At 44.6% G+C, this 127,800-nt stretch overlaps 1 protein-coding gene across 1 annotated transcript; it reads right to left on the reverse strand.

The window, feature by feature from the left end:
• Positions 1 to 27,782: 27,782 nt before the first annotated feature.
• On the reverse strand, positions 27,783 to 107,198 carry LOC144511913 (26S proteasome non-ATPase regulatory subunit 13-like). Its single transcript, XM_078242370.1, has 13 exons — positions 107,074 to 107,198; positions 105,213 to 105,291; positions 101,208 to 101,242; positions 98,437 to 98,492; positions 92,430 to 92,473; positions 90,939 to 91,025; positions 81,270 to 81,441; positions 51,811 to 51,890; positions 40,314 to 40,439; positions 35,397 to 35,459; positions 33,798 to 33,878; positions 32,936 to 33,052; positions 27,783 to 30,177 (listed from the first exon to the last, which is right to left on the reverse strand). Exons 1-13 carry the CDS (start codon positions 107,172 to 107,174, stop codon positions 30,082 to 30,084), a joined length of 1,137 nt encoding a protein of 378 aa, XP_078098496.1. The 5' UTR covers positions 107,175 to 107,198; the 3' UTR covers positions 27,783 to 30,081.
• Between the last annotated feature and the right edge of the window lie 20,602 nt (positions 107,199 to 127,800).

Here is a 127,800-nt window from a genome sequence, read left to right on the forward strand (position 1 = left end):
CTCTTCGCATTATTCGTACAAAATATATCACTTTACACATCTGTGCATTAAATTTCATTTACCACATGTCTGCCCACCCCATCTGAAGTCTATCACTACTACGTATAAGCCTGGTGTCATCAGTAAATTTTGAAATAGTGTCCTGTATGTCCAAGTATAGGTCATTAATATATACCAAGCAAAGTAGTGATCCTAGTATCAACCCTTGGGAACCTGTTGCATATCTTCCTGCAGTACAGTAAACAGCTGTTTACCATTGCTCTCTGTCACCCAGTTAATTTTGTATCCATGCTGCCACTGTCCCTTTATACCATGGGTATTGATTTTTTTGACAAGTCGGTTATGTGGAACATTATCAAATGTCCTTTCGAATGCCAAGTACAGATCAATTGCATCTCCCCTGTCAAATCCTCTCTGTTAGCTCATTATAAACTCAAATAAATTATTTAAACTTCACAAATGCCCCGCTGGCTTTTTTAAATTAATCCACAGTTTCCCAAGTGACTGTTAATTTTGTCTGCATTGTAATTTCTAAAAGTATTCCATCACCAAGTTTGAACTGAAAAGCTGGATATATCTTTACACAATCTTTTTTTTGAACAATTCTCCAGACCTCTGGCACCACCAAGTCTAAGAACGATTAGAGGATTATTGCCAGTGATTCCACAATAGAAGTTAGACTTCAACTATACAAAAGCCCTTGTCAGATCACAGCTGGGTGGAGTGAATATCTCTGCCTACCACATTTTAGGAATGCTATATTGGTCTAGAGAAAGTGCAGTATTTCCCATTAAGACACTTGGACTGCAAAGATTACATTATGATGAGATGTCACATTAATACATTTATTTTCTGGCATTTAGAAGGTGAAGGAATGTTTTGATCAATTTGTTCAAGATATTCAGTGATACAAATGAAGTGAATAAAGACAAACTTTGAGGAGTTCAGAATCAGGAGGAATGATCTAAGAATTTGAACCAATGCTTTCAGGAATGAAATTGGGAAACAGCAGCAAAATTTGAAACTCTCTTCCACAAACAGCAATTGATTCTGGATCAAGTGTAATTTTTAAATCTGAAATTTACATACCTTCATTATCCCAAGATATTAAGGGATTTGGTTAAAGGTGGGCATGTGGAGTTAGCCAAGATCTCATTGAATGGCAGAAGCAGCTCAAGGAGCTATTCTTAGTGGCACAGTGACACAGTTGTTAGCATTGCTGCCTCACAGCTCCAGGGACCTGGGTTCGATTCCCGGCTTGGCTCACTGTCTGTGTGGAGTTTGCACATTCTCCCATGTCTGTGTGTGTATCCTCCGGGTGCTCCGGTTTCTTCCCACAGTCCAAAGATGTGTGGGTTAGGTTGATTGGCCATGCTAAAATTGCCCCTTAGTGGCCTGGGATGCATGGGTTAGGGGGATTAGCAGGGTAAATATGTGGCGTTATGGGGCCTGGGTGGGATTGTTATCAGTGCTGACTCGATGGGCCGAATGGTCTCCTTTTGCACCACAGGCATTCTATATTCTTATACACCTTTTTGCTATTCCTTATTACTATTTTTACACAATTCTTCCAACTTCTGCTAATGGTTTCTCTTTCTTCACTCCATGCCTAATTTACTTCCCTCTTGGGTCAAATAACTCCTTAAAACCTCAGAATCTTCCTTGATTCATGACACAGTTTTCCCGTTCACTATGGGAGTGATTTTCTGGCCTCACCTTGTCTGGCACAGGTTGCACCAATCCTGGAAAATTGCGTGTGGGCCTAAAAATGGGTTCTGCACACCTGCAAAGTGGATCTCTCCCAGAAAGGCTGTGAGGCTGATTGGAATATCTAAAGTAGCATTTAAATGTGCACAGTCCATTCAACGCCGGATTCTTCCAGCTCCCGGGATCTTCTGACTCCCAGGTGTGGTGCAAACCCGGCGAGATCCACTACTGGTCTCCACTAGTGAAGACCAAGTGTGACCGCTATGCCAGGGGGCTTTGAGGCCATTGAAGCTCCTGGGTATTTGGAGAAATGACTGGGCAGTGCCCATCTGGCAGTGCCCACCTGGCACACTGCCAATATGCCAGGGACAATGCCAAGGGGGTGAGGCCGGGGCCTCTCATGGAGAGGCTGCAAGAGGGGAACATGAATGGGGATCTTTGAAAGGGGGTTGCAAAGGAGTGGGACATGAAGAAGGGGCAAGAAGGTGTTGGGCATGAAGGGGGGCCAATGGGAGGGCCCCAATGCCAGTGATCCATGCCGGGAGAGGGGGTGGTGAAACATGCCACTGATCTTGGGCATGGGGCGCATGCACTGCAGTGCACTGTGAAATCGGGGTGTCCTTTCAGGACGGTACCTGATTACTTTGCAGCCGGGCTCCCCGATGTGTTTAGACCCCACCCCTCCCAGAACCAGCAGGCAACTCACCACTCTCCCAAAATACGACTGAATGTGGGACAATTGTGTTCCGGACAACACCAGACAGACTGGTGTGGGTCGCTCTGGTTTCCTCATTGTTATGACACGTAGTAATTTTTTGGGAAAATTCTGCCCTATCAGTGCCCAAGTGTGAACATTCCTTTTTACAAAGGTGAGATAATAATTGTGACCTATTGTAACATTTTCACCCCCTCACCATCTTTCCAGAACTTCATTACTAATTACTAAACATCATTACATTGATGTCCAACAACAGACTGTTACCATAACCACATAACTTGAATGACTATCCATCAAAGACACTATTCAAAATGTAATAATAGTATAATTAATAAATAACACTGTCATAATAGACATTTATCAACAGATGCTAATGCAGCCATTTAAAAAAAAAACTTAGACACTATTACAATATAGGAGTGAAGATATCTCTCTTCATTTCAGCCTGAAATGACTGTCGCCTTACCCACCAGGGTAAACACCATCTCAGCATCTACCCTGTCAAATCTCTTCATAATCTTATAGATTTCAACGGGATCAATTCTCATTCTTCTAGACACTGGAGGAATATTGTCCCAATTTACACAGCCTTTCATCTTAAGACAACCCTCTAACCCCCAGAAACCAAACTAATGAACCTTTGCTGGGGTGAGAAGGTTGTCCTAAGATCAAAGGCTGACTTACTTTCTCAGAACATTTTAGGTGTAGTCTCACCAGAGCCCGTACAATTGTCAAAATGGTGTAAAAAGTGGCACCTTCTTCCACCTTTCTACTAAATTCCCACATTCACATTTATTCCTCATGGACCCCATCTAAATTAGACTCCTATGCAATATCTAGAAAATGAAGGTCCTGCACATAAAGGGTGTTTAGTAATATTTTCATGAAAATAACCCTTCTGCACTCAGTGCAGTTCTGGGCACCACTGTATAGGAAAGATATGAATACATTGGAGCAAGTGCAGGAGGGGTTTACAAGCCCCATGGTTCCAGGGATGAGAAACTGTTCAGTTGTGAGGATAGATTTGAGAGGTTAGAATTGTTTTCCCTGGAAAGAAGGCAGCCAAGAGGAGATTTGATGGAGATGTTCAAAATCATGAGGGGGCTGGACAGAGTAAGTGGGGAGAAACTGTTCCTGCTCGTCAAAGGATCAAGATTGAGAGGACACAGATTTAAAGTGATTTTCAAAAGAAGCAAACACGATGTGAGGAATAACTTTTTCACACAGCGAGTCATTCAGGCCTGGAATGCACTGCCTGGGAGTGTGGTGGAGGCAGATTCAATAGAGGCATTCAAGAAGACATTGTTTCTATTCAAATAATCATCCAATGTGCAGGGGGTACAGGAGAAAAGGCAGGAGAATGATACTAAATCATGATGCTCATTTGGAAAGTCGGTGCAAATATGATGGGCTGAATGGAGTCCTTCTGAACTGTAACAATTCTGAGATTCATGTGCACTGTGCCACTCCCTGCAGCCCTCTCTCCTCCTCTGTGGGACATCGAGTCTGTCCTGAACATGTAGTGGTCACACTCTGCTCACACCAAACCCACATAAGGACAATCCTGCTCCTTATAGATTATTCTGCAAATTCTATGGAAAGTCTCAACAGACTCATTCTGAGAATCATTGCCTTAGTTTCATGGAGTGACCCTTGAACTCTCAACCCACTGAGAATGCAACCTCTCTTTTAAAGTTTTGCTCCATTCTTAAAGTTACAAAACCAATGCACAGAGGATTGGGAAAACCTGAATCCATCTCCTTGCTTGGTCCAAAAGCCAAATTCAAATTGAATCCAATTCTTGGTCCCCACAAGAGAGACATACAAGATCCAAGCTGACAAGAAAAGGCATGGCTCCCCATCTTGACTTTGATCTGACGATTGATTTTAGCCCAAAGGCCCAGTAGGGAGTGTGATCATTCAGCTGCAGTGATCTCTGGGCTAGTTTACTCTGCACCACACCACAGCTGAAACTACCCTGCACAGTAAATACTGAAAGCACTCTGTCATTTGTTTCAGCGTCGGTGCGAAACTGAGCGCGGGAATGGGAGTGAATCCAGATCCAAATATCACAATTCCGAAATAAGCGGGGGAAAATAGGTACATTTGAGCTCTAGAATGTCAGTGCCGTTGTCTGAGACGGTATGGAAATCTCCATCTAGACCAATGCTTGCTCAGGGAGCGTGAACAAAACAGTTTAACATTAGCGAATATCTACACCTGGGATTCATCTTCATTCCAATGGCTCCCAGAGAGCTGGTGATGTAGTGGTATTGTCCTAACCTCATGCCCTGGAGACCCAGGTTCAAATCCCGCCACTAGTGAAATTTAAATTCAATAAAAAACTGAAATTAAATCTATTGATGACCATTATCGATTGCGGGAAAAACTCATCACTAATGCCCTTTAGGGAAGGAACTCTGCCGGTGTTCTGGCCTATTGTCACAATTCCACTTCCCCTTCACCCATTTCCGAATTAAACAAAAACAATCGCTCCCTCCTAGCAATGAACTCACGTTTTACAGAAATAACTTTCAGAATGAAGACTCGACAGATAAGAAGTTTATTCTCAGAATGAGGAGGTGATGCTTCTGACTTTCATCTTTTAGTTTCGAACTCGATCTTTGGGATGCAATAAGCCGCTTCCACCCAATGTTAGAATTAAATCTAGCCTTTAACAAATAGTGAACGCAAGTTTCCCGAAGGATTTGATGACTCTCAAATTCCACCCAAGCCCAGGAAATTTCAGTTCGATCCGAGACATTCCCCGTGACCATGAGTCATGTGCTTCCCACATCAACTCTGCACATAGACTTCTTGATGTGGTCCAATGCCAGGGGTCAATGAATGAATTGAAATATCACCAGAACAACTGTACCCAGTGATTCAGATGTCCCGGCAGTTATAGAGAGACACATTACTGAAAAAATATCCATGTATACTTAAAAACAACCGCATTTATAGAATCAAACAAAAATAATGTCAGGAGCATTATCGAACAAGACTTGATAGCCGGCTACCTAAGGAGATATTAGTTTAGAAGTAAAACTAAATCTGGTCAAAAAGTTGGATTTTAAGAAACATTTTGAAGGAGAGAAGTTCAGGAAGGCAGTTCCAGAGTTTACAGTCTGAAGGCATAGCCACCAATGATGGAGAGATTAAAATAAAGTTGCTCGGGAGGCCAATACTCGAGCAAGAGGCGGATATCCCTCCACTCGAGGCTTCATGCTGGGGGACATGGAGATTTCTTTATCGATACTTCCCATTGAATCTGTACCTAACAGATCTGTTCCCCAGTCAAGTATTCCCAGTATATCAATTTTCAATGAATCAGACACCACTGAATCGATCCAGTAAAAACAGGTTTCAGTTATTAGTCCCCAGTGAAAGAATCCTCAGCCAGCTATCAGATAATCAGTCCCGAGTCAATCTTATCAATTTTCAGTGAATCAACCTTCAACTAATTAGTTTCAAATGAGGTGAACAATCTATCAGTTAAACAGCGCCTTGTTAACCAGTCCCAGTGAACCAATTCCCATCATCAATCAGATTTTAAACCATTAGGTGCGGAGGGAGTACAATAAACACACCTGCCTGCGTGTGATCAGAAAAGTCAGGACATAGGAAAGAATGGGGCAAGGGGGGAGCTGGATGACAAGAAAATAAGTAAATATAGAACGGGAGACTAAAAAAAAGTTAAACAATATTGGAGATCAAATCCTATAACATAAATTAAAATGTCCCTACAGCAATGCACCGAATGTCTGTAATAAAATCGAGAGCTATCTATCGTGTGTTGGGAGGATCCAGGCACAGTGAGAATTACTGGGATATGGTTACAGGGAAATCAGCACCGGGAATTAAACATGTGGAGATGTCAGCGTTGGAGGGGGATAGGCACAGCAAGAAGTCTCACAAAACCAGGTTAAAGTCCAACAAGTTTATTTGGTAGCACGAGCTTTTGGAGTACTGCCCCTGACTCACCTGATGAAGGGGCAAGTTCCGAAAGCTTATGCTTCCAAATAAACCTGCTGGACTTTAACCTGGTGTTGTGAGACTTACTGCAGGAATTAAACATTTCAGAGTATAGCATATTTCGAAAAGTTAGCGGGGGAAAACAGGAAGATGATAGTCATAAGGTTTTACAACACAAAACGAGGCCCTTCAGTCCATGTTTGTACCAGCTATCAAGCACCTAATCCCATTTCCAGCACTTGGTCCATAACCTTCTATGCTATGGTGTATTACATGCTCATCCAAATGCTCCTTAAATATTCCCACCTCTACCATCCTTTCAGGCAATGGATACCAGATTCCCAGCACCCCCTGGGTGAAAACGCTTTTCCTCAAATCCCCTCCAAATCTCTTGCCCTTAACATGCCCCTTGGTTATTGACCCCTCTACTAAGGGAAAAAGTTCCTTCCTATCTGTGTCCCTCATAATTGTGTACACCTTAATCAGGTCCACCCTCAGCCTTCTCTGCTCTATGGAAAACAACCCCAGCCTAACCAGCCTCCCTTCATAGCTGAAACACTATCCCATTTTGACCCAATATCCTAGTGAATCTTGTCTGCACCCTCCCTAGTGCAAGGTGGAGTAGCTGTACATATTCAAGATAACATAATGGCCATAGCAGAAAGGGCTATTATCTATGTGAATTATAATTCACATAGATAATAAAGATGCTGATGTCTGGAAGAGGGAAGCTTATGTAGGGATGAGGAAACAAGGTTCAGATGGCTCGATTGAGGGTTACAAGTTAGCAAGGAATGAGCTGAAAAAGGGGCTTAGGAGAGCTAGGAGGGGACATGAGAAGTCCTTGGTGGGTCGGATCAAGGAAAACCCCAAGGCTTTTTACTCTTATGTGAGGAATAAAAGAATGACCAGGGTGAGGTTTGGGCCGGTCAAGGACAGTAGTGGGAACTTGTGTATGGAGTCAGTAGAGATAGGCGAGGTGATGAATGAATACTTTTCTTCAGTGTTCACCAAGGAGAGGGGCCATGTTTTTGAGGAAGAGAAGGTGTTACAGGCTAATAGGCTGGAGGAAATAGATGTTCGGAGGGAGGATGTCTTGGCAGTTTTGAATAAACTGAAGGTCGATAAGTCCCCTGGGCCTGATGAAATGTATCCTAGGATTCTGTGGGAGGCAAGGGATGAGATTGCAGAGCCTTTGGCGTTGATCTTTGGGTCCTCGCTGTCCACGGGGATGGTGCCAGAGGACTGGAGAATGGCGAATGTTGTTCCTCTGTTTAAGAAAGGGAATAGAAATGACCCTGGTAATTATAGACCGGTTAGTCTTACTTCGGTGGTTGGTAAATTGATGGAAAGGGTCCTTAGGGATGGGATTTACGACCATTTAGAAAGATGCGGATTAATCCGAGATAGTCAGCACGGATTCGTGAAGGGCAAGTCGTGCCTCACAAATTTGATAGAATTTTTTGAGGAGGTAACTAAGTGTGTTGATGAAGGTAGGGCAGTTGATGTCATATACATAGATTTTAGTAAGGCGTTTGATAAGGTCCCCCATGGTCGGCTTATGATGAAAGTGAGGAGGTGTGGGATAGAGGGAAAGTTGGCCGATTGGATAGGTAACTGGCTGTCTGACCGAAGACAGAGGGTGGTGGTCGATGGAAAATTTTCGGATTGGAGGCAGGTTGCTAGCGGTGTGCCGCAGGGATCAGTGCTTGGTCCTCTGCTCTTTGTGATTTTTATTAATGACTTAGAGGAGGGGGCTGAAGGGTGGATCAGTAAATTTGCTGATGACACCAAGATTGGTGGAGTAGTGGATGAGGTGGAGGGCTGTTGTAGGCTGCAAAGAGACATAGATAGGATGCAAAGCTGGGCTGAAAAATGGCAAATGGAGTTTAACCCTGATAAATGTGAGGTGATTCATTTTGGTCGGACAAATTTAAATGTGGATTACAGGGTCAAAGGTAGGGTTCTGAAGACTGTGGAGGAACAGAGAGATCTTGGGGTCCATATCCACAGATCTCTAAAGGTTGTCAGTCAAGTGGATAGAGCTGTGAAGAAGGCCTATAGTGTGTTAGCTTTTATTAACAGGGGGTTGGAGTTTAAGAGCCGTGGGGTTATGCTGCAACTGTACAGGACCTTGGTGATACCACATTTGGAATATTGTGTGCAGTTCTGGTCACCTCACTATAAGAAGGATGTGGAAGCGCTGGAAAGAGTGCAGAGGAGATTTACCAGGATGCTGCCTGGTTTGGAGGGTAGGTCATATGAGGAAAGGTTGAGGGAGCTAGGGCTGTTCTCTCTGGAGCGGAGGAGGCTGAGGGGAGACTTAATAGAGGTGTATAAAATGATGAAGGGAATAGATAGAGTGAACGTTCAAAGACTATTTCCTCGGGTGGATGGAGCTATTACAAGGGGGCATAACTATAGGGTTCGTGGTGGGAGATACAGGACGGATATCAGAGGTAGGTTCTTTACGCAGAGAGTGGTTGGGGTGTGGAATGGACTGCCTGCAGTGATAGTGGAGTCAGACACTTTAGAAACATTTAAGTGGTTATTGGATAGGCACATGGAGCACACCAGGATGATAGGGAGTGGGATAGCTTGATCTTGGTTTCAGATAAAGCTCGGCACAACATCGTGGGCCGAAGGGCCTGTTCTGTGCTGTACTGTTCTATGTTCTATATGTTCCCTTTACCTATAGGGGAGAGGTCAGTTTGTGTGACTATATAACTTCTAGTGAGTGCGAACCTGACTGATAATCTAAATTGGTTGTTAGCACAATCAGCATTGTTCAGCAAGTGTTGTCCAATCATGGAATTAAGCCAATAGGTTCTGCAAGCACAGGCTGTTTGAATATGGTCAATACTCTGTTGATTGTGAACAGCTAAATGAATGCCCTATGGATGCACTTAAACCACATGGACTGTAGCAGCTCTCAAGGGCAATTGGTAATGGGCGAAAAGTGCTGGTCCATCCATCCAGCAATGGCCACATCCCATGAGAATTTCTCTAAAAAGAAAGTCACAAAACAGAGTGGGAGTAAGGGGTAGTTATTCAGAGTGGCAGAAGTGGGGATGCTGTTAAAATCGAATCATAGAAACTCTATAGTGCAGAATAAGGCCATTTGGCTCATTGAGTCTGCACTGACACTTCAATAGAGCATCTTACCCAGGCTGTATCCCCATAACCCCACTGATCCCCCCAACCTACACATCTTGGTACAATAAGGGGCAATTTAGCATGGCCAATCCACATACCTTTGGATTGTGGGAGGAAACTGGAGCACCAGGAGAAAACCCACACTGACACGGGGAGAATGTGCAAACTCCACACAGACAGTGACCCGAGGCCAAATCCTGTTTGACAAGGATCAGTGCTGTGATCACTACTGTTCACAACTTACATTAACCATGTGGAATCAAAGACACAATTTATAAATCTGTGGATGGCATGAAATAGGGGAGGGGATGTTCAATGCTGAGGAGCACTGCAATAAATTACAAGAGGACATTGAGCAATTAATGGGAAATTAAATTCAACACATAAATGTGAGGGAATACATTTTGATAGGAAGAATAGAGAGGTCACTACTAATTGGAGTTTAGGTGGGATAGAGGAACAAGGGACAGAATGCAAAGGCAATCACTACAATTTGCTTCACAGGTTAAGAAGACCATGAAAAACAAGCGCTAGGTTTTATTTCTGGAGCAATAATCTGTGCTCAGTGAATCAGCTCACAGTTAATCTGCCTTCAGGGAATCTGTTCCCAGCCCAGCAACCATGCCCCTCCCCCGCCCAAATTATCTAGTGAAACACAGTTCAGTGAATCACTGAAAAAGTCACACAGACTTGAAGCGTTAACTCTGTTTCTCTCTCCACAGATGCTGTCTGACCTGCTGAGTTATTCTAGCATTTTCTGTGTTTACTTTAGTGGAATCACTATTTAGTTGGTCAATCTCCAATTAACCTGATTTGAGTTAATCAGGAGGCACGTTACAGCCTTACAGACTTCAACACTGAGTTCAACAACTTCAGACTGTGACCTTTCTCTTCCATCTTAATCCCTTTATTTTGACCCAAAACATTTTTTGTCCTAGAACAAAACCCCCATCCCCCTCTGGGCCATCTGTCATTTATTCCTTAATTTTACACTGACTTTGCTCTCCTATTAACACAGTCTGCTATCTTACCATTATTAACACCTTCTTCAGTCCTTCACACTGCCATTAACACTTGCTCTGATTTGTGTCCTACACATCCTTGTTGTAATCTCTCCGAGCTCCCACCTATCACTGATCTTCCACTCTGCACCAGCTGTTCCATCCCTTTGACTACAATAAAAAGCCATCACATTTCACCCTCATTTAGTTCTGAAGAAGAGTCATAGCAGCCTCAGAATGTTAACTCTGTTTCTTCTTCCACAGATGCTGCCAGATCTGCTGAGTGCTTGCAGCACTTTCTGTTGTTATTTCAGTTTCCAGTAGGATCATCAATTCAGAGTGAATTAATACACTGTGAACCAAATGTCCCATTTGAACCTGTACCCCTCCTTTTGGGGAGCTGCCCCTTTTGCTTTGTCCTGACTTAATCTGAGTTTGTTTATTTGGTTTGACCGAAAAAGAGGGCACTGAATCAATTCTTAGTTAGTCTTCCAGTATTCAAACATAGCCAGTCAATTAGTCCCTGATGAATTAGTTCCCAGTTAATCTGCTTTCAGTGCATCAGTTCCCAGCAGCTCATTCTAATTAAATCATTCTACCTGTACTCAGCCATTTACTATCCAGAGAATTGGTTCCTGAGGAAACCATCTTCATTTGATCAGAATTCAGGTGAATCAGTGCACAGTAAGTTAGTTCCTCCCGAGTCAGGAGGAACATTCCACAGTGAATCAGTCTCCAGTGCATCAACCAATGTTAATGAATTCCTAGTTAATCAATCAGCACTGAACAAGTTCACAGTTAGTTTGCTTGTTGTTGGTCTCCAAGTGAATCTGTGCTCAGTGAATCAGACCCATTGACCATCCCCCTGTAAAGCAGATCTCAGCAAATCAGTTTGCTTTTTACAAAGGGGAAATCATGCTTGATGAATGTATTGGAATTCTTTGAGGATGTAACTAGTAGAGTTGACCAAGGAGAACCAGTGGATGTGGTTTATTTAGACTTCCAGAAGGCTTTCCACAAGGTCTCACATGGTAGACTACTATGTAAAGTTAAAGTGCATGAGATTGCAGGCAGCATCTTGAGATGGATTGAAAGCTGGTTAGTAGATAGGAAGCAAAGAGTAATCATTCCACAGTAAATCAATCACTATTGAACCAATTTAAAATGAATCTACCTTCAATTGATCACTTCCCTGTTAATCAGTTCACAATGGGTCAGTCCCCAATTGATTATTTACAAGTAAATATCATCTCCATCATACAATTTCCAGTGAATCCATCATCAGTTAATCTCTTCTCAGTGAATAAATCCATAGTGAATCAGACCACCATGAACCATTATGCTGCCTAAGCATGAGTCCACAGTTAATCTGCTCATACTGATGTTTTCTTCAGCGACTGTCTTTCCAACGAATCACTCCCCAGATAAGCATTCCCCTATAAATCAGGGCTAAGCAGTTCCCATGGATTGAATATCCAGTGAATCAATCTCCTTTTGATCATGTCCCAGTATATCAATCACCATGAATCCATTCTCAATCAACCATTGCCCAGCAAATCACCATATAATCAAAAGCCCCACATTAATCAACCCAATGGAATCAGTTTACTATGAATCTGTCTTCAGTCAAACTTCACCCAGTGAATTGAATTGGACATCAGTTGATTGTTCCAGGGTGAATCAGATCTCAGTGGATCAGGTCCCAGTGAATATATTGTCAGTGAATCCGTCCATGATCTGTACGTTCCCAGTTAGTCAGACATCTGTAATAAGTTCACAGTGGAGTTGTTTTCAGTTTAATGTTTCACAATCATTTCCCAGTTGATCAGAACCCAGATAACTATTCCCCAGTTAATAAGATCTCATCATATCAATATCCAGCAGATATGGATGAAGGGACCAAATGTAAGGTTGCTAAAATTTCTGATGACACATAGATGAATTGGATAGTTCTGTGAATCAGACATAAGGAGACTGCAAAGGGATATGGATAGGTTAAGTGAATGGATTAAAATGTGGCAAAGTTGTTCACTTTGGCAGAAAAATAGAGTACATATTATTTACATGGAGAAATTGCAGAACTCCAAAGTACTGAGGGATCTGAATGTCCTGGTACATGAATCACAAAGGGTTAAGTGATTAGGAAGGCAAATGGAGTGTTGGTGTTTATTGCAAAGCGAATGGAATATAAAAGTAGAGATGTCTTGTTGCAGTTATACAGGGCCTTGGTAAGAACACATCTAGTACTGTGTACAGTTTTGGTCTCCTTTTAAAGAAAATGTATTAGAAGCAGTTCAGAGGTTTTTTTATTCATTTATGGGTTGTGGGCATCACTGGTTAGACTAGAATTTATTGCCCATCTCTAGTTGCGCTTGAGAAGCTGATGGTGAGCTGCCTTCTTGAACTGCTCCAGTTCATGAAGTGTAGGTACACCCACAGTGCTGTTAGGGAGGAGTTCCAGGATTTTGATCCAGCGCCAGTGAAGGAATGGTGATATATTTCCAAGCCAGGATAGTGAGTGACTTGGAGAGGAACCTGCAGGTGGCGGTGTTTCCATGTGTCTGCTGCTCTTGTCCTTCTAAATGGTAGAGGTCGTGGGTTTGGAAGGTGCTACCTAAGGAACCTTAGTGAGTTCCTGCAGTGCATCTTGTAGATGGTACACACAGCTGCCACTGTTCATCAGTCGTGGAGGGAGTGAATGTTTGTGGAAGGGGTAGCAATCAAGTGGGCTGCTTTGTCCTGGATTGTATCAAACTTCTTGTGTGTTGTTGGAGTTGCTCTCATCCAGGCAAGTGACGAGTATTCTATTACACTCCCTTACACTTGTCCCTTGTAGATGGTGGACAGGCTTTGGGGAGTCAGGAGGTGAGTTTCTCATCACAGGATTCCCAGTCTCTGGCCTGCTCCATTAGCCACAGTATTTATGTGGCAAGTTCAGTTCAGTTTCTAGTCAATGGTAACCCCCAGGATGTTGATAGTGGGGTTTCATTAATGGTAATGCCATTGAATGTCAATTAGCAATGGTTAGATCCCCTCTTGTTGGAGATGGTCATTGTCTGGCACTTGTGTGGATGAATGTTACTTGCTACATGTCAGCCCAAGCCTGGATATTGTCCAGGTCTTGCTCCATTTGGACATGGGCTGCTTGCTTCAGTATCTGAGGAGCCCTTAAAGTTACAAAGCCAATGTTCACAGTAGACCAGGCAAACCTCATTCCATCTCTTTGCTTGCTCCAAAAACCAAATTCAATTTGAATTCAATTCATGGTCCCCACAAGATCCTAGATCCAAACCAGATCCAAGCTGACAAGAAAAGGTATTGCTTCCCATCTTGGGCTTGAGCTGAAGCTTGATCTTAGCCCAAAGGCTGAGAAGCGTGAGTTTAATAACTTCAGGCCATGAACTCTGACCCCAATTTGATTCTGTTTTCTACCATATGCCAGTCTGAATCTAGTTTTTCTTGTTTTTGGCTTTTGGACAGAGCTGTCCATTCACACGCCCTCTGGATAAATACTTTGATCCTTTACAGCAACCACTCCGCACCTCCTGCCTTTTGTTCCATGGCATCTTTGTTATTTAATCGCTCCCACTCTTGACCCCATCCCAGAGTTTCCCTTTTGTTCTTCCAACCCCTTCCCCCTTCCAATGTTATAAAACCCATCACATTTCTTCCTTCCTTCAACATTAAAGAGTCACATTTGACTCAAAACATTAACTCTGTTTTTCTCTCCATGGATAATGTTTGGTATTTTTCAGCACTTTTTGTTTTTATTTTATTTAAGAGATGTGGAGACAGTTAAATCTGGCTGGAGAAGTGCTGGGTTCCCAGAGAGTGGCGACCAAGGACTATTAACAAACAATCATTAATTCACTAGCTGAGCAGCTACCCCAGGTGTATACTCTGTCCACACTCTCGGGAAGAACTCCTGCACTTCCAGCACATGGCCTCTTAAGTAACCACATCATCATGTGACTATCTGATCTGCAACTTCCTAGTTTAATTCAGGGAAACCAGTGGTACTGAGATGTAATGTGTGCACAAACAGTAACTGTGTCTGGGTGCTCTGGTTTCCTCCCACACTCCAAAGATTGGTGGCACAGTGGTTAGCACTGCTGGCTCACAGCGCCAGGGACCCGGGTTTGATTCCTGGCTTGGGTCACTGCTTTGTGCGGAGTTTGCACATTCTCCCTGTGTCTGCGTGGGTTTCCTCCGGGTGCTCCGGTTTTCTCCCACAGTCCAAAGATGTGCAGGTTAGGTGGATTGGCCATGCTAAATTCTCCCTCAGTGTACCCGAACAGGCGCCAGAGTGTGGCGACTAGGGGATTTTCACAGTAGCTTCATTACAGTGTGAATGTAAGCCTACTTATGACTAATAAATTAACTTTTAACTTTAAAGATGTGTAGGTTAGGTTGATTGCCTATGCTAAATTGCCCCTTAGTGTCATAGAAATCATAGAAACCCTACAGTACAGAAGGAGGCCATTCAGCCCATCGAGTCTGCACCGACCACAATCCCACCCAGGCCCTACCCCCATATCCCTACATATTTACCCACTAATCCCTCTAACCTATGCATCTCAGGACACTAGGGGCAATTGTTAGCATGGCCAATCAACCTAACCCGCACATCTTTGGACCGGGAGACCTTAGTGTCAGGGGGACTAGTCGGTAAAGTACTTGGGATTACGGGGATAGGGCCTGGGTGGGATTGCGGTCAGTGCTGGCTCGATGGGCTGAATGGCCTCCTCCTGTACTGTAGGCACAGTTGCACAGCGGTTAGCACTGCTGCCTCACAGCACCAGGGACCCGGGTTCAGTTCCCGGCTTGGGTCACTGTCTGTGTGGAGTTTGCACGTTCTCCCCGTGTCTGCGTGAGTTGCCTCTGGGTGCTCCGGTTTCCTCCCACAGTTTGAAAGACGTGCTAGTTACATGCATTGACCCAAACAGGCGCCGGAGTGTGGCAACTAGGGGAATTTCAGAGTTACTTCATTGCAGTGTTAATGTGAGCCTTACTTGTAACTAATAAATAAACTTAAAAAAGGAATTCTATGATTATATGATTATTCAGCTAGTGGAATCTGCCAGAACCCACATTTACCACCCAGGATGCTGAAAACCTTGGTGTTGGGCACGTTTGCTATCACTTATTTGACTGTCTTCATAGGGTGATGAGGTCTGAGTAGTGTCTTGTTTAAGTGCGTACCAGGGCTGTACCATCTCTCTTTACCGCAGCCACCATTGCTGAAACCCATTCCTTTTGCCTCACCTGGAGGAGTTATGACACCCAGTGCTGTCACCCAATGCAGCTCATTGACTCTTCCTGCTTCATGGCTATTGGTCCCCTTCTCAGAGCACAGACTGTTGGTGGTACCGAGTCATTTAGCCTCATGTGGTATATTACTGGTAGCTTACCAATGATGCCTCAGTTGAAGACGTCATTGTACTCTCTCATTTCTGGGGGGTCTGATGCTACAGAGTGTGTACCTCTGGACCAAGTTGAATGAGCCTCAATGATGTTGTCCCAACGGCCTAAATGGTCGACTATGTAAAACTTGAAGCTTCCCTGTGTTCAGTGGAGAGTGGCCACGCCTTCAGTATGGATGGTTTGCACACCATAGGCCACAAGATCCCCCGGAGTATTGGGGTCTGGTGCTGGACATGGGTCTAGTTCCCGCAGTATTAGCTTTGTGCTGTTGCAAATCATGTTGAGCACCTAATCGTCTGATTAGGCAATTTACAGCCTTCTAGACTCAACATTGAGTTCAACAGCTTCAGACCATGAACTCTCTCTTCCATTTTAGAAACTTTCCCCCCAAAAGTCTGTTTCTAACTTGTTCTCATATTTTTGCTTTCAGTCAGCACTGACCCTTTTTTTCTGATTAACACATTCTGCTATTTTGCTTTCAGATAGTGCTGACTTTTATTCTGCTATTAACACTACTCTGAACCAATGCTTTGGGCTTTATATTATCATTACCACTCACCTTGAGTTCCAGGAGATCTCTGTCATTTAATCTCCCTCTCCCTCTAATCTATCCCTGACCTTCTCTTTTGCCCCTCATGCTCCTCCCTATTTTTCCAGCAGCATACAACCCATCATATTACTACCTCTCTCCAGTTCTGAAGAAGAGTAATGTTGCTTTCAAGACATTGTGCATGATCTTACGAAAAAAATTCTAAGTGCCAAATGAGTGAGAAAATGGGAGAGAATTGCGTTGCTTTTTTGGTGAGCTGCAAGTCACAATCTTAAGGCACACGGTGCAAAAAAAAGCCCGCTTGGGATTCTTGCCAGTGGAGGGTGGAGCCTAACTCACCAGTGAAGCCGGTTGCAGAGCATGTGGGGCACTATTGCGCATGCGTCCTTATCTCCCCGTGCACTGGGAAATCTCTTGCCCCCCCCCCCCCCAACCTCCCCACCATGGACATACCCCCCTGCCAATCACTCCCCGTGCCAGTCCCTCCCCTGCATCTCCACTGATCACTCCCTGTGCCAGTCTGATCCCCATCCCACCCCCTGCAATCACTCCCTTTTCCCATCCTTTCCCTTGCCAATTGCCCCATCTGCACAGTTTCCCCCACTAATTGCACTCTGTCTGCAAATCCCCCCCCCATCCCCCATTGATCACCGCCCCTGCAGAGCCCCCCCTTGCCCCTCCCTTCCACCCTGCCTTGGAGAGCTCCCACCCCCTCTTGGGTTTTAAATGGGCTTCACTAGCAAAACAGGGCTAGGAAGACAGAGAAGTGAAAATCCAGGTGCGACCCAGATTTTTAGCCTCTCACGCAATCTTACCGGCACTCCACAAGATTGCTCCCATTTACTATGTTTCTCTCCACAGATGCTACCAGATCTAATAAGTCTTTTTTCAGCATTTTCTCTTTTCTCTCAAAAACGCTAATAAATTTGTCAAAAATGATTTGCGATTGGTAAATCCATGCTGACTTTGTCCAGTTAGGTGCCCTGATGTCATTTTCTTTACAATGGATTTCGGAGCCTCCCTAATGATTGGATAGTGTAATTCAGTGGGACATCTTCCACAATGGAGGGTGATTGCTACTTTCTGGCGTTCTTGGTTTCTGCCAGGTCCCCACTCTCTGTTATTCCATGTTACAGGATTCCGGAATTGGAGTTTTCTTTTACTCCAGTCCCTTCCTTTTTGGGATTTACTTAACATGCTTCCAATTCAATAACCACAGATTACCCACTCTCAGTCCCAATTACTCCCTCAAGCCAGGTGATCCTCTTTTGCTGTGCTGCCGTTAAAGAGACACCATAATATCACAGCGGAATGATGTCCCGAATGTATTCAAGACAATGACTGCCTTCCAACTGAGCAGAGTGAACCGTTGCACATATGTTCATTTTGCATTGGTAGGAGGCAGAGTGGACATTTAATGGACATAGCTGATATTGTAATTTGCTGTAACAAATATTGACAGAAGCAAAAATTGTGACAACCAGAAATAAAGTTTGTGGAGAGGAAGCAATGTCCCCTGTGAAAGAACGGATCTCCTATCGAATTTCACACAGGAGCTATATTTACAATACAGAAGGGACTGGAGGAAGGGAGCTATTTGCACAAGGCACACGCTTTAGGGCTTTTAAATTCTGAACATGATTCTCACAGCTAATGAACAGGATGTGGAGTAGTTTGGTAAATCGGTGATGCAGTTGCTTGGAGTTTCTCTGCAGGTCTGGCTGAGGAGCTGGCGATAATGGAGCATCAAACGCCATCACTGGTCAGAGGGTGTATTGCACAACAGCAAGTTAAATATTTCCCAGTATAAATGTGAAGCTGGGAATTCAGAATGGAAAACATAACGTAAAAGTGCAGTTATTGGAAGTAAAATAAAATGAGAGAGCCAAAGTGTACACAAAAAATTGTAAAATTAAAAAGAAGTAAATTGCCTTTGACGTTGTTGATGAATTGTAAAGATTTATTTTTAACTATTTATATATAAATGACAAACATTACAGGAGCAGCAAGATGCCTTGTAATATACAATAAATATTACAGTACCAGATGACATGTACGTTATAAGAAATATTACAGTACCAGTCAGATGACTTATATGAGTATATGAGTAGATGAGAAACATTAGCATACCAGTCAGATGGCTTGTAATATCCAAACAAATTATAGTATCAGGCAGTTGACTTGTAATATACAAGAAACACTACAGTACCAGCCACATGACTTGTGATATACAAGAAACATTACAATGCCAACCAGATGCCTTGTAATATACAAAGAACATTACAGTACCAGCCATATGGCTTGTGATATACAAGAAATGTTACAGTACCATCCAAATTTGATTGAATTTTTTGAGGAGGTAACTAAGTGTGTTGATGAAGGTAGGGCAGTTGATGTCATATACATGGATTTTAGTAAGGCGTTTGATAAGGTCCCCCATGGCCGGCTTATGATGAAAGTGAGGAGGTGTGGGATAGAGGGAAAGTTGGCCGATTGGATAGGTAACTGGCTGTCTGATCGAAGACAGAGGGTGGTGGTGGATGGAAAATTTTCGGATTGGAGGCAGGCTGCTAGCGGAGTGCCACAGGGATCAGTGCTTGGTCCTCTGCTCTTTGTGATTTTTATTAATGACTTAGAGGAGGGGGCTGAAGGGTGGATCAGTAAATTTGCTGATGACACCAAGATTGGTGGAGTAGTGGATGAGGTGGAGGGCTGTTGTAGGCTGCAAAGAGACATAGATAGGATGCAAAGCTGGGCTGAAAAATAGCAAATGGAGTTTAACCCTGATAAATGTGAGGCGATTCATTTTGGTAGGACTAATTTAAATGTGGATTACAGGGTCAAAGGTAGGGTTCTGAAGACTGTGGAGGAACAGAGAGATCTTGGGGTCCATATCCACAGATCTCTAAAGGTTGCCACTCAAGTGGATAGATCTGTGAAGAAGGCCTATAGTGTGTTAGCTTTTATTAACAGGGGGTTGGAGTTTAAGAGCCGTGGGGTTATGCTGCAACTGTACAGGACCTTGGTGAGACCACATTTGGAATATTGTGTGCAGTTCTGGTCACCTCACTATAAGAAGGATGTGGAAGCACTGGAAAGAGTGCAGAGGAGATTTACCAGGATGCTGCCTGGTTTGGAGGGTAGGTCTTATGAGGAAAGGTTGAGGGAGCTAGGGCTGTTCTCTCTGGAGCGGAGGAGGCTGAGGGGAGACTTAATAGAGGTTTATAAAATGATGAAGGGGATAGATAGAGTGAACGTTCAAAGACTATTTCCTCGGGTGGATGGAGCTATTACAAGGGGGCATAACTATAGGGTTCATGGTGGGAGATATAGGAAGGATATCAGAGGTAGGTTCTTTACGCAGAGAGTGGTTGGGGTGTGGAATGGACTGCCTGCAGTAATAGTGGAGTCAGACACTTTAGGAACATTTAAGCGGTTATTGGATAGGCATATGGAGCACACCAGGATGATAGGGAGTGGGGTAGCTTGATCTTGGTTTCAGATAAAGCTCGGCACAACATCGTGGGCCGAAGGGCCTGTTCTGTGCTGTACTGTTCTATGTTCTATGTAAATGGCTTGTAATATACAAGAAACTTTACAGTACCAGCCATATGGCTTGTAATATACAAGAAACATTACAGTATTAGCCAAATGCCTTGTAATATACAAGGGACATTACAGTACCAGCCATATGACTTGCGATATACAAGAAACCTCACAGTGCCAGCAAGATGCCTTGTAATATACAGTAAACATTACAATAACTGCCAGATGGAATGTAATATATAATACAAATTGGAAGACAAATTATAAGACAATACCAACCAGCTGGCTTGTAATATACAACAAACCTTAAATTACCAGCTAGATGTCATGTAATATACAAGAAATATTGAAGTATTGGTCAGTTGGCTCGTAATATATAAGAAATATTACAGCACCAGCTAGATGACCTGTAATATATAATAAACATTACTGCACCATCCAGATGGCTTGTGATATGCATACAAAATTACAGTGCAAACCAGATGGTTTGTAATATGCAAGAAATATTAAAGCACTAGCCAAATGGCACATAATGAACAAGAAACATTACAGTACCAGCCAATATGGCTTGTAATATACAACAAACATTACAATGCCAGCCAAATGGCTTGTAACATGCAAGGAACATTACAGTAACTGCCAGATAGCATGTCATATATAAGAAGAATCATAGTACCAGCCAGATGGCTTATAATAAACAAGAAATGTTATAGTACTCACCAGATGTCTTCTAATAAACAGGAAACATTACAGTACCAGCCATATAGCTTGTGATTATACAGGAAACATTACAGCACCGGACAGATGTCTTGTAATGAACAAGAAATATTGCAGTACAAGCCAACTGGCATGTAATAACCAATACATCTTACAGTACCAGTCAGCTTGCTTGTAATATGCAAGAAAAGGTACAGCACCAGCCAGATGTCACATAATATACAAGAAAAATTAAAGTACCAATCAGATGGCTTGTAATGTACAATAAATATCACAGTACCAACTAGATGCCTTACAATATACAAGAGACATTAAACAACCAGTCACATGGCTTGTAATAAACAAGATGTATTACAGTACTAGCCAGATGGCTTGTAATAAACAAGAAACATTACAGCACCAGCCAGATGGTTTCTAATATGCAAAATACAGTATCAAGCAGATAACTTGTATTATACAAGAAACATTAAGGTCCCAGCCAGATATGTGTAATAAACTAGAAACATTACAGTACAAGCCAAACAACATGTAATAGACAATACATATTACAGTAACAGCCAGCTGGGTTGGAATATGCAAGAAAAGTTACAGCACCACCCACATGGCTTGTGGTATACAATACATATTACAGACCAGCCAGATGACCTGTAATATACAAGAAATGCTACAGTACCCGCCATATAGCTTGTGGTATACAAACTATATCATCAAAGTGGCTTATGATTTGCACAAAATATTACAGTGCTAGCCAGATGGCCTGTAACATACAAGGAACATTACAGTAACTGCCAGATGACTTGTAATATATAAGAAAAATTTCAGTACCAGCCAGTAGCAGTCTTATAAGAAATGTTACAATACTAGCCAGATGGCTTGTGATATGCAAGACACTTTACAGCACCAGGCAGATGGTTTTTAACATGCAAAAACAATATCAGCCAAATTACTTGCATTATACAAGAAACATTAAAGTCCCAGCCAGATGTCTTGTAATAAACAAAAAGCATTACAGAACCAGCCATATAGCTTGTGATATACAAGAAACATTGCAGTACAAGCCAAATCGCATGTCATAAACAATACATATTACAGCACCAGTCAGCTGGCTTGTAATATGCAAGAAATGTTACAACACCAGCTAGATACCATGTAATATGCAATAAACACTAAAGCACCAGCCGTTTTTAATGCATTCGTGGGACATGGGCATTGTTGGTTGGCCAGCATTAATTGCCCATCCCTAATTGCCCTTGAGAAGGTGGTGGTGAGCTGCTTTCTTAAATCGCTGCAATCCATGTGTTGTGGGTTGACCCATAATAGCATTAGGGAGGTAGTTCCAGGATTTTGACCCAGCAAAGAAATGGCAATATATTTCCAAGTCAGGATGGTGAGTGGCTTGGAGGGGAACTTGCAGGTGGTGGTGTTCCCATTTATCTGCTGTCCTTGTCCTTCTAGCTGGAAGTGGTCATGGGTTTGGAAGGTGCTGTCTAAGGAACTTTGGTGAATTGCTGCAGTGCATCTTGTAGATAGTACACATTGCTGCTACTGAGCATCAGTGGTAGAGGGAGTGGATGTTTGTGGATGTGGTGCCAATCAAGCGGGCTGCTTTGTCCTGGATGCTGTCAAACATACTGAGTGTTGTTGGATCTGCACCCATCCAGGCAAGTGGGGAGTATTCTATCGCACCCCTGACTTGTGTCTTGTAGATGGTGGACAGGCTTTGGGGAGTCAGGAGGTGAGTTACTCGCTGCAGTGCTCCTAGCCTCTGGCCTGCTCTTGTAGCCACTGTGTTTATGTGGTGAGTCCAGTTGAGTTTCTGGTCAATGGTAACCCCAAGGATGTTGACAGTGGGGATTCAGTGATGGTAACACCATTGAATGTCAAGGGACGGTGGTTAGAGTGTCGTTTATTGGTGATGATTATTGCCTGGCATTTGTGTGGCGTGAATGTTACTTGCCACTTGTCAGCCCAAGCCTGGCATTTATGTGGCGCGAATGTTACTTGCCATTTGTCAGTTCAAGGCTGGATATTGTCCAGCTCTTGTTGCATTTGAACATGAACTGCTTCAGTATCTGAGGAGTCGCGAATGGTGCTGAACATTGTGAAATCATTGGCGAACATCCCCACTTCTGATCTTATGACAAAGGGAAGGCCATTGATGAAGCAGCAGAAGATGGTTGGGCCTAGGACACTACCCTGTGGGACTCCTGCAATGATGTCCTGGAGCTGAGATAACTGACCCTCCACAACCACAACCATCTTCCTATGTACCAGGTATGACTCCAACCAACGGAGAGTTTGCCCCCGATACCCATTGATTCCAGTTTTGCTAGGGTTCCTTGATGTCATGCTCAGTTGAATGCGGCCTTGATGTCAAAGTGTTACTCTCACCTCTGCAATTCAGCTCTTTCATCCATGTTTGAACCAAGGTTGTAATGAAGTCTGGAGTGACCCTGGCGAAACCCAAACTGGGAGTTATTGAGCAGGTTATTGCTGAGCAGGTGCTGCTTGATAGCACTGTTGATGACCCTTTCCATCACTTATGATCGAGAGTAGACTGATGGGGTGGTAATTGGCTGGGTTGGATTTGTCCTGCTTTTTGTGTACAGGACATACCTGGGCAATTATCCACATTGTTGGGTAGATGCCAGTGTGGTAACTGTACTGGAAGAGCTTGGCTCGGGGAGCGGCAAGTTCTGGAGCACAAGTCTTCAGTACTATTGCCGGAATGTTATCATTGCCTTTGCAGTATCCAGTGCCTCCAGTCATTTCTTGATATTATGTGGAGGAATCAAATTGGCTGCAGACTGGGGAGGCTGAGGTGGATCATCCACTTCTGGCTGAAGATTGCTGAATGCTTCAGCCTTATCTTTTGCACTGATATGCTGGACTCCTCCATCATTGAGGATGGGGATATTTGTGGAGCCCTCTCCAATGAGTTGTTTAATTATCCACCACCATTTACAACATAATGTGCAGAGCTTGGAACTGATCCGTTGGTTGTGGGGTTGCTTAGCTCTGTCTATCACTTGCTGTTTATGCCATTTGGCATGCAAGTAGTCCTGTTTGGTAGCTTCACCAGGTTGACACCTCATTTTTAGCTATGCCTGGTGCTGTCCTGGCATGCCACCCTGCACTCTTCATTGAACCAGGGTTGATTCCCCTGGCTTGATGGTAATGGTTGAGTGGGGCATATGCTGGGACATGAGGTTGCAGATTGTGCTGGTGTACAATTTCGCTGCTGCTGATATCTCACAGCTCCTCATGGATACCCAGTCTTGAGTTGCTAGATCTGTTCAAAGTCTGTCCCATTTAGCACGGTGATAGTGCCACACAACATGATGGAGATTAATCTCAATGTGAAGGTGGGACTTCATCTCCACAAGGACAGTGCAGTGGTCACTCTTATCGATACTGTCATGGACAGATGTATCTGCATCTGGCAGATTGGTAAGGATGAGGTCAAGTATGTTTTTCCCTCTTGTTGGTTTCCTCACCACCTGCTGCAGACTCAGTCTAGCAGTTATATCCTTTAGGACCCGACCAGCTCGATCAGTCGTACTGCCTCCGAGCCACTCTTGGTGGTGGACATTGAAATCCCCCACCCAGAGTACATTTTGCGCCTTTGCCATCCTCAGTGCTTCCTCCAAATGTTGTTCAACGTGGAGGAATACTGATTCATCAGCCGAAGGAGGATGTGGTAACCAGTAAGAGGTTTCCTTGCGCGTGTTTAATTTGAAGTCATGAGACTTCATGGGGTCTGGCGTTAGTGTTGAGGACTCCCAGGACAACTCCCTCCTGACTGTACACCACTGTGCCGCTACCTCTGCTGAGTCAGCCCTGCTGATGGGACAAGACATATTCAGGGATGGTAATGGTGATGTCTGGGGTGTTATCTGTAAGGTATGATTCTGTGGGAATTACTATGTCAGGCTGTTGCTTGACTAGTCTGTGAGACAGTTCTCCCAATTTTGGCACTAGCCCCCAGATGTTAGTAAGGAGGACTTTGCAGGGTCGACAGGGCTGTTTGTTTTGCTTTGTCTTTTCCAGTGCCTACGTCAATGCCAGGTGGTCCGTCCGGTTTCATTCCTTTGTTGAGACTTTGTTGTAATTGATACAACTGATTGGCTTGCTAGGCCATTTCAGAAGGCAGTTGAGAGTCAACCACATTGCTGTGGCTCTGGAGTCACACGTAGGCCAGACCAGATAAGGACATTAGTGAACCAGATGGGTTTTTCTTGACGATAAACAATGGCTTCATGGTCATCAGTAGATTTCTAATTTCAGATTTTTTTTATTGAATTCAAATTCCACCATCTGCCGTGGGGAGATTCGAACCTGGGTCCCCAGAACATTAGGTGAGTTTCTGGATTAATAGTCTAGTGATAATACCACTGGGCCATCTCTTTCCTTTGATGTGTAATGTACAAGAAAAATTACAATACCAGCCAGATTTCTTGTAAGAAATAAGAAAAATATAGTACCAGCCAGATGATTTGTAATAAATAAAAAATATTACAGTACTAGCCAGATGGCTTGTAATATACAAGGAAAGCTATAGTATTTGTCATATAGTGTGTAATGAACAATACAGATCACAGTACCAACCAGATGGCTTGTAATATGCAAGAAAAGTTACAGTGATATAGAAACATAGAAGATAGGAGCAGGAGGAGGCCATTTGGACCTTTGAGCCTGCACCGCCATTCATTATGATCATGGCTGATCATCCAACTCAATAACCTAATCCTGCTTTTTCCCCATAACCTTTGATCACATTTGCCCCAAGTGCTATATCCAGCCGCCTCTTGAATACATTCAATATTTTGGCATCAACTACTTCCTGTGGTAATGAATTCCACAGGCTCACCACTCTTTGGGTGAGGAAATGTCTCCTCACCTCCGTCCTAAATGGTCTACCCTGAATCCTCAGACTGTGACCCCCTGGTTCTGGACTCCCCCACCATCAGGAATATCCTCCCTCCATCTACCCTGTCTAATCCTGTTAGAATTTCATAAGTCTCTATGAGATCCCCCCTAATTTGTCTGAACTCCAGCGAAAACAAGCCTAAGCTAGTCAATCTCTCCTCATACATCAGTCCTGTCATCCCCGGAATTTAAGACGGCGATGATGAGAATTCTTTTCTCTAAGAGGATGGTGAATCTTTGGAATTCTCTGAGGAGTGGTGGAGGCAGAGTGATTGAATATTTTTAAGGCAGAGATAGATAGATTCTAGACTAACAAAGGAGTCAAAGGTTATCATCAATGGGGGAGGGGGAAGGTGTGTAGGTAGGAATGTGGAGTTGAGGTCACAATCAGATCAATCATGATTTCATTGGATCCAGGAGCAGGAAGGGGCTGACTAGCCTGTTCCTCATTCATATGTTTGTTTTTCTAATGGACAAGATAATTAGCCTCAAAATTCAACCTTTTAAAACACTGGCGAAACCTTCAATAAAATAGGACTAATATCTTTTACTCCTCTCCCCTTTCTCTGACACCGGTCCCTCATTCTCTCTTTGAGCCCAGTCTGGCTCTGTCACTCTCCTAACCTCTTTCTCTACTTTATTCTTAAAGGTAGAAAAAATAATTTTGGAACGGACCTCTTACTGTGATAATTTCTGAGATAGCTAGCTAGCTTCAAAAATGTTTTTAAAAATTAAAAGAACTTCAATTTAATCTGCACTTCCCTCTTGCCCTATCAGTTCCTTTGGCCACTCATGTAAATTCTAAAACAATGATGCTCTAACATGTGCAATGAGAACAATCTTTTCCTCAACTAATTGAGAATCATAGGATGATACAACATGAGGCCATTTGGTACATCATACCTGTGCTGGCACTTTGAAAGCCCCGTTCATTTAGTCCCACTCTCCCGTCTTTTCCCCATAGTCCTGGAAAATGCTGCCTTCCAAGTATTTGTCCAATTCCCTTTTTAAAGTTATTATTGAATGTTTCCATCACCGTTTCAGGGAACTCCTATTCCAGATTGGTGTGTTTTTAAAAATGTCATCTCATTTCTTCCAATGGGAACAGGTTCTACTCTATCAAAACATTTTGTGAATCTCATCCCAACCTTCTGTGTTAAAAGGACAACAATTCCACCTTATCCCGGGTCAGTCTACTAGAATCTTCTCAGGATTTGACATTCTGCTGGAGACTAACTAGTGATTTATAAAGGCTTAATATAGTTTCTTTGTTTTCCTACTCTGTGTCTACTTATAAAACTAAGGATCCTGTTTGCTTCTTTCAACATCTTTCTCAAATTGTCCTCCCATCTTCAAAGACTTGTGCACATTCACTCCCAAGTCTCTCTCTTCCTGCAACCACTGTGAAACTATACTTGCTTATGCTGTTGCTTGTGTACCTACTCCTACCTGGAGATTTGCTGTCACGCCCATCTGTCCTGCACCATCCTCCCACATCCATTGTAGCTAATCTACAGCCACTCTGTTAAGTCATCATCCAACTATCTCTGGGAGTCAATTTCAGTTATATATCCTCTCCTCATTCTTCCAGCAGAGACCATCACTTTCTTTGAGGACAACACTCAAAATATAGAATCATAGAAATAGTATCATAGAATCCCTAGAGTAGATGGCCATTCAGCCCATTGAGCCTGCACCGACGACAATCCCACCCAGGCCCTAAGCCTGTAACCCCATGTATTTATCCTGTTAATCCCGCTGACATTAAGGGACAATTTATCATGGCCAATCCACCTAACCCACATATCTTTGGATATTTCAAGCTTTCAAAATCTGTCCTCCTGTTTTTCAAAACGTGTTAAGAAAATTTGCAAAAGGCTCAGAACTGAAGCACAATGTGCCATCATACACCATATTGATGAAATGGGAATTCTGCACGTTTCAGACACAGGTTTTGACTCACGGACTGACAGCACTGACCAAGCCCATGGTTTTGAGATAAACTCAGCCTCTAAATAATCTCTTTAATGAAAGCATTAAAAGACACTGCGAACGTTTCAGTTGATAAATTTAATCACATTATTGAGTAATGTATTTTTAAAAAACTGCTCCTTGGGTATCAACAATTTTCGTTTTTGAGGAACAATGGGGAAAGGAAAAGCTTTCTAAGGAATTTATGGGAACATGTTGGTCAGATCACACAATCACAGGGTGATAAACTGTCATTAAAATCCTCCTTCAAATCTGCCATCAACATCCCTCTCCTGAAAGGCCAAGCCTCGACTCTGCCATACTTGAAAACTATCACCCAATTTCCAACTTTTCTTTGCATCCTAAATTCATATCCTTTTTTCCAAACTCCATAATTGAATCCCTCCAATCAGGACTCTGCTGCTGCCATGGCACTGAAATGCCTTTTATCAAAGTCACAAGTGATGTCCAATGTGACTGTCACAAGGTAAAATATCCCTTCTTGTCCTTCTCAACCTATCAGTGCAGGTTAACAGGGAGAAGACAGGAAAATGATACTAAGTGAATTGCTCATTGAGAGAGCCAGTGCAGATACAACGGGCTGAATGGCCTCTTTCTGCACTGTAATCATTCTGTGATTCGATGTCACTGGAGTGGGTTGAGGTGATTTTCCCCTCTGTTTAACTCTACACTGTCTCAGAGGCTGAAGCTCTTCCAAAGCCGAGGGTTACAACAAAGGTTGCAAATCATTAGATGCTCAGTATTTGAGTGGATTTAGGCTAATCGTGTTTTTTGTAATACCAAGTAGTTGTCTGGCAACTGTATCCACATACGCAGCATGACCTCACACTAGTATATATATTATTCCAAGGAAATGTCGAATGGCTTTTGTTTTTGTTCCTCGCTCAAGACAAGGGGTTTCCTTCAGTTCATGAGTCCTCTGAGAAGCCATGAACACGTCTTCTTAAAGAATGGTCCCAACTCTGTCAAACTTAGAGTTGGGGGAAGAGGTTGAAATGCACATTGGTAAAAATTGCTAAAATCAGGAAAGGGACAGCATCTCAGAATTGGATCCCACCTACCATTTTTAATGGCAACCCCACTTGAATCAAGTCCACGAAAATCCAGGCTTGATTCGAATTCGATCTCTTATCAACTCCCTAATGTTAGTCTTCCTTTAGCTGTCTATCTTAATTTTGTTTGTCCTTTTCTATAACTACTCTAAATCTAATCCTAATGTACTGTGATCACTGTTCCCCAAATGCTCCCTGACTGAAAAGATGCTCCACTTGCCCTACTTCATGGGATGGAGTTTATGGGAAATTGAGGTTGTCCACTTTGACAGGACGAATGCTACAATACAGTGCAATCTGGTTACCTTAAGACTTGTATCTCAAAAAGATTGCAGGCAGGTACTGTAGGTAATTAGGAAGGCAAACAAAATGTTGGCCTTATATTGCAAAGGAATGACATATAAAAGTGGGGAATCTTGTTATAACTGTACAGTGCATTGGTGAGACTACATCTAGAGTACTCCATACAGTTTCTTTGGTTTCCTTATTTAAGGAGATGTAGATTTGCATTGGAAGCAGTTCAGAGAAGAGTCTCTAAGTTCATTCCTATGAGGAAAGGTTAAGCCGCTTGGACCAATACTTATTGGAGTTTAGAAGAATGAGAAGTGATCTGATTGATAAGCAAGATTCTTGACAGGGTGGTTACTGAGTGGATTTCCCCTCTTAGGGAAATCTAGAACTAGGAGATGGGTTCAAATAAGATGACTCCCATTGAGAATGGACATGGGGAGGAATTTCTCTCTCGAGGATTGCTAATCTTTGGAACTCCATACTCAGACACAGTGGAGGATTTGTCATTGAATATATTCAAGGCTGAGTCGGACAGATTTTTCATAGAATCCCTACAGTGCAGAAGGAGGCCATTCAGCCCATCAAGTCTGCACCAACAACAATCTCAATTTTTGATCTACAAGGGAGTCAACAGTTATGGAGATAGGCAGAAAAGTTGAATCCACTATAGATCAGCCATGATCTCACTGAATGGCGGAGCAGGATGGAAGGACCAATAGCCTACTGCTTATTTCTTATGTATTCCCCAGAACTAGACTCGGTCTGCTTTGTTCCTAAGGGGTGGAAACATGCTTATCGGGAATGCTCTCTGGTAAACGCACTCTCGAGACATGTATAACTTTAACAAGTCCATGTAAACACATTCAAACCCCATGTCCTGTGTAAACACACAAAATGGTATATGTTTATTTAAATTTCACAAGGAAATAACAGGATTAACTTGCTTCAGCAGCAAACAAAACATTCAAATTTTTGCAAGAATGAACACAAAAATGCAAATCACAAGCGAGTGTGAAGGGGTTTTCAGCCAAGAACCTCGTGAGCATGGTCTTCAACTAAGATGGAGATATTCTTCACATCAGCACACCAGGCTTCTAGACGCTCCTTCATGGCTGATACCTAGACAGTCACACATTCACAGACTTAAAAAAACCAGGAGTCAGCACCAAAATAACACTGCCTCATGTGGACATTCATTCAAAAGATATACCGGGCTGTGTTTGAACATGCTGAATAACTCTCCACCTGCCCACGGTTATGGTTTTGAAGATTCACTGCAATACCGTGATTGTATATTTAGGGTGGCAGGCTATATAGGACAGGTGGAGAATATGAATGATGGGTGTGCTCACAACATTGTTTTTTCATATGTAAATGAAGCTCTAAAAATATGAAATAGCAGATTTCAATTAGTTTCTGCAGCATCAGAACCACTCTCCACCTCCAGTCCCAGAACGGATACTGGTGGTCAGGGCTAGTTCAGGCTGGGAGGCTGTCAGAATAAAGTCTGGCCGTGTCATAAAAATCCATGGTGAGTTTATTTTATTCATGGGACATGGATGTCGCTGGTTGGCCAGTATTTATTGCCCATCCCTCGTTGCCCAAGGCCAGTTGAGAATCAACCACGTTGCTGTGGCTCTGGAGTCACATGTAGGCCAGACCAGGTAAGGATCATAGAATCATAGAAACTCATAGAATTATAGAAACCCTACAGCACAGAAAGAGGCCATTCGGCCCATCGAGTCTGCACCGACCACAATCCCACCCAGGCCCTACCCCCATATCCCTACATATTTACCCACTAATCCCTCTAACCTATGCATCCCAGGACACTAAGGGCAATTTTAGCATGGCCAATCAAACTAACCCGCACATCTTTGGACTGTGGGAGGAAACCGGAGCACCCGGAGGAAACCCACGCAGACACGAGGAGAATGTGCAAACTCCACACAGACAGTGACCCAAGCTGGGACCCAAGCTGCGACCCAAGGATGGCAGATTTTCTTCCTTAAAGGACATTAGTGAACCTGATGGGTTTTTACAGACAATCGAGATAGATTCATGGTCACCATTTGATTTTTTAATTCCAGAATTTTACCTGGAAAGAAAGGTGTTTGGTGAATCCTTAACAAGAACCAAACCACAATTCTCATTTTTTAAGCTCAGGATTGTCTGAAACATTAATACAAGTGACAAAGTATTACATGCAAAAAAAATCTTTAGATTACAAGTTGAACCAATAAATCATCAGTGCATTGATTGCGGAATTTACTTATGGAAACTATGATCCATGCAGTGGATATTATAGGCTGGAGTGTGTGTCTTACCTACACTTACACAGCCTGACATCCTCACAAATAATTGAGTATTTTGGAACTGTGGGAAGTACTGTCATGTAGACAACCACAGGTCAGAAAGGGTTAAATACAGGCCAAGGCAAGTGTATTTCATCCAGCTAAGTTTAAAGTTTATTTGTTAGTGTCACAAGTAGGCTCACATTAACACTACTATGAAGTTACTGTGAAAATCCCCTAGTCGCCACACTCCAGCGTCTGTTCGAGTATACTGAGGGAGAATTTAGCATGCCCAATGCACCTAAGCAGCATATCTTTCGGACTGTGGGAGGAACCAGAGCACCCATGCAGACACAGGGAGAACGTACAGACTCCACACAGACAGTGACCCAACCAGGGAATCAAATCCGGGTCCCTGGCGCTGTGAAGCAGCAGTGCTAACCACTGTGCCGCCCTAGCTAAACAAGGGGGCTTCAGGTTAACATTTCTTCCTTGGCACTGCACTGGATGTGTCAGCCTGGATTATGCTGGAGTCTCTACCTCCGTAACTTTCTGATTCAAAAGCAAGTGAGCTGCCACTGAACAACAGCTGATTCTTACAGGAGAAGTTTTCCTTCTGCTGCTGTGTCGAGCTATCAGGTAAGCTCTAGCTAAAATAGCAATCTCCACTTGAGTTAGCAAGTTCCATGTTTTCGTTCTAACTAGTGTGGCTAAATTTAACAGACAACTTTATCTGACCCAGTTTCACAATAAATAAATGCTGCTGGCTTTGGAGATCACTAGATGATTTCTGTATTTTTAAATTTACCTTTGAGGAACAGAACACAGCATGAAGATGTATCCCAGGGCCGGGGGTATAAGCCAGTGAATACATTCTTTCCAATTAGTACTAAGTATGATTACTTGGAATTGACATTTTTAACCAGGGCAGCGGAGGAATATAAGAACAAGAGTGTTTCGTAGAATTCCTACAGTGCAGAAGGAGACCATTCGGCCCATTGAGTCTGCACCAATTCTCCAACAGAGCATCCCATCTGGTCCATCCCCATAACCCCATGCATTCACCCCGCTAGTCCACCTAACCCACACATCTTTGGACACCAAGAGGCAATTTAGCATGGTCAATCCACCTACCCTGCACATCTTTGGAGAGTGGGAGGAAACTAGAGAACCCGGAGGAAACCCATGCAGACAAGGGGGAAACGTGAAACTCCATATAGACAGTCACCCAAGGCTGGAATCGAACCCGGGTCCCTGGCACTGTGAGGCAGCAGTGCTAAACACTGTGCCATCCTTTCGTTCAGACACTCCAATCAGATCATGGTTGATCTGTACCTCAACTCCACTTTGCTGCTTTGCTCCATATCCCTTGTCACCCTTCCTTAACAAAAATCTATCCAACTCAAGTCTTGAAAGTTTCATTTGGCCAAGCCAAACCGAGATTTTGGGGAAAAATGTGATCCGAATTCTCAGTAATGTTTGTGGAAAATGTGCTTCCAACTTTGAGACCTTCAATTTAAAAAAGCAACAAACTTGACATAGGCATGCTATAAAACTGGAGGTTGCTATCTGATGGGCTTTACCTGTTGCAGATCCATGACTCGTGGCTGAACCCAGGTCATGTGAACCTTATGGTCCACCTCATCAATGCTCCCTTTCACCAGGCCCGCTGAGAGTGCCTTCATCACCAGCATTTCCACCTGATAGGACAGAACAGGGTCTAAAATGGACTAGGAATTACTTCATGTCAACCAGCTGAATAAATCCCACCCTCACAGTCCAAGGACAACTTCCTCAGTATGGCACCTTGTCTATTAGAACATGATTGATGGTGGGGGTCAGTTGCTGACAAACACGCTCCGCTGAGATCTCTGTTAAACTGAAACCAAGATTAAAGTAATCCTCCTGTGTGCTTTCACAGTGGATATCAGCTGTGATGTAGTCTAATATCAGTCCCATTAACCTCTTAGCTGCTTCAGCCCCAAGTCCTAAGGAAGTGAAATGCAAAAGCACACATAAGTACAAAACAAAATGCAGTATTCAGTCCTCGCAGCTCAATTAGTTCTCACCTCAACACCAATTCAGGAATGAGCTGATAAAACACAGAAGCGCTAGAGGCAAATAATTACAGGGCTGTGCAACATTACAGGCCTTTAATTTATGAACTGTTATTTAGTAGAGCAATAATTCATTAACTCTACTAGTTCACTCATGCCGTGTAACCTTTGTATTTGAAAGTGACTCAGCTGACATCTTTGCCTGAGACCTCACACAGTAAAGTTATACATTTCAAACGTAGAGAGGGAGGAAATATTGAAGGCCCCTGAAATGGGGCCTATTGCGACCAGAGGTGGATGGATGCAGTGCGGGGGGGGGGGGGGGGGGGCCTCACCATGAAGAACAGACTCTCTGGCAGCACCTGTTTAATAATGCCCCCTCACTCACCTCATTGACAGATACCTTGGCCTGGCGGGATATTTCCTGGAATGTCATCTGCCGGTGGTTTGCTGGTCTTGTAAACACCATCTCAGAAATACAAAGAACTTCAATAAAAACAACAGAATGAAAGCCAACAAAAACTAATTAAACACAATATTGGCAATGTGCACATTAAGCTGAGGGGAGATGGGATTTACAATTGGTAGGTGGTGATTATTCACACCCACATTGTACACCCGTCTAATTTTCCTTTCTACTGAGAGAGAGTACATGTGAGAGAGATCTACAATCAGCACCTTCTCCCACCCAAAGTGCAAGATACTCCCACAAAAACAGAATCGTGCAAATTCTAGGCATCTGAAATAGAAACCGAACATACTGACAGCATCTGTGGAGAGAAAAACAGAGTTAATATTTCAAGTTGATGACTGGACTGACAAAAGGTCACTGCCTTAAAATGTTAACTTTGTTTATACCCCCACAGATGCTGTCAGACCTGCTGAGTATTTCCCTAATTTTTCTATTTTTATTGCAAAATACAGCCAGAGGTGAGCAAAGGTGGTAAGATTTGGAGTGGAGCGTAGTTAAAAACCACAGGTTGTATGAATCATTTGTTAACTGCTTACAGATATGATCAGTACGATTGGTTATTACCGAGGTTCCAAGTTTTTCAATGCCTTTGGGAGGTTACTACATAACAATGATAATCTCAGCTGTAATTACACCACACACACTGTAGGAACCCACGGGCTTCACTGCAGAGACATTAAGCTACATTAAACTGGTGATCCTACTAATCAATATGATGCATAAAATTTACAATCTTTTGTGATTCTTAACTCCTCAAAGAACCAGACTGAAAAATTGTCCCATAATATTACAACATTCTTGTGACATATTTTGACCATCTGTTACCGTGCCAAGTGCACAAAGAAAAAATAAAAAGGAGGAAAAGGCCCACTGAGCTTGCATTATCATTCAGTACTGTGGTTAAACCTTTACATCCACTTCACCTGCCTACCTTTACCTCATACCCTTAAGTCTGGTTTCTATTTCAGATATGGAGTTCCATTCAAGTGACCTCCCATCAGTGAATATTGAAATGTAGCTGCCTATTCATTTAAACCTGGCTCTCTCTGCTGTAATCTATTCAGATTAGTTTTTAAATAGTGTCACAAGTAGGCTTACATTAACACCGCAATGAAATTACTGTAAAAATCCCTAGTCTCCACACTCCGGTGCCTGTTTGGGTACACTGAGGGAGAATTTAACATGGCCAATGCACTTAATCAGCACGTCTTTTGGACTGTGGGAGAAAACCGGAGCACCCGAGGAAACCCATGCAGACACGGGGAGAACGTGCAGACTCCACACAGACAGTGATCCAAGCCGGGAATCGAACCCAGTCCCTGGCGCTGTGAGGCTGCAGTGAGGCAACACTGTGCCACCCCAAGTGGTTTAAAAGAGAACACTTGAGATCATTCTCTTTGTGGATCATTCTATCTCAGTCCAGGAGTGACAATCCTAGAAAGTGCTTAATTCAGATTAACTATCACCTTGCTTCTTCACTTATTACTGTAACAACTTGGTAACTGCAGAATTTACCTCCATCAGACAGAGCAACTGGAGTTTTGCTTTCAATCGCTGTTCATTATTGGCCAGGTCAGACTGCCAGAGAAAGAAAGCCGAATTAGTGCTTTTGTCACTCTTACACCCAGTGACAACTGGCCCAGGGTAAAACTAGGCTGGACCAGTTCTCTCACTATCTTTCTGCCTGCATCTTTACAGAAGAAAATCATATAATCCCACAGAGCAGTAGGAGGCCATTCAGTCCATCGAGTCTGCACCGACTCTCCAACTGAGCATCTTACCCAGGCCCTATCCCGATAACCTCATCTATTCACCCCACTGATACCCCCCGATCCTACACATCTTTGGACACTAAGGGGCAATTTACCAAAGCCAATGCACCTAACCTGCACATCTTTGGACCGTGGGAGAAAACTGGAGCACCCGGAGGAAAGCCACGCAGACACGGGGAAAAAGTGCAAACTCCACACAGTCACCCTAGGCCGGAATTGAACCTGGGGCCCCGGTGCGGTGAGGCAGCAGTACTAATAACCACTGTGCCACCCCTTCAATTTTTACTTCAGTTATTAAACAAAAAGATTCTCACAATTTGCTTTTTGTTATGAACACCACTCTTGGTCTCTCTCCCCACACAGTGTCCGAGCTGCAAACCCAGTCATTCGAGGCCGCTGAAATCCCAGACCTGCTGAGATTTTCCAGCATTTTCCCGTTCAACTTCATTCTTTAATTTAATTGAAAACACACAAACACACACACACACACACACACACACACAAACGATAGAAAATTTGACCACATCCTGTCCACTAGAGCCCACCTACTTTCACCTTCGCAACAGAGCAAGCCTTTAACTCAGTGGTACCAATCGAAACCAAGTCAAACGAGGACATACTCCAGATAATCCCAGAAAGTCAAGATTGGAGGTCTGGTTCTTAAAGCTGGATTGCCATCCAGTGGGATACTGATGGTGAATATGGGTAGTTGGAGCACAAGTAACTAATGCCGCCCCCTCTATCAGCAAGGGTGAAGATAGTCATGGAAGTGGCCACCTCACAGCCTGGGAATCCGTCCATGACTTCATACTATTCTCCAATTGAAGACTGTAAATTTATGAATAGTTCCACATCATTATCCATCTCTTTGTCTTGGTTTACCTGCTACTGAAACCCTCATCCATATTTTTGTCAAATTACTCTGCAACTTTCATCTTGTTGCCCACATCCTGATCCAAACCAAATTCCATTCCTTTTCAATGTCTTAGTTCCCGAATACCAAGCCCAAAGAAGAGGCTTGTTAGAGACAGAAAAATTTTGCCAGCTTCCATCTTCATCCAACCACCACAGGCTTGCTGAATTTTGAAAGAAACTGTATTTGAAGTTATCTTCAAAAACATTGAACGGATTTTAAAAATACGGAAATAAAATTGATTCTGATGGTCACGTGACTTCTCTTGTGGGTTCAGCCCTTACCACCAAGTCATGGACCAGCCCTTACCACCAAGTCATGGACCAGCCCTTACCACCAAGTCATGGACCAGCCCTTACCACCAAGTCATGGACCAGCCCTTACCACCAAGTCATGGACCAGCCCTTACCACCAAGTCATGGACCAGTCTATATTTCCCACAAGAGGATTCACAAAAGACATTTGGAATTCAGCAGGTCCTCAGAAAGACAAAGCGAAGACAGGCTCCAGGACTGGGCTAGCCAGCTTTCTTATTTGGAAGATGATGAGACATTGTCGGGACAGTGGTCTACAAAAGGCAGGTCCACAGGGATCCATACAGAAAACTCAGAGAAGCAGACAAGAGTTCCAATTGAGGGAGGAGAGGGGGACCAACAAGTAGAACCACTGAATAGTTGTAATCAACAGGCTAAAGAAAGGGCCACACTGCAGGACCTTGAGAAGCAAATATAAAATTTTCTTTCCCCCACCAACAAACACCCCCCCACCCCGCCCATGATTCCATTCACGGAGCTACCTGCGAAAGTTGCTAGCCATCACAGTTGCAGAGACAACTCTATAATCTTAAGAACTTCACTTTAGACAGCATAACATCTTGAAGAAATCAGGCCTGCACAGCAAAGACACTGAACTGATCCAATTTTAATGAGTATACTTTTTCTCTTCCTCCATAACTAATCTCAGTGTATGCATTCGTAACTTTATCTCTTCTTAGGTAATGACCAAAGCAATAGAATGGAATCACAAACCTTTTCTTTAAGTAAAAAGGCTTTGCTGCTGGGTTTTTTAAAATGAATTTCACAGGCAATTAATGGGCAACTTTGGGGAAACACCTTCTAAAGTGTCAGCAAGATCTGCATTTCTAGGATCAGGATCCTCAGCCAGAACCCTGGAAACTAATTTCTTTGTGCAATTCCAGGGCTGCTAAACCTGGCCAAACTGTATGATCACTGACTTGCTCAGCATCAGTGATGCATTCTCCTACTCTGTACGGATTAGAACTACATTTCCACATTTATCCCCCAAGAGATCAGACTATTAGTTATCATGCAGTAGTTCTTGTGCATATATTCAAAGATATTTGGATTTTCAGGAAATTTTTATTACGTAAGAGGTTAGTATGCAAAATTAAATTGCATACCACTTGGAATAATATATTGGCATGGATTGATAAATTGGTTAACAGACAGGAGAGTAGGAGTAAATAGTTATTTTCAAAGTGACAGGTGGTGACTCATGGGTTACTGCAGGAATCAGTACTTGGCCTCCAGCTATTCACAATTTTTAACAACAATTTGGATGGGAATCAAATGGAATATTTAGAAGTTTGCTGATGACACAAAACTAGGTGGAACTGTGAGTGGTGAGGAGGAAGTAAAGAGGCAATTTAAACCAGTCTAGTGAGTGGGCAAATACACGGCAGATACAGTATAATGTGGATAAGTGTGAACTTATCCAGTTCGGATGGAGATACAGAATGGCAGAGTATTATTTAAATTATGATAGATTGGGAAATGAAGACATACAAACACATCAGCTCTCCTTGTACACCAGCCATTGAAAGCAAGCATGCAGGTACAGCAAGCAGTTAGGAAAGCTGTTGGCCTCCATTACAAGAGAACTTGAGTACAGGAGCAAGGATGTCTTACTGCAGCTGTACAGGGCCTTGGTGAGACCATACCTAGAGTATTGTGTGCAGTTTTGGTCTCTTTGTCTACGAAAGGATATACTTGCCATGAATCAAGTAGAAATTATTAAGCAAGATTTTACATGTGCTTCACAAAACACAGTGGAGACAACATGGAACTCTCTTGTTCATCAAATTCCTTGGATTCCTTGAGCATTTCCAGCAGAGGCGATGTCCTTCTCTTCATCTGTCTCTGAAATAGTGCTAAACTGTGTCACAAAAGAATCATACCACAGAAGCTTAAAGGAGGGTAGGTCTTATGAGGAAAGGTTGAGGGAGCTAGGGCTGTTCTCTCTGGAGCGGAGGAGGCTGAGGGGAGACTTAATAGAGGTTTATAAAATGATGAAGGGGATAGATAGAGTGAACGTTCAAAGACTATTTCCTCGGGTGGATGGAGCTATTACAAGGGGGCATAACTATAACTGGTGGGAGATACAGGAAGGATATCAGAGGTAGGTTCTTTATGCAGAGAGTGGTTGGGGTGTGGAATGGACTGCCTGCAGTGATAGTGGAGTCAGACACTTTAGGAACATTTAAGCGGTTATTGGATAGGCACATGGAGCACACCAGGATGATAGGGAGTGGGATAGCTTGATCTTGGTTTCAGATAAAGCTCGGCACAACATCGTGGGCTGAAGGGCCTGTTCTGTGCTGTACTGTTCTATGTTCTATGTAAGCCGTAGCAAACTGTACCCCTCCCTCTAGACCAGCCCATCAACAATCTTTCTATAGATAGCACAAAATTCAAAGATTATAAATGTGCCAAATAGTGCTGGCACAAACGGTTGCCTCATCTGCTATAATAACAAGTTGACTAAATTGTTGCCTGTCAACTCAATGCAACAATGGGATGAATTAATTTACTCCACTGTTGCCTTTGAATATGGTACTGCCCACCTTCATGGCATTGCTCCAACCTGCCCTGTGAATGCACTGGCCTGACAGTGCTCCAACCTGCCCTGTGAATGCACTGGCCTGACAGTGCTCCAACCTGCCCTGTGAATGCACTGGCCTGACAGTGCTCCAACCTGCCCCAACAGTGCTCCAACCTGCCCCGTGAATGCACTATCCAGCACTGCTTCAACCTGCCCTGTGAATGCACTGGCCTGACAGTGCTCCAACCTGCCCCAACAGTGCTCCAACCTGCCCCGTGAATGCACTATCCAACACTGCTCCAACCTGCCCTGACAGTGCTCCAACCTGCCCCGTGAATGCACTATCCAACACTGCTCCAACCTGCCCTGACAGTGCTCCAACCTGCCCCGTGAATGCACTATCCAACACTGCTCCAACCTGCCCCGTGAATGCACTATCCAACACTGCTCCAACCTGCCCTGACAGTGCTCCAACCTGCCCCGTGAATGCACTATCCAACACTGCTCCAACCTGCCCTGACAGTGCTCCAACCTGCCCCGTGAATGCACTATCCAACACTGCTCCAACCTGCCCCGACAGTGCTCCAACCTGCCCCGTGAATGCACTATCCAACACTGCTCCAACCTGCCTCGTGTACACACTGCCCTGTCAGTGCTCCAACCTGCCCTATGAGTGCACTGCCCTGACAGTGCTCCCAATTCTATTACAGACAAAGGTTTTGAATTGGAGTTTACCAGGCTCTCAGTCCTCAGTCTGCCCCAACTACTTCATTCAATAAAGATTGAGGCATCTTACATCATATAAGTTCCAGTGTCCTTGTATGCCATATTGTACAGTTAGTCAGTAAGGCACATTGTTCAGTTAGCCAGCTAAGTTTTATACAGTCAGAGAAAGATCCAACATGCCTGGGCTCCCCAATAGGTTTTCAGACAGAAAAAAGTCTCCACGTCCCCACTATTGAAAGCATACAGAGTATCGATCAGCCATTGGTTCTCTGTATCGCGCAGTGAATCCAGGATTGGGTGCATTAGCTGCAAAAGATAAAGGAGTTTCATCAACAACAGTACACAGAGGAAGAGCAACAGTCTATTTAAAAGTAATACACTTCTACAGGTCGTTATGTTATCATCCTGGGCTAGTTTCAGAATATATCTGTAATCATCAATAACTTCCAAACATACAAAGGAATTCCTGCTCCAGTAGAAAAGCTCAAAGCGAACCTTTTTTAATTTAAAAGTTTTCTTGCTAAACTTCCCTTGCTCAAAGGAGGTATGTAATTGTAATAATGTTGAGTTAACCCAAGGTCTGCGCTCTACAGAATGCCCTCTTCACTTCTGTCTACTGTTTTCTGTCCCTCAATCAATCCTCTGTTCATGCTAATATATTACCCCCAACCCATGAGCACTAAACTTATGCAATGACCTTTCGTGTGGCTTCTTATCAAACACCTTTTGAACATTCGAATATATGACATCCACCCCTTTTTCTATTCCGCTTTCAAAGAACAAAGAACAGTACAGCACAGGAACAGGCCCCTCGGCCCTCCAGGCCTGCGCCGATCATGATGCCTGCCTAAACTAAAACTGTATGCACTTATGGAGTCCGTATCCTTCCATTCCCATCCTATTCATGTATTCGTCGAGTTGCCCCTTAAATGCTGTCATTATACCTGCTCCCACCACCTCCCCAGGCAGCGTGTCCCAGACATTCACCACCCTCTGGGTAAAAAACCTGTCTCCCACATCTCCTCTAAACTTTTTCCCACGCACCTTAAACCTATCCACTCTGTCCATGCCACTGAATCTTGTAGACTTCTATCAGGTCACCCCTCAACCTCCGTCATTCCAGTTTATCCAACTTCTCCTCACAGCTAATACCCTCCAGACCAGACAAAATCCTGGTAAACCTCTTCTGTACCCTCTCCAAAGCATCCACATCCTTCTGGTAGTGTGGCGACCAGAATTGTACGCAATATTCTAAATGAGGCCAAACTAAGGTTCTGTACAGCTGCAGCATGACCTGCCAATTTTTATACTCAATGCCCCGACCGATGAAGGCAAGCATGCCGCATGCTTTCTTGACTACCTTATCTACCTGCATTGCCACTTTCAGTGATCGTTGGACATGTATGCCCAGATCTCTCTGCCTGTCAATACTCCTAAGGGTTCTACCATTTACTGTACAATTCCTACATGCATTGGATCTTCCAAAATGTATTATCTCACACTTGCCCGGATTAAACTCCATCTGCCATTTCTCCAGCCAAGTCTCCAACCGGTCTATATCTTGCTGTAGCCTCTGACAATCCACTTCACTATCCGCAACTCCACCAATTTTTGTGTCGTCTGCGATCTTACTAAACAGACCAGCTACATTTTCCTCCAAATCATTTATATATATTACGAACACCAAAGGTCCCAGAACTGATCCCTGTGGAACACCGCTAGTCACAGCCTTCCATTCAGAAAAGCACCCCTCTACTGCTATCTTCTGTCTTCTATGGCCAAGCCAGTTCTGTATCCATCTCCTCTGATCCCGTGTGACTTCACCTTTCGTACCAGTCTACCATGAGGTACTTTGTCAAAGGTTTTACTGAAGTCCATGAATACAACATCCACTACCTTGCCCTCATCTATCACCTTCGTCACTGCCTCGAAAAACTCGATCAAAGTTAGTGAGGCATGACCTCCCCTTCACAAAACCATGTTGTCTATCAGCAATAACTCCATTTGTTTCCAAATGTGAGTAAATCCTGTCCCCAAGAATCTTTTCCAATAATTTCCCACCATTGACATAAAGCTCACCAGCCTATAGTTTCCTGGATTATCCCTGTTGCCCTTCTTAAACAATGGAACAACATAGGCTATCCTCCAGTCCTCTGGAACTTCACCTGTAGTCAATGAGGAACAAAGATTTCTGCCAAGGCCCCAGCAATTTCCACCCTTGCCTCCCTCAGTCTATACCTTGCTGTATCCTCTGACAATCCTCAGTATTTTGGGGTAGATCCCATCAGGCCCTCGAACCTTATCTACTTTAATGCTTTTTAAGACACCCAAAACATTTTTGATATCGATATGACCCAGAATATCTAAACACCTTATCCTAGGCTCCTCATCCATCAAGTCCCTCTCTTTGGTGAATACTGAGGCAAAGTATTCATTTAGTATCTCGCCCGTTTCCTCTGGTTCAGTGCATAGATTCCTCCACTATCCTTAAGTGGACCAACCCTTTCCCTGGCTTCCCTCTTGCTCTTTACATATGAATAAAATGCTTTAGGATTTTTCTTAATCCTGTTTGCCAAGAACTTTTTGTGACCCCTTTTAGCCCTCTTAACTCCTTCCTTTGTTCCTTATATTCTTCAAGGGCTTCATCTGTCCTAAACCTTTTAGACCTTATGAATGTTATCCAGGGTTCCCGATAATTGAGACTGATCCTTCATCCTCACAGGTACATGCTGGCCCTCAATTCCAATCAACTGACATTTGAAAGACTTCCACATGTCAGATGTTGATTTAGTGTCAAACAGCTTCCTCCAGTCTACACTCTCCAGATCCTGCCTAATGTTGTTGTAGTTAATCTTCCTCCAATTTAACACCTTTGCCCGAGGACCACTCTTATCCTTGTCCACAGGCACCTTAAAACTTATGGAATTATGATCACTGTTCCCAAAATGCTCTCCTACTGAAACTCCAATCACCTGGCTGGGCTCATTCCCCAACACCAGGTCTAATATGGCTCCTTCCCGAGTTGGGTTATTTACATACTTTTTCAAGAAAGCCTCCTGGACGCTCCTTACAAACTCTGTCCCATCCAAGCCCCTAGCAGTAAGTGAGTCCCAGTCAATATACGGAAAGTTAAAATCACCCACCACAACAACCCTGCTGTTCTTGCATCTTTCCAAAATCTGTCTGCATATCTACTCCTCTATCTCCCGCTGGCTGTTGGGAGGCCTGTAATAAACCCCCAACATTGTGACTGCACCCTTCCTGTTCCTGAGCTCTACCCATGTTGCCTCGCTGCCTGAACCCTCTGAGATGTCCTCCCTCAGTACAGCTGTGATATTCTCCTTAACCAGTAGTGCAACTCCCCCACCCATTTTACATCCCCCTCTTTCCCGCCTGAAACATTTGTATCCTGGAACGTTAAGCTGCCAATCCTGTCCATCTTTCAACCAAGTCTCTATAATAGCAACAACATCATAGTTCCAAGTACTAATCCAAGCTCTAAGTTCATCTGTCTTACCTGTTATGCTCCTCGTGTTGAAACAAATGCACTTCAGACCACCAGTCCTGCTGTGTTCAACAACTACTCTCTGTCTGCTCTTCCTCTTAATCTTACTGGCCTTAGTCTGTAGCTCTCCCTCAGTTATTTCTCCTGCTGACCTACTGCTCTGGTTCCCACACCCTGCCATACTAGTTTAAACCCTCCCGAGTGCCTCTAGCAAACCTACCTGGCAGGATATTGGTGCCCCTACAGTTTAGGTGTAACCCGTCCTTTTTGTACAGGTCTCACCTGTCCCGGAAGAGATCCCAATGATCAAGATATCTGAACCCCTCCCTCCTACACCAGCACTTTAGCCACATGTTTAGTTGCACTATCTTTCTATCCCTAACCTCACTGGCAGGTGGCACAGGGAGTAATCCTGAGATTACAACCCCAGAGGTCCTCTATTCTAGCTTACTACCTAATTCCCCACCGAACTTCCCTTGCAGGACCTTGTCACTCTTCCTGCCTATGTTAGTGCCAATGTGTACCATGACCTCTGGCTGCTTGCCTTCCCCTTTCAGAATGTCCCATGCCCGTTCAGAGACATCCTTGGCCCTGGCACCAGGGAGGCAACATACCATCCTGGAGTCTCTTTCCCGGCCACAGAAATGCCTGTCTGCGCCCTTGACTATAGAGTCCCCTATAACTACTGCTCTTCTTTTCCGATACCATGTCCCATGATTAGATGGGTAGACAGGTAGATTGAAAAGTAGATAGATATATTTATTTAATGCAATTCATTTCTCTTTACTGTTGGCATCCGCTGCTGTACATTGTAATTTTATTCCCTGAGGTCCAGTAATCCAGAGAGCCAAGCGAATGCTTTGGGGACATGGGTTCAAATCCCACCTGGCAGCTGGCAGAATTTAAATTCAATTTTAAAATTCTGGGATGGGAAGCTAGTCACAGTAAATGGTGACCATGAAATCATCATCATCAATTTTTGTAAAACCCAGCTGGCTCACTAATGTCCTTTAGGGAAGGAAATCTGCCATCCTGACCCAGTCTGGCCTACTTGTCACTCTAAAGCCACAACAATGTGGTTGTCTCTTAAATGCTCTCTGAAGTGGCCGAACAAACCACTCGGGTCAAGGGCAATTAGGGATGGACAATAAATGTCGGCCTTGAAGGGATGAAGTAAAAGATTGAACTTTGGATTTAATTACTTAGCACCTCCTTCCCTTGCTGACCAAATGGGCGGCACGGTAGCACAGTGGTTAGCACTGCTGCTTCACAGCTCCAGGGACCTGGGTTCGAATCTCGGCTCGGGTCGCTGTCTGTGCGGAGTTTGCACATTCTCCTCGTGTCTGCGTGGGTTTCCTCCGGGTGCTCCAGTTTCCTCCCACAGTCCAAAGATGTGCGGGTTAGGTTGATTGGCCATTCTAAATTGCCCCTTAGTGTCCCGGGATGCATAGGTTAGAGGGGTTAGTGGGTAAATATGTAGGGATATGTGGATAGGGCCTGGGTGGGATTGTGGTTGGTGCAGACTCGATGGGCCGAATGGCCTCTTTCTGCACAGTAGGATTCTATGAACTCTATCCCTATTCACCAAACTCTCATTAAGTTCTGCTTAAAACTTAGTAATGAGGAAGATGTAGTTGAAAAGTGATGGAGAGAGACATACAGGCACCAACAGGTGGATTGCGAGTGAAATACGAGGGCATATTTAAAATATAACAGATGGAAAAGGTATAAAATTGGTAGGTATGGGGGTCAAGAAGGGAGAAGTGGAGGAGTGACAGATTTTGCAATTGTCCAACAGGTTTGAGGTTCTTGCAACTTGCATGGCTGAGAGCAGGGACTGCAGAGTGGATGAGCGAACTGACCATGGCACCATGGTGCAGAGAGAAAATGTAACGGTAGTAAGGTCAGACAGTCCTCTGCAGCAAACGCAGGAGTCCAGGAGACCGTATTGCCTGCCTGATGCCAGGGTTTATGACATCTGCTTGGGGCTGAAGAACCTGCAGTGGGAGAGGGGGAGGATCCAGTGGTCCTGGCCATTATGGGTATCAATAACATAGACAGAGAAAGATGCATCATCCGTGGCTAACTAAGGAAGTTAGTCAGAAGATAATATCAAATTGAAAGAACATACAATTCTGCAAAGATTAGTGGGTGAGAAGATTGAAGAGAACTTAAAAAGCTAGCTAAATATAAGGAGGGTGAAATTAGAGTATGAGAGAAAGCTGACTATAAACATGAACACAGTAAGAAGTCTCACAACACCAGATTAAAGTCCAACAGGTTTATTTGGTAGCAAATACCATAAGCTGTCGGAGCACTGCTCCTTCGTCAGATGGAGTGGAAATGTGCTCTCAAACAGTGCAAACAGACACAAAATACCTCATGTGTGCGGCTATCAGTTTCTGCGCAGCGACTCTGCGCTGTCGTGTGTCGTGAAGGCCGCCTTGGAGAACGCTTACCTGAAGATCCAAGGCTGAATGCCCGTGACTGCTGAAGTGCTCCCCCACAGGAAGAGAACAGTCTTGCCTGGTGATTGTCGAGCGGTGTTCATTCATCCGTTGTCGTAGCGTCTGCATGGTTTCCCCAATGTACCATGCCTCGGGACATCCTTTCCTGCAGCGTATCAGGTAGACAACGTTGGCCGAGTTGCAAGAGTACACGATACACATTGGGGAAACCAAGCAGAACTTAATGAGAGTAGGTACCGTGTAGTACCGTGTACTCTTGCAACTCAGCCAACGTTGGCTACCTGATACGCTGCAGGAAAGGATGTCCCGAGGCATGGTACATTGGGGAAACCATGCAGACGCTATGACAACGGATGAATGAACACCGCTCGACAATCACCAGGCAAGACTGTTCTCTTCCTGTGGGGGAGCACTTCAGCAGTCACGGGCATTCAGCCTTGGATCTTCAGGTAAGCGTTCTCCAAGGCGGCCTTCACGACACACAACAGCGCAGAGTCGCTGTGCAGAAGCTGATAGCCAAGTTCCGCACACATGAGGACGGCCTAAACCGGGATGTTGGATTTATGTCACATTATCAGTAACCCCCACAGCTTACCTCCTGGACTTGCAGAATCTCACTAGCTGTTCTGTCTGGAGACAATACACATCTCTTTAACCTGTGTTTAATGTTCCCTCCACCCACATTGTCTGTACCTTTAAGACCTGGCTGGTTATAAGATTCGCATTCTAATCAGTATTCTGTAACTTGATTTTGTGTCTGTTTGCACTGTTTGAGAGCACATTTTCACTCCATCTGACAAAGGAGCAGTGCTCCGAATAAACCTGTTGGACTTTAACCTGGTGTTGTGAGACTTCTTATTGTGTTCACCCCAGTCCAATGCCGGCATCTCCACATTATAAACATGAAAACAGATAGTAAGAGTTTCTACAGGTATTTGAAAAGGAAAAGAGTAACTAAAGTGAGCCTGGATCCTCTAGAGAGTGAGAATGGGGAACTAATAATGGAAAATGGTGGATAAATAGAACAGGTACTTTGTATCTGTCTTCACTGTATAAGACACAATAACATTCCAGAAATAATTGCAAATCAAAAGGTGAAAAGGAGGGAGGAACTTAAAAGAATTATAATCACCAGGAAAATGGTACTGAGAAAACTATTGGAACTAAAGGTGGACAAGTCCCTATGACCTGCATAAATTATATTAATGATTATTTGAATGTTATTAGCGGGCCCGGTTCTGAAATCTCTGGGCCCACTAGCCTCGCCTTCCCCTCACCGACCCCCCTGCCCCCCAGGAGTGGTTCACTCCAGCAGCGTTTAGTATAGCTCCCCACCTGCTGAGAGCTTGCGGCTCGACCCCGCTGGAATGAAGGGGGGGAACAATCCAAGAGGGTTGGTTCCGGGAGGGGGTGCCCCTTGGGCATTGCCACCTTGGCAGTGCCAGCTTTGACTCCTGGCACTGCCCAAACAAAATGCCAATGCCAGGGGGCATCTTGACACTGCCCACTCTGGCCTGGCCACTCTGCACTTAATACTGAGCAACAGAGGGAGGGAGGCCAGTGTTCGAGGCTTGCCCGGCAATGTTCGGGATGCTGACGATGTAGAGGCTGGGGACGAGCTTGGGGCTGGGACAAGGCTGGCAAAGAAGAAGAGCACTCTGGGGGAGGATGACCTCACTGGGCCTGGAGGTCTGGAGTGCTTATACTTCAATGCAAGGAGCGTAGCAGGTAAGACAGATGAACTTAGGGCCTTAATGCTCACGAGGAATTTGGATGTGGTTGCGGTGACAGAGACTTGGTTGAAAGAGGGACAGGACTGGCAGCTGAATATTCTGGGGTACAAGTGTTTTAGGCGAGACAGAGGAGGGGCCAAAAGAGGTGGGGGAGTAGCAGTATTAGTTGGAGAGCATATTACAGCGGTGCAGAGGGAGGACAATTCAGAGGGGTCGTGTAACGAGTCACTCTGGGTGGAGCTTAGAAACAGGAAGGGCGCAGTCACTATGTTGGGGGTGTACTACAGGCCCCCCAACAGCCCAAGGGAAGTGGAAGAACGGATATGTCAGGAGATACTGGATAGGTGCGGGAAAAATAGGGTTGTTGTAGTGGGAGACTTCAATTTCCCTGGTATAGACTGGAAATCGCTGAGAGCAGGGACTCTGAATGGGGAGGAATTTGTAAAATGCGTACAGGAGGGTTCTTTGGAACAATATGTAGATAGCCCGACTAGAGAGGGGGCTATACTGGACCTCGTACTGGGGAATGAGCCCGGTCAGGTCTTCAAAGTTTTGGTAGGGGAACATGTGGCAAATAGTGACCACAATTCTGTTAGCTTTAGGATAGTGATGGAAAAGGATGAGTGGTGTCCCAAGGGTAAGGTGTCGGATTGGGGGAAGGCTAACTTTAGTGGGATTGGGCAGAAATTGGCAGCTCTTGATTGGGAGAGGCTGTTTGAGGGTAAATCCACATCTGGCATGTGGGAGTCTTTTAAGGAACAGTTGTTAGGGCTACAGGACAGGCATGTGCCTGTAAAAAAGAAGGATAGGAAGGGTAGGATTCGAGAACCGTGGATAACCAGGGAAATTGAGGGACTGGTCAAAAAGAAAAGAGAGGCGTATGGTAGGTCCAGGCAGCTAAAAACGGAGGGAGCTCTGGAGGAGTACAAAGAAAGTATGAAAGAACTCAAACGGGGAATTAGAAGAGCAAAAAGGGGTCACGAAATGTTCTTGGCAGACAGGATTAAGGAGAATCCCAAGGCATTTTATTCATACGTTAGGAACAAAAGGGTTGTCAGGGAAGAAATCGGACCTCTCAGGGACAAAAGTGGGGAATTATGCTTGGAGCCCAAAGAAGTAGGGGAGATCCTAAATGAATACTTTGCGTCGGTATTCACAAAGTAGAGGGATGTGTTGACTGGGAGTGTCTCGGAGGGGAGTGTTGAACCGTTGGAGAAAATCTCCATTACAAAGGAGGAAGTGTTAGGTTTGTTAGAGAATTTAAAGGCTGACAAATCCCCAGGGCCTGATGAAATCTATCCAAGGCTGCTCAGGGAGACGAGAGATGAAATCGCTGGGCCTCTGACGCAAATCTTTGTCTCGTCACTGGACGCAGGTGAGGTCCCAGAAGATTGGAGGATAGCTAATGTGGTCCCGTTATTTAAGACGGGTAGGAAGGATAACCCGGGTAATTATAGGCCGGTGAGCTTGACGTCCGTGGTGGGGAAGTTGTTGGAGAAGATTCTGAGAGATAGGATGTATGCGCATTTAGAAAGGAATAAACTCATTAACGATAGTCAGCATGGTTTTGTGAGAGGGAGGTCATGCCTCACTAACCTGGTGGAGCTTTTTGAAGAAGTGACCAAAATGGTTGATGAGGGAAGGGCCGTGGATGTCGTCTATATGGATTTTAGTAAAGCGTTTGACAAAGTCCCTCATGGTAGGCTGGTGAAAAAGGTTGGATCTCATGGGATAAAGGGGGTGGTGGCTAGATGGGTGGAGAACTGGCTTGGTCACAGAAGACAGAGGGTGGTAGTGGAAGGGTCTTTTTCCAGCTGGAGGCCTGTGACTAGTGGTGTTCCGCAGGGCTCTGTATTGGGACCTCTGCTGTTTGTGATTTATATAAATGATCTGGAAGAAGGTGTAACTGGGGTGATCAGTAAGTTTGCGGACGACACAAAATTGGCAGGACTTGCAGATAGTGAGGAGCATTGTCAGAAGCTACAGAAGGATATAGATAGGCTGGAAATTTGGGCAAAGAAATGGCAGATGGAGTTCAATCCTGATAAATGCGAAGTGATGCATTTTGGTAGAAATAATGTAGGGAGGAGCTATATGATAAATGGCAGAACCATAAAGGGTGTAGATACGCAGAGGGACCTGGGTGTGCAAGTCCACAGATCCTTGAAAGTGATGTCACAGGTGGAGAAGGTGGTGAAGAAGGCTTATGGCATGCTTGCCTTCATAGGACGGGGCATAGAGTATAAAAGTTGGGGTCTGATGTTGCAGATGTATAGAACGTTGGTTCGGCCGCATCTGGAATACTGCGTCCAGTTCTGGTCGCCACACTACCAGAAGGACATGGAGGCTTTGGAGAGAGTACAGAGGAGGTTTACCAGGATGTTACCTGGTATGGAGGGGCTTAGTTATAAGGAGAGATTGGGTAAACTGGGGTTGTTCTCCCTGGAAAGACGGAGGATGAGGGGAGACTTAATAGAGGTGTATAAAATTATGAAAGGCATAGATAGGGTGAACGGTGGGAAGCTTTTCCCCAGGTCGGTGGTGATGTTCACGAGGGGTCATAGGTTCAAGGTGAAGGGGGGGAGGTTTAACACAGATATCAGACGGACATATTTTACACAGAGGGTGGTGGGGGCCTGGAATGCGCTGCCAGGCAGGGTGGTGGAGGCGGACACACTGGGAACGTTTAAGACTTATCTAGACAGCCATATGAACGGAGTGGGAATGGAGGGATACAAAAGAATGGTCTAGTTTGGACCAGGGAGCGGCGCGGGCTTGGAGGGCCGAAGGGCCTGTTCCTGTGCTGTATTGTTCTTTGTTCTTTGATGTGGGGTCACGGGGCTGGCCAGCGATCGCGAGGTCGGCAGACAGGGCCATTGTGCATGTGCCAATCTTGGTGCTGGCAGATTGGCGCAATAGCAGTGGCTGGCTCAGCGCTATGCTGCCTGCCTCTCCCAGGAACACTGATTTTTCATGTGAATCACGCTAGTGCACTCTGCAGAGTTCATCTTGTTCATCTCTGCAGTGCACTGAGCGGGGGAGATTCATTTTGAAACTTCCACTCAAAAAACCAATGAGTTTTACTCCAGTTTTTACGTGAATTTTTTTTTGAGAGAATCGCCCTCAAGGTGTTTCTCTTGTGGGAAAGACTAGATCGAGAGAACATGTTTCAAAATTACGGGTCTGCCATTAAAGATAGAGGAGACAAATTTATTTCTCAGAGGACCGTTAATCTGTGGAATTCTCTTCTCCAGAGTAGTGGAGGAGGGTTATTGAATATTCTTTTGAGGCTGTTAGGTAGATTCTTCATTGACAAAGGAGTTAAAGGTTATAAGAGGTAAACTGGAAAGTAGAACTGAAAAGAGGCCACAATCAGATCAGCCATGATCTTATCAAATGGTGAAGTAGACATGATGGGCCAAATGGCCTACTCCTGTTCTTTATTCTTATGTCTGTAAATCAAGTTAAAGTTTATTTATTAGTCACAAGTAAGGCTTACATTAACACTGCAATGAAGTTACTGTGAAATTCCCCTTGTCGCCACAGTCTGGCGTCTGTTCGGGTCAATGCACCTAACCAGCATGTCTTTCAGAATGTGGGAGGAGACCAGAGCACCCGGAGGAAACCCATGCAGGCACGGGGAGAATGTGCAAACTCTGCACAGTCAGAAGAGCAAACACAATGGGCTCCTCAGAATGAACTGCTAAAATTCAAATGCACAGTATTGCACAGAGCACTAATAGGTGATTAGCAGTGTGCTGAACACAAATTCACCATTCATGAATTCTATCACTTTTAATTGTACTATTGAACAATTTGGCTGTACAATTGTGGAAAATTACGCAAGTGTACAACCCATAGCTGGGACTCCCATTTACACATTCAGTAACCATAGCAATTCTGAAGCAGTGCGGGAAGGTAATTCATGAGCAAAGTCAGGGTTGATTTAAGTCCTCGCATTTGATACTCACCAGTTCACCAAAGTTATAAATGCCTTCTCCTAGTAGTGCAGCCAGACCCAGAGTGAATGCTCTCTGCTGCTGTGAACCCACTATCAAGAAGGAAAACAAACATGAAACAACTAGCTAAAGAACTGCTTCATACCAAACACAAGTGGAAATTAAACACAACAAGCATATGTCAACCAGAACAACAAACATTTCAAATACACCAAGGAAGATAAAGCTATGATAAGTGAGGAACTTGTGGGGACAATGGGATAAAAGTAAAGACAATACTGGAAAGGCTGGAAGTGCATAAATCACACTGTCCGGATGAGCATGCATCCTACTTCGCTGAAGTAAGGGGAAATATTGTGGAGGTATTGGACAATCTCCTTCGTGGAAATTTGCACATTTTACACCCTTGTTCAAAGAGGAAGAATAAACCTGACAATCGCAGGTTGGCCAGCGATCGCGAGGTGATGGGAATCTTATTGGAACCTTATTCTAGGAGAAAAGGAACAGCCATTTGGTCAGCACTATCAGTGGCAAATGTAACTCAACCCGGATAAGTGTGAGATGATGAACTTGGGAAGGACAAACAAGACAAGGGAATGCATGATGAACGGAAAGCACCAAGGATCAAAGGGACCTTGGTGAGCACATCAACTGGTCCCTTGGGGGCAATTAAGGCTTTAGGTTTTGGTTTTTAACCGAAGTCGAGTCAGTACCTCCTCGCCCCTGGAAATGTACTATAGGTCTCCAGAGGTCAGTGTCATCTCGATTTATCGGGGTGGTGTAGTTTCCCGGAGGTCTGTAGCATGACGAAATCTGACTGTAGCAATATCACTACCAGACGGGCGGTTTGCGGAAAACAATTTTCACCTCAGGTGGAGCTTGCCGGTTGAGTTAGAAGATGATTGTCAGGGATGTACCTTCAAAGAGTTCCAGTTGGGATGGAAAACGGTCAAACAAATTCCCCGTTTTAGTCAACTGGTCTGTCCTGGCTAATAACGAAAAACGCAGTAGTATGTGCCACACTTGCAAGGACAGGAGGGTAAAACCTGAAGATCTTCAGACATTTAAAACAGCCTCTAACTTGGAGAGAGAGGACATGGAGGCTTTGGAGAGAGTGCAGAAAAGGTTTACCAGGATGTTGCCTAGTATGGAGGGTATTAGCTATGAGGTGAGATTGAGTAAACTAGGGTTGTTCTCCCTGGAAAGACGGAGGTTGAGGGGCGACCTAATAGAAGTTTATAAAATTATGAAGGGCATAGATAAGGTGAACAGTTGGAAGCTTTTTCTCAGGTCAGAAATGACAAACACAAGGGGTCACAAGTTCAAGGTAAGGGAGGCAAGGTTCAACATGGATATGTGGGGGACGTATTTTACACAGAGGGTGGTGGGGGCCTGGAAGGCACTACCAAGCAAGATGGTTGAGGCAGACATGCTAGGATCATTTAAGACTTATCTAGATAGCCACATGAACAGACTGGGAATAGAGGGATACAAACAGATGGTCTAGTTAGGAAGGCTTGGAGGGCCGAAGGGCCTGTTCCTGTGCTTATTGTTCTTTGTTTCTTTGTTTTGTTTATTAGCCCATTGAGGAAAGTATGCGTGGCTGATGGGATATTGGATTTGCCCCAGTTTAATCAAAGTTTAGACAGTTTGGAGCCATAGGAACAACATTTGAGTCTGGAGATGGACCTAAAATTAACCTGAAACCAATATCTACCCTTTTTTTTCAGGTACGAATGGAACTGAGGGGGATAACAGCGGTTTTTCTACTGGTTTTAACTATTTTAACAATAATCTTACAGGATTAACCATTTTTGATAGTAACATTGATTTAGATCCGGCCCTTTTTAATGTTTTTTTAGAAAGAGAGGGTAGTACGGCAAAACAATCGAATGTTGATGATTTTAGCAATTTAAATAAGGAGAGTAATAATAAGGAAAATAACGTTAGGAGAAGAAGATTATCTTTAAAAGTTGTTTATCCAATTTATATAACTGTTCTCTATGTGAATCAGTTTACAATTCAATTACGCAGCTTAGGAAACACAGTAGATTAGCCCACTGTTAGCCCATTGCTCCAAATTCAACAAAGAAGGTGAGTTTAACTCTATAGCCTGCCACTAAGTATGGTGGTGGGAAAACAACAGAGGTATTAGACATAGAAGATGATATAGAAGAATCGAATTTCAAATGTTCAATTTGTGATAAACCCTTTAAAACATCTAAAGGCCCAAGTTAATACGATGTTAAAATTCATCCAATGATAAGAAACAAGGATAGGATTGCTGAAAGCGAAAAGGTTGGGAAAGAAATTACCAAAATTAATTTGATCTGGACTATGGAGGAGACAGAAAAACGATATTTCTTAGAGATAAAATATAAAGATTGTCGAAATATAACAAAATTGCAGGAGAATAAAGACTAAAACCATTAAACAGATTACTGATAAAAGACAGACTGTAGGCTTAAATGGAAGCAAGATAAGGAAAAAGATAAATCTAATGTGTGTGGGGAAACTAATGCTGAAGATATAGATTTCCAGTGAAAATGAAGTCAACTTAGTCTCAACAATTACTCAAGATGATGTTGGAGATCTTATAGAAGGTACAGTATATCTTTCTAGGTATTTTGATAGTGGGGGTGATAAAGATGTAACTTGTGAAAAGGAAGAGGGAAGCTTATGTAGGGATGAGGAAACAAGGTTCAGATGGCTCGATTGAGGGTTACAAGTTAGCAAGGAATGAGCTGAAAAAGGGGCTGAGGAGAGCTAGGAGGGGACATGAGAAGTCCTTGGCGGGTCGGATCAAGGAAAACCCCAAGGCTTTTTACTCTTATGTGAGGAATAAAAGAATGACCAGGGTGAGGTTAGGGCCGGTCAAGGACAGTGGTGGGAACTTGTGTATGGAATCAGTAGAGATAGGCGAGGTGATGAATGAATACTTTTCTTCAGTGTTCACCAAGGAGAGGGGCCATGTTTTTCAGGAAGAGAAGGTGTTACAGGCTAATAGGCTGGAGGAAATAGATGTTCGGAGGGAGGATGTATTGGCAGTTTTGAATAAACTGAAGGTCGATAAGTCCCCTGGGCCTGATGAAATGTATCCTAGGATTCTTTGGGAGGCGAGGGATGAGATTGCAGAGCCTTTGGCTTTGATCTTTGGGTCCTCGCTGTCCACGGGGATGGTGCCAGAGGACTGGAGAGTGGCAAATGTTGTTCCTCTGTTTAAGAAAGGGAATAGGAATGACCCTGGTAATTATAGACCGGTTAGTCTGACTTCGGTGGTTGGTAAATTGATGGAAAAGGTCCTTAGGGATGGGATTTACGACCATTTAGAAAGATGCGGATTAATCCGGGATAGTCAGCACGGATTTGTGAAGGGCAAATCGTGCCTCACAAATTTGATAGAATTTTTTGAGGAGGTAACTAGGTGTGTTGATGAAGGTAGGGCGGTTGATGTCATATACATGGATTTTAGTAAGGCGTTTGATAAGGTCCCCCATGGTCGGCTTATGATGAAAGTAAGGAGGTGTGGGATAGAGGGAAAGTTGGCCGATTGGATAGGTAACTGGCTATCTGATCGAAGACAGAGGGTGGTGGTGGATGGAAAATTTTCGGACTGGAGGCAGGTTGCTAGCGGAGTGCCGCAGGGATCGGTGCTTGGTCCTCTGCTCTTTGTGATTTTTATTAATGACTTAGAGGAGGGGGCTGAAGGGTGGATCAGTAAATTTGCTGATGACACCAAGATTGGTGGAGTAGTGGATGAGGTGGAGGGGTGTTGTAGGCTGCAAAGAGACATAGATAGGATGCAAAGCTGGGCTGAAAAATGGCAAATGGAGTTTAACCCTGATAAATGTGAGGTGATTCATTTTGGTCGGACAAATTTAAATGTGGATTACAGGGTCAAAGGTAGGGTTCTGAAGACTGTGGAGGAACAGAGAGATCTTGGGGTCCATATCCACAGATCTCTAAAGGTTGCCACTCAAGTGGATAGAGCTGTGAAGAAGGCATATAGTGTGTTAGCTTTTATTAACAGGGGGTTGGAGTTTAAGAGCCGTGGGGTTATGCTGCAACTGTACAGGACCTTGGTGAGACCGCATTTGGAATATTGCGTGCAGTTCTGGTCACCTCACTATAAGAAGGATGTGGAAGCGCTGGAGAGAGTGCAGAGGAGATTTACCAGGATGCTGCCTGGTTTGGAGTGTCGGTCTTATGAGGAAAGGTTGAGGGAGCTGGGGCTGTTCTCTCTGGAGCGGAGGAGATTGAGGGGAGACTTAATAGAGGTTTATAAAATGATGAAGGGGATGGATCGAGTGAACGTTCAAAGACTATTTCCTCGGGTGGATGGAGCTATTACAAGGGGGCATAACTATAGGGTTCATGGTGGGAGATATAGGAAGGATATCAGAGGTAGGTTCTTCACGCAGAGAGTGGTTGGGGTGTGGAATGGACTGCCTGCAGTGATAGTGGAGTCAGACACTTTAGGAACATTTAAGCGGTTATTGGATAGGCACATGGAGCACACCAGGATGGTAGGGAGTGGGATAGCTTGATCTTGGTTTCAGATGAAGGTCGGCACAACATCGTGGGCCGAAAGGCCTGTTCTGTGCTGTACTGTTCTATGTTCTAATGACTCAAGTTAGCTTAAATGCTTATGCAGATAGGGTTATAGAAATAATGATAAAAGAGGATTAAAAAATTAAGAGATTGAAGAGATGAGTAGTCAGTTGTTGGAAAGGTTAATACAACAGGAATTTAAGGATAAAGTTAAACAGAAATTAAGAACCGATTGGAAGGGAGTAAACAAGATGCGTAATAAATATAGGAAAAACAATAAAGCCTCAGTTTGGCACGCAAAGCTTAAAAGTCATTATAAAAAAGTTCAACTAATGTTTAAATTCAAAAGAAAGCAACTAGCCAGACAATTAATGAGTGGCCCTCAAAGTAATATTTGTCCCATAGAAATCGAAGATTTGGACAATTATTTTTCTGAAAAATTGGGCAAAAACAATATAAGGGTTGACATTAGTAAATTTTAGAAACCTAAAGTAAAAACGGACTTTAAGAATCTATTAGATCCTATTACGGAAGGTGAATTTTTATCATCGTTGAAACAGTTTAAAAAGGATACAGCCTCTGGCCCTGATGAGATCAGAATAGTTAACATAATCAAAAGTACAAGTAAAAGTTTGGAGCTTTTTGTCAAAGTTTTCAATGCCTGGCTCGCCTCCGGCATTATTCCCAATAAAATCAAATTGGCAAGAACGGTATTTGTTCTAAAATCTGATGAGGTAGAAATGCATAGGAATATTGATAACTGGAGGCCCATCAGAATTTGATTATTTTGAGAATTTTTACTAAAATTATCATTAGTAGATTCGAAAAATCAGTAAAATTAGCCAAAGGAACTTCATGCAAGCAAAATGGGGTTGCTCCAAAAATATTGCGATTTTGAACAATTTGTATAAAGGAGTCAAACTAAACAAATTAAATTTAAGCATCCTACTTGTTGATTTAGCGAAAGCCTTCGATTCTGTGTAGCATTTATTGATTTTGAAAAGTCTTAAAATAAAATATTAGAGATCCCCAAACAGATGATTGATTTAATTGGTAATCTTTATACAGAAGCTTCCACTTAGATTCGAGTGGGGAAATATAAAACCAGTCTATTCCAATCAAAAGAGGGGTTAAACAAAGAGATCCACTGTCTCCAATAATATTTAATATACTAATGGACACTCTGATTAGTATTTTGGATACAAGGGGGGTGGGTTATTCAATTATTAATGGCAACAATAAAACAATGATAACTGTTTAGCATTTGCAGATGATATAGCAATATTTAGTAACTCCTATAAAGGTGTGCAAAAACACAAAACTTCTGTGCAGAAACTGGATTGGCAATCAATATGCAGAAAACAATTGGTTTTTATTTGGAAACCACAAATCAAACCTCTCTCTTCAATAATATCAAACCATGGAGGATTAATGATTAATTTGAATTTAATAGAATCCTGTCAAATGGAAAAATATTTAGGTGCTCGGTTTGACCCTTGGTTAGGTTTGAAGGATATAGTATGGGAAGACCTATTAAAAACATGGATAGGTAATCTGAAAAGTAATTCTCTTAAACCCTCATAGAAATTTCATATTGTAAAGACTTATTTTATTCCCCGGTTTTATCATCTCATTTTAAACAAAACCTCACAAAATAGACTTATTTTGTTGGACAATGCTATTAGGAAGGCGAGGAAAGAGTTTTATATATCTGCCTAACCATACTACCAGTGGCATTTTATATGCCAAGACTAAAGATGGAGGTGTCTCCTTATGGAAATTGGAGAAGATGGTACCAATTGCAGTTAAGGAATTATTTACTTTTAAAACTAGAAATGATTCGGTGGTGTTGGCATCATTCCAATTTAGCAGTACAGATTTAGATACCAAATGCAACCAGTTGAGGAGTGTCCGGGTCGTCAGGGAAGTAGAAGATTTGGACCCGCAAAATGCTATTTATCAACAAGCAGGTCACGAAGAAAGTTCAATTTTGGATTGGACTTTGTGATTTCTGCCCAGTGCTCTGAATATCAATGTGGAGAAATTCAATGAAGCGCAGGTAAACTGCGGGAGTAACCATGACTCTCTTGGACGGGTCTCACCAGAGAGTCAACTCTGGCTAATTACCTCTATGGGTGTTTTGGCATGTTTTTGGCGACCACAGTGACAGTCGAGCCTCCCCGTTGGCCCCGCTGGTAACCTTGGTAGCTTGCTACCAAGGGACTAAACGACTTAGAAAAAACACTTGAAGACCATCCATCTGCGGAGATCAGACACTTGTCGTGAGACAGTATCACCCTCAAAAAAGTAATGAATTATTCACCTGTAATGGAGGAGTCCGGATGGGTAGCATCCCGGAGAAACAATCACCCCGTAGATGAGTCTGTAACCACTCACTATGTAAAATACAAAACTCAAGGTTACAATGGATCTAGTTCTATGGAGCTAGCTACAAGATCGACCTCCAGGCAAACGGAAGAGGAGATCTTGGAACCCGGGCGATACTACCGGTCCTATTGGGAGGTGCGCTCAGGTACCAGACCACAAGACTCGGCCTCCGTGATAGTGGAAGATGAAGGAATTATTGTAGAAGAGCCCGACTGGACGGCCCATCCAGCGAATGATATACTAATACCAACACGCACCTTCTACAATAAAGAATAATCAAACCTGAAAAAAGGAACAACGTCGAAATTGAAGAAGATGGCGGTACTGAAAATGCAGCAGCCTTCATCGAAAGAGTGGTTATCGAACCATCTCAAGACCGAATAGATGCAAGGGAAGTGACCATCCATTACTCTACTGATACGTTGTTCTGCAAGGCCTGCGACACCACCCTCCCAACGGTCGGCTCATTTAATAAACATCTGAATACAGTCCATAAGACCAAGACAATTCGGAACATATGTTCGCAATGCGTTAAATCAGGAAAGTTCCACTCCATCGCCTGCCACTACCCGAAGAGTAAAGGTGAGAAGCAGCCCTTAACAGTCGGGGAACACCAGTGCAGCGCATGTGAATTAAATTTCACAACGAAGAGGGGGCTCTTGCAGCATGAAAGACAACGACATCCTGTTCTTCGTAATGACAAACGCCTAAAGGACGCACTGCCAATTAGAGCCAAGCCAGGAAGATGCAATTACAAATGGACAAAAGAGGAGAAAACACAACTTGAAGAGCTTGAGGTGCGGTTTGCCAGTTGCAGATATATCAACAAGGAAATTGCAACTGTCTTAACATCCAAAACATAAAGCAGATCGCAGATAAACGCAGACAAATAGTAAGAAAACATAAGGAGGCCCAAACCACCATAGAAGACGACCATGTGGAGAACTCCCCAGAATCCCAACAAGAACCGGAAGAGGCAGATATCATGGACTCGGACCCGCGTTCAGGATTTGTTAGACGATCCCCCGGCCTCAGTCCCTAAGCATCGGGATGTGGATGGCCAACTTATCGAGGCCAAGGAGCTCCTGAATGTGAGGAATGACCCCAATAGTCTTGCTCTGGGAATAGGGTCGATGGAAAGCATCACTGACTTTCTCTGATGAACGGAGAGGAAGACAGAAAGAAAAGGAAGGATCCACAGGTAAGTAAGCAGAGGAAGGACAAGGGAAGACCGAAGACGGGTTTCAACACTGGAGCGAAAAGGCGATGGGCGAAGCGCAAAGAACTCTTCAGAGCAACCCAGCTGCTGTATAATAAGAACCAGCGTCAACTTGCTTGACAGATCATGGGGGCGCCCACATCAACTTCATGCCCTTTATCCAAGGCAGAGCTGGAGGCAAGCTTTCGAAAGAAACTCTTCAAACAAAACAAGACAAATATCAGTAAATATGCCACTTACAATGCAAGACAGATAATGGAGAGTTAATGAAGCTAATCGAGCCTGAGGAGGTTACTAAAGCCATCAAGGGTATCAAGAAAGACAGTGCATCTGGGCCGGATGGCAAGAAGATCGAAGACATCCGCGACATCCACGAGGAAGACGATAAACGGATACCCTGCCTCTTCACCCTCTGGTTGAAATCTAAAACGGTTCCAGAATCCATGAAACAGAGTCGGACAGTCTTGATTCCCAAATGCGGGGATCAAGAACGTCTTAAAAACATTGACAACTGACATCCAATCACGATAGGTGCCATGCTGCTACACCTCTTTACGAAGATTATGGCAAAAAGGTTGAGTGACACAGTTGACATCAACCGAAGACAAAAAGGGGTTTTAGCAGCAACTCCCGGATGCAACGAGAACATCACCGTGCTACAGAACATCATGAAGGGAGCAAAGAAGAACCATAAGGACCTAGCAGTTGTCTTTGTCGATTTGGCAAAGGTGTTTGACTTTGTGGGACACAAATTATTACTGAAAGCATTACAGCGTGTACAGCTTGTACAGCGTATACAGCCTTTGTGGATCTGATTCAGGATCTCTACACGGGCAACACAACGGTGATCAAAGGTAACAAGACCAAGACTGCCCCAATAAAAATTGAGAGGGGTGTGAAACAAGGAGACCCACTCTCACCAATTCTATTTAACATTGCACTGAATCCACTGATTTGCAGTCTAGAAAAGGCCAATTCAGGGGTATATATGACCCTGGATGAACACGAGTCAACTGTTCAACTTCGGCCTTCGTGGATGACATCGCCCTCCTGAGTGACTCTCACACTGGGATGGGACGAAACCTGAAGATTTTGCAGTCCTTCTGTGACCACACAGATCTGGCAATTAACATCAACAAGACGAAAGGCTTCCATTTTATGTATAAAAGGATGACATTCCTGTATAATCATTGTAAGAACTGGCAGCTTCGGAGGGAGGTAGTCTCGTATATTCCCCCAGGTGAGAATGAAAAGTAATTGGGTGCCTGAATTGATCCATGGGCAGGCGTAGAAGGTGGTACTTGAGAAGAAAAACTGAAAGCCTGGATATTCAGCTTGCAGCTCTCCGGCCCAGACAACGCGTGGAGATCCTGATGGTTTACGTCATCCTTAGGACTGTATTTTCACTTGATCCTCTCTGAAGCTTCGCAAAACATGCTTATGAGGTTGGATCAACTCATCCGAAATGCCATGAAGCAATTTCTACACCCCGCCCCCCCCATATAATGGATGGCATCCTGTATTCATGAATCAGGACTGGAGATCTGGGAATTCCCAAATTGGAAGAGCAAATACCATCTGCAATCATTAGAAAATGGGAATCATTAGCAGCTTCCAAGGACCTGATCATTCGTGCCTCATTTCAGTATTGCGAGCAGAACATGGTGCAGAACATCCAGGAGTTGCGAGCTCTCAATGTTTTAAGATTGAGGATTTTCTGCCCAATACAGATGAAGGTAACAATGACGGAATAGATCCAATGGATATGATCAGGGCGGCAATACCACAACTTCGAAATGAGGAAGCGGGTCCCCAGAGGCCACCAAATAAATATGCGGGATGGAGGGAGTGGCGACGGCTACAATGTCAAGGTGCTGGGATTCACTATTACAACAATGATAAAATATCTAACAATTGGATCAAACCTGCATTTCAATTAAACTCTTACCGGCTCATTAATAATTTGCTGCTACGATGCAACTGATACCCCACAAGGGCAACTCTAACAAGAGGAAGGCCTTTGGCCATAAAAACCTGCTGACGATGTGAAGCAGTCATGAAAACCATTGGACACGTCTCTGGCTTCTGCCCATTTGTTAAAAACATGAGGATAAAACGCCATAACAAAATCTTGGACCAACTACGCAATTACGTTGGAAAATACGGTTGGACGTCATGGAGCCACGACTTGTTGCCAAAGATGGCTCCCTCTGGAAACCAGACATCATTTTTGAGGAAAAAATTCAACGTGTTGCGATGGTAGACGTGACTGTCCGTTTTGAAGACTATCGTGGTAGTTTGGAGAAGGTGTGGGAAGAAAAATGCAAGAAATATAATCACCTTGGACCAGAGATAAGGAAACTGACAGGGGGCCTTGAGCCTCAATACTTTGGATTTGTAATGGGCGCAAGAGGCAAATGGCTTGAAAAGAACAATAGCCTGATGAAGTTTCTGAACATCGCAAGATTCCAAACATTCGCCCAACAGATCTCAAGACTCACTTTGTCCCTCACACTGGAGTTATTAGGAATATTCAGTGATAAAAGTGAGAGATTTGATTGACAAACATGCAAGCCAAGTCATTTGCTTGAGTGATTACCTGGCATTAAATGCCTGTTTAATCAAACCATATATGGACAATTATGGTGGACATCAATTTTCAATGTTCAATTTATAATGTTATAATTGATTGGCCATATTCATTCTTTGTTAGTGTTTTAAATAATGTTTGAAATGTTACTTTTATGATGTTTTGTTTATACTGTACTATTAAAATTTAATAAAGGCTTGGCCAGTCCCATAGATTCTCCCACCCCAACTCACCCTTTCCCCCAAAGAGGCATGGACCAGTGTACTGAAACAGTCAAACACCTGACTGATAAGACCCCCTGTAGAGGCTCGGACGCGAGCATAGAGTCAGTAGAACATCCCACTGATAGGACCCTTATAAACCGCCCCCTAGTTTAGATCAGCGATACCTTTTCCTTGGTTGTGGTTTCGCTGGAGGTAGACAACCACGTCGACAAGCGATGTAAAGACTCACTTGAGTGTTTCCAAATAGTTACTGTAGCTGTGTGAATTCTGTCAGTGAGTTGCGCCTCCCCACTGGTCCCACCGGGAACATTGTCACTATGGCCTGAATGACGATGGCGAAAGCAACTGGCTGAGAAGTGATAATTGTATCTTGTCCAACGTAAGAGTGCAATTACAAACAGGTGGTTCGGGATTAGTCGTTCAATCCATTCATGCACAAAAATATGATCCCCCCCGTGGGTCTAGTCCTATTAGCCTTGTAAATTTTCCTACACTTATAACACAGTGATTCATGCCTTTCTGCAGGTACCACCTGGATGTCGTCTCTATGGGCATCAAGAGATGATATTTAAATGAGTGACCGAGGAGTTTATAGCGGGTGCAACCATGCCCCCTAGGAAAGCTGCCACCAGGAGACTGACAGCAATTATGGTGGTATTGTTGAACTCGTGTGATGTCATTGAGACATGGCAGAAGTTGCTTCGCTGTGGCAATCTTGATGTTCTAAACCACAGTTGTGCCTCATCGGTGGTCCCGCGGGGTTTCAGGTAGGCCACAAAGCTGGCAGATGTGGTTATGTACTGCAATACGAGTGGCTGAGAACTGCCAAACACACTCCTGGGCCTTCCAAACCATTTTTCAGAAAATTAAACGCCATGTGACAGGTGCTGTATGCTACTTGTTCCGGGGATAGTTGGTGATGTGCATTCGACCATCAAAAGGATGTGCATCGCGCCTTTCAAGGCTGCAGGACAGGAAACCTCCAACCCCCACGATCATTCAATGAGGAAAGTTGATGATTATAAGACCAGTGTCTGGTGTGATGAAATGAATGGACATAGGTGTCCCGTCACATTCGTGGAGACCACTATACCACTGGAAGAGGACAAGGAAAAGGTTCGTGGGAACCTAAAGACTTTACTTCTGAGTCCAAAGTCTACCGTGCCCCAAAGAGTTGGGCTTGGTTAGTCAGTGAGTAGGCTATCATATATTGCAAATATATACTGCAAATATTGTTGGATTTGTGTTGCCAATTGTACTGTTGTAGTTTTGCTATTAAAACATCACCATGATGAATCTATGGGTATATGTCTCCGGTCAATTGAGCAAAAACTAACCTTATCTGGCTCCGTTTTCAGTGGTGTGACATTCTGCTTGTCTGAAAACTGTGGTAGAGGTCGTATCATATTCAAGCTCAACCCCCTGTTTCTGCCGTATGTCTAAGGGCTGTGGTTACCATCTGGTGACGTCACTCAGATTCCGTTCTGAAGTCGACGAGCGATGTAAATACTTGATACTCGTGTGAGTGTTTACCCAAAATAGCCATCTAATTAGTGACACGCATGAACATACGCGCATATAATAACTGGTGTCAGTTTGATCGACAGATCATGGGGGCGCCTACATCATCTACGTGTCCTTTATCCAAGGATGAGTTGGAGGCATGCTTGAGAGAAACGCTCCATACAGAACAACAAAGCTAACAGCAAAAAATACGCCACTTACAAAGCCAAGGGGGATAATGGTGCGTTAATGGGGCCAATAGAGGCTGAGGAGGTTAATAAAGCCATCAGGGCTTCGATGAGGACAGTGCAGCCGGACTGGATGACAAGAAGCTCGATGACATCAGAGCCATATATGATGAAGATAAACGGATACCCGGCCTCTTCACCCTTTGGATGAAATCAAGAATGATACTGGAATCCATTAAAGAGAGTTGGACAGTCCTGATACCAAAATGTGAGGATCAGGAACACCTCAAAAACCTCGATAACCTCAATTGCTTTTCAACTGAAATCCTCGAAAACCTCGATAACCTCAATTGCTTTTTAATTGAAATCATTCCGACTTATCAATAACTTGCTCTTGCGAAGCAACTTGTATCCCGTGAGGTCAACTCTAAGAAGAGGAAGACCGTATGCCATAACATCCTGCCGTACATGTGGGGCAGTGAATGAAACCATTGGACACATCTCCGACTTCTGTCCATTTGTCAAGAACATGAGGAATAAACACCACAATAAAATCTTGGACCAACTACACAATTACGTTGGAAAATACAGTTGGACATCGTACATTGAGCCAAGACTAGTTGCTAAAGATGGCTTCCTAAGGAAACCAGACATCACATTTAAGAAAGACCGACGTGTCGCAGTGGTAGACGTGACAGTCCGTTTCAAGGACAATTGCTCTAGTTTGGAAAAGGAGTGGCAAGAGAAAGATTTGTCACCTTGGACCAGAAGTAATGAAACTGACAGGAGGCGTCGAGCCTCAATATTTTGGTTTTGTTATGGGCTCAAGAGGAAAATGGCTGGAACAGAACAATCGCTTTATGAAATTCCTTAACATCAAAAGATTCCAAACGTTCACCCAACAGATTTCATGACTCACTTTGTCCTTAACTTTGGAACTGTCACAAATCTTTAATGACAAGTGAGAATCTTAATAGATAAAACTGGAAGCCATGTCATCAGTTTGAGAGACAACCTGGCCTTGAATGCCTGCAATATTAAATTGTGTAATGCTTGGAATGTATTGTTACATTTTAAGATTTAATAAAGGCTTGATTCGCCCATAGACCAGCCAACCCCATCCCACCCTCCCCCTCCCCCAAAGAGGCATGGACCAGTGTACTGAATCAGTAGAACACCTAACTGACAAAGCCCCCTATAGGGGCCAGGACGAGCGTACCAAGTCAGTATAACACCTAACTGATAAGACCCACATATGCCATGCCTCAGTTTAGATCAGCAATGCCCAACCCCCGGTTGTGTTTCGCTAGAGGTAGACAAACACATCGACGAGCAACGTAAAGACTTGTACAAGGCACTCACTTGAGAGTTTCAAAATAGCCAAATGCCTCATCATCTAATTAGTCAAGCGCATGAATGGGTGAACAAGGTTCTCACTGTCCCTATCTACTATCTAGCAAAACCACAGCCAAGGGAACGGGCTTGGCAGAATTAGCGGGGAAAGAAGACCCTGTTGAGCTTGAAGCTCAAACAGTCCAATTTAAATCACCAAGGTATTGGCATTTCCTACTTCCTTGACGGCCCGGTTTCTAATCATTGGCTGAATTCGAACTTTTTTGAGTCGAATTTTATTAATGCTCTTATTAGAAGTAATGCATATCTACAAGAAATTTTTTAGCATTTGAAAAATCTGGAAGTAGATGCAGAAGATGCAACTCCGTGAATGAAACAATTGGGCATATTTCAGGCTATTGTCCTTTTGTTAAAAATGCTAGAATCTTCAGACATAATAAGATCTTGCACCAATTTGAGGAGTATGCACACAAATATCACTTTGAAGTTTTTTTAAAACTCCCCAATAAGAACAGCTGATTAAAATCTATATAAACTCAATATGCTGATCTGCAATGGGAAAGAAGTTGCGGTTGTAGATGTCACAATAAGAATTGAAGGTAACAATAATTCCCTGGATAAAGCATGGGATTAACTGAAGAGGTTAAACAATTGACAAGCGGCTCGACTGTGAAGATTTTCAGGTTTATTATAGGCACCAGGAGAAAGTGGTATGCACAAAACGACCTGTTGATGAAATTCCTCAATATCCAGAAATTTAAATTGTTTGCGGAACAAATCTCCCGACTGGCATTGTTACAGACAATAAAAAACATTGCCTCACTCTTAACCACTTTTAATTCTTTTCTCTTTTTTTGCATGTTTTGATATTTTATATGCTCTTTTGTATATCTTGGTCTTGTTTTTTTTATTTTAATTCATATTTATTTAAGAAAGTTCACTTTGCAATTTTATGTCATATGCAACAAAACAAATCAAGGGATTTATACCTTTGTCAAGAGACATGTCTCATTAGCTTTGCATTACCCCGCGTGGTTTTATTCTGCAACAATGGCACTATTTCAATATTTACAATTTTATTTTTTTAGTTCTATTTTATCTCCCGCCCTATTCCATTAGGTAGTCAGATATTTTATGTGGACATGCCACGATTAAAAATATGGAACGTGCACCAGTTTGTGAGGTTATTTATAGCAGGATAGGTAGATAAAATGGTTAAGATGACATATGGTATACTTGCCTTTTTTTAGCCAAGACATAGAGTTTAAGAGCTGGGAGGTTATCTTGGAACCACATGAAGTATTGGTTAGGCCACAGCTAAAGTATTGTGCACAATTCTGGAATCCACATTATAGGAGGATATGATAGCACTGGAAAGGGTGCAGGGGAGATTTACCAGGATGTTGCCTGGGCTGGAGAGTTTTTGTTGTGAAGACAGATTAGATAGACTGGGGTTGTTTCCCTTGGAGCAGAGGAGACTGAGGGAGGTGTATAAAATTATGAGGGGCATAGAGTAGACAGGAAGAAACTTTTCCCCTTGGTGGAGGGATCAATGACCAGGGGCATAGACTTAAGGTAAGGAGCAGGAGGATTAGAGGGGATGTGAGGAAAAATATTTTCATTCAAAGGGTGGTGGGAGTCTGGAACTCACTGCATGAAAGGGTGGTGGAGGCAGAGACCCTCATAACATTTAAAAGTATTTAGATGTTCACTTGCAATGCCAAGGCATACAAGACTATGGACCAAGTGCTGGAAAATGGGATTAGAATAGTTGGGTAGTTTTGACTGGCACAGACACGATGCGCTGAACACCTCTATGACTATGACAATATAGAACTACGACAATAAAGGAAAGTGTTGAGAGCAAATCATGTTTAACTAACTTGCTTGAGATTTTGTAATGGGATAACAGTGAGGATGGATGAAAGGAGTGCAGTATGTGGTCTTTCAAAAAGTCATTTTAAAAAGCACCACATAGGTTTGCAAGTAAACTGGGCCAATGGGCTAAAGGGGGCTTTAGGACTATGGTACAAAATTGGCTAAGGAATAAATGTGGTAATGATTGGTTCGGGTCTGGATTGCACTGCCTGGAAGTGCGGCGGAGGCAGGTTCAATCGAGGCATCCAAGTGGGCATTAGATGATTACTTAAATAGAAACAATAAGCAATGGCACAGGGAAAAGGCAGGAGAATGGTACTAAGGCACGATGCTCGTTTGGAGAGACACAATGGGCTGAATGGCAACCTTCAGCACCGTAACAATTCTGTGATTCTGTTTCTCAGACTGGAGGGAGGTATGCAGTGATGTTACCCAGGGTTCAGTACTGGGGTCACTGCTGTTTTAAGATATATATTAATTTTGACGAGGATGTTCGGTGCACAATTCTGTAATATGCAGGTAACACAAAACTGGGACAAATAAACAAACAAGGGTAGTGATAGACTTCAAGAAGATATGGAGACAGGTGGAATGGACAAACATGTGGTAGATCAAGTTCAATGCAGAAAGTGCAAGGTGGAACAGCAGAGAAATTTGGTGGTGTTTGCAGGTAAAGAAAATAATTAATGGAACATACAGGATTGTGGGTTTTATTGTGATGATACACTTGCAATTAATAGAAATGTATATATTTTTTCCTTGTTTAATCATAGAATCTTACAGTGCAGAAAGAGGCCATTCGGCTCATCAAGTCTGTGCCGACCACAATCCCACGCAGACTCTATCCCTGCAGAGTGAGTGTGGGGAACTGCTGCTTCCTTTCGGGTGATTTCTCAAGTATTGAAGAGATCACGGAGTGAATTACAAGGGGTGGTTAAAGCAAAGCTTTTGGATTTGGCGAACAAACTGCACTTGAGTTCATCTGAAAGAGTGAGGAGGGCAGAGATAATTTCAGAGATAGTGCAGCATTCAAATTTGCTAGAGACACACACAGTCTGAATCATTAGAATTGGCTAAAATTCAAATACAAATGAAACAGCTGCAACAGGATAAAGAAATGAAAGTGTGAATTAGAATTAAAAGCAAGGAAAAAGAGGCAAAGGAAAAGGAAAGAGAGAGAATATTTGAACTTCAAGAACTGAAAATAAAATTTCAACTTAAAATGGTGCAAGAGCAAGGGTTAAAACTGCAAGACTGCCAGCAGAAATGGCAGACTATTTCAAAGTAATTCATAAATCAATGTTTGTTTTCAACATCAATTTCAATTTGTGAGGGATAGAAACTGGGGAAGAGAGAAATCTGCAGGTGGTCAGTGCAAAGGAGGCCTCATTGGAGATAGGAAGGACAGCTTGCCTCAGGTTAAAAAGGAAACATGAGGGTGAAAGAGAGTTAAGAAAGTTTAAATGTTTGTAATAAAGTTGGACACAAAGTCGCAGTGTTGGTAGCTTAAGAAAAGCATTGGGAAGATCAACAGGTTAAAACTGGATCAGCCAGTGGGGTTTGTTAAATTGGGAAAAGAATCCATGGTTAAAGTTGAAGAGGTGCAAAAGAATGTACAGTCTGTTTAGAGGTTAGTTAATAAGCAAGTGTCAGATCTTTTAAAAGATTTTATTTGTGTGGGTAAGGTTTACTCGTGCATGAGAAGTAGGTGAAGAAGTTAAGATCTTAAGAGATGCAGGAGCAAGTCAATCTTTAATGGAGAGAGATGAGGAAATATGTAGTTTGGAAGGAATATTGCCCGAAAAGGTGGTAGTATGTGGAATGTTTAGTAAAGGGAGTAGTGTTCCATTATATAAGGCAAGGTTAGAGAGTCTGGTGAAAAGTGGTGGTCGCAGTAATAGAGAAATTACCTTTTTCAGGGATACAGTTTATCCTGGGTAACGATATAGCTGGATCATAGGTGGGAGTGATGCCAGTGGAAAAGCCAGTGGAAAGTCAAACAACTGAGGTGCTGTAGGAAGCATATCCTGGGATGTTTTCTGACTGTGTGATAACAAGATCACAAAGTCACAGGTTCAGACAGGAGGAACAGAAATCAAGGAGTAAAGATAGAGGCTGAAATTCAGGTTGCTGAAGAACGAAGCAGATATCTTCAGTTCAGGAAAGTTGGCAGAATTACAACAGAAAGATGCAGAGATAAGGCAGTTGTATCAGAATCCATACGCAGAAGGACTACATTAGGATGTTGTTGAATTTTGCTGTACCTGTCATACATGTTAGGTAATAAGAAAACCTCAAGCTGTAATCAAACCAGCAACAGGTTTAAAAATCATACCCATTCCAGCATTTGAGGAACCTTTTGCTGGAGTCTTAATTGATTATGTGGGACCCCTGCCTAAAATGAGAAGTGGGAATCAGTGTTTGTTGGCCATAATGGATATATCTACTAGATTTCCAGAGGCCATTCCATGATGTAATATTACAGCTAAAAGAATTATAGAGGTGTTACTTTTTTTTTACTCGATACAGACTGCCCATAGAAATCCAATCAGATCAAGGATCAAATTTTACATTGAAGTTATTCAAGGAAGTTATGGATAGCTTAGGAGTAAAGCAATTTAAATCGACTGCGTTTCATGCAGAATCTCAAGGAGCATTAGAACGGTAGCATCAAACTTTGAAGACCATGTTATGGGCCTATAGTGAGGATTATCCAGAGGATTGGGATAAAGGAATTCCATTTGTACTTTTTGCAATTAGGGAGGCACCTAATAAATCAACGAAATTCAGTTCATTCAAATTAATTTTTGATCATAAGAAGACCACTTAAATTGATCAAGGAGAAATTGGTGAGTCAGCATTCTGAGGCTACATTGTTGGACTGTGTGTTAAACTTTGGGGAGAGGTGAATGAGGGCTGGTGAATTGGCTCGAGAGTATTTAAATGGGACACAGCAAGTAATGAAAAAGGGAATGGATAAGAAATTTAAAAATTGCAGCAGTGTTTAGTGGGCCTTATCAAAATCGAAAGAAAATTAAGTGAGGTCAATTATTTGATTAGAATGCCAGACAGAAGAAAAACTCATATTAACATGCGAAAAGGAAAGGAAAGCAGGAGGAGGATGTGTTATTTGATACAAGAGTGAAGAAACAAATGCAGATGATTCTGTATTTGGAAATCCTCAAATCAGATTGGACAATGAGAAAGTAATCAAAAATTGGGATAAATTACTGAGTAACCTTCTGGAGGAAAATCAAGATGACCGGAAAGAGTTATGACAATTATATAGAGCTATGTGGGAACAAACTGGGAAGTACTAAAGTAATTGTGCATGATGTAGATGTCGGAAATGCTGTTCCAATTAAGTAACATCTGTATACACTTAATCCACTCAGTTTGGCAGTTTCAGAAGGAGAAGTTAACGTTTGCTCAGTCTGAGATGCAGCAGCTGAAAGTCTCGATCAAATACAACAAAGGATTAGTGGACAGTTACAAACCTCAGTTAATGAAGACGCGAATGAGTGCAATATGAAACTGGTGAAGGCAGAGAAGGAGAACAAGCGACTGGAAGATGATGTGAATAAGGAAATTGAGCAGATGCAATAGATGCAGAAAGATTTGACCAATTTGGAGCCTGTTCCTCAGTTCATAGAATCATAGAAACCCTACAGTGCAGAAAGAGGCCATTTGGCCCATCGAGTCTGCACCCAGGCCCTATCCCCATATCCCTACAATTATATAGAGCTATGTGGGAAGTTGTTGAAATTAACTGGGCATAAACTGCAAAGCTGTCAACAACAGCTCATCATCTAGGAGAAAAGTTTAGATCAATCAGCAGTCATATGTGATCTCAAGATAGAAATTGTGGAACAGAATAGCAATATGAGAGAGAAATCCCAGCATTTGCAAGAAGAAAATCATAACCTGAAGCTAAAAATGGGAGATGCAGGAAAGAATTGAGTGCATCATTTCACAGCAGAAGGGGGAATTGGACTACTTGACAGAGCAACTAAGGGAATTTTTTAAAAAGGGACAGGGATAAAGAGGCCTTAAAGAAAGCAACAAAGGCTCAGAGCAGTAAGCAGAACGCGGAGTGGATATGGTTGAGCTGCACAATGAGTCCCAACTGGCAGATGCACTGTCAATGGTTGAGACATGGTTAGTTGTCATAACGAGCTGGCGAAAGAAGGTTGCAGCATTCAATGCTGGAAAAGAAAGACTGAACAGGACTATACCACTGTTAAAGTTGCATGCTTAGATATAATAAGATATAGGGTGGGATCCTCCCCAAAAAAATTCTAAGTGCAGAAATCGTGTAAAAAATTGGAGCAAATCCTGCTGGATTTTTCAGCAGGATTTTCAAAATGAATCTCCTATTCATTTTGTGCATCACAGAGTGTGAATCACATTAAAAATCAGAGGGTGGAGCCTATTCCCGCTGGAGAGGCTGGCAGCATATCGTTGAGCAGGCTACTGCGCACGTGCTGATCTGTCAGAGTTCAGCGCTTGCACAATGGCCCCGCACTGCTAGCCTCCTGATCACAGGCCAGCCCTGCGACCCTGCATCACTGCCCTTCTGAACTCCCCACCACCGATGGCTGGCCTCCCGGACGTGCCCAGGCCAGCCCGATCCCTCCAGCAGGCCGAACCCCACCCACCCCGATGGCTTGCCCTGATCGCTGGTCTCCCTCCCGTCACTGATCCCAGTGCAGAGTGGCAGCAGGACCCTCACCCATCGCCCTCAGAGGCCCCACCCTCTATTAGGCCCTCCTCTGGCCCTGCCCCCTGGGCATTGCCACATTGGCCTTTGGGCAGTGACAGAGGCCAGGCTGGCAAAGTGCAGGGATCACCCCCCGCCCCCCACCAACCCCCGACCTCCTGGTGGCCTCCATGGCCCCTCTTCAATCCAGCGGGGTTGGGCCATCAGCTCTCCACTAGTGGGGAGATGTTGTAAAGCCTACTGGAGTGGAACACTCCTGGCAGGGGTTTTGGGTGGGGGTTGGAGGCGAGGAGGGGGGCGGGGGGGAAGAGAATGGAGATGGGGTGGGAGAAAAGAGAGACTCCGGCAGGCCTGGATACTTCAGTCCCAGGCCCGCTAATGCTATGTTAATGGCCATTTACATAATTTATTCAACTCTGCGTCAATTTCTGGCGTGGAACTCATGATGCCCAGCAGCCAGAGACATGCGGAGGCTATGGCGCCCAGTGTGAAGCCCGCTACACGGCCTCTGCTTATGTCTCCCAGACCACTGCGCTGCTGGGAGAATCACCCCCATAGGATGCTAATAGTGTGAAAAAATAACTAGAGGCTTTAGAAAAATGAAGCCATCTGTTTATATTGTTGATTCATTTTTTTTAAGGGGGGTGGTGTGATGATATACATGCAATTAATATAAATATATATGTCTAGGTTTCTTTCCTTTTTTCAAGGGGAATGTTTTAAATTTCAGATTTTTTTCTGCAGGTAACCAGTGTCTGGTAAACATTTAGCTCCAGGGTGTAAAAGCAAATTACTTACTCATTTCAGCTAGAAATTTGTTGTTTTCTTAGAGCAAATGGGTTTATTCTTATACCAAAATATCCTTTGGGAGTTTAATTGACAGGGTGGTGTGATAATGAGCAGAACTGGGTCTGTGCAGAGAGAAAAGGGCTTTTGCATTTTGGAGGGCAGCTCTGCAGAAGTCAGAGACATGTGCTGACCATCCCTGAGAACTCACTCCCTCCACAAAATCTCTCTGAAAGCTTCAAGACTGTTAGCACACTTTATAGCAAGTATATTTATGGTTGGCAACTGTATTTAAAGTGCTTTTACATCTGTAAGAGGAATGTTTTTTATTTGGAACCGAAACAGTGAGAAGCTAAAAAGTAAAGTTGCTTCCTTACAATTTTAAATATTGTCCAACTATTAATAGTTAAGCTGTGTCATTTGTTAGAGGTATATTTAAATTGTGTTATTAAATAAAGTTTGTTTTACTATAAAAGATCCACCACTTTTCAGTGGAATCAATGTAATTTGGGATTCTGGTCCAGCTCCCTAACATTATAACCAACCATAAGAGAATGAAAGCTGGAAGTTATATTAAACCTATACTGAAGGCTAACTTTGCCTCAACTGGAGTACGGACTGGTTCTGGACACCACATCGTAGAAAGGACTTGAAGGCTTTGACAGGGTATAGTAGAGATGTACTAGAATGGTTTTAGAGAAGGCAGAATACAGGTGTTTGGACAGACTGAAGCTGGGGTTATTCTTCTTACAGCAGTGAATGTGAAGAGAGATTTGATATATTAAAATAAAGGGTGTCTGTTCCCAATGGCTAAAGGTTCAATACCCAAAGATTATAAATTTAAGATGGCTGACAGAAAAAGAGAAGTGACATTTATTTTTCTTAAAGACAGCAAATGGTGTGGATTTGGCTGGTGGATCCAGATTTATTAGCAATCTTCAAAAAAGGAATGAGATAAAGTCTGGGCTAATGTTGTGTGTATTACTGTACCCCCAAAAGCCAATGAAGGAAAAGAACCAGAATCAATCTTTACTTGGTATAGATTCATTCAAAGTAAATCCTTACAGGTAAATATCTCCTGTGGGGGGTCCATTAGATCAGTTGGTTAGAGTGATGTAGAATGATGCCAATGGCATGGCTTCTATTCCCTTACTGGCCCTGGTAATTTAAAGAGATCTGCCTCCTTGCTTTGCCCAATGTTTGATGTGAAGTGGTGCCCCTCAAACTAGGTAGACATTTATCACTCTTGCTTGTGGACTATGACTAATTATATTACCTCCTTACTTTGCAGTCAGTGTCTCTTATGTACTCAAGTAACCATTCAAATCCATGCCCTCCACCTGTCTATACACAACCTCAAGTTAAACAACCAACATGTCTCTTCTGTCTAGGAGCTAAAAACTGTGTGAACTAAGTTTGGGCAACCTCAACTTAGTTGAGTAAGGACTAATTGTTCAATGGCAATCTCACTTCAAATGGACAACATGGTAAATAAAAGTTACAGTTCTCAGACTGGAGTTTAAAGAAAGAAAAAGATTTGGGTTCATATACAAGCATGGGACGTTTTGACGCATTTTACAGCCAATGATGTAACTTTACAATGTAGTCACATTTACAATGTAGGAAATGCAGCAGCCAATTTGCACACAGCAAGATCCAGAAATATCCATAGGATAATGACCAGAAAATCAGTTTTTGTGGTGCTGATTGAGCAATCAGTATGGCCAGGACATTCTGGATCTCCTGCTCATCTTCAAAAAATAAATCACTAAACTGGTATGTTGCAGAGGAGGCCATTTGGTATGGGATAGTGGAATAATATCATGCATCTTTTCTGTCCACCTGAGAGAGCAATTTGGGCCTATGTCTAACTTCTTAACTGCAAGATACCACCACTGGAAATCAACTTTGATTTTTGAGCTCAGATTCTGGACTGAGACTTGAACTCAAAGCCTTCTGACTAGGAGGTACAAGTGATACCAACTTAACCATGGCTGACTCCCAGTGGGCCTCAAGAGGAGTGGTTTCTGTGTCATATGTTTATTAAAATCTCACACACACGACTTGCTTCATTGCTTCCACTCCAGGGAGGATCACAATATGGTTGAATTTCTAATACAGATGGAGGGTGAGAAAGTAGGGTCCCAAACCAGTGTCCTCTGCTTGAACAAGGGGGAATTACAATAGGATGAGGGCGGAGTTGGCTAATGTAGACTGGGAACACAGACTAATTGGTGGGACAGTTGAGGAACAGTGGAGGATGTTTAAGGAGATTTTTCTCAGTACTCAGGAAAAATATATTCCAGTGAAAAAGAAGGAATGTAAGAAAAGGGATAACCAGCCATGGATAACTAAGGAAATAAAGGAGAGTATCAAATTAAAAACCAATGCATACAGAGTGGCCAAAATTAGTGGGGAACTAGAAGAATGGGAAGGCTTTAAAAAACAACAAAGAACTACTAAGAAAGCAATAAAGAAAGGAAAGATAGATTATGAAAGTAAACTAGCACAAAATATAAAAACTGATAGTAAAAGTTTTTACAAATATATAAAACGGAAAAGAGTGGCTAAAGTAAATGTTGGTCCCTTAGAAGACGAGAAGGGGGATTTAATAATAGGAAACGAGGAAATGCCTTAAACAAGTTTTTTGTGTCGGTCTTCACAGTGGAGGACACAAATAGCATACCAATAATTGACGGTCATGGGACTGTGAGGGGGTGAGGACCTTATAACGATCACCATTACTAAAGAGGTAGTGCTGGGTATGCTAATGGGACTAAAGGTAGACAAGTCCCCTGGCCCGGATGGAATGCATCCCAGGTAATAAAAGAATTTGCTATTAGCAAATGCATTAGCTGTAATTTATCAAAATTCACTGGACTCTGGGGAGGTGCCAGCTGATTGGAAACAGCTAATATAACGCCACTATTTTAAAAAAGAGGTGGACAAAAGGCAGGTAGCTACAGGCCGGTTAGCTTAACATCCGTAGTTGGGAAAATGCTGGAATCTATCATTAAGGAAGAAATAGCAGGACACCTGGAAGAGAATGGTTCAATCAAGCAGACGCAGCATGGATTCATGAAGGGAAAGTCATGTTTGACTAATTTACTGGAATCTTTTGAGGATATAACGAGTGCGGTTGAGAGAGGGGAACCGGTGGATGTGGTGTATTTAGATTTCCAGAGGCATTTGATAAGGTGCCTCACAAAAGGTTGCTGCATAAGATAAAGGTACACGGAGTTGGGGGTAAAGTGTTAGCGTTGATTGAGGATTGGCTATCTAACAAAAAGCAGAGAGTCGGAATAAATGGGTGCTTTTCCGGTTGGCAATCAGTGACTAGTGGCGTGCTGCAGGGATCGGTGTTGGGGCCTCAACTATTTACCATATACATAGATGATCTGGAGGAGGGGACCGAGTGTAGGGTAACAAAGTTTGCGGATGACACAAGGATGACTGGGAAAGCAAATTGCGTGGAGGACACAGAGTCTGCAGAGAGATTTGGATAGGCTAAGTGAGTGGGCAAGGATCTGGCAGATGGAATATAACATTGGTAAGTGTGAGGTTATCCACTTTGGAAGGAATAATAGTAAAATGGACTGTTATTTAAACGGTGAAAAATTTCAACATGCTACTGTGCAGAGGGACCCGGGGGCCCTTGTGCATGAATCACAAAAACTCAGTTTGCAGGTGCAGCAGGTAATCAAGAAGGCAAATAGAATGTTGGCCTTTATCGCGAGAGGGATGGAGTATAAAAGCAGGGAGGTCATGCTGCAACTGTACAGGGTACTGGTGATGCCGCACCTAGAGTACTATGTACAATTTTGGTCCCCTTATTTAAGAAAGGATATATTAGCTCTGGAGGGGGTATAGAGAAGGTTCACCAGGTTGATTCCGGAAATGAGGGGGTTGGCTTATGAGGAGAGATTGAGTAGACTGGGCCTGTACTCATTGGAGTTTAGAAGGTTGAGGGGAGATCTTATAAGATAATGAAGGGGCTAGACAGGGTAGAAGCAGCGAGGTTATTTCCACTTACAATGGAAACAAGAACTGGGGGACATAGCCTCAAAATACGGGGGAGTCAATTTAGAACAGAGTTGAGGAGGAACTTCTTCTCCCAGAGGGTAGTGAATCTTTGGAATTCTCTGCCCAATGAAGCAGGAGAGGCTACCTCGTTAAATGTGTTTAAGTCACAGATAGATAGATTTTTAACCATAAAGGGAATTAAGGGTTATGGGGAGTGGGCGGATAAGTGGAACTGAACCCACTTTCAGATAAGCCATGATCTTATTGAATGGCGGAGCAGGCTTGAGGGGCTAGATGGCCTATTCCTGCTCCAATTTCTTATGTTCTTATGTTCTGTAGTATAGTCTAATCCTGGAGCCGCAGACTCTGCCACAGTTTTGGCAGGTAGTGTTTGATGAGGTGGGTGGGGCGCTCTGGATTCTGCACTCCACTTCCACTGTTTACGCATGGCCCCCGCGTGCTCCACCCGATGGCGCTCGAGGTGATTGGCACCTTCGTGGAAGCTTCTTCTCCAGTTTGTGCGTTCTAAGATAAGTGATTCCTGTGTGTCGATGGGGATGTTGCAGTTATTTAGCGAGGCTTTCAGTGTCCTTGTAGCGTTTCCTCTGCTCTCCTAGTGATTGCTTGCCATTGCAGAGCTCTGAGTGGAGAACATGTTTCAGGCATGTGGACAATGTGGCCTGCCCATCACAGCTGGTCAAACGTGACTAGTGCCCAAAACTGGGGATATTGGCCTGGGAGAGAACATTGGTGCACCTATCCTGCCAGTGGATTTGCAGGATTTTGCAGCACCAACATTGGTGATAACTCTCCAGGGATTGGAGGTGTCTGCTGTACATTGTCCATGTTCCTGAAGGGCAGGAACCACGGCTGCTCTGTAGACCATGAGCTTGGTGCTGGATTTGAGGTTCCTCAGGTGTCCGAAGAAGACTGCATTGGCGCATTGGAGTTGATGCTGGATTTCATTGTTGATGTCTGCTTGCGCTGAGAGGGGAGGAGGCTCCTGAGGTTTAGGAAACTATTCATATTGTCCAGGGGCTCACTGTGGATCTTGATGGTCAGGGACAGTGTTGTGTGGCAGGAGTGGACTGTTAGAAAAGCTTTGTTTCCTGGATGTTTAGTCTGAAGCCCATTCTCTCATATGCCTCAGTGAGTGTGTCAATGATGGTTTGTAACTCGAACTTTGTGTGAGCACACACACAGACGTCTGCATACTGCAGCTTGATTAAAGAAGTTGGGGTGGTCTTGGTTCTGGCCTAGAGGTGTGTCAGAGGTTAAAGTTTTCCGCTTGTTCGATAGGTTAGCTCCACTCCAGCAGGGAGCTTCAGGATAATGGGGTGGAATGCTGCGAGGAAGATGGAGAAGAGCATTGTTGTGATGACGTAACCCTGTTTGACCCCGGTTTGTACACATACTGGGTCTGTGGTGGTTCCACTGATGAAGATTATGGCTTGCATGTCATCGTCAAGCAGGTGGAGAATGGTGACTAATTTCTGTGGGCAGCTGAATTTGAGGAGGATGTTCCACAATCCCTGACAGTTGACAGAGTCCAAGGCCTTTGCGAGGTCAAAAAAGGCCACGTGCAGAGGTTGATGCTGCTCTCTGCACTTTTCCTGGATTTGGTGCGTGCTAAAGACCATGTCCATTGTGCCTCTTGATGGGCAGAAGCCGCACTGAGACTCAGCGAGGAGTTCTTACGCCACTGGGAGGACGCGATTGAGGAGGATTCTCGCGATGACCTCTCCCGTGGTGGAGAGTGGGGGAAATCCCTCTGAATTTCCAATCAGTCCTGTCTCCTTTCTTGAAGATGGTCACAATTCAGGCACCACCGTGATTTCCCGGCATGCTCCCTTCCTTCCAGACAAGGATGATGAGGCTGTGGATTCTTGTCAAGACTGCTTCTCTGCTGCATTTTAATGTTTCAGCGGGGATTCCACCTGCTGCGGAGGCCTTGTTGTTTTTCCGCTGTCGGGTAGCTTTTTCAACCTCATGGCGAACTTGGGGGTTGTGCCGAGATGATGGCGGGTAGCGTGCTGTGGGATGGAGTCGAGGGTATTTGCGTCAAAGGCGGCATCTTGGTTGAGGAGGTCCTCGAAGTGCTATCTCCAGCGGGCACTGACTGCCTGTCTTGATGAGCGCCATTCCGTTTTTGGCTCTCAGTGGGGTGGCTCCCTGGACTGACTAATTCACGCACATCGTGATTGTTGGTGAATTGCTGAGTCTTTTGCACTCTTTCCACTCTTCACCTGATCTTTAGGTTGCGGGTTCTTCATTGCACCTCGGCCTTCAGTTGCCTGTAGGCTTGTGTCCTCTGACTTGATCTCCTGATCATTCTCATTGAACCAGTCTTGGTGTTTCCTGGTCGAGAGCCCAAGTGCCTCTCGCAGGTGCTGATTATGGTGGACCAGGTGCTGTGGGCACACTGTGGTTCTGGCTCATTGGTCATCTCCAGTTTAGCTGTGAGGCACCAACTGAGTAGCTTCTTCTTCTCATGGTGTTCGAGTCCAGTGACATCGACTCTCCTGCAGCAATGTTTTTCTGCCTCCGCTGGTATGGGGCCAGGGTGATGGAGATGGTAGGACGGATTAGTCATGGTCAGTCCAGCAGCTATTGGCTCAGGTTATGGTGCGATTGATGCAGACATTTTTGCAGTCCCTTGCCTGATGATGATAGTCCATTAGGTGCCAGTGCTTGGAGGGGGGGTGTTGCCATGAGGTCTTCTGCTTATTCTTCTGGAGGAACAGGGTGTTTATAAGACCAGCTCATTCTAGACATTTTGTCAGGACGACGACTCTGCTGGCATTTGTTTTCCCCACGCCTTCCCAAAGGTTTGCGTCCCTCCCGACTCTAGTTTTGAAGTCACTGAGGAGAATCACTTGTCTCTCTTTGGGATACAGGGCAGTGATTGGTCAAGGCTGGAGTAGGTGGTCTCTTTTGCCTTGTCCATTACCTCTAGGCTTAGGGCGAAGGCACTAATGGCTGTGACAGGATGAGCTGTACGGTCATGAGGCGTTTGCTCACCCCGTGGGAGGGGGTTTGTTGAGATCTGACCAATTTGTTTTTAAACGGTGAAGCCGATCCCGTAGAGACAATGCTCTTCTTCTGGCTTCCCTTTCCAGAAGGGAGTGTATCGGCCACCTTGTTCTTTAAGCTGCCCTTCCCCTGCCAGTCGTGTCTCAGTCAGGGCGGCGATGTCAATGTTGGGGCACGAGTGTTCCCGGGCTTTGATGGCAGTGTGACCTTCAGTCTGTTGGGGTTGTCCATAAGTGTCCTGACATTCCACATCCCGAAGGGCATTTGGGTGCGTGGGGTGAGGGTGGAGGACCCAGTGGAGTGAGGTCTTGGCCTAGTGGTAGGGAATTCCGAGACAACTGGAGAGCAGGTTGTGCTTAAGGATGGGGACTAACAAACACACATCATCCAGCAAGCATCTGCCTGTCAGTGACATCACTCTTAAAGGATGATGTTGTTTGTAGTGTCGGCCTTAGTTGCATTGCTCCTCTCGCCGCCCCCCCCCCCCCCCCCCCCCACCCCCTCTCAACCTGCTGCAACCAATTAACTCATGATTTTCCTGTGATGTCACTGGTATTTTTTCAGTTTATGAGCTCTGCCCACAAGGCTGCATGCAAGAATAATTTGTCTTACAGCAAACTGTATATTTGAAACTCTTAAAAATAAGGTGAATCAATGTCTTTCTGACTGCTGGATTGCTTCCATTTCATTCAAAGTCACTGTGATCTGCCTGTGTAGAAACAAGCTCTCTAATGATTTGCCATGTCAAGACACTGAATTCACAGCAAAGATTCTGAAGATTCATAATTACCCAACTTATTCCTCCACATGCAAATGCAAAACCTGAAACAATGGTGAAAGCAGAATCTACCTCAGCTTGTAGAAGATTTGTGGACAAATAGTTGAGAAGGAAACATTTTAAAAGGAGGAAAGAGCAAGTATTTATAAAGATTCTCTCTAATCAGCCTCAAAATCAGCAGTCACGAAAAGGAGACAAACTGCAGTGTTACAAAAAGGAACCGAGCTTGACACTTACTTGACAAGTCAGTGAGTTCAGTACAGCCAAGATACCGGAGAGCCTCCCTGTAGTAAGCAGCATGATCACCCACCACCTGATAGTAACTGCTGGAGGTATCATAGAACCGGCCGTGGACAGACGTCACTCCTGGCAACTTCTGCAGCATCTCGTCAACTTCTTCAATGATTTTCTAACAAGTGAAAGCATCGAAGCAACAGCTTAGATTGGGAATATCACTAAACAAAGGAAGAGGTAATGACGTACTGGAAGACAGACAGAAGAATCACACCTTTTACAACTGTACACTGCCTCCAATTGATATACACTGAAACCTGTAAATTATGGACATCTTGGGGGGGGCTAATGTATTTTGTTTTCAAAATAGTCATTGTACACGTTGCGAAAAAAAAACTTAGCAGAAATGCACTTCTTTGCCCAGTATCCTTGGTGTCAGAGAAACTGCTCTCTCCCTGGGAGAGAGCCTTGCAAACAGTCAATCCCAGACTCAGAGTGGTTTCTCTGCTGTCTTTCACAAAATCCAATACTGTCTCATACTGACCCACTTGTTGTAAAAGAGCTTGGGGAATTAAAAGCTGGTCATCATTTGTAATTTGCAAATGTGTGAAATTCAGAGTGCCTCTGGTACATTTTAGCATGCAAGTTATTTGTGCCTCTCAATATGTTTTAATTTTTTGGAGTATATTCATTCATACAAGTTTCATGTACACAGAAACAAAGATTATTCTCACAAGATTCAGATCATCCCTGATGCTCTCAGAGTACCAGAACCATTTATCTTTCAATGAACACATTTTCACACAGTAACTGAACAGAATGTTCCAGCAACTGAACTGTACAATTGTCTCAAATACATTGGAGTGATTTATTTTCTGGAATTCAAGGAATTCTCAATATGTTCAACATCATTCATGCCTCTCGGTAAGATTACTGCCTTACAATTACACTGGGGGATTCAAGTGCCACCTTCAGGAAGGAAGGCAGAATTAGCGCTTGTATAGCACAATTTACATGGTTAAGGCACACCATAATACTTCACAGGCTCTATATACTCTGGCAGAATTCACCCAAAAAATTCAAAGTGGTGTCCCCAGCAGGAAAATCCGGGAGAATTCCGCTGGGAGGGTCAGTGCAATTCTGTTCGCAGGTCAACCACACTTACAATTACTTTTGGAGTGGGGACCCACAGACGCCAGCAAGGCCACCTGCTTGGAGATCAGGGCGCTGTTTGTAAAGGGGGTTCTCACTGGTGCTAAACACGTTAGGTCCCTCCCCCGTGATTCTCCGACCCCACCCTGCCCAGGGAGATCTCGAGAATCGCCCCTGTTTTTGAAGTGTAATCCACTGTGATGATTTGTGCATCGCAAAGATTCACAAACAGTACACAAAGGAACAGAGTTAGTTTATTTCAGAATTTTTGGTTCAGGGATAAATATTGGTCAGGCCAGCAGGAGAAATTTCTGCTCTTCACAGACTGCTACAGGATATGTTGCAGCAATCTGAAAGCACCTTAAAGTCTCATCAGAACTATACCCCCTCAGTACAGCATTACAACTTTAGCATCCTACTTGACTCCAAGCTAAATTTCCACCCTAGATCCTCCCCATCACCAAGATTGCCTACTTCCACCTCCATAACATCACCCATTTCTGTCCCTGCCTTAGCTTATTTCTGCTGAAACACTCCTCCATGCCTTTGTTACCTCTGCACTTGACTGTCTAATGCTCGCCTGGACAGCCTCCCGCCTTTCACTTCTGTTAACATGAGCTCATCCAAACCTGCCAACTTTATCCTAACTCACCTCAAGTGTAAGAGCATAAGACCAAAAGAAACAAAAGGAGGAGTAGGCCATTCAGCCCAATGAGCCTGCTCCACCTTTGAATAAGATCATGGTTGATCGGATTGTGGCTTTAACTCTACTTTCCTGCCTGCCTTGTAGACCAAACTTTTGCCCAACTCAGCCTAGAATATCTTCAATGACCCAGCCTGCAGTGCTCTCGGCGGAAAACCATTCCAAAGATTAATGACTCTCAGAGAAGAAATACTCCTCACTTCCAACTTAAACCGTGTCCCCTTACTCCTGATTTCCCCACAAGGGAAACATCCTCTCAGCAATTATCCTGTCAAGAAACTTGTGTTTCAATAAGATCACCTTACATTTTCTAAACTCCAACCATTCCTCATTGAGACAACTCCTTCATCCCAGGAATCAGCCTAGTGAACAACCTCTGAAGTACATTTCTCCTGAAGCAAGGTGACCAAAACTGTCCATAGCATCTCGGTGTGATCTCACCAATGCCTTGTATAGTTGCAGCAAGTCTTCCTTCCTTTCAACACCACCCATTGCAATAAAGGTCAACATTCCTAATGCCTTCCTAATTACTAGCTGTAGCTGCATGTTAATTTTTATGATTCATGCACAAGGACACCCAGATGCCTCTATCACAGGAGTTTGCAGTCCCTCTCTATTTAAATAATATTCTGCTTTTCTGGTCTTCCTACTAAAGTAGGTACGAAACCTGCAACGGTTTTAACCCAAATTTATCAGGCACAATTTCTCTTTCACAAAGTCTTCCTGAGTGTATTATGCCCTGCAACTACCCCCTTAATAATAGATTCTAGCATTTTCCAATTGACAGACTTTAGACGGTGGTTAAAATTCCTTGATTTCAGTGTCCCTCCTTTCTTGATTAGAGATGTTACATTTGGGGCTTCCCAACTGCTGGGACCTTTCCAGCATCTAGGAAATTTTGGAAGCTTACAACCATTGCATCCATTATCTCTGTTACCACGTTTTTTTTAAAGGCTTTAGTATGTAGACAATCAGGTCCAGGGGACACATCCACCTTTCTTCCCATTAGTCTGTTCAATACTTTTTTTCTCATGATCGTTTTAAGTTCCTCCCTTTGCTCCACGACTTCCTCATTTATGTCTTCAACGGTTAAAACAGATACAAAAGACTCATTTTCTTTGCCATTTCCTTATTTTCCATAATTAACTCCCCAGTTAGAGTCTCAATGGGATCAACCTCACTTTAGCTACTCTGTTCTTTTTACTCGCTTATAAAAGCTTTTACTGTTTATTGTTGTATTTCTTGCTTGTTTTCTCTCATACTATAAATTTCTTTTTTTAAGACATACTTTGCTCCTTTCAAAAATTTTCTCAACCTTCCAGGCTGCCACTAATCTTTGCTGCGGCATATGCCTTTTCTTTCAATTTGATACCTTATGTATTTAATCACGGATGATGCATCATTCTCATGGAGTCTCTCTCAATGAAATACATCAGTTATGAAATATCGCCTTAAATATCTGTCACTGCTTCTCTATCACCTTTAGCCTATTTTCATTTAGCAAATGCTGTCTTCGTATCCTTGCAATTCCCTTTGAGTTTAAGACACTAGTTATAGACACACATTTCTCACCCTCAAACTAAAGGTGAAATTCTTTTGATCATTCTAACCTAATGGAGGACGGCACGGTAGCACAGTGGTTAGCACTGCTGCTTCACAGCTCCAGGGTCCCGGGTTCGATTCCCGGCTCGGGTCACTGTCTGTGCGGAGTTTGCACATTCTCCTCGTGTCTGCGTGGGTTTCCTCCGGGTGCTCCGGTTTCCTCCCACAGTCCAAAGATGTGCGGGTTAGGTTGATTGGCCAGGTTAAAAATTGCCCCTTAGAGTCCTGAGATGTGTACATTAGCAGGTAAAATATGTGGGGGTAGGGCCTGGGTGGGATTGTGGTCGGTGCAGACTCGATGGGCCGAATGGCCTCCTTCTGCACTGTAGGGTTTCTATGATTTCTATGAACGTAGAGGATCCTTAAAAACAAGATTATTCATTATTCCTGCATAAGAATACAGATTTGCTTGAATTTGACCGAACTAAAAAAAATGACCATTATGTTTTCAAAATAAAAACCACTGAATCTTGCAACTTGCCTTTCACTGATAATGCAAACCAAGAGGAACTAAAAACAAACAAGCAATGATACTTCAGTGCTATGTTAGGTCTTGCAGTTAACCTTGCCCAATTATGATGCTTGTTGGAATGTGAAAGTTAATTGGTTTGTTGCACAAGTAACTGTTACAAGCAAATATGGATGATGCCTCTGAAAGTTGAGGATGGTATTCAAGGGAGTTGCAGAACTATCCATGGGAAACATGAAAAGGATTTTAAAAAGCAGCCCTGAGCATGCTGTCTGTGCAGAGGCTATGGCAAGTTTTTAAAAAATTTGTTCATGGGATGTAGGCGTCGCTGGCTGGTCCAGCATTTATTGCCCATCCCTGAGGGCAGTTAAAAGTTAACCACAATATTGTGAATCTGGAGTCACATATAGGCCAGACCAGGTAAGGATGGTAGATAAAGGGGGAGGTGGCTAGATGGGTGGAGAACTGGCTTGGTCACAGAAGACAGAGGGTGGTAGTGGAAGGGTCTTTTTCCGGCTGGATGCCTGTGACTAGTGGTGTTCCGCAGGGCTCTGTATTGGGACCTCTGCTGTTTGTGATTTATATAAACGATCTGGAAGAAGGTGTAACTGGGGTGATCAGTAAGTTTGCGGACGACATGAAAATGGCTGGACTTGCAAATAGTGAGGAACATTGTCAGAGGCTACAGAAGGATATAGATAGGCTGGAAATTTGGGCAAAGAAATGGCAGATGGAGTTCAATCCAGATAAATGCGAAGTGATGCATTTTGGTAGAACTAACGTAGGGGGGAGCTATACGATAAATGGCAGAACCATAAAGGGTGTAGATACGCAGAGGGACCTGGGTGTGCAAGTCCACAGATCCTTGAAGGTGACGGCACAGGTGGAGAAGGTAGTGAAGAAGGCATATGGCATGCTTGCCTTTATAGGGCGGGGCATAGAGTATAAAAGTTGGGGTCTGATGTTGCGGTTGTATAGAACGTTGGTTTGGCCGCATTTGGAATACTGCGCCCAGTTCTGGTCGCACACTACCGGAAGGACGTGGAGGCTTTAGAGGGAGTGCAGAGGAGGTTTACCAGGATGTTGCCTGGTATGGAAGGGCTTAGTTATGAGGAGAGATTGGGTAAACTGGGGTTGTTCTCACTGGAAAGACGGAGGATGAGGGGGTGACCTAATTGAGGTGTATAAAATTATGAAAGGCATAGATAGGGTGAATGGTGGGAAGCTTTTTCCCAGGTCAGTGGTGACGTTCACGAGGGATCATAGGTTCAAGGTGAGGGGGGGGGGGGGGGGGGGAGGTTTAACACGGATATCAGAAGGACGTATTTTACACAGAGGGTGGTGGGGGCCTGGAATGCGCTGCCGGGCAAGGTGGTGGAGGCGGACACACTGGGAACGTTTAAGACTTATCTAGATAGCCACATGAACAGAGTGGGAATGGAGGGGTACAAAAGAATGGTCTAGTTTGGACCAGGGAGTGGCACGGGCTTGGAGGGCCGAAGGGCCTGTTCCTGTGCTGTATTGTTCTTTGTTCTTATTTTCTTCCCTGAAGGACATTAGTGAACCAGACGGGTTTTTATGACAATGACATTGGTTTTGTGGTTGTCAGTAGATTCTAAATTCCCGATTTTTATTAAATTGAAGTTTCACCATCTGCCGTAGTGGAATTTGAACTCTGGTCCCCAGAGCATTACCTGGGTCTCTGGATTACTAGTCCAGTGTCAATATCACTACGCCACTGCCTCCCCAAGTCACTGAAGGTTAAAGGTGGGCTTTTACTCCATGGTATTAGATAAAGAACTCATTATACCACTGAGCATTTTGTATTCAGAACTTTTATAAGACAATACTGTCCTGTTAATACAACATCCAGATCCACCCTGAAAAGCACATAGATGATGTTAAAAGATAATTGGTGCTCGAGTCAGACAGGTGACTTGGACAGTCAACTCAGAGGTCGAATGAACTCAGACATTGTTACCTATATAATCTTTTGCAGCATTATTAGTGTGCTGCTCTAGTTATAATTTTCAATCTGTTTTAGTAAAGTTGGTCTTTAAAGAAAAACTTGGGTGTTATTGTCATTGCTCATTAATTGCAGGTTGAAGATTCTTTAACCTGACATGCACAAGACTGAAGCCTTACTGAAACCTGTATCTGAGGTCACCATTACAGATGTCAAAGCAGCCTTCTCGAAGGTCAACCCATGGAAAGCGACTGGCCCGGATGGGGTACCCAGACAAGCACTCAGATCCTGCATCTTCAACCTCTCTTTACAACAATCTGAGGTTCTTATCTGCTTCAAGACGACGACCATCATCCCAGTACTAAAGAAAAGCCAAGTAGCGGGCCATAATGACTACTGCCCAATGGCTCTAACATCTATCATTATGAAGTGCTTCGAAAGGTTAGTCATGGCACGAATCAATTCCAGCCTCCCAGATTGCCTAGATCCACTACAATTCACCTACCGCCGCAACAGGTCCACAACAGATGCCATCCCCTGGCCCTGCACTCAACCCTAGAACACCTAGATAACATGGACACCTATGTTGGACTCCTATTTATTGACTATAGCTCAGCCTTCAACACCATTATTCCTACAAAACTCATCTCCAAACTCCGTGGCCTGGGTCTTGGCTCCTCCCTCTGCAACTGGATCCTGAACTTCCTAACCCACAGATCGCAACACCAGTGCCCCACAAGGCTGTGTTCTCAGCCCCCTACTGTACTCCTTATACACCTATGACTGTGTGGCCACATTCCTCTCCAACTCGATTTTCAAGTTTGCTGACGACACCACAGTAGTGGGTTGGATCTCCAATAATGACGAGACTGAGTATAGGAATGAGATAGAGAATCTGGTGAACTGGTCTGACGATAATAATCTCTCCCTCAATGTCAACAAAACAAAAGTGATTGTCATCGACTTCAGGAAGTGTAGTGGAGAACATGCCCCTGTCGACATCAACAGCGACGAAGTAGAAATGGTCGAAAACTTCACGTTTTTAGGTGTCCAGATCCCCCATGCTGACACTGTTAGGAAAGCCCACCAACTCTCTCAGAAGACTAAGGAAATTTGGCATGTCAGCTACAACTCTCACCAACTTTTACAGATGCATCATAGAAAGCATTCTTTCTGGTTGTATCACAGCTTGGTAATGGCTCCTGCTCTGCCCAAGACCATAAGAAATGACAAAAGGTCATGAATCCATCATGCAAACCAGCCTCCCACCCATTGACTCTGTCTACACTTCCCGCTGCCCCTGCAAAGCAGCCAGCATAATTAAGGACCCCACGCACCCTGGACATTCTCCCTTCCATCTTTTTTTGTCAAGAAAAAGATACAAGAGTCAGAGGTCACGTACCAACCGACTCAAGAACAGCTTCTTCCCTGCTGCCATCAGACTTTTGAATGGACCTACTTTGCATTAAGTTGATCTTTCTCTACATCCTAGCTATGACGATAACACTACATTCTGCACTCTCGTTTCCTTCTTTATGAACGGTATGCTTTGTCTGTATAGCGCACAAGAAACAATACTTTTCACTGTATACTAATACATATGACAATAATAAATCAAATCAAATTTGGCAACCCAGATGGTACCTGAATGGATCTGACAAAATGAGTGGAAAAACTATAGAAGAATTGGTGATGAAATATGATGCGGGAAAGGTACCTCTCCAGGAAGGTTGGATATAGCCGATTATAGATGGTGATAACCCAGTATTTAAGGTGGAATGTAGACTCAGGTGTCTACATGCACCTGAGAACATTGAAGGCAGTATGACAGCAGTTTAAAAATGACAAGTGTCATTAAAAAATCAGACTAAACTAAGATGCTGTGATCTCTACTTATGGGTACAATTTAATTGCCATTACGGAAACATGCTGCAGGGTGACCAAGACTGGAAACTGAACATTCAACATTTAGAAAGGACAGGCAAAAAGGAAAAAGAGGTGCTGTTGCACTGATAAGAGATGGAATCAGTACATTAGTACGGGACAATCTCAGATCAGAAGAACATAATATGGAATCTGTTTGGGTAGTTCTAAGAAGCAGCAAGGGACAGCAAACATTGGCAGGTGTTTATATGCCACAAAACACTAGTGGTAGTGTGAGGCATAGCACTAATGCAGCATGGGTATTACAGTAATCATAGATGACTTCAATCTGCGCATAGACTGGGTAAATTTCATGAGTACTAATGCTGTGGAAGACATGTTGCTGGATTGTGTTAGGGATGTTTTTCTAGAGTACATGTTGAAGAACTGACTCAAGAGCAGGTTATTTTGGATCTATTATGCCAAGAAAAAGGGCCAATTAATAACCTTGCTGTAAAAAAACTGATTAAGCTGATCTTTCTCCACACCCTAGCCATGTCTGTAACACTACATTCTGCACCCTCTCCTTTTCTTCTCCCCTATGTACTCTATGAACAGTGTGTTTTATCTGTATAGCATGCAAGAAACAATACTTTTCACTGCACCCCAATACATGTGACAATAATAAAATCAAAATCAAATTAGATATCATTTTTATAAAATTGCTATTGTTTCCTGTAGTTTAAATTGAAAGTGCATGGTCTTATAGATTTTTCAAAAAGAGGGTAAGCAGCAAATATTAGAAATTGAAAATTGATTTGATGAAAAAGGATAAAATAATCTATAATGGAAGAAAGGAGAAACGGGAAATATTTTCTGTCTCCTTTTCTACAGTTAGACTGCAAGATTGAAGTGTTGTCGCCAAAACTCTGCTGCAAATACTTGGAACCTACAAGCAGTAGGAAGCTTGGCTCTCCTTAACCTTTTGGCATATGAATGTTGAAGTTTTAACTGTGAAACCTAACATTTTCTTTAGTTTTATTAGTCACTTGGAAATGCAGCGAAGAACGAACAGGGAAAATGACAATTTATATTTTCTGAGTAAGCATTCTATCCTGTGTTTAGTTGATAACTATTCAGTTATAAAATATTGGAATCATTATGGTGAATAAACCTGTTAACTTGTGAAAACTTCTCATTAGGACAACAGTGCAATTTTGGTAATTACGTTAAATTGTGGGTGAATCTTCAGCTCCGGACATAAGGTTCCCTGCACATAAAAATTGCCAATTCAAATTTCTTAAATGTTTAATAATCTGAATTAGAATTTGAGACATTTGAGACAATTCTAGTTGCTTAATCTTCTTGGTTGTTCTAAGAAAATCTTGAGTCATCTTTAAAAAATGCAAAGTTTAGAAATAATTGGAGTTTAACCTAGAATGTTTGGTTCATCTTCAATGGGAATTTTATTTTTTAAAAAGCATGCAGCACACAACTGAGTGAGAGAATGAGATTGTTGCACTCCATCTTGTTAACAAGCAGAGACGTTAACCCTTTCTATGAGCAGCTCTCTTTTTAGGGGCGTATGGCGACATTAAACATTTGGTTTGTGCGTCCAAAAGACAAACCTATTATCATCAGTACTAAAACAAACTAACTATATTCTGGAAAGGCTCTCCAAAATAAAACAAATAAAGCAAATAAACCCTTTTCTGTTTGTTTCTCTCTTGAATGTGCTCTTTCATTCACAACCAGTATTTTCACATGTCCATGTTAAAAACCTAAGTCACATGTCATTAGCAAAGCACTGATATTCCATTTCAAATTGTACTGTTTACTCCCTGCATAAGACAGACACTGGGCTTCTCTCCAGCTCTGTTCCGCTGCTACAGAATTCATTCTCATGTCCTTTATTACCTTGGTTTCCTGGAGGTCTCCAATTTTGATTTTAATAGCAGCAATAGCAGTCCGACAGAGAATCATGGCTTCATCATTACTCTTCACCTGTTACAGCAAAGATAAAAGGTTGTAATCAGTTCCTGGGACACTTCACATGGGTGGCTTTGGGATCTCTCCAAGACCATTTTATTCCAGGTCTATTTTCTATGTGAAATCAAGTTAGTAGATGCATATGCTCTGTAACCTTATAAAATATAGATAAATATAAAAAACTTCTCATGCTGACTGTAAACTCATGCATGTTATTTCTGTCACTCCTGGGGTCTAGTTTATCATAGAATCATAGAAACCTTACAGTGCAGAAAGAGGCCATTTGGCCCATCGAGTCTGTACCGACCACAATCCCACCCAGGCCCTACTCTTATATCCCTACATATTTACCCGCTAATCCCTCTAACCTACGCATCTCAGGATACTAAGGGGCAATTTTAGCATGGCCAATCAACCTAACCCGCACATCTTTGGACTGATGCTTGAGGTTTGGGCACTTGCCATTGTATTTAACTTTTCAGTTTCACAGAAATGAGAATGTAAGGTGAATCCTCATTTCTAGAATTCTAACTCGAATTGCTGGATAGATACCTACCTATTCGCAATCTCATTGTTCAGTTATGGGTTTCCTAAAATTTAAACACTCACCTTCTCCCTTCAAAGTTGATCTCTGAACAGTTGTTTTTGCTGATTTATTGTTCCACACCTACCAACCCCAGTCTACATACCTTTGCACTCCCTGTGGGCTTTGGCACAATTGCCACTCACCTTAATTCCTGACTGCCAATTTCCCAGCACAAATCCAGGAACCAGTATTTGAATCTCTTGTGGTCCCATGGAACTGTACCCAAACCTGAACCACTCCCAGTCCCCATGGAAGCTTACCTAACTCTGACCGACTCAGTTTCTCGGGAGCCATACCCAAACCTGGCCCATCCCAATCTGTATGGAATGGCATCTAAACCTGACCCATTTCCAGTTCCTATGGAAACCATACCCAATCCCAAGTCTCCATGGAACCATCATCCAATCCCAATTTCTGTGAAACCATACCCAAACACAAAAACGCATTTGTTTCTTTGCTTGCCTCATTATCACTCCCTTTGGTCCTGCACCAGTCTTTTTGCCATTTAATTTCTCGCGCCTTCCACCCTATCAAAGACCTTCCCTTTGGTTCACTTCCTATTACATTTCTAACTTTGTCCAGATCTAATGAAAGTTTGAGCTAAAATGTTGACTCTGTTTTTCTCCCTCCACAACTACAATGTGACCAGAACATTGCCAGCATTTTGTTTTTATTTTGAATTTTTAGTTTTTGTATGAAAAATTATCTTTAGTTCAGTGAACATTTAACACATTAATGGTTCAGAAAGCTTCAAATGCAAGTACAAGTTGAAGTCCAGTATAAATTGGACATTAAAGCACAAAAGCAGTTTAAGACTGCCTTCTTCACCTTACCTTCTCCCATGTCTTTTCAAGAAGATTTAAAGCCATTTGTGCATCTGAGAAGGAAATATAAAGAAACCCAAGTCAAGGTGCAAGTCTCCAACTTGCAGAGTGGTCATGGCCCTTCACCACCAACTCTCCATTCCATTCTGATGACATGATACACAAAACGATTCTACATATTTATGTTGCAACGACACATTTAACCCCAAGTGAAGAAGCATCTAAAAGATAATTTGACGCAAAGATCATCTGTTACCATCTACCCATGACAGATAATTCAGGGTTCGGCAACTCCACCAACTCACTTCCCCTGCACACACCTCCCACGCTGCTTATACCAACCCAACCCCAACCCCGGATCAGTGACCAAGTATTCTGTCCACATGACTCAGTGCAGGACTGGCCAATGCCTAATTCACCAAAGCATCAGGAATGGTGAGATGGTGTTTGATATTTACAGAATTTGCCGCCTCACTGCGCCAGGGACCGGAGTTCAAATTCCGACCTTGGGTCACTGTGTGTGTGGAGATTGCACATTCTCCCCTTGTCTGTGTGGGTTTTCTCTGGGTGCTCCAGATCCTCCCACACTCCAAAGATGCGCAAGTTAAATGGATTGGCCATGATATATTTCCCCTCGGTGTCAGGGGATTAGCAGCGTAAATATGTGGGGTTACGGGGACAGGTCTTGGGTGGGACTTTTGCCAGTGCTGGTTTGATGGGCTGAATGGCCTCCTTCAACACTAAGGGTTCTCATAGAAATCATAGAAACCCTACAGTACAGGAAGAGGCCATTCGGCCCATCGAGTCTGCACCGACCACAATCCCACCCAGGCCCTACCCCCACATCCCTACATATTTACCTACTAATCCCTCTAACCTACGCATCACAGGACACTAAGGGCAATTTTTAGCATGGCCAATCAGCCTAACCTGCACATCTTTGGACTGTGGGAGGAAACCGGAGCACCCGGAGGACACCCGCTGAGGCTAGGGGAGAAAAAAACCAGAGGGCATGGGTTAAGGGTGAAAGGAGAAAAGTTTAAAGGGAATATTATTAGGGGGGGCTTCTTCACGCAGAGAGTGGTGGGAGTGTGGAATGAGCTGCCGGATAAAGTGGTAAATGCGGGGTCACTTTTAACATTTAAGAAAAACTTGGACGGGTTCATGGATGAGAGGGGTGTGGAGGGATATGGTCCAAGTGCAGGTCAGTGGGACTAGGCAAAAAATGGTTCGGCACGGACAAGAAGGGCCAAAAGGCCTGTTTCTGAGCTGTAATTTTCTATGGTTCTATGGTAACCCACGCAGACATGAGGAGAATGTGCAAACTGCACACAGACAGTGACCCAAGCCGGGAATCGAACCCAGGTCGCTGGAGCTGTGAAGCAGCAGTGCTAACCACTGTGCTACCGTGCCGCCCCAATGATTCTATGATTCTAATTTAATGCACCTGCTCTAACCGCACATTGCTACCGTCTCAAAAGCAGTAGGTAAAGTAAAGTTCATTTATTCATCACAAGTAAGACTTACATTAACACTGCGATGAAGTTAATGTGAAATTCCCCTAGTCGCCACAGTCCAGCGCCTGTTCAGGTCAATGCACCGAACCAGACATTTTTCAGAATGTGGGAGGAAACTGGAGCATCCAGAAGAAACCCACACAGACACGGGGAGAATGTGCGAACTCCACACAGTGACCCAAGCCAGGAATCAAACCCGGGTCCCTGGCGCTGTGAAGCAGCACTGCTAACCACTGTGCTATCGTGCCGCCCTGTCTGTGCTGAGCTAACTGATCTTAGCTGGAGGAGTTCTAAAACTGCTTCTAGCACTTCTGGGCTGAGGGGAGGACTGCAGTAGGGGTAAAAAAGAAATGCTTCAGGTTCCCATACTTAACTCTAATCCAGTGATCATGCTTCATAGCCTGAATTTTTCATGAAGGTTCAATACAAATGTCCAAAAAGGATTAGTAGCTCATGCATAGAACCATAGAAAATTACAGCTCAGAAACAGGCCTTTTGGCCCTTCTTGTCTGTGCCGAACCATTTTATGCCTAGTCCCACTGACCTGCACTTGGACCATATCCCTCCACACCCCTCTCATCCATGAACCCGTCCAAGTTTTTCTTAAATATTAAAAGTGACCCCGCATTTACCACTTTATCCAGCAGCTCATTCCACACTCCCACCACTCTCTGCGTGAAGAAGCCCCCCCTAATAATATTCCCTTTAAACTTTTCTCCTTTCACCCTTAACCCATGCCCTCAGGTTTTTTTCTCCCCTAGCCTCAGCGGAAAAAGCCTGCTTGCATTCACTCTATCTATACCCATCAAAATCTTATACACCTCTATCAAATCTCCCCTCAATCTTCTACGCTCCAGGGAATAAAGTCCCAACCTATTCAATCTCTCTCTGTAACTCAGCTTCTCAAGTCCCGGCAACATCCTTGTGAACCTTCTCTGCACTCTTTCAATCTTATTTACATCCTTCCTGTAACTAGGTGACCAAAACTGTACACAATACTCCAAATTCGGCCTCACCAATGCCTTATATAACCTTACCATAACACTCCAACTTTTATACTCGATACTCCGATTTATAAAGGCCAATGTACCAAAGGCACTCTTTACGACCCTATCCACCTATGACGTCACTTTTAGGGAATTCTGTACCTGTATTCCCAGATCCCTCTGTTCAACTGCACTCTTCAGAGTCCTACCATTTACCCTGTACGTTCTTCTTTGGTTTGTCCTTCCAAAGTGCAATATCTCACACTTGTCTGCGTTAAGGTGGTCAAGGTGTACATGAAAAGACGCATTGAAATGCTAAGTGCGTCCTAGGACAAAAACTGAATAAACATCAGCCCCTTCGGACAGCAAAGATCATGTCAAAAAGAACTTCTGGCTTATTTTCAACCTTTATTACTCCCAAGGAACACAAGGCATTGGTCTGACTTCACCTTAATTTTAAAATTCCCATTCTAGTTTTCAAATCCATTCATGGCCTTGCCCCTCTCTATCATGCTCATCCTCCCTCAGCTCTTCTTGAGATATTGGTATTCTCCATTTCTGGTATCTTGAACACCCCAGATTTTAATTGCTCTACCACTGGTAGTCACACCTTCACTGACTGGACCCTAAATCCTGAAAATTTCTCCCAGAACCTCGCAATTCTCTAACTTCTATAAAAGGCTCCTTTAAAACCTTAAATATGATGAAGTTTTTGATCATCTTTCCTAATATTTACATAGCTGGGTGTTAACTTCTTATAGAATTATTGAACCACTACAGTGCAGGAGAGGCCATTCGAGTCTGCATCAACTTTCTGACAGAGCATTTTACCTAGGCCCTCTCCCCCACCCTATCCCTGTAATCCCACATATTTACCATGGCTAATTCCATCTAATCTATATATCTTGGGACACTAAGGGGTAATTTAGCAAGGCCAATCTACCTAACCCACGCATCTTTGGACTGTCAGAGGAAACCCACGCAGACACGGGGAGAACGTGCAAACTGCATGCAGTCACCTGAGGTCAGAATTGAACCCAGATCCCTGGCACTGTGAGGTAGAAACGCTAACCACCGTGCCACCCATATTATTTTATTTGATAACACTCCTGTGAAGTGCCATGGATAGTTTTACTACGTTAAAGGTGCTATACAAATCTAAGTAGTTATTATATTAGATTCATCCTTGTGCACACAGAATTTATCACTTAAAATGGGACCCAGCAAATTGGTAGCACAATTAAGTAAGGCAGTGGTCTTTCACCTCCACGACTTGGTTGTAATTTCACACAGACTCATGAAATGGAAGACTGCATTGTGTGTTGGCTATGAAATGACCTTGCATTCAGTTCATATTAGACATAGCCCTACAGCAAAATCTGTCTCCTGTTTGACACTAATTCACAATCACAATCAGAGGATGGCTGATCTGAAAGATCGGTAAATTTCACATTTGTGCAGCAAGGGGCATTCAAGACTGAAACAGAGTTATTGATGCAGAATAGAGGGGACAGAATAGTATGCTGCATGTGACCCACACACTGTAGCTAACCTAGGAGCACTGAATGCTGACACTACTGTCTGCAATGGGATCTACTAGCTACTAGCTCCTCAAACTCAAAAATATTTTGTTTTAAAATAATAGGAACAGTATCATAATATTGTAATAAACCTGGCCATTAAAACTTGTTCTCTAGTCAACATTATCAAATAGGGATCACTGACTGGATAGACAGTACAGTTGCAGTGATACTACTGATTTCAGTTAAAAGCACCTCAAATAAATTCATACTACATATGTAAATGTATTTCACATACATATATGTACAAATGTCTACTACCAGCCACTAACCAAGGAAACAAAGCACTCAATGAACAAAAATGTTGCCCTCACACAACAAAACAAAGTGCTGGAAAATCTCAGCAGATCCGACAACACCAGTGGGGAGAGAATACAGCCAACGTTTCGAGTCAGGACGACCCTTCATCAGAGCTCAAGAAAAATGTTGCCCTCTCTGCTTTTCATCTCACTATGTCACCAACAAACAAAGACTGAAGTTCACAGCATCACGCTAAGGGATCATTGCAGACCAGGATGAAATGTTCCTTTACTCAGAGAATTGTAAATCTTTGGAATTCTCAACCCCAGAGATTACAGTCACTCCATCAATTAGTGTATCCAAGGCGGGGAAGATAGACCGTTGATTGCTTCAGAAGTCAAAGGATATGGGGAGCAAGCAGGAAAGTGGAGTTGAGAGAGATCAGCCACAATTGTTCTGAATGATGGAGGTTTAATGGTCTATGCGGTTTACTCCTGCTCCTATTTCTTATCTTCACACCCACGCCCTGTACAGAGACCACGTGGCCAACAAGGGTGCCTATTATTCTTTTTTTTAAACTTACAGATCAGAAATGCAACTAGGCACAAATAGCCAATTATTGTGAATGGAACAGTGCTCCAAATACAGCAGGAATTCTGACTGAAGGCCCAGCCTCTGAAACAGTGAACTGCATACAAGACAGGCAGACAATATAGTAAAATTAATACACAATGACATCACATGTTTAATGGACATTCCTAGTCCAGAGCAAAGCCTACTGGGATTTTGAAGAAATACAGCACAACATACATTATACAATGGCCTGAATTTTTCAGCTGTCAGCCGTGCGCACTTGGTGGGTTTAAAATGTGGCCAATAAACTGGGCAGCCAGTGTGTAACGCGCACTGGAAAAAGCTAATCGCTACCAGGAAGGGTGGGTACTGACAAAAGGGAGGGTGCAGGCTGACACTTCTCCCTCAGGGGACAGCCGCTGCAGTCCTGTACAAAATAAATTAGGCTGGAAAAACTATGCAAAGAGTGTCTGGGCAGTACATTCAAACACAAACCTCAGTCCCCAAACATTACATTTTATTTCAGCCTGGACAGTTCATCCCGCCCTGGGTCGAGGTTGAAGCTAAACTTTTGGCCACAGTAAAAACAGAAAGGCCACGCAAAATTGGGTTTAATTGGTCCCTTAATGTACTAAATTGCCAGTTTAATTGTCGGTGTGCGCAGTTCCGATGGTCGCATGCACTCACCGACTCAAATCCTGTGTGAATGCAGGATGAGTCAGTACATGCGCCTGACATCTTTTTGCACAATTTCCTGCGCTTCCACGTTAATGCGCACTGCCCAAGCAATGTAAAATTCCAGCCACTAGCTTAATATCCTCCATCTGCAGTACCATCATGCTCCCAGTATATTGGAATCAAAGAGTGACACTAATGCTTCTTATTCTGACTTGGGCCTGAAGCGGTGCTGTGCCTCTCTCAGGTTGTTAAAACAAACACAGCAAAAACACATTCCATTCCATCCAACTAGTTGTGGACTCCACTCCACGGCAAATTGTCAATAATTCAAGACATTTATACTGTGATCTTTAAAATATAGGGGGCAACCACACAAAGGGGAGGGAGGTCTATAAGGTAAAATATAAACCAACAAGACAAATCGATACATTAAGAAACATACCATTCATCTGTCGAACCACACGTAGAATAATTTCCACCAAGGACAATGGGTTTATTCTGGGTAAGAGAACATTTAATCACAGAATTAGTGCTATAATAGTGAACCTTCTGTGTTGACTACTGGATACAAACGTTTCAGAATAAATGGAAATAAAATCATTGAATTGGCCACAAATCAATCCCTTGGCCATTTTGCTAAATGCTTGCACTCATGTGAAAGGCAGCTCTCCAGTCGGCATCAATTGGCAGCATTGAGTATCCCCTGAAGTCAGCTGCAGTGGAGAGTGCTGCACTAGCATCTCAGAGTTTGCGTTGTTTGTGGGATGTGGACTGTTTAAAGTTCATTAGTGTCACAAGTAGGTTAACATTAACACTGCAATGAAGTTACTGCGAAAATCCCCCAGTTGCCACACTCCGGCGCCTGTTCAGGTACACCGAGGGAGAATTTAGCATGGTCAATACACCTAACCAGCACGTCTTTCGGACTGTGGGAGGAATCCGGAGCACCCGGAGGAAACTCACGCAGACACGGGGAGAACATGCAGACTCTGCACAGACAGTGACCCAAGCCGAGAATTGAACCCAGGTCCCTGGCGCTGTGCAAACCACTGTGCCATCCATTTGCATGATTAGCATTTCACTTGTGAAAGTTGGTGGTGTGGATGATAGTGAGGGAGAGAGCTGAAGATTGCAGAGTGGGTAGAAAACAACAATCTGAAGAAGAGTGAGGAATTTTTTAGGGGAGGAGCGAGGCAGGAGAATATCAGGGGCGAGGAGGAGCAAGGCAAGGGAGTGCCGGGGAGGGGGGGGGGGGGAGAGATGCGAGGCAGGGGAATGGCGGGGGGGGAGGAACGAGGCAGGGGAATGTCGGGGGGGAGGAACGAGGCAGGGGAATGTGGGGGGGCGGAGCTGAACGAGGCAGGGGAATTTCGGGGGGAGGAACGAGGCAGGGGAATGTCGGGGGGGGAGGAACGAGGCAGGGGAATGTCGGGGGGGGAGGAACGAGGCAGGGGAATGTCGGGGGGGGAGGAACGAGGCAGGGGAATGTCGGGGGGGAGGAACGAGGCAGGGGAATGTCGGGGGGGAGAAACGAGGCAGGGGAATGTCGCGGGGGAGGAACGAGGCAGGGGAATGTCGGGGGGAGCGGAACGAGGCAGGGGAACGTCGGGATGGAGAAACGAGGCAGGGGAATGTCGGGGGGGAGGAACGAGGCAGGGGAATGTCGGGGGGGAGAAACGAGGCAGGGGAATGTCGGGGGGGGAGGAACGAGGCAGGGGAATATCGGGGGGGAGGAACGAGGCAGGGGAATGTCGGGGGGGAGAAACGAGGCAGGGGAATGTCGGGGGGAGCGGAACGAGGCAGGGGAATGGCGGGGGGGAGGAACGAGGCAGGGGAATGTCGGGGGGAGGAAGGAGGCAGGGGAATGTCGGGGGGGGAGGAGCGAGGCAGGGGAATGTCGGGGGTGGGAAGGAACGAGGCAGGGGAATGTCGGGGGGAGAAAGGAGGCAGGGGAATGGCGGGGGGGGGGGAACGAGGCAGGGGAACGGGGGTGAGGAGGAGCGAGGCAGGGGAATGGGGGTGAGGAGGGGGAGCAGCGAGGCAGGGGAACGGGGGCGAGGAGGGGGAGCAGCGAGGCAGGGGAACGGGGGCGAGGAGGAGCGAGGCAGGGGAACGGGGGCGAGGAGGGGGAGCAGCGAGGCAGGGGAGCGAGGCAGGGGAGCGGGGGTGAGGGGGGGGAGGCAGGGGAGCGGGGGCGAGGGGGAGCGAGGCAGGGGAGCGGGGGTGAGGGGGGGGGGGGGAGGCAGGGGAATAGTCAATGAATGGTAGGATTTTGAGAAGCTTTGAGGAAATGAGTGCATGCCCACAGTGGCTGAAAATGGCTGGACAGCTGGACACAGTGGTCAAGAAGGTATTTATTGTCAAGAATAAAAGGGTTATGCTGGAATATAGGCCACAATTGGAGTGTTGCGTACAGGAAGGATGTGATCACATTAAAGAGGTGGAAAGGGAAGTTTTGAGGATGTTGCCAGGAGTGGAGATCTTTAACTTTGCAAAGAGATTGGATAGGCTGTGGTGGTTCTTTGGACCAAACGTGGCATCGAGGAGATTGAATTGAGGCGTACAAAATTATGAGGGGCTCACATACAGTAGAAAGAAAAGATCCATTGTCCATCCAAACAGCACCATGGGACCACCATCACCACATGGACTGCAGTGGTTCATGACAGTGGCTCACCACCACTTTCTCAACAGCAGCAGCAAGGTACAGGCAGCAAATGCCAGTCTTGCTTACCATGTTTAAATTGCAGAAATGAATAAAAAAAACTCAAAGCCAGAAAAGATTTAGGACAATGGGAATCTATCCAAAACAACAACGGGCACTTCCTTTCTTCCAGTGTCCAAGTATTTCTGGCACTGTTTATTTTGATTATTAAGAATGCCATGTTATAGCTGTCACATTCACAACTCCCTTGGTGACCTTTTTTCATTGATTCTAAAAGGTCATTCTACTCCCATTATATTTTAAACTTGGGTGAATAGCACAGGCTGGAGTGTGTGAACACCCACTCCATTGTGCACCAACCAACGTCCCACGCAGCAGAGTCCTATTAATTCTCATCAATGCTTCCAGTCAAGAACGCAGACTCCAAGGGTCCAAACTCAACTCATTTTTAGAACATTTAGAAAAACAGATCTTATGTTCCAGACCTGGGGAAATCGGACTTGTCTGCAATCAAGTCCCGTGCCTGCAAGGCTTTGCCAAATGCTTACCTATGCTCAAAGTCACTTATGAAGTGTTCATATAACTGCAAAAGATTGGAAAAAAAGCAGTGTTATATCTGGAGCATACAAATGTGGAATGAATGAATGTTACTGTTCTGTCGGCAGGCTTGTCACAGCCAGTCATATTTCTACAATCACTGCTTTTATTTGCAGTTACTAAACATCAATGGTATATGACAGAAAATGCTTATAATAATCAAAAGCTGATGAAAAGCAAACAAAATGAAGTCGTTCCAAACTGCAAATTTGATTCTGCCAACAGGCTATGTTGATAGTGAAACTCATATCCTCCTATAAACAACATCATAAATGGGTCTTTTGCTGACTGGCAGTCAGTGACTAGTGGGGTTCCGCAGGGATCTGTGCTGGGACCCCAACTGTTCACATTATATATTAATGATTTGGAAGAGGGAACTTAATATTATCTTCAAATTTTCAGATGATACAAAGTTGGGTGGAAGGCTGAGCCGTGAGGAGGATGCAGAGATGCTTCAGCATGATTTGGACAGGCTGACTGTGTGAGCATCTGCATGGCAGATGCAGTATAATCTCGATGAATGTGAGGCTATCCATTTTCGTAGCAATGATAGGAAGGCGGATTATTACTTGAATGGGTGTAAATTGAGAGAGGTGGATACTCAACGAGACCTTGGAGTCCTCGTGCATCAGTTGCTAAAAGCGCACAGGTACAGCAGGCAGTAAAGAAGGCAAATCGTTTGTTGGCCTTCATAGCGAGAGGATTTGAGGATAGGGATAGGGATGTTTTGCTGCAATTGTCTAGGGCGTTGGTGAGGCCACATCTGGAGTATTGTGTGCAGTTTTGGTGCCCTTATCTGAGGAAGGATGTCCTTGCTATAGAGGGAGTACAGCGAAGGTTTATCAGGCTGATTCCTGGGATGGCAGGTCAGTCATATGAGGAGAGACTAAGTCAGTTTGGATTATATTCACTGGAGTTTGGAAGAGTGAGAGGGGATCCTATAGAAACTTATAAAATTCTAACAGGATTCGACAGGGTAGATTCAGAAAGAATGTTCCCAATGGTGGGGGAGTCCAGTTTGAGGATTTGGGGTAAACCTATAACCTTTTAGAACTGAGGTGAGGAGACATTTCTTCACCCAGACGGTGGTGAATGTGTGGAATTCACTACCACAGAATGTAGTGAGGCCAAAATGTTGCCTGATTTCAAGAAGAAATTAGCTTTTAGGGCTAAAGGGATCAAGGGATATAGGAGGAAGGGGGAAAAAAAATCAGGATATTGAATTCGATGATCAGCCATAACCAAGATGAATGGCAGAGCAGGCTCGAAGGGCCGAATGGCCTACTCCTTCTACTTTCTGTGTTTCTATCAGTAACAACTTTTATTTCCACAGTGCCTTTAAGATAGCAAAATGTCCCATGGCGCATAACAGAAGCATTAACAAAATCTGACACCACGTCACGTTAAAAAGTTCCCAGGAGAGTCAGAAGGATAGGTTTTAAAGAGCATATTAACGGAGGAGAGAGACACAGATGTGGAGAAGTCTAGAAAGAAAAATCCAGAGTTTAGGGATGTTGTAACTGAAGGTACTGCCAGCAGTATTGGAGCAATTAAGTTACGGGCAACAGAGCTGTAGGTGAGCACAAAGTTGTATAAGTTGGAAGATGGGATGTTAGCCAAGTATTGAATGATCCAGTTTAGAGATAGCAGAGACATAGATGAGATTTTCAGCAGCAGATAAGCTGAGACAAAGTTGGAGTTAAGAAATGTTGCAGAGGTACAGCAGCTGGTCTCAGAGGTGGAGTGAATATGTGGCCGAATGTTCATCTTAGGATCAAACCAAGGTTGTGAATGGGTCAGACCCAGCTTCAGAGGGTTGCTAGAGAGAGGGATGGTGGCCAGGGAATAGAGCTTGGGACCAAATACATGACTTCAGCCTTCGCAATATTTATAACTATAATCATGGAACTATTGAATCCCTGCAGTGCAGAAAGAGGCTAGTCAGCCCATCAAATCTGCCCCGACCCCTCTGAAAAAACATCCCACTCCGCATCCTCGTAACCCTGCACATTTACCACGGCTAATCCATCTAACCTACCAATCTTTGGACAGTAGGGAGCAATTTTAGCATGGCCTGTCCACCTAATCTGCACATGTTTGGACTGTGGGAGGAAACCAGAGCACCCAGAAAAAACCCACGCAGACACTGGGAGAATGTGCAAACTCAACACAGACAATCACCCGGGGTCGGAGTTGAACCTGGGTCTCTAGCGCTGTGAGGCAGCAGTGCTAACCACTGTGCCACAAAAACGTCTGTTCACCCAATAGTGAATGTCAGAGAAGCAGCTTGACAAATCACTAACAGTGGAAGGGTCGAGAGGGGTGATGGCGATAGAGACAAGAGTTGGGGGGGTGTATATATGGCATCAGACATTCTTTTCTTCAAATGATGTCACTAAGGTAAGATGAGAAGTGGAATGGATTGAGGAAAGATCTCTTGCAGGGTGGAGAGACAGTGCAGGAGCAGAAGTCACTGCAGAAATTACACTGGCTATGGCTGGATAGTTAAGAAAGAAATCAGTTAAATGCAATCCCACCCAGCTAGATGGAGTTGGAGAAAGATGTGGTCATCCTCATGGTCAACCACGTTGAAGATTTCACACAGGTCCAGAAGGATGAGGAAGGATATCTTGCCATGGTCACAGTCACCTAGAATGTCAGTTGCGACTTTGATAAGGGCCATTTCAGTAGTGTAAAGGAGTGGAGACCTGATAGAAGAGAACCAAACATGAAATTGCAGGAAAAACTGGCAAACAAAGCAAACTGTGGCTGGAGACCCACTGTGTCTGACCCACCCACCCAGTACTCATGCACCCACCTAACACCATCGTGTCTGTGAAGCACCTTGGGATATTTTGCTCTGCTGTTTAAATGTTGCGACCTGGTTATCATTTGGTCAAAATGTATGAAAAATCAAAAAAAAATAGATTTATGAACCAATCTATTTCAAACATTAGCTAACCATCCAGATCAATGATGTAGCAGACGTCTAGACAGTCTACAAGTTTCGTTTATACTGCCGACAACATGCAGGAGAAAAATCACAAGCATATACAGTACTGTGTTTTTAACAGGCTGACACTGCAGAGCTTCTGCGGTAGAAAGGGAAAAGGCATTCCAAATAGTGTTGCAGCTGTAACAGCTGTGAGGCTTTATCCCGAGCTTCCAATTTATTAATGGTCAATATTTACCCGATTGGGAGAAACAATGTTGGCACAACATTCACATGAAAAGCCTTGCCAGGATTGCAAGGGTGGAGAAGGTTACAGAAATAGGGTGGGGTCAGGCCATGGAAGGGTTTAAACATAAGGATGAAAAATTTACACAAGGGGGATTAGGAGACTGGGAGCCAAGGGATGAGCGATTTTAGAAGCCAGGCAACACTTGGTTGGATGCTCAAGACCAGGGTTTAGAGTGGCACTGGCTAACTCAAGGAAGGTAAAAACACTTTGCATCTGTGGAGATAGGAAGGGAATTAATGTTTCAGGTCAATTAATGTTTCAGGTCGGAGGGTTATAGGTAGGCCTAAAAGGTAGGGATATGTTCAGCACAACTTGTGGGGCCGAAGGGCCTGTTTTGTGCTGTAGTTTTTCTATGTTTCTTTGTCAATTAATGTTCAGGAGAATTAATGTTTCATCATTTCATCTGATGATCCACAATGTTAACTATTTCTCTCCAAAGATGCTGCCTGGCTTGTTGACTACTTCCACCGTTGACTGTTTTTATTTCAGATTTCCAGCGTCTGGAGTATTCTGGTTTTTGATTATGGTAAAACAGATTCTGTGACAGTCTAAGGCTCTGCAACTGTAGATCCAAACCGATAACCCCATTTCAGACAAGGATGCTAAAAACTCCAACTCTGGTCCACCCACTCCCTCTCCCACAATAACCTTGTTGATGAAACATTTGCTCTAGTGTCCCTTTGAAGGCTTGGCCTGACATTTCAGCAATCCTACCTGCAACAGGTTATCACCAGAGGGGAAACATGGAATCAGTGTGAACTCCAGCAGCTCCACTGTCAGCTGATGCCAGAGCCTGCATTGAAAGCAGAGGAAAGGGTTATTCTTTCAGGAAATTGCAGATTGTAAAATGCAGAATGAAACAGATGGATGGATGGCTGCCTATCTTCTTGGAATGAACAGTTCCACAGAAAATTGGATGGACCGGAGGAGGGGGGTGGGTGCGACAGGGCAGTGGCAGTTGGGGGTGCAGAGTGACACTGGAGGGCAGGGTGACAGTGCAGGATGACAGTTGTGTGGCAGGAGAGGAGACAGTGCAGGTGGCAGGTTGGCAGTGGGCATGGAGGTCAGGGTGGCTGCGGGGGGGGCAGGGTGGCAGCGGGGGGCAGGGTGGCAGCGGGGGGTAGGGTGGCAGCGGGGGGGCAGGGTGGCAGCGGGGGGGGCAGGGTGGCAGCGGGGGGGCAGGGTGGCAGCGGGGGGGCAGGGTGGCAGCGGGGGGGCAGGGTGGCAGCGGGGGGGCAGGGTGGCAGCGGGGGGGCAGGGTGGCAGCGGGGGGGCAGGGTGGCAGCGGGGGGGGCAGGGTGGCAGCGGGGGGGCAGGGTGGCAGCGGAGGGGGCAGGGTGGCAGCGGAGGGGGCAGGGTGGCAGCGGAGGGGGCAGGGTGGCAGCGGAGGGGGCAGGGTGGCAGCGGAGGGGGCAGGGTGGCAGCGGAGGGGGCAGGGTGGCAGCGGAGGGGGCAGGGTGGCAGCGGAGGGGGCAGGGTGGCAGCGGAGGGGGCAGGGTGGCAGCGGAGGGGGCAGGGTGGCAGCGGAGGGGGCAGGGTGGCAGCGGAGGGGGCAGGGTGGCAGCGGAGGGGGCAGGGTGGCAGCGGAGGGGGCAGGGTGGCAGCGGAGGGGGCAGGGTGGCAGCGGAGGGGGCAGGGTGGCAGCGGAGGGGGCAGGGTGGCAGCGGAGGGGGCAGGGTGGCAGCGGAGGGGGCAGGGTGGCAGCGGAGGGGGCAGGGTGGCAGCGGAGGGGGCAGGGTGGCAGCGGAGGGGGCAGGGTGGCAGCGGAGGGGGCAGGGTGGCAGCGGAGGGGGCAGGGTGGCAGCGGAGGGGGCAGGGTGGCAGCGGAGGGGGCAGGGTGGCAGCGGAGGGGGCAGGGTGGCAGCGGAGGGGGCAGGGTGGCAGCGGAGGGGGCAGGGTGGCAGCGGAGGGGGCAGGGTGGCAGCTGAGGGGGCAGAGTGGCAGCTGAGGGGGCAGAGTGGCAGCTGAGGGGGCAGGGTGGCAGCTGAGGGGGCAGGGTGGCAGCTGAGAGGGCAGGGTGGCAGCTGAGAGGGCAGGGTGGCAGCTGAGAGGGCAGGGTGGCAGCTGAGGGGGCAGGGTGGCAGCTGAGGGGGCAGGGTGGCAGCTGAGGGGGCAGGGTGGCAGCTGAGGGGGCAGGGTGGCAGCGGGGGGGCAGGGGGCCAGCGGGGGGGCAGGGTGGCAGCAGGGGGGGCAGGGTGGCAGCAGGGGGCAGGGTGGCAGCAGGGGGGCAGGGTGGCAGCAGGGGGGCAGGGTGGCAGCAGGGGGCAGGGTGGCAGCAGGGGGGCAGGGTGGCAGCAGGGGGCAGGGTGGCAGCAGGGAGGTGGGGGCAGGGTGGCAGCAGGGAGGTGGGGGCAGGGTGGCAGCAGGGAGGTGGGGGCGTGGTGGCAGTGGGGAGATGGGTGGCAGTGGGGGCAGTGGGGAGAGGGTGGCAGTGGGGAGATGGGGGCAGGGTGGCAGTGGGGAGATGGGGGCAGGGTGGCAGTGGGGGGGGCGGGGTGGCAGCGGGGAGGTGGGGGCGGGGAGCCCCATGTGGTGCTGAGGCCAGCCGGGCCCCGGACTCTCTTCAGTCGGGTACCTCCTGTTGTAGAAGCTCTCCATCCGCTGCCAGCGCTCGGCGCCATCGCTGCTGTCCGCCTCCTGCTGCCGCCTCAGGAACCCAACCGGATCCTTCATCATCCCGCTGCCCACAGCCGCACTGCACCGGGCCCGCCTCTGTAACCATGGAGACCGCCCGACCCACCACGACCCCGCCCCCGGCCCGCCACGACCCCGCCCCCGTTACCATGGAGACCGCCCTGCTGGCATGGAAACTGTCAATCAAGATCCCTGGAACCAGCCGGAGCAAGATAAGGCCATTCGGCCCCTTTCAATGTGCTGCCCCATCCAAGGTTATCCTCTCCATCCACTCTGCTGTCCTATCATTGTACTCCCCTGTCTATCTAACCATTCAGCATTACCATTGCTGAATCCTAACAACATCTGAGGCAATAGACCATTCGGCCCCTCTAGCCTGTTCGTGGCTGATCTGTTTGTGTTGAGTTCCAATTCCCATCTACCCCAGATACCTTTGATTCCCTTACTTAATGTCAATCTATTAATTATAACCCCCCACACCGCCCCCGCAATATTTTCTGATTATCCTTGTCTTCAGCTCTGTTGAAGGCTCATCCAGACTCGAAATGTTGCCTCTGTTCTCTCTCCACAGGGGTTGTCAGGCCTGCTGAGATTTTCCAGCATTTTCTGTTTTTGTTTCAAATTCCAGCATCCGCGGTATTTTGCGTGTATCTATCTACTTATAAATATGTACCAGGGCACTTTCCAATGCTGCTACTTTTCCTTACATCTTTCCATCCTTAATTGCCCTTGAGAAGGTGGTGGTGAGCTTGCCTTCTTGAACCGCAGTCAGTACACCAACAATGCTGTTCAAGAGGGAGTTCCAGGATTCTCACCCAGCAACAGTGAAGGAACGGTGATATATTTCCAAATCAGGATGGTGAGTAGCACTTGTTTCCAATGTCAGGAGAAACTTGAGGTTTGGTTTAGCAGCTACTTGGCTTCTACCGTTGACTAGTCGGCGTTTGACTTTTCCAGGTGGACAGAGCAGGTCAGCGGGGTTTTGTGCGAGACTGATTCTCTGGTTATGGCACTTGCAGATTGCCTGGACTCTTGGCAGAACAGCAGTTGATCTCTTAATCTCTTTGTCCTCCCTTAGCCAAGAATCCTCTCTGTTGCTGTCTCTCAGAGTTCTTCCTGGGGGGTTTTGTAACAAAATGGCAGTTTTCAGCCACACTTTATACAGTTCAAAACTTAAAATGGTTGCAATGTTAATTTTCAAGGAGTCATTGTTTCCTCAGGAAATAGAGTTAATTACATAGTGGTTACCTTCCTGTCTCCCGTTTCCTCTGAAGGAAAAGGGTTTTTCACCCCTAAAGGGGGTTCATAGATAGCTCTAGAGATATGGGGCGAGATTCTCCAGCCTCCCAGCCGTGTGTTTCCCGCCGGCAGGAGGTGGCGCGTAGTTTGTTGGCGGTGGGATTCTCTGGTCCTGCCATGTCACTGGGAATTCCCATTGATGTCACCCATCACACTGGCGGGAAACCCACAGGGGCGAGGGTGCGCTGCTGGCGGGACCGGAGAATTCCACCGGTGTCAACGGCCAGAGAATTCCGGCCTTGATTCTGACAATGTTTGAACATAGAAAGGTGCCATGTTGTCTATTCATTTTGTGAAAGGCTTTTAAACTAAATGTAAAGGATTGAAGACAAAAATGTGCCCTTAAAACACATGTCCTTAAAATCAGTAACACCATAATGACATATTCAGATGGTTTCTATGTAGCAATTCATGCCTCATTTGTTCACACACTTTATCTCTTTTGTATATCCATAACCACTCTGTTTGGCTTTTGCATCATGAAGCCTTTTGATTTGTAGGGGCAATTTTCCGGACTCGCCGCACCTGGCACAGATCGCCCCGATCCGGAAAATAACGTGAGGGCCTAAAAATGGGTTTCACACCCAGCACCAAACAGTTTGCAATTGTCCCAGTCCCTCCCTACTGACACAAACCGGATCGCGCCCAGCAACCGCTTCGAGGTCAATTAGCATATCTAAAGATGCTTAGCCTGTTCGACACCGGATTCTCCCAGCCCGCAGGATTTTCCAGCCGTCAGGCACAGTGCGAACCTGGCGAGAATCCCTACTGGTCTCTACTTGCGGAGATTAGTGCCAGAATTCTACCACCTCGCCCACCACGGAATCGGAGGCGAGGGTCCGACAATGGAAATCTCCGTTGACCTCAGGTGGGAATTTCCGGTCTGGCATGAGCAAGGCTGTAAAATCCTGCCCTCGGTCTTTTTTGATTTTGACTCAATTTCATTTGATTTACTATTGTCATGTGTATTGGTATACAATGAAAATTATTGTTTCTTGCGTGCTATACAGACATAGAGAAGAAAAGGAGAGGGTGCAGAATGTAATATTATGGTCATAGTTAGGGGTAGAGAAAGATCAACTTAATATAAGGTAGGTCCATTAGTTTTCTGGGTCCTAAGGATCACCAAATCTGTAAGGGATTGAATGAAAGCATTGTTACAGACTGCAAAGAGTTAGAGTAAAAGATAGAATTAGAGGGTATGCTGGGCATAGCTTGCAAGAAGTCGCCACCTTCCAGTGCTATCTTGGATCATGTGATGGACACGCCAGAGGGTTCGGAGGCCACTGAAGCCCAGGTGGTTGAGGGCTTGGTCAAGCAGTGCCCATCTGGCATCCTGGCAGTGCTACTTGGGCATTGCCAGTGTGCCAGGGGCAGTGCCAAGGGAGTGTGGCCTGAATAAGGATGGGGCCTGGGCGGGGATGGGGCCTGGGTAGGACCCATTATGGGGGGGCTATGACGGGGGGGGGGGGGGGGGGGGGGTCCATGATGGAAGGGATGTGAAGGCAGGCTATGAAGTGGGGTGTTGTGAAGTGGGTATCGTGAAGGGGTGGGGCATGAAGGGGAGGCATGTCAGGGGTTAAGAAGGTGACCCATTCTTGATATCCCAATCCCAGAAATCCATGTCAGAGAGAGGATGGGAAACATGCCGCCAATGAGGGGAAGGGGGAGAATCCGGATGTCCATGGGGAAGGGGAGGGGTCTCCCAGTGTATTGTGAGATCAGGGTGTCCTTCCAAAACAGCGCCCAATTGCTTTGCAGCAGGGCTCACCAGCGAGCCTAGGCTCTGGCCCTCCCAGAACCAGCGTGCAACTCACCGCTCTCCTAAAGAATGACTAAGTGTGAGATGGTTGCAGTCGGGTCCACGCCTGGACAGACCAGCAAGGATCACTCCAGTTTTCTTCCTGTTATGACACTTAGTCATTTTTTGGAAAAATTGCAGCCTTAATCTCTCCTGTTCTCCACCCTATCACAGGCCTTCTCCTTTTCTGTGTTGTTCTTTCTGTCTGCCTGTTCTAACCCATTGATGCTGCAAACAACCATCATTCTGGCTATGGTTTGGACACTGGCTGTGCTGAATCTATTAAAGATGATGGCTATTTGTTACATCCTGCTTCTCTCACACATTCTTCTAGCCTTTTTCATTTCAAAGATTTATGGATAGCGGTAAGAAAGCACAGTGATGATGAAGATACACCATCACTCCATTTTACAATCACAGCCAGCTAAATAGATAATGACATGACATGTACTTCAGAGAATAGCATAGAGGTGTTATTTGCATATATTGAGCCACCAGGCTTAAGTGGGTACACCCTCACCTCCAGGTTCCCCTCCAAACCACACACCACCCTGTCTTGGAAATATATCAGTGTTCCTTCACTGGGTCAAAAAACTGGAACTCCCTCCCTTACAGCACTCTGGGTGTACCTACACCACATGGACTGCAGTGATTCAAGAAGGCAGCTCACCACCAACTTATCAAGGGCAATTAGGCATGGGTAACAAATGCTAGTCGAGCCAGCAACTCCAACATCCCATGAACAGATACAGAAAAAAAATCCTTGCAAACTCTCGTCCCTGCTCCATCCAGTTCCCCATTGCAAAAGGGAATAAGATGAAATTATCACAGTTTGCCTAAAGGGTCTCAGTATCCTCCCTTATGCTCCAGGGAACTTCAAACTGCAAAATATTGCCAATCTCTCCAGCTCCTGCCTCAAAGGACGAACACATAAGGCCACAGTCACCTTCTCAGTCACTGCCAATGTGAATCTAATCTTGTTCTGAAGTTAGAGTTGGAGTTATGACAGGTGGCAGATTTCAGTGATAAACTCCTTAGAAAAATCAGGTTCAGATAAGAAAAATTCTCACAGAACAACCAGGCAGATATTACATACCTAGGATTAATATCACAGAAGCAGGCCATTCGGCCCCAGCAGCCTAGGTTGGTTTTCGATACTCCACTTGAGCCTCTTCCCATCTTTTCTTATCTGAATCTATCATCGTAACCCTCTGTTCCCTTTGCCATCACATACTTGTCTAGCTCTCCCTTAATGTATCTTCTCTATTCACCTCAACCACTCTCTGTGGTAGGGAGTTCCACATTCTCACCACTCTCTGGGTAAAGAAGCATCTTCTGAATCTCCTACTGGATTTCTTGGTGTCTATCTTATATTGATGGTTTCTAGAGGGGCTCTTCCTCACAAAGGAAATATTCTCTCTGTATCCACTTGATCGGAATCTATCCTTTTAAATAGCTCCATTAGATTATCCCTCAACCTTCCTCCTTCAAGTGACTACAGGTCCAGTCTGTCAATCCTTTCCTGATATACATATACCCACACATTTCTGATATAATCCGGATAAATCTTTTCTGCACTCTCCAGTATGCTGAGAACCTTTTCATTAATATGGGAACTCCAATTGTGGTCTAACCAAGATTTAGTACAAACTTAACATAATTTCTCTACTTTTCAATCAAATTAGAAATAAAACCTTTGTTTGTCACCGGATAGTTGTGTTAATCTGTGGCATAACTTTCGTGATTGATGTGTTTATACAGAGAGATTCCTTTGTTCTTTTACCTTTAGACTCGCTCCTTCCGAGTAATAATTTACCTCCCTGTTATTCCCACCAACATGTACTAGCTCACATTTATCTGTGTTGAACTTCATTGCCAGTTTATTAATCTCCTCCTGTAAATTATCCTCCTCAAATTTGACAGTTCTCTCTCTCCCACAGTTAGTTGTGATGCTCAAATTTAGAAACTGTGTTTTTGAGTCTAAAGTTTAAAAGTTTGCAAATTGTGAACAGCAATGATCCCAGCACTGATTCTTGTCCACTTTGATGGGCTGAAGGGCCTTTTTTTGTGCTGTAAAACTCAATGGTGGGATCTTGCGGTGTGGGCTCAAAGTGCGAGAATTTGGAAAAGCGTGATTCTCGCTGGCAAGGTCGCGTTTTCTGATTTTGAGCTGACCTCACCGGCAGAGTGATGTGGAACACACCAGGAAAAGGCGGGAACCTAATTTGAATGCATTCCCGTATCATTAGCGAACACTCACATCAGATACTGACCACGCACTGAATAGTCAGCTGGCACCAGCTTGACATCATGTCAGTGTCATTTACAACAGCTCTACATAAGGGGGAACCGGGCACCGTCACCTCCGAGGGGAATATCAGAGGTGAGCACTCAGGCGCCCATTACTTCTCAAGCAGTCTAACACTCAGGGGGCACCAGGGAGAATGTTGGTGAAATAACTCCTCCCAGGCCGGTGTTCCTTCACCAAATTTTGATTTATTTCCTTAGCAAGCAACACTCAGACAGGTACTTCCTGATACAGAATATAAGGATCCTGATTGGACAAGCCATAACGGCCTTAATATGGGAGCTCATGTTGTGGACCTCGTTAAAATCATTACAGCCCGGGTTGCCCACAGATGCAGCTTGGGGCCAAGGTAAGGGACACTGTCACCATTTGGAGAGTGAGGGGATTGGGGAGTGTCTGTGGGTCACTCAGAGACCTTACCTTCCCTTCATATTGGGTCACCCCTGGCTCTGAGAGGATGTGCTGGATGCCAAGCAGGCATCGCTTCCTGGTTCCTCCATGCTGGGTTAGTGTTCAAACAATGCCTGAGTGGGTGCCCTTCCTTCTTGGAGCTGCCAATTGGGTGGGAGATGGCCACAACAGAGGGGCAGTACTGGGTGCAACTACGAGGTCCTAGGAACCTGCTTTGGGAGCGTCCAGGCTACAAGGGCAGTATGGGGATATCAGTGATGGGGAGCTACCCTGCTTCATGACGCATAAAGAACAAAGAAAATTACAGCACAGGAACAGGCCCTTTGGCCCTCCAAGCCTGCACCGCATGCTGCCCGGCTGAACTAAAACCTCCTACCCTTCCGGGGACCATATTCCTCTATTCCCATCCTCTTCATGAATTTGTCTAGACGCCCCTTAAAATTCACTATCGTATCTGCTTCCACGACCTCCCCCGGCAGCGAGTTCCAGGCACCCATCACCCTCTGTGTAAAAAACTTGCCTCGTACATCTCCTTTAAACGTTGCCCCTCGCATCTTAAACCTGTGCCCCCCAGTAATTGACTCATCCACCCTGGGAAAATGCTTCTGACTATCTACTCTGTCCATGTCCCTCATAATCTTGTAGACTTCTATCAGGTCGTCCCTCAACCTCCGTCGTTCCAGTGAGAACAAACCAGTTTCTCCAACCTCTCCTCATAGCTATTGCCCTCCATACCAGGCAACATCCTGGTAAATCCTTTCTGTACCCTCTCCAAAGCCTCCACATTCTTCTGGTAGTGTGGCGACCAGAATTGAACATATATTCCAAGTGCCTAACTAAGGTTCTATAAAGCTGCAACATGACTTGCCAATTTTTAAATTTAATGTCCCAGCCAATGAAGGCAAGCATGCCGTATACCTTCTTGACTACCCTCTCCACCTGCGTTGCCATTTTCAGTGACCTGTCTTTATGTACACCCAGATCCCTCTGCCTATCAATACTCTTAAGGGTTCTGCCATTTACTGTATATTTTCTATCTGTATTAGATCTTCCAAAATGCATGACCTCATATTTGTCTGGATTAAACTCCATCTGCCATCTCTCCACCCAAGCCTCCAACCAATCTATATCCTGCTGTATCCTCTGATGGTCCTCATCGCTATCCGCAAATCCACCAACCTTTGTGTCATCCGCAAATTTACTCATCAAACCAGTTACATTTTCCTCCAAATCATTTATACATATTACAAACAGCAAAGGCCCCAGCACTGATCCCGGAGGAATGCCACTTGTCACAGCTCTCCATTCAGAAACACACCCTTCCACTGCTACCCTCTGCCTTCTATGACCAACGTTGCCTACCTGATACGCTGCAAGAAAGGATGTCCCGAGGCATGGTACATTGGGGAAACTATCCAGACGCTGCGACAACGGATGAATGAACACCGCTCGACAATCACCAGGCAAGACTGTTCTCTTCCTGTTGGGGAGCACTTCAGCGGTCACGGGCATTCAGCCTCTGATATTCGGGTAAGTGTTCTCCAAGGCAGCCTTCGCGACACACGACGGCGCAGAGTCGCTGAGCAGAAACTGATAGCCAAGTTCCGCACACACGAGGACGGCCTCAACCGGGATATTGGGTTCATGTCACACTATTTGTAACCCCCACAGTTGCCTGGACCTGCAGAGTTTCACTGGCTGTCTTGTCTGGAGACAATACACATCTTTTTAGCCTGTCTTGGTGCTCTCTCCACTCACGTTGTTTTGTTTCTTAAAGACTTGATTAGTTGTAAGTATTCGCATTCCAACCATTATTCATGTAAATTGAGTTTGTGTCTTTATATGCTCTGTTTGTGAACAGAATTCCCACTCACCTGAAGAAGGGGCTTTGAGCTCCGAAAGCTTGTGTGGCTTTTGCTACCAAATAAACCTGTTGGACTTTAACCTGGTGTTGTTAAACTTCTTTCTATGACCAAGCCAATTCTGTATCCACCTTGCCAGCTCACCTCTGATCCTATGCGATCTGCACCAGCCTGCCTTGAGAGGGGCCTTGTCAAAGGCCTTACTGAAGTCCATGTAGACAACATCCACTGCCCTACCTTCATCAATCATCTTCATCACTTCCTCTAAAAACTCGATCAAGTTAGTGAAACACGACCTCCCCTTCACAAAACCATGTTGCCTCTCACTAATATGTCCACCTATTTCCTAGTGGCAGTGAATCCTGTCTCAAAGAATCCTCTCCAATAATTTCCCTGCCACTGATGTAAGGCTCACAGGCCTGTAATTACCTGGATTATTCTTGCTACCCTTCTTAAACAAAGAACAACATTGGCTATTTTCCAATCCTCTGGGACCTCCCCAGGAGGATACAAGATTTCTCTGAAGGCCCCAGCAATTTCCTCCCTTGCCTCTCTCAGTATTTTGGAATATATCCCATCAGGCCCTGGGGACTTGTGTACCTTAATGTTTATCAAGAAACCCAATACCGCCTTCTTTTTGATCTCAACATGACCCAGACTACCTACACATCCTTTCCCAGACTCATCATCCACCAAGTCCTTCTCTTTGGTAAATACTGACACAAAGTACTCATTTAATACCTTGCCCATTTCTTCTGGCTCCACACATAGATTCCCTCCCTTGTCCTTGAGTGGGCCAACCCTCTCCCTGGCTACCTTCTTGCTCTTTATATATGTATAAAAAGCCTTGGGATTTTCCTTAATTCTGCTGGCCAATGATTTTTCATGAGCCCTCTTAGCTCTCGGTACTCCTTGCTTAAATTTCTTTCTACTTTCCTTGTATTCCACACTTGCTTTGTGCGTTCCCAGCCTCCTAGCCTTGACAAATGCTTCCTTTTTCTCTTTGACTGGGCTCACAATATCTCTCGTTATCCAAGGTTCCCAAAACTTGCCATACTTATCCTTCATCCTTCCAGGAATGTGCCGGTCCTGAATCCCTATCAACTTACACTTGAAAGCCTCCCACATGCCAGATGTTGATTTGCCCTCAAACATCTGCCCCCAATCTACATTATTCAGTTCCTGCCTAATATTGTTGTAATTAGCCTTCCCCCAGTTTAGTACCTTCACTTGAGGACTACACTTTTCTTTCTCCATCAGTACCTTAAAGCTTACTGAATTGTGGTCACTGTTCCCGCACTGCTCCCCTACTGAAAAGTGGACCACCTGGCCGGGTTCATTACCACGTCGAGTATGGCCCCTTCCCTAGTTGGACTATCTACATACTGTTTCAAGAAGCCCCCCTGGATGCCCCTTACAACTCTGTCCCATCCACGCTCCTAGCACTAAGTGAGCCCCAGTCAATACAGGGGAAGTTAAAATCTCCCACCACAACAACCCTGTTACTTTGTAAAATCTCCCACCACAAAAACCCATGGGGGAGGGTGAATGCAGTGAAACCTACAACCTTCACTCTGTCAATGGTATGAGGCCAGAGGGGATTACTGGACAGAAAGTTTAAATTCACCTCTCTGTGAACTCTGACTGTCAGGTCCAGCAGTGAGACTGTGTTTATTGCTCTCTTGCAAGGCTGCGTAACTGCATGGTATTGGAGACCCCAAATAATGAGACTTCCCTCTGGGGAATTGCTTCTTAAGCTAATTGCATGCCTCTCAAGATGCAGCTGTGTCTCATCAAGAAGAGTATCATTGCCAGAGCGACTAACTGATGAATCTTGGAGGAGTCCAGCATGCCAGCTTAATATCCAGAGCTAGGTCTAGTTGCACAGTCTGGGGACAAATGTTAACACTATCGAACACCAAGCCCCAAGAATGTAGAAGCGTCTTTCAATTCAGATGCCATGAGGCAATGGAGGATCAATGCTATTCATTCTGCTGGAGTACAGAGGAAGCTATGTGGGGACGCGGCTGTACTTTCAGAGGGGGTAGTGTGAGGAAGAGCAGAAATTCACACAGGTAATGGGAAGCACTGGGGTGGAAGTCACAGACGCATGGAACGATGATGGTCAGGACTCTGTGATGACTCCTCAGCGCCCACGGTGGTACTCTTACTCTTTCAGAGGAACCATGGAGCCTGTTGAGTTGGCGTTTGTACTTATTGGGATTGATCAGCAGCAGAGACAATGAGGCAGTTTCTCCTCATCTCAGTCTTAACTGGCCCACCCCATATCCTGAGACTGTGACCCCTTGCTCTAGACCCTCCAGCCAGAGGAAACAACATCCCCCAATCCCATGTGCTTTAATTTTACACACTGATGTCTTATGAGGGACTTTATCAAAAGCTTTTTGACAATCCAAATACATCACATCCCCTGGTTCACCCTTATCTATTCTACTAGTTAGATTTCCAAAAACCCCAGTAGATTTGTCAAACATGATTTCCTTTTCACCACGGTAGCACAGTGGTTAGCACTGTTGCTTCACAGCTCCAGGGACCTGGGTTCGATTCCCGGCTTGGGTCACTGTCTGTGTGGAATTTACATATTCTTCCTGTGTCTGTGTGGGTTTCCTCCGGGTGCTCCGGTTTCCTCCCACAGTCCAAAGATGTGCGGGTTAGGTTAATTGGCCATGCTAAAATTGCCCCTTAGTGTCCCGGGATGCGTAGGTTAGAGGGATTAGTAGGTAAATATGTGGGGATATGGGGATAGGGCCTGGGTGGGATTGTGGTCAGTGCAGACTCGATGGGCCGAATGGTCTCTTTCTGCACTGTAGGGTTTCTATGATTCTATGAAATCCATGGTGACGTCTAATCCCGCCAATATTTTCTCAGTGTGCGTTATCGCATCCTTTATAATAGAATCTAGCATTTTTCCTACTACTGACGTTATGCTAGCCAGTCTGGAATTCCCTGTTTTCTCCCTCCTTCCTTTTTTAAATAGTGGGGTTATGTTTGCCACCCTCCAATCTGCTGGGACTTTTCCAGAATCTACAGAATTTTGGAAGATGACAACCAATGCATCCGCTTTTGCCATGGCCATCTCTTTTAGTAACCTGGGATGTAGATTATCAGGCTCTAGGGATTTATTGGTTTTCAGTCCCATTAATTTAGCCAGCACTATTTTTTTAGTAATACTAATTTCCTTCAATTCCTCCTTCTCACTAGACCCTTGCTCCACTAGTGTTTCTGGGAGGTTATTTATGTCTTCCTCCATGATGACAGAACTAAATTAGTTGTTTAATTGCTCTGCCATTTCCTAGTTCTCCATTATAAATTCTCCCGTTTCAGACTGTAAGGGACCTACATTTGTCTTCACTAATCTTTTTCTTTTTATATACTTGTAGAAGCTTTTACAGTTCACTTTTATGTTCCTTGTAAGTTCACTCTCATTCTCTATTTTTCCCCCCCTTGCTCAATCCCTTGTTCCCCTTTTGCTGAATTCTAAACTGCTCTCGATCCTCAGGCTTGCTTTTTTTCCCAGCAACTTTATATGACTCCTCTTTGGATCAAATACTATTCTTCATTTCTTTTGTACGCCATGGTTGGGACATTCTTCTTGTTGTAGTTTTGCACCAGAAAGGAATGTTGCAGTGCATACATTTGTTCCTTAGATATTAACCATTACCTCGCCATCATTTCTTTTAATGAAGTTCGCCAATCTATCTTAGCAAACTCACACCTATGACCTTTTTACTTTGCTTTGTTTAGATTTAGGACTCCAGCTTCAGATTGCACCTCTTCACTTTCCATCCAAATGAAGAATTGTGCCAACTATGATCACACTTCCCTAAAGGAACCGCAACAGCAAGATTATGAATTAACCCATTCTCATTGCACAATACCAAATCTCACATAGCCTGTTCCTTGACAAACTGGTCTACAAAATCATCTTATATACACCCTAGGAGTTCATCTATCGCAATATTATTGCTAATTAGGTTTGCCCAGTCTATATGTAGATTAAAATCACCCATGATTACTGTGGCATAGTTGCAAAGTTCTTAACCTCTTAACTGCAGTTTCAATAACACATAGGGTTAATAATTCTCTTTCTGGTACAATGATAATTTTTATCTCTAGGGTGACAATGGTGATAAACTGTTTTAAGCCCCTGGAAGATATTTGGGTTCTCCTTGCTACTGGGTTCTGAAGCCGGATTTCTGGGTTTCAGTAGATTTGAAAATAGAAGCTGACCATTTGATTTTCCAGCGAGCAATTCCGCACTGACTTCACTTGGATATCCTTATTGGTTTTCACAAATCTGCTCATCTTACAGTGCATGAACCCCTCTTTTCCACAGAGGCAGTTTTCCCCCAATCTGTTACATCTTCTCTAGGACACTACCGACCACAGGTAGCTGAGCAGCTTCCGCTAAAATTCCCTCTGGCACTTCAACTAGGTGAGGATCTCTCTCACTGGCCACTTGCCTGTTTGGGAACTTTCCTTATCCTGTTTTAAACCTCGGAAGAAGATCTCTGCAGACCATACCTCTGTTACAACCTCTTCATCCTCTGCTGCCTCTATTCCAACACCTTTGCTTTCTTCTGCCTCAATTTTGGCCTCCTTAAATTCTATGGGCTTCATCCTGTCCCCCTTAAATTCTGTTGACTTTCTTTTAGCCTGCTCAGTCTTCACTGATGCTATCACCTCTGGTAGGATCTTTGATACTCCCTCTCCATATACGCAGAATTTTGATTCTTCTCCATCTTCCCAATCTCCATGGCCCGCACTGGAATCTTTGGGAATAATACCCTACAACTGGCTAAGTCATTACTTAATAAAAAGTCCACCCCCCTGCACGGGTAAACTTGGGATTACCCCTGCCATTGATCACCCCAATTTAGCTCGCTCTGCGGGTATATTTCTATTAAAGGGGCCTCAACATATTCTCCGGTACGTCCCTTATAACCAGGACGTTGGCGTCTACTCTGCTTTCGGGCGAAAGTTTTCCATCCCCTGCCAAACGGTTTACAAGCAACCAGTTCCACCAATGCTTCTACTTTCTCAGGAGGCTAAGGAAATTTGGCATGTCCACTACGTCTCTCACCAACTTTTACAGATGCATCATAAAAACCATCCTTTCTGGTTGTATCACAGCTTGGCTCTTGCTCTGTCCAAGAACGCAAGAAACTACAAAGGGTTGTGAACGAAGCCCAGTCCATCATCCAAGCCAGTCTCCCATCCATTGACCATTGCCTCTGTCTACACTTCCCGCTGCCTCAGAAGAGCAGCCAGCATAATCAAGGACTCTACGCACCCTAGATATACTCTCTTCCACCTTCTCCTATTGGGAAAAAGAAACAAAAGTCTGAGATCACGTACCAATCGACTCAAGAACAGCTTCATCCCTGCTGCCATCAGACGTTTGAATGGACCTCATATTAAGCGAATCTTTCTCTACACCCTATCTATGACTGTGACACTACATTCTGCACCCTCTCCGTTCCTTTTCTATGAACGGTATGCTTTGTCTGTATAGCGCACAAAAAACAATACTTTTCACTGTATCCTAATACACGTGACAATAATAAATCAAATCAAATCAAAACGTCTTTCAGAATGCAGATCCACTTTCTGACCTTTTAGCAAACCAGGGGTCATTTTCCCATCTTGCTCAGAGGTATTCCAGCCCTTTGCTGCACTGGAACATAGGTTCATGATCATCAGCACTATAGTTATCATTTTGACTACAGTGTCCCCTGTTGGTCTTTTCAACAATTTCCCCTCAGGTGTCCGGGCTTTCCTGAAAGCACACTGGTTAGGCCTTTGCTGATTTACCATCTTGGGGCCTTCTTTTTAAAAATTGAGGACTGTTCTGTTTTTCCTTCAACTCCCCTGTTTTTCTCAAGCCTGTTTCAGCTTTACCTACATCCTATCTACTTTCCCTAGTACCTGAGAATGACCAGATCCCGATTTACTTTGAGTTAGCGGCTTGTGTGCTAAGATACAGTCGTCAGATTTGACTGCTGCCTCTCTGGCTTTGGAGGCACTTTGTTCTTCTGTATGGGTCTACATGCAAAGGGGAAGTGAGTTTTTGAACACCTCAAGGAGAACAACATCTCATGAGTTTCTCATAGGTGGAACCTAGCTTAATCTACTGTCTCCACTGGTCAAAAGTAAGTTGTTTAACCCTTTCAAACTCACTGTAAATTTGCTCTGGCCATTGAAGTATTTGGCATTTTTGCAGAATGCCTCCAGTACCAGCTCGTATGCACTCAGGGTAACAATTTAGATCATTTCACAGTTTGATGAATCCTTGTCAGATATAGGGAATACACCTCCTGGGCTTTCCTTGGTCTTATGTTTTGCACAGTAAGAAGTCTCACAACACCAGGTTAAAGTCCAACAGGTTTATTTGGTAGCAAATACCATAAGCTTTCGGAGCGCTGCCCCTTCGTCAGATGGAGTGGATATCTGTTCTCCAACAGTGCACAGAGACACAGAATACTAATTAGAATGCAAATCTCTACAGCCAGCCAGGTCTTAAAGGTACAGATAATGTGGATGGAGGGAACATTAAACACAGGTTAGAGAGATGTGTATTGTCTCCAGACAGAACAGCTAGTGAGATTCTGCAAGATCAGGGGGAAAGCTGTGGGGGTTACTGATAATGTGACATAAATCCAACATCCCGGTTTAGGCCGTCCTCATGTGTGCGGAACTTGGCTATCAGTTTCTGCTCAGCGACTCTGCGCGGTCGTGTGTCGTGAAGGCCGCCTTGGAGAACGCTTACATGAAGATCCAAGGCTGAATGCCCGTGATGTTTTGCAGCAGAATAACCTGAACCACTTCAACCTCTATGGAAGCTTTTTCAAATGAAATGAAAAATCTCCCTCATCAAACTTTGGTATGAATTGAAAGAACTTTAAGAGCTCTGGCCAAACGGGCCACCTAAAATGGCGATTTATAAAGCACTCTGGGACAATTGGGCAAGAACTAAAACAGCAGGCTGCAGCCTAAAAGACAGAGATAAACAGGCTGCAGCTCAGAAGACTGAATACACAGGAAATAGACCATCCCAAAGACAATGGACACTCTCTGGTCAAACATACATGTTTACCAGACAAAGGGGAGCCTTAACCCCTTATTTGGGAGGAAGATCTGTGACTTATGTGCCTCCAGCACCTACAGGCATGGCCGTTGGGTACACACCCAGAGATCGGTGTGGCAGCACCTGATTGGACTCTTATCGATCAGGGTGATCAAGCCCTGATCGATTGATTGACAAGAATCAGGAGACCGCCCAAAAGGACACAAAACCAGGGAGTGACAAAAGGTGCTGCACAACAGAAGAAGCTCTCTCTCTGACCCCATGAACGAGCTACAACAACAGTGACCATCGCCAGCAACGACCAGCACGAGGAGAGTCACCACACCCGAGAAGGAAGGAAGACCAGAGCCAGAGTGCCAGACCAGACCAAAGGACCAGACTATGCATAGGATACGGAGACCAGCGCACAGATAAAGGCCAATATCTGCTTGGGTACTTGCCAGTCACGCAAAGTTAAGTTAAGGTGTTATACTGGACTTGAACTTTAGTATTTTCTGTAAGATAACTTATTGTTGGTTGGGTGGGTGATTATTGATTGTGTGTCTTAAATAAATATTGTTTGTACTAACAAGATGTCTGCTAGCAGTTATTTGTCCACCGTATAAGGATTAAAACAGACTGTGCGGCAGGCACAACAAATGCTCAAAACTCCATTCTGATCTATGGACAGTCCCCTTGCTAGTGGTGCCTTCACTGGGAACTGTAGATCTTTTCCGACTCAGTTCAATTACTTTTCCTGCTTTTCCCACTGGAAAGCTTGTTCTTGTTCTTTTTTCTGGAATTGTCTTCCCTCCTTCCTTTCCTGCCTTTCTTTCACTTTCTTTCCGTTGGGCAGAATATTCCATTCTGGAGTATAAACTGGGTAGTGGAAATGCGAGTGTCTTCAGCTTGGGGGCAGAATAGATGGCCAAACACAACCTCACACCGTCCAGCTGTGCGAGGAGCACGACAGGTCCCGCAGCGGGGGCAGACAGGAAGTTACCATCCGTGCCCTTACCTCCAGGGTTCAAAGGTTCTGATGCCATAATTAAAGGCACCCAGACACCCATTCACTCATTACAAGTCAGGAGCTCCAGACTGTGATGACCCGGAGCAGACAACATGTGGCCCATTGTTCAGCAATAACTTCCGACAGATTCTCCTCCAGGCTGTCCAGCAAAGACAAGAGGTCCCGCTTCCCAGAGATTGCAAAGGGAAACCCTCCCATCTGGTCACAGCACAGTGGAGGTTAGCATCCCTGGGGTCCATGAGAGAACACTCAACAGTGTAGAAAGAGGGTGACTGATCTGCTGGGTAAATGGCACAATCTACTCACTATTTGTGATATATATAAATGATTTGGAAGAAGGTGTAACTGGTGTTATCAACAAGTTTGCGGATGACACAAAGATGGCTGGACTTGCGGATAGCGATGAGCATTGTCGGGCAATACAGCAGGATATAGATAGACTGGAAAATTGGGCGGAGAGGTGGCAGATGGAATTTAATCCAGATAAATGCGAAGTGATGCAATTTGGAAGAAATAATGTAGGGAGGAGTTATACAATAAATGGCAGAGCCATCAAGAGTATAGAAACACAGAGGGACCTAGGTGTGCAAGTCCACAAATCCTTGAAGGTGGCAACACAGGTGGGGAAGGTGGTGAAGAAGGCATATGGTATGCTTGCCTTTATAGGACGGGGTATAGAGTATAAAAGCTGGAGTCTGATGATGCAGCTGTATAGAACGCTGGTTAGCCCACATTTGGAGTACTGCGTCCAGTTCTGGTCGCCGCACTACCAGAAGGACGTGGAGGCGTTAGAGAGAGTCCAGAGAAGGTTTACCAGGATGTTGCCTGGTATGGAGGGTCTTAGCTATGAGGAGAGATTGGGTAAACTGGGGTTGTTCTCCCTGGAAAGAGAAAGAATGAGGGGAGATCTAATAGAGGTGTACAAGATTATGAAGGGGATAGATAGGGTGAACGGTGGGAAGCTTTTTCCCAGATCAGAAGTGACGATCATGAGGGGTCACGGGCTCAAGGTGAGAGGGGCGAAGTATAACTCAGATATTAGAGGGATGTTTTTTTACACAGAGAGTGGTGGGGGCCTGGAATGCGCTGCCAAGTAGGGTGGTGGAGGCAGACACGCTGGCATCGTTTAAGACTTACCTGGATAGTCACATGAGCAGCCTGGGAATGGAGGGATACAAACAATTGGTCTAGTTGGACCAAGGAGCGGCACAGGCTTGGAGGGCCGAAGGGCCTGTTTCCTGTGCTGTACTGTTCTTTGTTCTTTGCAAAGTAACACTTATTCAGGCATCAGGCAGTGAAAATGTACAAGTGCAGAGGGGTATTAGACAGGAGATTGGATTGCAGCACTCAGCAGCAGCTGAGGAATGGTAGGCCCAGGAATGGTAGGCCTGACATACGATGAACGTCTGAGGATCGTGGGATTATATTCATTGGAGTTTAGGAGGTTGAGGGGAGATCTGATAGAAACTTACAAGATAATGAACGGCTTAGATAGGATGGACGTAGGGAAGTTGTTTCCATTAACAGGGGAGACTAGGACGCGGGGGCACAGCCTTGGAATAAAAGGGAGTCACTTTAGAACAGAGATGAGGAGAAATTTCTTCAGCCAGAGAGTGGTGGGTCTGTGGAATTCATTGCCACAGAGGGCTGTGGAGGCCGAGACGTTGAGCGTCTTCAAGACAGAAATTGATAAATTCTTGATTTCTCGAGGAATTAAGGGCTATGGGGAGAGAGCGGGTAAATGGAGTTGAAATCAACCATGATTGAATGGTGGAGTGGACTCGATGGGCCGAATGGCCTTACTTCCGCTCCTATGTCTTATGGTCTTATGGGATATGTACACTGAGTGCATGGTAGCCACTTCATTGTTCTCAATTTTCTCTCATTTGCAGGATGTCCTGCTTGTTAATCACTTACTGGGGAGGGGCCAGGAGTTGACTCAGACGGCAGCATTCCTAAACTACTCACACACTCAATCCGTCTGTATACCTGCAGGACAGGAACACAGGCAACAAGAGGGAGTGGATCAAGTCTGGTGGTAGCATTCCGGGTATTCAAGTCCTCCCCAGCTTTGAGGAAGAGACCACAGAGGTAGCTGGGGAGATGTGGGCCTGTGCCAAAGTGAGACAGGACCCCTCACAACCCTCAGCAAACCAGCGAGGAAGCCTTCAGCCTGCAGTTGTGCTGACAGTGAGACATTATTCAAATAAGGGAGCCTGTTTGGGCATCAATGAAATCTTTATCTTCTTCATTCCAGATACCAGTAAGAAAATAAGCAAACAACGTAGACCAACCATAGTTCTAGCTCCAACTCCATCTCTGAGGAGGCCGCACCGTCATGGTGTTTAGCTGCACCCTCTACCAGCACAGACACTTTCACCTCGCTGTGTCCTAGTTTTAGAGTAGGCTGAAAGTTACAATCTAGTCAGCACATCACTGACACAGGCCCGCAGCTGGCAGAGGCAGTGACAGGCAAGGTCTCTGACACTCAGCAGCTGGAGACAGGCCCCTGCTGAGCCCCATGGAAATGAAGAGCCTCTGGATCCATGTTGGAGATGCAGAGACAGGCAGAGGGACATCAGGCAGAGATACCAGATGTTGGAGGGGTCTGTCCATGTTCTGTCTGATGTCATGGCTCAGGCACGCGAGCACTTGGCTATGTCTATGGAAAGGACGGTGGCCACCTCGGAGACCCAGATCCAACAGAACACAGTGGCTGCTAGATACGCATTGGGACCTGAACTCTGGCCAGGGATGCAGTGCAGCAGTGGCTAGGTGAGAAGGGGATGAGACACCTAAAACTCTCTTCAGGTGCCCATCTCCTCAAGGAGTTAGGGAGGTGCCATCATGCACCCACAGTGCAGAGGTACACCAACATGGCACCTTGGGGCGCTTGAGCTCAGGACACACCAAGGGTGCCCTGCCACTCGACCTACACTCTGCCAGTGACCGCATCTCCTCTAGCAGGTCTGGCTGAGGTGGATGCACTGGAGCCGGAGACCCTTATCAGGCCAGAGCCCCCTAGGCCATGAGAAAGCAGAAGATGCCCAACAAATTCATCACAGTCAATAGGACATAGCTGTGAGTAGGTTGCCTCCACCTCAGCTGTGGATGTTGGAGCTGTATCTGGATGCAGCAGTAGGCAAAGAAAGATGAAGAGATTTTTGAAGGTACACAGGTGGTGCTGGTGTATAACCATTGTATGGACTTTTGGCACTTGTAAATGTTCACTTGCACTGTTTGGACATTTCCTGGATTCTCATCTTGCTGCTGGTTGCTTTAATGGTCATGGGAATTTACGGGAGTGGAACTTGGTCCTCCATCAGCGTTGGAGAACGTCCTCCTATGGTGTCAATTCTCTCACATCCACATTGTGATCACTACATATTCCAACGTGAGAATGTTTCAGTTGTGAGAGTGTGGCCTGGGCATGCAACATGCAATTCACTACTTGCAGCTTACCAGGTACTGAGAATGATATCTGTGCAGAATGTGCAGTGAGGGCCATTGCATCTCCTGCTGCTGGTGCCTTGATGTGAGATATGAGGTTGATGCAGAGTCATTTGGGGGATTTAAACAGACTGTTTAAGGCTGAAAGAGTGAAGCTCTACACTGTGGGCTGAATGATAGCAAATCACATGCTTCCCTTAATGATACGAGAACGATGGGGTGTGCTTGTCCAATCGTTCCTGGTTGTCTTTATTCAATCATTTTGAGCAAACATGACTGCGAAGGCTTCAAGTAAGGAGACATAGAGTAAATTGACTTTGGTTGCAATAGGGGTTGAGTATAGGATTAAAGGGTGTGCAGTTGACTTTCTGAGACCTTATATGGAGAATTATTTGGTCTGCTAGTATCCTTATCAAGACCCTGCTCAATTGTGTGATGTTGGTGTCTTTTAAGAAGTATTTTTTAAAATCAAGTTCTCTGCAGTTGTAAGCAGACCTGATGCAGTTTGGTTTTCTCATTGTTGCTGAGCTTTCTGGAGCAGCCCTTTTATTGTTAGTTAAATGGGGTTTCATTTATTGTTACTATGGGCCTTCAGCTACTTTTTAGGATTAGTTTTATGACGCTACATTATTCAGAGGAAGACCGGTGGCAAGTCATGTGTTTTGGACAGTTTTTTTTCATAGTGATTTTAAGGTTTTTTTTTGGCTGGCAGAGTTTAGTTTCAGAAGGGACATAAGATTATTGTCTCTCTCTCTTTCCCTGGTTTTGGAAGTTCTGCTGGTTAGCTGAAAGCAAGGCTTCTTACCTTCCTGGAGCAGACAATCTGCTGTTGGTGGCTTGACCAGAGTCTCTCCCTGGTGTTCTGGGAAGCTTTTCTGACTTCAAATTGTTCTGAGTGTATCCAGAGGGCTGCTAGAAGTTACAAGGCTGAGAGGTCAGCGTTTCAATTCTCCAACCAAAGGACTCAGTTCCAGTATCATGTGTCTTTGCTGTGGAAAGCGTTCTTTATGGGGAGTTTTGTTTGATTGGAACATCTTAGATATATTTGTTAAGGATTATACATTAACATGGTTGTTTTGTGTGTAATTGATAAAAGTTATTGCTAATATTCTTACTATACATGTTAACTATATTCTTAAATAAACTTTGTTTGATAAAAGCTCCCTAGTGAGTCATTTGAATCGTACCTGAAGTGAAACATATCATGCTTATCCTAGCCAAATTCAAGATGCAAAACTTGTGATCCAGGCGGGCATCATAAAACACTTTGGAGTTTCTGACCTGAACCATAACAATTGGCTTAGGTCGACACATTAAATTTAGTACAACTCTGCTTCATTCAGAAGAGCTAGTTTAACCATGATTTCTGAGACTATAGCACAGGGATGACTCAGACTCAATACTGAGATCTAGGATTGGT

Source organism: Mustelus asterias, chromosome 25 (genome assembly GCF_964213995.1).
Source record: "Mustelus asterias chromosome 25, sMusAst1.hap1.1, whole genome shotgun sequence".
Classification (NCBI taxonomy): Eukaryota; Metazoa; Chordata; class Chondrichthyes; order Carcharhiniformes; family Triakidae; genus Mustelus; species Mustelus asterias.

Excerpts from the sequence above, each read along its gene's own strand:
- LOC144511913 (XM_078242370.1), bottom strand. The coding sequence starts at position 107,174 with ATGATGAAGGATCCGGTTGGGTTCCTGAGGCGGCAGCAGGAGGCGGAC. Across the intron at positions 98,493-101,207 it reads ATAAGTGACTTTGAGCATAG|AATAAACCCATTGTCCTTGG; the intron begins GTAAGCATTTGG and ends TCTCTTACCCAG. Across the intron at positions 91,026-92,429 it reads TTGAAAAGACATGGGAGAAG|GTGAAGAGTAATGATGAAGC; the intron begins GTAAGGTGAAGA and ends TTGCTGTAACAG.